Genomic DNA, 144,179 nt, shown 5'->3' on the forward strand with positions numbered 1-144,179 from the left:
GTCTCCAATTTCAACCCTCAGATGGGCGTCCCGATAATGACAGCACAATGGCTACAGAGGTGGTCCCTTTTCCTAGGGTCACACCAATATGACATTGAGTACAAAGGAACTAAACAGCATGGGAATGCTGATGGATTGTCGCGCCTACCGTTGCCGATGGTGGAAGAAGCACCTGCAGTGGATCCAGTGGAGATATTCCACTCGACCATAGTCGAATGTCTACCTGTGACGAATGCAAACATAGAAAAGGAAACACGAAATGACCCGACACTCTCCTGGGTCTATGATTTAATGGTGAAGGGATGGCCAGCACATGGTGACCCACTGTTGCCAGCATTCTCGCCGAGAAGAGAACAGCTGTCAGTGTGCAGAGGAACCTTGATGTGTGGATCCAGAGTAGTAATTCCACCCAAATTGAAGGATAGAGTGCTCAATGAGCTTCATGAGGGTCATCTGGGAGGGGTAAAAATGAAGAACTTAGCCAGAGCGTTTGTGTGGTGGCCGGGAATCGATAGAGAAATCGAAGAGATGACCAAGAGCTGTACAGGATGCCAGAAGGTCCAAAACGCCCCACCACAAGCCCCTCTACATCCATGGGAGTGGCCCTCATCTCCATGGCAAAGGGTGCACATTGATTTTGCTGGTCCATTTATGGACTCGATGTTTTTAATTGCGGTGGATGCACATTCAAAGTGGCCAGAGGTAATAAAAATGTCCTCAACCACCACAGAACAAACTATCACAGTCTTACGAACCATATTCGCCAGAAATGGGCTGCCTGAACAGATTTGCTCCGACAATGGACCACAGTTTGTGTCTGAAGAGTTCCGGAGGTTCTTAAAGAACAATGGTGTTAAGCATTACACATCCGCCCCATATCATCCAGCCACCAATGGATTGGCTGAGAGGTTCGTTCAAACATTCAAGAAGGCTATCAAGGCAATGTGTAATGAAGACATACCCCTATAACACATGCGGTTACCAACCAAACTCCAGCCATGATGTTCTTCAATCGAAGACTACGATGCCGCTTGGATTTGGTTAAGCCAAACATCAGAAGAGATGTGGAGAACAGGCAGTTTCAGAATATGAATGAAAGGCCGACCAGGAGTTTTAAGATAGGTCAACCAGTTTTGGCCCGGGACTACCGCACAGAGAAATGGCAGCCAGGAACAATCTGTACACGGCAAGGACCTCTAATGTATACCGTGGACGTTGGAGAGAGCATTGTAAGATGCCATGCTGACCAGATTCTAGAGTCACTGGAAAACGTCAATTCCACACCACGATCCGATACACCTGGTGATGAAACCGAAGTACCAATTGCATCTACCTCAGAATCGGAAATATTGGAAGCAGACGAACCCAACAACGACGTTGATTCCGAATCAACTCTGCCAGAAGAACCTGATACCCCAAAGAGGCATTATCCAGACAGAATCAGGAAGCCTCCTCAAAGACTGAACTTATAATTGCTTAACTTCAGCTAATGTATATGACAACTGTAATTGTAAATATGTTATTTAATTATTAATCGAATGTTATGTACTGTTTAGCTAAAAGGGGAGGAATTGTAGTGTATGTACTTTGCAGAAGGAAGTATATTCTGCAGCCCCTGTATACTGCAGTACCAGTAGTGACCACCCCTGTATATAAGCCTGTGTAGTAACTTTGCATAGTTAGTTCCAGTTTGTCTCCACTCAGTAAAGACCTGTTATAACCCACTCCTGCAGTCCGTGTCTCAATTACACACGGACATAATAATGCTGTGACAAATCGGAATGTGTTCCCCAGCCTAACTTGAATCTGCTTCCCTCACAGTCTATTTGAAAGCAGTGTGGGGGTGGGGGCGGGTGAGCGACAGGAGATGTTCCTGGATTCTGACATATGTTGATGCTGACTGTTTGGATATTACATTTTAAATTTGAGTAGATTAGAACATCAGAACAAAGGGAAATTCACGGCCATAATTGAAGTAGGGATCAAATCACACTGAAGGTGTTCCTTTCTTTGGAGGGGGTACGAGGAACGAGCTATTATACCGGTGCTGTCCAGCCGTTCTTATTTTTGGGCTGACCTCACTTTGCGTATATTGGTGAGGCTCCCCTTGGGAACAGGCGGGGCTCTAATGAATATATGCAAATCAGGGTGAAAGATCAAAATCCCCAACACCATTTTCCTCTCTGCACGTGTTGCTACCGCCAGTTCCTCATTCCGCCTACAATCCACGGGTATTACAAGGTAGGAGGCCATTGTTAGTGGGATTTAAAAGGATCCTCAGTTGCTTTCAGGTAAAGTGCTGGAATGTTTTAGAAGGCATCTTGCTTGTGGGTTTTGGCCGTTTCAAAGTGCTTATAGCGGCTGTAGAACATTTGGAACTCTTAAGGGGCTTCTGGCAATACATTTTTTTTCACATATCCACAACATAACTAAGATGGCCTGTTTCCACCTCTGTAACATCGCCTGTCTCTGCCCTTGACTCAGCTCATCTGTTGTTGAAACTCTCACCCATGCCGTTGTTTGCTCTGGACTTGACTATTCCAACGCACTCCGGGCCAGCCTCCCACATTCCACCCTACGTAAACTTGAGGTGATCCAAAACTCGGCTGCCTGTGTCCTAACTCGCACCAAGTCCCTTTCACCCATCTCCCCTGTGCTCGCTCACCCACATTGACTCCCGGTTAAGCAGCGCCTCGATTTCAAAATTCTCATCCTTGTTTTCAAATCCCTCCATGGCCTCGCCCCTCCCTATCTCTGTAATCTCCTCCAGCCCCACAACCCCCCCGAAATATCTGCGCTCCTCCAATTCTGCCCTCTTGAGCATCCTCCACCATTGGTGGCCGTGCCTTCTGTTGCCTGGGCCCTAAGCTCTGGAATTCCCTGCCTAAACCTCTCCACCTCGCTACCTCCCTTTCCTCCTTTAAGATGCTCCTTAAAACCTGCCTCTTCGACCAAGTTTTTGGTCACCTGCCCTAATTTCTCCTTATGGCTTGGTGTCAAATTTTTTGTCTTAAAATACTCCTGTGAAGCGCCTTGGGGTGTTTTACTACATTAAAGGTGCTATATAAATACAAGCTGTTGTTGTTGTTATATTGTGGCCGTCCTCCATTCCCCCACTCTTGGCCGTTGCACAGCAAGTGAGAGGCTGGCTGCTTGGAGACAAGGGCACACTTGACTCATGATTCCTCTCAGGAACCTCCTCATGGTGGCTGAACTGCTCCACAATCAGATCCATGGATCAAATAGCGCCCTTATCAAGCAGACCATTGGAAACGTCAAGCATTATCCAGTGGCATCCTGCAATACAGCTCAGAAAGAGTGCCCCCTACAATAGTTGTTTGCTGTATGCTGCATAACTGTGCTCAGCAATGGGGAGAACATTGGATGAAGACCTTCAGCATGATGAGGGAGTAGGGTTACCAAATCTTCTGAAGTGCCAGGAGATTTATTAAGTGCCATTAAATTTACCACCGCGGCAGCACCAGACCCGACCCCACCGCCCCCCCCCCCCCCACCGTCCGGCCTTCGATGACATCAACCACCCACCCTCAGTGACGTCACCCCCCTCAGTGGCATTACCGCCCCCACCCCCCGCGCCGCTGCAGACAACCGGCTCCGCTTAGGGATCAATGCAAATAAGACCAGCTGGTGGAGAAACAGCCGGGAGTTTCGGGGAGAAGGAGAGATGGAGCGGAGAGGGAGGCTGTGGTGGGATTTGAACTCGCAACTCTGGATCATTAGTTCAGGCTTCTGGATTAATAGTCCAGTAAAATAACCAATATGCTACCACACCCATTCTTCCTGAACGAAGCAAGAGAGAAGGATGGTTGTTGAACAACAACAACAACTTGTATTTATATAGCACCTTTAACGTAGTAAAACGTCCCAAGGTGCTTCACAGGAGTATTTTAAGAAAATAAATTCGACACCGAGCCACACAAGGAGAAATTAGGGCAGGTGACCAAAAGTTTGATCAAAGAGGTAGGTTTTAAGGAACGTCTTAAAGGAGGAGAGAGAGGTAGAGAGGTGGAGAGGTTTAGGGAGGGAATTCCAGAGCTTAGGGCCCAGGCAACAGAAGGCACGGCCACCAATGGTTGAGCGATTATAATCAGGGATCCTCAAGAGGGCAGAATTAGAGGAGCGCAGATATTTCGGGGGGATTGTGGGGCCGGAGGGGATTACAGAGATAGGGAGGGGTGAGGTCATGGAGGGATTTGAAAACAAGGATAAGAATTTTGAAATCGAGGCGTTGCTGAACCTGGAGCCAATGTAGGTCAGCGAGCACAGGAGTGGTGGGCGAACGGGACTTGGTTCGAGTTAGGACACGGGCAGCCGAGTTTTGGATGAGCTCAAATTTAGGTAGGGTAGAATGTGGGAGGCCAGCCAGGAGTGCGTTGGAATAGTCAAGTCTAGAGGTAACAAAGGCATGGATGAGGGTTTCAGCAGCGGATGAGCTGAGGCAAGGGCGGAGACGGCCGATGTTACAGAGGTGGAAGTAGGCAGTCTTTGTTATGCTGCGGGATATGTGGTCGGAAGCTCATTTCAGGATCAAATATGACACCAAGGTTGTGAACAGTGTGGTTCAGCCTCAGACAGATGTTAGGGAGAGGGATGGAGTCAGTGACTGGGGAACGGAGTTTGTGGCGGGGACCGAAAACAGTGGCTTCGGTCTTCCCAATATTTAATTGGAGAAAATTTTTGCTCATCCAGAACTGGATGTCGGACAAGCAGTCTGACAATTTAGAGACCGTGGAGGGGTCGAGAGACGAGGTGGTGAGGTAGAGCTGGGTGTCGTCAGCGTACATGTGGAAACTGACACTGTGTTTTCGGATGATGTCAACAAGGGGCAACATGTAGATGAGAAATAGGAGGGGCCAAGGATAGATCCTTGGGGGACACCAGAGGTAACGATGCGGAAGCGGGAAGAGAAGCCATTGCAGGTGATTCTCTGGCTACGATTAGATAGATAAGAATGGAACCAGGTGAGTGCAGTCCCACCCAGCTGTTGGAGAAGGATGCTGTGGTCACCGTGTCAAAGGCGGCAGACAAGTCACGAAGGACGAGGAGGGATAGTTTACCTTTGTCACAGTCACAAAGGATGTCATTTGTGACTTTGATGAGAGCCGTTTCGGTACTGTGACAAGGGCAGAAACCTGAAGACTATTAGATCATGGGAGGCTTCACCACAAGTGGCTACTGAGACAGGGAATGGTGGGTTACAGGAGAGAGCGCCAGCAATGACACAGGCTAAATGGCTTCCTCCTGTGCTCTACTTTCTATCATTCTATGAAAACTCTCCTTTATTGAGTCTCAGCCCAGGGAGAGGTTTAGAAATGTTGGCGCTGAGTGAGTTTAGTGTCCCAAACACTGAACCCTTTGTGCGGTCTCTCGGCTTGGCTTAGGTTGATTTGTTTCGCCTGGTTTTGACGTGTCACGTCCAAGTACAGATCAGCTCTGAGTGAGCCTCCCAACCAGATCTCTTCAGCAGCAGCTCATTGAAGAGGGCTTCAGCTGAACAAGCCCTGTTCCCCTACTTTAACAGTCATGTCCAACATCTGTCCTAATCCTTCCAACTTCAAATAAACTGGATTCGCCCAAAGACCAGCATTGATATTCAGATCAGCTGCATTGCTGGTTCACCAGCTACTGCAGGAACAATCTGCACACAAATATTTCAAAAAGGACTACAATTTGCATGCCTTATACAAACGCCAATTAGCACCCTGCTGTGAGCTCGTAGAGCCTGTTTTAAATGTTCTCTTCCCTACCGAAGTGCTCCAATGAGGTGCTTCCCCCCAGTGGCAGCTTTGTGGGAGATGGAAGGCTGTTGCAGCTCGTCAAGGACTCTCAAGATGTTTGCGATTTCCAACCTCTAGGAATTCAGGCCTAAGAAGGTGCGGCTGCAGACTGCAGCCACTTGGCAGCTGCCAGGGGAGTCTGGCACCAGGAGGTTTACCAAGGTCCAGGCAGGCTAACGTCCCGAGAGAGGGCAACACATTCCCTTTCCATTGCATCGCTGCCCCTGCCCTGAGGCTGTGTCTCAGCTCAGCTACTGATCCTCAGGCAAGTGTGTTGATTAATAAGATTAATTAAGCTTCTGCTTGCAATTTGGGGGGGGGGGTGGTGGGGGAAAAGAGCAGGGCAACCCTGTCCAGTCAGTTCCCCAGCTCATCCAAGATGAGAGAGATAGTTCAGTCCAGTATGAGTAGCCCTGAGAGATGTTATTACTGGTGTGATGGACTCCTACAGGGAGGGCCCAGCCACAGCATCCACTGAGGTGACCATATGCTTCATGGTTGATTGCAGAGTGCCAAGTGCAAGAATCCAACACAAGTTGGTAGTAGACTAGAATAGATATTAGAATAGATAGGGCTTGATGGCCGGCGCGGACACGATGGGCTGAAGGGCCTCTTTCTGTGCTGTATAACTCTATGACTCTATGACTAGACTCCTCCGCACTCTCGAACTTATATTGGAAGCTCCACGGCAGGCAGTACAAAGCATTGATCAACTGCTGGTGCAAAAAAAGCATCTTTCTTTTAGCGGCTGGTCCTCTGAAGTCTGCATCTCTGTCCCTTCAGCAGAGTCAGGATGTGAGCTCACCCTCCAGTGAACTACTTCCTGGGCCATCCTTACCACCGGCACTTGCTCCTGGTCATGTGTACCTGGTGATTCAGGCAGTGCCGACCCCGCTAACTCACTACCTACACCACGCAGGGTGGTGGTCGCTGTGTTGGCTCTTAGAAGTGATGGTGCATCGTTAAGAGGCTCTCCCCCCTCAGTCTGTGTTCCAACAATGCCTGAGATACCTGATCGACACAGAAAAAGGGGAGAGTGACAAGGGTTAGCAGTAGCAGATGAGTGGCAGCGCAATGCACCATCAGGTTGTTAGGCTGAGTGTGTGAGTGAAAGAATTAATTAGGAAGAGAAAAGGAAGGGGAGATGCCTAGACTCCCTGCTGTGTGTGGGCTGGAGCCTGGCCATCGCCAACGCTGCAGGCCCTCTCTATGCCAAAAAGAAAAAAAGAAAGACTTGCATTTATGATCTCAGGACGTCTCAAAGCACTTTACAGCCAATGAAGTGCTTCTTAAAGTGTAGTCACTGTTGTAATGTAGGAAACATGGCAGCCAGTTTGCGCACAGCAAGCTCCCACAAACAGCAATGTGATAATGACCAGATCATCTGGGGGGTTAAATTGGATAAGCCCTGTAAACGGGTGCAGGGATCGCGGTGCGCCATTAACCTGTGCCCATTCATTGTTGTTGTGTATGTACCTTTAAGAGAGAACTGCTTTTATACTGTAGTACCGGCAGTGACCACACCTGTATATAAAGCTGTAGCAGGCTTCTGTACTTTCAGTTCCAGCATACCCTCTGTTCAGTAAACACCTGTTATTACCGTTCTCCTGCAGTCCGTGTGTTATTGATACGCGGGCACTACAGTGGCGACGAGCAGGTTCAAACTCACCTGCAGTACTGCATCACCTCACGGGGATCCATCCCTGAAAAGAAGCTTCTTGGAGGTCGAAGCCAGAGCAACGGGCGTCGACCGTGGGCAACCGCCCAGTGATCCATCGGAGTTCAGAGAATCGCAGGGGAAGCTGTGGGGAGCTGGGCTTGGTTCTCCAGTCAAGGTGTCCCAGCAAATCGGGCTGGTAGCAGGTAGTGCGCTGACCCTTCCCGGACTGCGGCGGGCTAGAGCTCGATCGAGCGGCTCTGCAAGGGGGCCGAGCAGCGTTGTCGGGAAGAAAAAGAGAGAGAGAGGGTGGAGCGCACAGGGCGCGGCCGGTGCTCAAGAGTCGGGCAGCGTTAAAGAAAATAAAAAAGGGGAAGGTAAAGAGACACGCAGTGGACAGCGTCGAAGAAGAATAAAATTAAGAAAATTAATTAACAAAACAGAGACGCGCAGAAAGCCGCGGGGCGCCGCCATTACTAGTTAGAACGCTAGAAGCAGCATTGGCAGCAGGGGGAAGAAGGAAAAGCGCGGGAGGCGCCATTTTAATCCATTGGGGAAGAAGGAAAAGCGCGGGAGGCGCCATTTTAAACCACCCAAGATGCCGAAGAGTGGCAGCATCACTGCTTTCGACAACGAAATAGAAGACTGGACCACGTATGTGGAAAGAATTGAAGTGTACTGCAAGGCAAATGAGGTGGCCAATGAAAAGAAGGCGTCGGTATCATTGAATTTGATGGGCGCGAGAACGTACGGCCTATTGTGGAATTTAATTACCCCAGCTAAGCCAATGGAGAAAAGCTTTGAAGAGATTGTCACTTTCTTGCAGTAACATCTAAACCCTACACCGCTACTGATAGCAGAAAGATTCAAGTTCCATAAAAGAAACCAGCAAAAAGACGAGAGTAATGCTGACTATCTTACGGAACTACGCAAGTTATCGAAACACTGCCAGTTCAGAGCAGGACTGGCAGATACCTTAAGGGATAAGTTTGTCTGCGGGCTCCAGAGTGAAGGAACCCAGAAACGACTACTTTCGGAAAAGGACCTTACGCTAGAAAAGGCTTTCAGCGTCGCAGTATCCTACAAAGCAGCAGCACGGGGAGCTGCGGAAATACAACAGAAACCGCAAGAATATAGCACCAATGAAATGGCATATGGAGCAGAAAAGTGCTATCGCTGCGGCAGAACAACCCATGACCAGAAGGATTGCTGGGTTAAGGACAAAGTATGCAGGCAATGTGGAGAAGTGGGACACATAGCACGAGTCTGCAGGTCAGGAAAGAAAACCAACACTAAAAGAACTACTAAGGAAAATTACAAGAAAGTAAAAAAAATGACAGACAGTAATTCAGAAGATCAGGAGAGTGATAATGACTCCGGGAGCAGGAGACTAAGTTGTCTAAAGTTACACAACGTGTTCGCAAAGGAGGATCACCGAACCATTTGGGTCACCCTCATGATAGCAGGGTCCCAAGTAAAGATGGAATTGGACACAGGATCAGCCCTAACAGTCATGAATCGACAAGACCACGAGCGGCTATTCTCACACATACCCTTGAAGGACACGTCCATTGTCTTGAAGACATATACGGGGCAAAAAATCTACCCCAGAGGAAAAATAAGGGTGCCCGTTAAATACAACGGCAAGGAAACACAGAAACTGTATCTATATATACTACAAGATGGAGGACCACCATTATTGGGACGTGAATGGATCCGAAAAATACAATTGGATTGGCATTCCATTCAGGCGCTAACTGTGGCTGACAAAAAGGATGACGACGTCACACCTGGACAACGGTCAAAAATTCTAACTGACGCGAAAGAGGTGTTCCAGCAAGGACTTGGGACTCTAAAAGGCGTAACGGCAACAATAAAAATTGAAGATAATGCAAACCCAAAATTTTTTAAGGCCAGACCGGTACCGTATGCGATCCGCCCAGCCGTCGAAGCAGAGCTGGAGAGTCTGGAGTGTTCGGGTGTGCTGTCCAAGGTGGACTGGAGTGAGTGGGCCACACCCATCGTTCCTGTAATGAAGAAATCATTGAGCAGCACGCCTGGGGAACCGAAGAAGGTTTGCATCTGTGGGGGCTTTAAGGTAACTGTGAACCCAGTCCTTCACACAGTACAATATCCACTTCCGCGGATAGAAGATATTTTCGCCTCACTATCTGGAGGGAAACGCTTTATGAAGATTGATCTGGCCCAAGCGTATCTACAAATGGAGGTAGAAGAAGCATCTAGAAAATACCTCACGATAAACACTCACAAAGGTCTTTACCAGTACAACCGACTGGTATTCGGGGTAGCATCAGCTCCGGCTATTTGGCAGAGGGCGATGGAACAAGTCCTGCAAGGGATCCCGGGGACCCTGCGTTATTTGGACGACATCCTGGTTACGGGCGAAAATGACAGTGAACACCTTGCCAACCTGGAGCAGGTGCTCACTAGATTACAAGAATATGGGCTACGAGCCAACCGCCCCAAATGCGAGTTTTTCAGGAAACAAATCTCGTATTGTGGCCACGTGATTGATGAAGAGGGGTTACATAAGTCCCCAGACAAGATTGAGGCAGTAGTCAAGGCTCCAGCACCGGAAAATGTGTCACAACTGAGGTCGTTCCTCGGGTTGGTGAACTACTACCATAAGTTTTTGCCAAATTTGTCTACAATTCTGCACCCACTGAACGCCCTGCTGCAAACTGGAGTAGCATGGAAATGGAGTGATGAGTGTAAGCGTGCCTTTCAGAAATGTAAATGCCTAATCACTTCAAAAGAAGTATTGGCCCACTACAATCCAACACTACCGATTCGGTTGGCATGTGATGCGTCTCCCTACGGCATTGGAGCGGTGCTGTCGCACAAATTCCTTGACGGTTCAGAGAGGCCAATAGCCTTTGCGTCATGCTCGTTAACCTCAGCCGAGCGTAACTACGCCCAGATTGACAGGGAGGCCCTCAGCCTGGTGTGGGAGCTGAAGAAGTTCAATCACTATCTGCACGGGCAGAAATTCACCTTACTGACTGATCACCAGCCTCTTGTCTCCATTTTTAACCCAAAGAAGGGCGTTCCGGTGATGACGGCACAACGGCTGCAAAGATGATCCCTTTTTCTAGGGGCACATCAATACGACATAGAGTATAAGGGTACGAAACAGCATGGAAACGCTGATGGGCTGTCGCGCCTGCTGCTGCCTACGGTGGAGGAAGCACCTGCAGTGGACCCTGTGGAGATATTCCATGCGACCATAGTCGAATGTTTGCCTGTTACAAACTCAAGTATAGAGAAGGAAACCCGAAATGACCCGACCCTCTCTCGGGTCTATGATTTGACGGTGAAGGGATGGCCAGCACATGGCGACTCACTGTTGCCAGCATTCTTGCCAAGGAGAGAACAGCTGTCAGTGTGCCGGGGGACCTTGATGTGTGGATCCCGAGTGGTAATTCCACCCAAGTTGAGAGATAGAGTGCTCAATGAGCTTCATGAGTTCATCTGGGAGGGGTAAAAATGAAGAGCCTAGCCAGGGCGTTTGTGTGGTGGCCGGGAATCGATAAAGAAATCGAGGAAATGACCAAGAGATGCACAGGATGCCAGAAAGTCCAAAACGCTCCACCACAGGCCCCGCTACGCCCATGGGAGTGGCCCTCATCTCCATGGCAATGGGTACACATTGATTTTGCAGGTCCATTTATGGACTCAATGTTTTTAATCGCCGTGGATGCACATTCGAAATGGCCAGAGGTCATCAAAATGTCCTCCACCACCACGGAGAAAACTATTGCAGTCCTACGGACCATCTTCGCCAGGAATGGCTTGCCAGAACAGATTTGCTCCAACAATGGACAACAGTTTGTGTCCGAGGATTTCCAGAGGTTTTTGAGGAATAATGGGGTAAAGCATTACACATCCGCCCCATATCATCCAGCCACAAATGGATTGGCTGAGAGGTTTGTTCAAACCTTTAAAAAAGCAATAAATGCGATGTATAACGACAACATACCACTGCAACACAAGGTGGATAATTTCTTGTTTGCTTACCGGAATGCGACACATGCAGTCACCAACCAAGCTCCAGCCATGATGTTCTTTAACCGAAGGTTAAGATGTCGCCTGGATTTGCTCAAACCAAACATAAGACGAGATGTTGAGAATAAGCAATTCCAGCACATCAATGAGAAGCCAACCAGGAGCTTCAAGATAGGGCAACCAGTCTTGGCCCGCGACTACCGAACAGAAAAATGGCAGCCAGGAACGATATGCACACGGCAGGGACCACTAATGTACACAGTGGACGTTGGAGAGAGCATCGTGAGACGCCATGCTGACCAGATTCTAGAGTCACAGGAACAAGTCAAACCCATACCACGAGCATGCGCACCTGGTGATGAACCCGAAGTACAGGTTGCGTCTACCTCAGAATCAGTGGTATTGGAAGCTGACGAACCAACCAATGACAATGAGCCAGAATCGACTCCGCCGCAAGAACAGGATACTCGAGAAAGGCGCTATCCAGACAGGATCAGGAAGCCTCCTCAAAGACTGAATTTATAAATGATTACTTTCAGCTGATGTATATAGTACAAAGAAAATTGTAATTGTAATTAGTTATTATTTAATTGCTAAATGAATGTTATGTACTGTTTATCTAAAAGGGGAGGAATTGTTGTGTATGTACCTTTAAGAGAGAACTGCTTTTATACTGTAGTACCGGCAGTGACCACACCTGTATATAAAGCCGTAGCAGGCTTCTGTACTTTCAGTTCCAGCATACCCTCTGTTCAGTAAACACCTGTTATTACCATTCTCCTGCAGTCCGTGTGTTATTGATATGCGGACACTACAATTGTGTTACAAGCAGCACGGTAAATTCAACTACCGGCTGCTTTATGTGATCGCTGCGTGCAGCCAGCGCTACCCACACTGTTCATCGGCTGCATGCAGCGACAAGGGGCCGAGTGCTACTTAAAGCCAGCCTTCACCTTTTAAAGGGGAGGTGCACTGTGGCTGCTGGAGGTGGTGAGAGTATTTGCAAAAGTGTACTGCGGAAAATTCAACATTGGCTGGTCAGGGTAGAGAGCGAGCACCAAGGTTTTCAAACACTGCACTGGAGGTCTTGGTGGAAGAGATGGAAAGGAGGAGAGTTGTCCTGTATCCGCAGTGGGGGGGGGGTGATAGGAGGCCCTCCAGACAAGTGCTCAGGAGGCAGTGGGAACAGGTAGTGACGAAGGTCAATGCCAGGAGTGTTGCTCCAAGAACACAGATGCAGTGCAGGAAGAAGTTTAACGATCTCACACGAGTTGTCCAGGTGAGTGAGTTCATCTTCAAATGGCATATCCTACTAACTAACCAGCCTCATCCACTGCTCAACCTTTGTCCCTTTTTCATTTCAGAACTAGAGCCTCCCAGTCAGTGGAGGAAGAGGAAGAAGACAGTGAAGATGAAGAGACACCATCACTCGACCTTATACTCGCAGCCACCAGCTCAGATACTGACACTGATACTGGCACATGTGTATTTTAGAGCCTAGGATAGAGGAGGGGCCTGCATGTGGTGAGACACCGGGCACAAGTGCACAAATGTCAGGGAGGGGAAAGGAAAGTGTAGGTGGCAGCTCACTGGAGGGCGAGGTCGCACACTAGTTCTGCCGCAGAGGACTCAGGCGAGGATTTCAATGGGCCAGGCTACAGAAGAAGAATGATGGATGTACATAACCAAATGCCTGGAGCACTGGAAATCCTGCCAGAAAGCCTGCGCTCAATGTCAAGGGGCATGGAGGAGTCCAGTAACAAATTGGCAGAGGGCTTTGTGCAGAGCTTGGAGCCCGTCCTTTCCAACATGGAATGTGTGGTCACCTCCCTTAGTACACCTGTGGAACACACCATGATGCAGCATCTGATAGCGGATGTCACAGCTTCCATTGCAGCACAGTTTCTATCAAAGGTCTGGGTACTGCTGTGGAAGCTCAGACTGCTGCCATCATGACTCTGGATACCACTGTTCAAAGGGGTTTCCAGGGCATCACAGCAGTCCATCAATCTGTTCTCCAACAGATCAGTAAAATTGCTGAGGGCCGCCCTGGGAGAGTGGCAGCGGCTCCATGGAGCACGAACCTGCTGTCCTCTCTCAGAACGACAGCATTCCTGCTCCCACCAGTGCCCTTGCTGTTGCCTGTCAGCCAGCCAGCCCAGACTGCTGCAGCCCAGGCCGAGATGGTGCAGTCTGAAGCCGGGCCCTCTAGGCCCAGAGCTGCTTGAGGTCGCCCTCCAAGGCCATCTACAGTCTCCTCAATTGAAGGCCAGCAGCCTTCCATCACTAAGGGAATGCACCGGAGTGATTAGTTTATTTCTGTATGCAGTATATCATGTTTGAATTCATGAATTTGGATTGGAATGAGCATTTTCTGGTGGTTTTTACTTTTGTGTTGTTGGAAAGAGGATGATGTGATGGCCAGTGATAGAGGCAAGGTAAGTAGTGTGGGACTGTTGGGGAATGGGGAGGTGTGGTTGGGGAATGGGGAGGTGTGGTTGGGGAATGGGGAGGTGTGGTTGGGGTTGCTGGAATCGCTCATTAATTATTTTATCATGTAGAACCCGGTCAGAAAGGGGTTGTCTACGTTGTAGCCTCTCTTCCTCTTTCTGTTCCTCCACTTCCTGTTGCACTTCCTCCTCCTGCTCCTCAGCTTCTTGCCTGATAGGTGGTGGCAAGGGCTGTTCCCTCATAACGGCCAGGTTGTGCAGCACAAATCTTGATACTGCTCAGCTGAGCACTGCAGGGCTTCTTCAGAGCAGTCCAGGCAGCGGAAGCGTTGCTTGAGGACGTCGATGGTGTGCTCCATAACATTCCTTGTGGCAGCATGGCTCTCATTGTAGGCCTGCTGTACACACGTGAGTTCCAGACTGGAGTCACGAACCATGTAATGAGTGGATAACCTTTCTTGCCCAGTGGCCAGCCTGAGACTTGCTGTGGTGGTTCAAAAACAGGTGGCACAACGGACTGCCACAGAATGATGGAATCGTGACTACTGCCAGGATAACGGGCATTGACCTGCATGATGCGCTGCCTGTGGTCACACATCAGCTGCACATTGAAGGAGTGGAATCCCTTCCAGTTCATGAAAATGGCCGAGTTCAGATGAGGCGCATGCAAGGCAATGTGCATGCAGTCAATGGCACCCTGCACCATGGGAAAACCTACAATCCATGCAATCCCGTGTGCTCGCTCCGCTTGCTTGTCTCTGGCAAGTGAGAATGAGATGAAGCTGTCTCTGTGTATAGAGAGCCTCAGTGACCTCCCTTATGCAGCAGTGTACTACAAACAGTGAGAAGTTGCTTATACCTCCAACAGCAGCCTGGAAGGAGCCAGACGCATTAAAGTTCATAGCCAGGGTCACCTTGATAGCCACAGGCAATGCTGTCCTTGCCCTGCTTTGTCTTTGCCGTTGTGGCTGCAGCAGTTGGCAGATTTCAGTCACGATCTCTACTGAAGTGAAGATGTCTCGAGCATTGGTCCTCACTGAAGTTGAGCTAAGAGAATTGCTCCCTAAAGACCCTCGGTGGGTATGGTCTCCTCCTGAAAGCTCTTTCTCCCCCCCACCCCTTCCTTTTCTAGCAGCTTGTCCTGCTCTGCGTGGCCCTCTCTTCATTCTCCCAGTCATGCTCAATCTTGTACGAGGCCCCTTGGGTCAGAGCGATCATAATATGATCGAGCTCTCAGTCGAGATGGAGAGTGAGGAAATTGAATCAGAGACTAAGGTCCAGAACTTAAATAAAGGGAATTACGAGGGTATGAGACGGGAATTGGGTAAGATTGATTGGGTGGTGTTTCTGGGGGGATTGACAGTGGATAGACAATGGCAAGCATTCAAAGATAGAATGGAAGAATTCCAGAACATGTTTATACCAGTTTGGCACAAAAATAAACCTAAAAAGGTGACTCAACCGTGGATAACGAGGGAAATTAGGGACAGCATAAAATCAAAAAAAAGGGCATATCAACTGGCAAAAAAAAGCACCAGACCGGAAGATTGGGGGCAGTACAAGATACAGCAAAAGAGGACAAAGGGATTAATCAGGAAGGGGAAAATAGAATACGAAAGTAAACTTGCAGCAAACATAAAGACAGACTGCAAAAGCTTTTATCGGTATATCAGGAGGAAAAGACTGGTAAAATCCCAAGTCGGTCCCTTGCAGTCCGATTCGGGAGAATATATAATGGAGAATAAGGAAATGGCAGACCAATTAAACTCATACTTTGGTTCTGTATTCACAAAGGAGGACACAAATAACCTCCCAGGAATATCGGCAAACATAGGGACTAATGAGAGGGAGGAGCTGACAGAAATTAGTATCTCTAGGGATATGGTGCTGGGTAAGTTGAGGGGACTGAAGGCCGACAAATCCCCGGGGCCTGATAAACTACATCCTAGGGTACTTAAGGAGGTGGCCCTGGAGATAGCAGATGCTCTAAGGATCATCTTCCGGAACTCCATTGACTCGGGAACAGTACCCGTGGATTGGAGGGTAGCTAATGTTACCCCAATATTTAAAAAGGGGGGTAGAGAGAAAGCAGGGAATTATAGACCAGTAAGCCTTACATCGGTTGTGGGCAGAATGCTAGAGTCCATTATTAAGGATAAAATAGCGGAGCACTTGACAAATGGGGAAAGGATCGGACAGAGTCAACATGGATTTACAAAGGGTAAATCGTGTTTGACTAATCTGCTGGAATTTTTTGAGGAAGTAACTGGTAAAATAGATGGGGGAGAGCCAGTGGATGTGGTGTACCTTGACTTCCAGAAAGCCTTCGATAAGGTTCCACACAAAAGATTATCATGCAAAATTAAGGCTCATGGGATTGGGGGCAAAGTATTAACGTGGATAGAGAACTGGCTGGCGGATAGAAAACAGAGAGTTGGAATAAACGGCTCGTTTTCGGAGTGGCAGGCAGTGACCAGCGGGGTGCCGCAAGGATCTGTCCTGGGACCCCAGCTGTTCACAATATATATAAATGATCTGGATCAGGGAATTGGATGCAATATTTCCAAATTCGCTGATGACACTAAACTAGGAGGAGGGGTGGGCTCTGATGAGGATGTCAGGAGGCTACAGTGCGATTTGGACAGGTTGGGGGAATGGGCGGATACGTGGCAGATGCACTATAATGTGGATAAATGCGAGGTTATCCACTTTGGGGGTAAAAACAGGAGGGTAGATTATTATCTAAACGGCAATAGATTGGGAGATGGGGAAGTGCAGAGGGACCTGGGTGTTCTTGTGCACCAGTCACTGAAGGAGAGCATGCAGGTGCAACAGGCGATTAAGAAGGCAAATGGTATGTTGGCCTTCATATCAAGGGGGTTCGAGTATAGGAATAGGGATACCTTACTACAGCTGTACAAGGTGCTGGTGAGACCGCATCTGGAGTATTGTGTACAGTTTTGGTCGCCCCATCTGCGGAAGGATGTTCTTGCCATGGAAAGAGTGCAACGGCGATTCACCAGGCTGATACCTGGAATGGCGGGAATGACCTACGAAGAGAGATTAAATAGTTTGGGCTTGTACTCACTGGAGTTTAGAAGATTGAGAGGTGATCTCATCGAAACATATAAAATTATGGCAGGCCTGGACAGGCTGAATTCAGAGAGAATGTTTCCAATGGCCGGGGAGCACAGAACCAGGGGCCACAGTCTAAAAATAGCGGGCAAATCATTTAAAACAGAGATGAGGAAGAATTTCTTCACTCAAAGAGTGGTGAGCCTGTGGAATTCCCTGCCACAGAGGGCTGCGAAGGCTAATTCAATAAATATTTTCAAGAGAGAATTGGATATATTTCTGAAGGCTAAGGGGATTAAGGGTTACGGAGAAAAGGCGGGGACGGGGTACTGAACTGGTAAGATCAGCTATGATCTCAGACGAAGATCAGCCATGATCTCATTGAATGGCGGAGCAGGCTCGAAGGGCCGAATGGCCTACTCCTGTTCCTATCTCTATGTTTCTATGTTTCTATGTTTCTAAGAGGAAGGCCTAACAGGCCACCCTTGTCTGAAAGCAACTTGTTTCAGCACAAGCTTTTAAATGAACAACAACATACTTCAGCTTCAGCCAGACCACTCCCTGTAGACTATTGAAACTTTAGCCAAGTATAGGAAACCTCCAAAAACACGTACAATTGCTCCAGCAGCCAGAAGAAATAATCCAGCAACTAACTTGCAAGTAGTTCATGATCGCTTTAAGTAGCACTGGTGGGGGGTCCTTCACACTGTTTAACATCGTGCTCAGATTTGTGAGGTTAAGACAGGATGTAGGCTGGAGCGTGGCGTTCAAAAGTGGCAGCGCTGGTATCAAATCAGCGTTGCACACTGATTGACATCACAACCTGGCTGCTCCAAATGCTGCTGGCGGTCACTTGGTGCAAACCCCTTTATTAAGATGGCATCCAGCGCACTTGCAGCGGGAAGTATACGCGTGCATATCGGAGGCCATTTTCGAGCGTTAAGAGGTCATGGAGAGGCTAAAAATCGGGTGCTACAGAGCTCAATTCCTCCCCCGTAGGTTTTAAGGAGGGACATAAAGGTGGAGAGAGAGATGGAGAGGCGATGAGGTTTAGGGAGCGGAGTCCAGAGCATAGGGCCTAGGCAGCTATAAGCATGGCCTCTAATGCTGCGGAAGTTTCACGGCGGGTTGTAGGGCTGGAGGGGGTCACAGTGATAGGAAAGGGTGAGACCATGGAGCGATTTGAACATGAGGATGTGAATTTTAAAATTGAGGTGCTGGTAGACTGGGAGCCAATGTAGGTCAGCGATCACCGGGGTGAGTGGGACACAGTGCGAGTTAGAAAAGAAGCAGCAGAGTTTTAAATGAGCTCAAGTTTATGGAGAGCAGAACGTGGGAGGCCGGCCAGGAGAGCATTGGAATAGTTGACTCTGGACAGTCTGAAACAATCTTTAAAACTCAGTGAAATGATTTTACTTTTTAGCCCATTCAACCCGTTAACACTCATAATGATTCTCAGTAAAAGGCATCCTGCTTGGGATAAACCTCCACTGGATCGATGCTGAGTTCACCATCTTTCAGCCGCGACTGTGCTCTCAGTTCAATCTCAGTGCACTCTCAGTGTGAAAGGATAATTGCAAGTTCTAGCCCTTTTCGGGCTACCCCAGATCAGGCGTATTCCCCAGACGTTCACCTTCAACTTAAGTTAGAGATAGCCGAATTCTACAAGAGGCTTAAATGGGTATAAAGGTTCAGGCTATCTCTCCCTAAAGGAAAGGAACGACTGAAGATGTTACCGTCCTCCAGATAGCACTTTTAATAAGTTTAACTAGACTGTAACCTTCTGGATATTATGAGGGTCCGGAATACCCCCCAGAATTCTGCAACTCCTTGCAAAAGAGTGTACAGAAACTGGGTTCGCGAGGTTATACAGAAATACTCTGACAATTCTAAAAATATATAGTTTTATTTAAGAGCCGACATTCATTTAACAGCTGTTGAGTCAATCGCAACATTAACAATTCAAAATACAAATAGCTTACATTTCATATTTCTCAGAGATCCTTATTCTCAAATCTTTACTTTGTTACATTTCTAAATCCAGAACATCCACCAAAATCAAATATCTTGATTACCCGAGACTCAAAGTTAAAAACTTACAGAGCGTGCCTGTGAAGTTGAGAAATGCTTGGCCCTTTCAGCGAGTTCTGACTTTCTGTTTGAAAAGCTCTTATTTTTATACCCTTTTTGCAGTGGTTTATTCTTTGAAGTTCTCTGCTGATGTAAGCTAATTGTCTTTATTGATACCTCTTTTGAATGCTTTCTATCTTACTGTCAATTCAACTATTGCATGCATAATTATGTCTCTACCTTTAGGTGTTCCAAAAACTATCATAAAAACAATATGACAGCAATGGTTTCTGTTTGATGCCATTCTTATCGAAGATTTTCCATTCAATTCTTAATATTGGCTTTACTGGTTTTAGCAGACGTTGAGTCTCCTTACTGCTCCAAGTTCAAAACAAACACAATGTAATTGCTTGGTGTATCTATTGAAGTCATATCTTCAAAGTGTTCTTGTTGGTATCATATTTACTATGTATAAATTAAAGACATTTTGAGTGTTTACTTGTTTTTTAGCTATCTCAATTGGTTGCATATTTAATCTTATGTTTCCTGTCTTCCAAGTTTAACATAAAAACTATTTGACCAGCATGTGTTTCTTTTACTTGATGTCATCTTTTCAAAGGCACATGCCTCTTTAAATGTTTGTGTTTCTGTTCAACGTGTTGGTTTCCAACACTTCACCTGGGTTTTTTCATTGTGTTTTTCCCAAACTCCAGACCCTCTGGAATCGCCAAACTGCCCTTTCAATAGGGTCATTGTTTTAGTATATTTAACTAATTCCCATTTCAAAGCTTGTATGTTTACAACTTTGTTAAACAACTGATCTTTATCTCAGAAGCCTATATTTCTGTTTGCAGTCTGTGTCTCCGAGGCTTTAGATTTTTAAACCCAGTATATCATGTATTAATAATATCAGAATTCTGTTCATATTATGGTGTAACTCTTTGAAATATGGCTTATTCCCTCACAAGTGCTCTCTGGTTCACTAATGTCCTTTAGGGAAGGAAATCTGCCGCCCTTACCTGGTCTGGCCGATATGTGACTCCAGACTTCAGACCCACAGCAATGTGGTTGACTCCTAACTGCCCAACTGTAAATGGCCGACTCATTTGTATGAAACCACTAGTAAAAACAATAGTAATAAAACCGGATGGACCACCCAGCATCAACCTCGGCACCGGACTCGGACACAGCAAAGTCGACCCTGCAAAGTCCTCCTCACCAACATCTGGGGACTTGTGCCAAAATTGGGAGAGCTGTCCCACAGACTAGTCAAGCAACAGCCTGACATAGTCATACTCACAGAATCATACATTTCAGTCAATGTCCCAGACTCCTCCAACACCATCCCTGGTTATATCCTGTCCCACCAGCAGGACAGACCCACCAGGGGTGGTGGCGCAGTGGTATACAGTCGGGAAGGAGTGGCCCTGGGAGTCCTCAATGCTGACCCCGGACCCCATGAAGTCTCATGGCTTCAGATCAAGCATGGGCAAGGAAACTGGGTGCTGATTACCACCTACTGCCCTCCCTCAGCTGATGAATCAGTACCATTTGGAAGAAGCATTGAGGACAGCAAGAGCACAGAATGTACTCTGGATGGGGAAGCTCAATGTCCATCACCAAGAGAGGCTCGGTAGCGCTACTACTGACCGAGCTGGCTAAGTCCTGAAGGACATAGCTGCCAGTGCAGTCCTTGTGGAGACGAAGTCCCGTCTTCACACTGACGACACCCTGCGTCATGTTGTGTAGCACTACCACCGTGCTAAATGGGAAAGATTCAGAACAGATCTAGCAGCTCAAAACTGGGCATCCATGAGGCGCTGTGGGCCATCAGCAACAGCAGAATTGTATTCCACCACAATCTGTAACCTCATGGCCCGGCATATCCCTCACTCTGCCATTACCAACCCTGGTTCAATAAGGAGTGTAGAAGAGCATGCCAGGAGCAGCACTAGGCGTACTTAGAATGAGGTGCCAACCTGGTGAAGCTGCTACATGCATGCTAAACAGTGGAAGAGCATGCTATAGACAGGGCTAAGTGATCCCACAACCAACGGATCAGATCAAAACTCTGCAGACCTTGCACATCCAGTCATGAATGGTGGTGGACAATTAAACAACTAACGGGAGGAGGAGGCTCCATGAACATCCCCATCCTCAATGATGGCGGAGCCCAGCACGTGAGTGCAAAAGACAAGGCTGAAGCGTTTGCAACCATCTTCAGCCAGAAGTACTGAGTGGATGAACCATCTTGGTCTCCTCCTGTGGTCTTCACAATCACAGAAGCCAGTCTTCAGCCAATTTGATTCACTCCACGTGATATCAAGAAACGGCTGAGCGCACTGGATACAGCAAAGGCTATGGGCCCCGACAACATCCCGGCTATCGTGCTGAAGACTTGTGCTCCAGAAGTAGCCGCGACTCTAGCCAAGCTGTTCCAGTACAGCTACAACACTGGCATCTACCCGACAACGTGGAAAATTGCCCTGCCCACAAAAAGCATAACACATCCAATCCGGCCAATTACCGTCCCATCAGTCCACTCTCAATCATCAGCAAAGTGATGGAAGGTGTCGTCGACAGTGCTATCAAGCGGCACTTGCTCAACAATAACCTGCTCACTGAGGCCCAGTTTGGGTTCCGCCAGGACAACTCAGCTCCAGACCTCATTACAGCCTTGGTCCAAACATGGACAAAAGAGCTGAATTCCAGAGGTGAGGTGAGAGTGACTGCCCTTGACATCAAGGCAGTATTTGACCGAGTGTGGCATCAAGGAGCCCTAGTAAAATTGAAGTCAATGGGAATCAGGGGGAAACTCGCCACTGGCTGGAGTCATACATAGCACAAATGAGGAATGTTGTGGTGGTTGGAGGCCAATCATCTCAGCCCCCAGACATCGCTGCAGGAGTTCCTCAGGGCAGTGTCCTAGGCCAAACCATCTTCAGCTGCTTCATCGATGACCATCCCTCCATCATAAGGTCAGAAGTGGGGATGTTCGCTGATGACTGCACAGTGCTCAGCGCCATTCACAACTCCTCAGATAATGAAGCAGTCCATGCCCGAATGCAGCAAGACCTGGACAACATTCAGGCTTGGGCAAGTAACATTTGAACTATACATGTGCCAGGCAATGACTATCTCCATCAAGAGAGTGTCTAACCACCTCCCTTTGACATGAAACGGGATTACCATCACCAAATCCCCCACTATCAACATCCTGGGGGTTACCATTGACCAGAAAACTTAACTGGACCAGCCACATAAATACTGTGGTTACAAGAGCAGGTCAGAGGCTAGGTATTCTGCGGCAAGTGACTCACCTCTTGACTCCAAAAGTCTTTCACAAGTCAGGAGTGTGATGGAATACTCTCCACTTGCCTGGATGAGTGCAGCTCTAACAACACTCAAGAAGCTCGACACCATCCAGGACAAAGCAGCCTGCTTGATTGGCACCCCATCCACCACCTTAAACATTCGTTCCCTCCACCACCGGCGCACTGTGGCTGCAGTGTGTACCATCTACAAGATGCACTGCAGCAACTCGCCAAGGCTTCTTCGGCAGCACCTCCCAAATCCACGACCTCTTCCACCTAGAAGGACAAGGGCAGCAGGAGCATGGGAACACCACCACCTCCAAGTTCCCCTCCAAGTCACACACCATCCTGACTTAGAAATGTACTGCTGTTCCTTTATCGTCGTTGGGTCAAAATTGTAGAACTCCCTCCAAACAGCACTGTGGAAGTACCTTCACCACACGGACTGCAGCGGTTCAAGAAGGTGGCTCGGCACCACCTTCTCAAGGGCAATTAGGGATGGGCAATAATCGCCCAGATTTCATGAATGAATAAAAACAAGTAGCTCCTTTACTGCATAATTACAGATTTTAAAGGCTCCCTCAGTAACAAAACACATATCGATCGATTATATCCTCGGACTACTAATTTGCATTTATCTTCAAAACAAATTGTACTCCCTCACAATTAGTCCCCAAACTAACAGGTTATTTAATGATTCTATTTTAGCAGATTCAATTTTGTGCCTGAGGTATGTGTAAAATAAACATACATTGAGAGTGAAAACTGCTTTAAAACCTGTCTCAGTCTTGGTAACTTAGACCTGAGCAGACAATGATGTTGGATGATTTTAACCAGGTAAATTAGGGTAAATAATTCAAATCAACATGAAATGATAAGCAGCTGGTAGCAGGTTAGTTTTATCTGTGAGTGATGTTGAAGAACGCGAAGGGGTCGATGAGTAATGAACACTGTCTTGTTCAGGTCTCACCTCTGTCCCCAGCTTTAATAATCATGAAAGACTAAATTTTTCCAGTGATTTTTTGTATAGAAATAAATGTTTTGTTAAGTGCTAAAAGCAGCAGCTTTATCAAATTAATAACTATCTGTTTTGGTTGCGAGCTCTAGATGGGATCAACTGTGCTGACTCATCGTAATTACTTTTTCAAGACATAATTGCCTGCTTGATTACAATCTGTTTTCAATTAATTCATCCCAAAGCAGGACTTATTAGCCACCCACTTCCTTGAACCGTTATTGTCCTGTCATCTCTGAATTCTAATCGAGCAGCAGGGACATATCCATTAAGCATTATACTGCACGTGTGGACTGAATATTGATGGTTTTTTTGTGGTGGGTTATTTCTATCAATAGTGCCATTTCCCTAGGTTCATTTGGCACTAAATTCGTGCCAGGCTCTGATCTAACTGTTGCCGCATTCCCACTGGTGGAAGATGGCAGCTGGACAGTGGACTCTGCACAATGGAACCACCCTTCCATGGAGCTGGGGCTGTAATGGAGTCGGATCTGGGTGGGCAGGGGTTGAATTTTGGTGCAGAACCGAGTTATTCCAGGTTTCCATCCGTCAAAGTTCCTGGATGATTTGGGGCAGATGCACAGACGTATTACAATGCTGGGCAGAAGCAGGAATTCCATCATTCGACACCCTAACAACACTGGCCACAAGGGATGAATCCCTGACATCCAATGCCTGCTAAGGGCAGTGGTGGAGACTTAAAATTTAAATGGCTGAGTTTTCCTACTGCAATAGAACAAAGATCGATTGAAGGCAAAACCGACCTACTTAGAAATAGGCCAATTTTACGACAGGTTTAAAAGCCTCTGTTTGGCAGAGCTGGCGCTCTAACCCTGTGGTAAGGTACCACACGTGTTTCTCCCCTCCTCATCTGTGCCGAAATGGCCAGGTTCCCACCAGATATACACACACCCCTCGCCCTAGGGGCGCTACTGATGGGCAGACAGGAGTCTCACCCCGCAGAGGAAGTAAAAGGACAACAGTACAGTTGCACCCCAATCCCAACCCCATTAGAAATAAATACCTCCTTAAGGTATGCTCTTTAATTTTCATCCATTTCCATTTTTGTTCCTAGGACTCCCCTGCCAATACTGTGGGAGCATGGGATACTCAACTTCAGGAATTCTGACAGATCATAGGTCCCTTCACAGCGCAACTCAATCCTGGGACTTCAATCCAGTACTGCCAGACCTCTGCTATTCAACCACTATCCAGGGCCCACCCCAATGCTTCCTGCCAAAGCCCACAAGTATCTCCCTACGCTATTGAACACCATCAACCCCCTTAGTACGTCAGGACCCCCACCAAACCAAGTTAGGACCATCTCCTTCACTCTTGGTGCTGCTAACCTCCAGGACTATCCTCAGCACCTCTACCGCAGTCCTACCTAAAGCCAGAATCATCAACCCTGTTTCAACTAATCTTCAGTGTCACAACCCCTCTCTCCCAATATGTTCCCAATGCCCAATGCCCCACCCACTGCTGCCACACTTGATTAATATTCCCTCCACCATGTCCGAAAAAGCAGCTACCTACCTGAAAGGTGTATCTTTCCTATCATCTCCTGCACACCTTGCACTTTTAAAAAGTTAAGATTCAAAAATTAAGCAAGCACGAAGATATAATGCTCATTGAGGCGATTTGATTCATGATTTTCACAGAAAAATGGACACTCAAGTTTGCAGACAACACAAAGCTGGGTGGGCGTGTGTGCTGTGAGGAGGATGCCGAGAAACTCCAGTTTGATTTGGACAGGTTGGGTGATTGGGCAGAAGCACGGCAGATGCAGTATAACGTGGATAAATGCGAGGTTATCCACTTTGGTGGCAAAAACAGGAAGGCAGATTATTATCTGAACGGCAATAGATTGGGAGAAGGGGAAATGCAACGAGACCTGGGTGTCCTTGTACACCAGTCGCTGAAAGTAAGCATGCAGGTGCAGCAGGTGGTTAAGAAGGCAAATGGTATGTTGGCCTTCGTAGCGAGAGGGTTTGAGTACAGGAACAAGGATGTCTTGCTGCAGTTGTACAGGGCCTTGGTGAGACCGCACCTTGAGTATTGTGTGCAGTTTTGGTCACCTTATCTGAGGAAGGACGTTCTTGCCATGGAAGGAGTTCAGCGAAGATTCACCAGGCTGATACCTGGGATGGCAGGAATGACGTATGAGGAGAGATTGGGTCGATTGGGCTTGTACTCGCTGGAGTTTAGAAGAATGAGAGGGGATCTCATTGAAACTTATAAAATTCTGACAGGACTGGACAGACTAGATGCAGGAAGGATGTTCCCGATGGTCGGGGAGTCCAGAACCAGGGGTCACAGTCTAAGGATAAGGGGTAAGCCATTTAGGACAGAGATGAGGAGGAATTTCTTCACCCAGAGAGTGGTGAACCTGTGGAATTCTCTACCACAGAAGGCGGTTGAGGCCAATTCATTAAATATATTCAAGAAGGAGTTAAATATATTTCTTAAGGCTAAAGGGATCAAGGGATATGGGGAGAAAGCAGGGACCGGGTACTGAATTTGGATGATCAGCCATGATCGCATTGAATGGCGGAGCAGGCTCGAGGGGCCGAATGGCCGACTCCTGCTCCTATCTTCTCTGTTTCTATGTTTCATGGAATTTGATCCCAAAACACCAGTAAAAGCCTCAGAATATTGATATGAAACAGTCAATCTCTGACCCTCCCTGAGCAAAACCAAATAATATATTAAGCCTAGAAATTTGAGTCGGCCGGAACCCTGCTGGAAACAGCGCGGGCCAAGGCTAGCGGCTGCCCACATGAAGAGAGCTGGCAGCACTGCCTGCTAATCTACATCAGCGGAGTGGAGAATCTGTCTTACAACGCACTCTTTCCGGTGCTAACCCCAACAGGAGGCCAAAGGTCGTGTCTGAAGGATCGGTGCGGCGTTCTTGGGCAATGTGCTGTCATAGAATCATAGAAAGTTACAGCAAGGAAGGAGGCCATTCAGCCCATTGTTTCCACACCAGCCAACAAAGAGCTACCCAGCCTAATCCTACTTCCCAGCTCTTGGTCCGTAGCCCTGCAGGTTAGAGCATCCCAAGTGCACATCCAAGTACGTTTTAAATGTGGTTAGGGTTCCTGCCTCTACCACCCTTTCAGGCAGTGAGTTCCAGACCCCCACAACCCACTGGGTGAAGAAATTTCCCCTCAAATCCCCTCTAAACCTTCCAACAAGGGCAGCACGGTGGCATAGTGGTTAGCACTGTTGCCTCACAGCACCAGGGACCCAGGTTCGAATCCAGCCTCGGGTGACTGTCTGTGTGGAGTTTGCACATTCTCCCCGTGTTTGCGTGGGTTTCCTCCGGGTGCTCCGGTTTCCTCCCACAGTCCAAAGATGTGCGGGTTAGGTTGATTGGCTATGATAAATTGACACTTAATGTTAGGGGGATTAAATACGTGGGGTTACGGGGATAGGGTGGGATATGTGTTGGTGTAGGGGTTACGGGGATCGGATGGGATATGTGTCGGTGCAGGCTCGATGGGCCGAAATGGCCTCTATCTGCATTGTGGGGTTTCTGTGATTCTGTGAATTACTTTAAATCTATACCCCCTGGTTGTTGACCTCTCTGTTAAGGGAAATAGGCCCTTTCTATCCACTTTATCTAGGCCCCTCATAGTTTTATACACATCAATAAGGTCTCCCCTCAACCTCCTCTGTTCCAAAGAAAACAACCCCAACCTATCAAATCTTTCCTCATAGCTAAAATTCCCCAGCTCAGGCAACATCCTCGTAAATCTCCTCTGTACCCTCTCTAGTGCAATCACATCTTTCCTGTAATGTGGTGACCAGAACTGCACGCAGTATTCTAGCTGTGGCCTAACTAGTGTTTTATACAGTTCAAGCATAACCCCCCTGCTCTTGTATTCTATGCCATGGATAATAAAGGCAAGCATTCCGTATGCCTCCTTAACCACCTTATCTACCTGGCCTGCTACCTTCAGGGATCTGTGAACCTGCACTCCAAGGTCCCTCTGTTCCTCTACACTTCTCAGTGTCCTACCATTTAATGTGTATTCCCTTGCTTTGTTAGCCCTCCCCAGATGCATTACCTCACACTTCTCCGGATTGAATTCCATTTGCCACTTTTCTGCCCACCTGACCAGTTCATTGATATCTTCCTGCAGTCTACAGCTTTCTTCTTCAGTATCAACCACACAGGTGATTTTAGTATCATCGGCAAACTTCTTTATCATACCCCCTACGTTCAAGTCTAAATCATTGATATATACCACAAAAAGCAAGGGACCCAGTACTGAGCCCTGCGGAACCCCACTGGAAACAGCCTTCCAGTCACAAAAACACCCGTCGACCATAACCCTTTGTTTCCTGCCTCTGAGCCAGTTTTGAATCCAACTTGACACTTTGCCCCGGATTCCATGGGCTTTTACTTTCGTGACCAGTCTGCCATGTGGGACCTTATCAAAAGCCTTGCTAAAATCCATATACACTACATCAAATGCACTACCCTCATCGACCCTCCTTGTTACCTCCTCAAAAAATTCAATCAAGTTAGTCAGACACGACCTTCCCTTAACAAATCCATGCTGACTGTCCTTGATTAATCCGTGACTTTCTAAATGAAGGTTTATTCTGTCCCTCAGAATTTTTTCCAATAATTTTCCCACCACCGAGGTTAGGCTGACTGGCCTGTAATTACTCGGTCTATCCCTTTCTCCCTTTTTAAACAAAGGTACAACGTTAGCAGTCCTCCAGTCCTCCGGCACTACACCTGTAGCCAGAGAGGATTGAAAAATGATGGTCAGAGCCTCTGTTATTTCCTTTTTTGCTTCTCTTAACGGATCATTTGGTGACGGTTCCTGGGTTTTGCTGGATCAGGAGGTATCGAGTCCGTTGATGTCCTTTGTAGGGTTGAAGCATTGTGCATTGTGGCACATTAGGAGGCATTTGTTTGTCCACAGCTCCCCTCTTACTTTTGCAGACATTTGTCCGAGTCTTGTGTGGGGTCCACGAATGGGTGCCAGACTGCCTGGCACTCCCACCTTCGCTGGCTGTCACAGCTCCACAGATGTCTCACCCAGGTGGTTGTTGTGTGGAGGTTTGTGCTCCAGCATGGTGCTGGAGGGGGAGTGGGAGGGGATGCACCGCCTTGCTGAGAGCAGTGACAGTGCACTAGCCTGCAGATCGCAGAGGGCATTCACTCCCTGGTGAGTGGCTCTTAAAGCACAGGCTCAGATCTGGAGGGGTTGTGACGGGAAACACCGCATAAAGACTGGCAGAGATGTCCTTAAACGGTTGCATGAGACATCAATGGAAATACATTTTTTTTAAATAGGAACATGGAGCTCTTGGTCAGGTGTTTACTCATGTAAATTAGTGAGTTGCAGTGAATGGTCGTCGTCGTACGTGTCTTCATACTGTTCCCTTTGGGGAACTGCATGAAGTGGTGGAAGGATTTCTGGCCGCGATTAACGCTCCTTCCGTGACCGTAACCATCTTTGTACCAGCCATTAGGGTGGTTAGTCCTATGGCAGGAGGGTTTTATGGGCTCCCACAACCCATACGAGGGGGGGGGCACCCACACCCACGGACGCAAGTATCCCGCTGGATGTCAACCCAGAATTTAGAGCCGGAGCTCCGACTCCACTTGCCGGGACTGTCTGGAGCGGGGCTCGAAACCCTACGCCTTCTGGCCCAGTGGCGCGGATGCTACCGCTACGCCAAAGGCCCACTCTGATGCAGTGAATGGTGAGACATAACGGTATCCCCTGCATTGGTGATGAGTGTGAAAGGAATGGCTTGGGCATTGTAGGGATGCTTTATGGTGTTTGTGTGGGGTGCTGGCACATCATGTGGCAGCCAAGGTGTAAATGAAGTAAATGTGGCCATGGTGAGGGCATTGCTGGCGTCCCGGGCAGCAATGTGCTCGGGTGCCGATGCCCTCTGTCCTGTGCAGCATCAGTTGATTGCGGAGAAGGTTGGTGTTGTTGTTGGTGTTGCTGGTGTGCCCGGTGCTTCTGGTGTTGGGGCTGATTGTAGTGGGATTCTGAGGAACAAGGTGAGATCGTTTCAAGGGCACTGATGCTAATGTAATAGATGGCAGGTGAAATTGAGATGACAGAAGCGATCTGTCAATGGTGAGAGAGGTTGTTCCAATGAGATGACACTGGATAGAGAGTTTGCTCCAAACACTTGCAACCTGCATAAAGCTCAAACTGTCTTCCAAATGCAGTAAGCAACAGCTTCTGAGTTTGGAAAGTGAACAGCTGTGAGATGGGGGCTTTTATAGCACATTTGCAGCTGTCAAGTAATAAGATGATTCCATGGTCATACAACTCCCGACCTCCTTACCTAACATGATCCCCGAGCAGTATGGACCCCATGGGCGACCTCCTAAAATGTAAAGGTGAGCTCAAAATACTTTTTAATGAGCTGTTAACAAGGTCATAATGACCTGACTTGCCTCCCCTGCCGCTGTGTGTCGGATCTGTTCAGCACTGACAGACTCGACATCTGGGAAAGGTGCATGGTGGTGGGTTGACAGCGGGGTCCTGACCCACCACCAAACACGCCCGCTGACCCCCCGAAAAATTCCCCCCAAGGAATCCTAAAATGATACAGCACAGAAGGAGGTGATTCGACCCATTGGGCTGGATTTTGCCAATGGGGAGCTTTTGGAGGCGGGACTCCCACCTCCATCGACTTGTGGCCAACCCACGCTACTTTCCCTTGATTGACCTGGTTAAACCCGCCCAGCGGGCTTAGCAGGCCAATTAAGGGGAAGCCGGTTACAGGTGACGTCAGCGAGTGCCGTTTCATCTGTCAAGGGCTTTTGACAGATGAAATGAAGCTGTCAAACACTGACAATCTGTCTTCTAAGTTGTGTCTTTACTCAAGACTCAATTAGAGAGCTCTCCTGACCAGAAAGCAGAATGCTGCAGCTTTTGACAGTTCAGCGGCCATTCTGCTTTCTGTGCCGGTGAGCTCAGGGACTCCCGAGACCTGAAGGGAGGAAGCCTGCAGGAAGAAGAAAAGGTAAGTAAAACTTATTAAAACACTTTACACACACCTCACACACTTACCTCCACACACATGCACCCATTATTCACCTGCACACCGGACATCTCGGCCCCTCCGGCCCCCGCAGACCGACGGCCCACCTCGTTGACCCTGGCGAGGTTCGGAGACGTCGGGAAGCCCACACTTCAGGGCTCAAAATAGGGATTAGCCAAAAAACTGCCTGTTAACTACCTGTTAACAGGCAGTTAATTGGCATTAATCCCCTTCCCGCCTCGAGGAGACGGGACCCGGCATGGGTTGGCTACCTGCCTCCTGGCAAGATGGCATGGAGGCGGGTTGGGCACCTGCCCCCAAATTCTGCCATTTTCCCGGCAGCCCCGCCTCCAATCCCGCCTCCCCAGGGCTGGCAAAATCCAGCCCATTGTGTCTGTGAATTCGCTCTCCAATTCGTCCCACTCCCCTGCCCTTCCCCATAGCCCTGCAAATGTTTCCCCTTCAATTATTTATTCCTTTTGAAAGTTACTATGATATCTGCTTCCATCACCCTTTTAGACCGTGTATTCCAGATCATAACAACTCACTGAGTAAAAAGAATTCTCCTAATCGCGCCTCTGGTTCTTTGGCCAATTACCTTAAATCTGTGTCCTCTGGGTAACGATTGTTCTGCCACTGGAACGAGTTTCGCCTGATTTACTCTGTCAAAACCCTTCCTGATTTTGAACTCCTCTGTTAAATCTCCCCTTAACCTTCTCTGTTCTAAGGAGGACAATCCCAGCATCTCCAGTCTCTCCACATAACTGAAGTCCCGCACCCCTGGTACCATGCTAGTAAATCTCCTCTGCACCCTCTCCAAGGCCTTGACATCCTTCCTAAAGTGTGGTGCCCAGAACTGGACACAATACTCCAGCTGGGGCCTAACCAGTGATTTAGAAAGGTTTAGCATAACTTCCTTGCTTTTGTACTCGATGCTTCTGTTTGTAAAACCAAGGATCCCATCTGCTTTTTTAACAGCTTTATCAACTTGCCCTGCCAACTATTTGTGTATGTGACCCCCAGGTCTCTCTGTTCCTGCAACCCCTTTAAAATTGTACCCTTTAGTTGGTATTGCCTCTCCTCATTCTTCCTTCCAAAATGTATCACTTCACACTTCTCTGCATTAAATTTAATCTACCATTTGTCTGCCCATTTCACCAGTCTGTCTATGTCCTTCTGAAGTCTGTTATTTCCTTCCTCACTCATTTCTGAGTTTTATATCATCTGCAAACTTTGAATTTATGTCCTGTATACCCAAACCCAGGTCATTAATATATATCAGAAAGAACAATGGTCCTACTACCAACCCCTGGGGGCACACTATATACTTCCCTCCTGTCTGAAAAATAACCGTTCACTGCTACTCTCTGCTTTCAGTCTCTTAGCCAATTTTGTATCCACTCTGTCACTGTCCCTTTAATCCCATGGGCTTCAATTTTGCTAGCAAGTTTATTGTGCGGTACTTTATCGAACGCGTTTTGAAAGTTCATATACAGGAAACTCTCGATTTACCGGCACCTAAATAACCGTAAATCTCTGTTAATCGTCAAAATTCAGGAGTAGGTTCAGGTAAGTTTTACTTCATATTAGTGGCCGTTCCTGGATCTGTGGCTGTGTAATGGGGTTCCTGCACTTGTTGCTAAGCAACAGGTACGCTTGGTCTGTGGCTGGGGTTCCTGCACCTGTTGCTAAGCAACAGGGAAGCCTGGATTTGTTGCTGTGTACAGGGCTCTCGTACCTTTTAACTATAACTCTCTGTAATCCGGTCTTTTTGATAAACCGGCACCGCGCTGGTCCCGTCGGTGCCGGATAAAAAAGAGTTTCCTGTACACAACATCAACTGTACTATCTTCATCAACCCTCCCTGTTACTTCATCAAAGAACTCAATCAATTTAGTCAAACATGATTTGCCTTTAACAAATCAATGTTGGCTGTCATTTATTAACCCATATTTTTCCAAGTGACAATTCATTTTGTCCTGGATTATTGGGCTCGATTTTCCAAGCCCCGAGGAGGTGGGTTTGGAGGCGGGAGTGGTGGGAAAATTGCAGAATCGGGGGGCAGGAACCCATCCCGCCCCCAACCCGGCCAATGTCCCAGGAGGCGGGTACCCGACCTGTGCTGGGAGTCGCCTCCCCGAGGCGGGAAGGGGATTAGTGCCAATTAACTGCCTGTTAACAGGTAGTTAACAGGCAGTTTTTTGCCTAATCCCTATTTTTAGCCCTGAAGTGCGGGCTGTCCGACGGCTCCGAACCACGTCAAGTTAGCAAGGCGGACCGTCGGTCTGCAGGGGTTGGAGGGGTCGAGATGTCTGTTGTGCAGGTGAGTGATGGGTGCATGTGTGCAGAGGTAAGTGTGTGAGGTAAGTGTAAAGTGTTTTAATAAGTTTTACTTACCTTTACTTTCTCCTGCAGGCTTCCTTCCTTCAGTTCTCAGGAGTCCCTGAGCTCACCGGCACAGAAAGCAGAATGGCTGCTGAACTGTCAAAAGCTGCAGCCTCTGCTTTCTGGTCTGGAAAGATCTCTAACTGAGTCTGAGTAGAAGGACTCAAGTTAGAGGACAGATTGTCAGTGTTTGACAGCTTCACAGAGCTCTCAAACGCTGATTTTTCATCTGTCAAAATGTCTTGACAGATGAAATGTCAATCGCTGACGTCACCTGTAACCAGGTGTCCCTTAATTGGCCTGCTGAGCCCGCTGGGCAGGCTTAACAAGGTCAATCAAGGGAAAATAGCATGGGTTGGCCACAACTTGATGGAGGCAGGATTAAAACCCAGAAAGTGGGAGTCCCGCCTCCAAAAGCTCCCCATTGACAAAATCAAGCCCTTTGTCTCTAAAAGTTTCCCCACCACCGACGTTAGGCTGACTGGTCTGTAGTTGCCGGGTTTATCCCACTCCCCTTTTTCAAACATTGATGTAACATTTTTATCCTATCCACTTTCTCTACTACCTCCTTCTTTACTGTGAGATTGGCAGCATCCTCTCCTTTAGCAAAGACAGATTCAAAGTATTCATTTACTACCTCAGCCACGCCCTCTGCCTCTGCAAGATGATCTCCTTTTTGGTCCCTAATCGTACCATCCTTCCTTTGACTACTCTTTTACTATTTATCTGTTTATAAAAGACTTTCGGGTTCCCTTTTATGTTGCCCACTAATCTATTCTCATACATTCTTTTTGCCCCTCTTAGTTCCTTTTTCAGTTCTCCTCTGTACTTTCTGTATTCAGCTTAATTCTCTTCTGTATTATGAGCCTGACATTTATCAAAAGCCTCCTTTTTCTGTTTCATTTTAATCTCTATAGATTTAGTCATCCAGGGAGCTCTAGCTCCGAAAGTCCTGCCTTTCCCCCTTGTGGGAATGTGTCTAATCTGTACCCGAACAATCTCCACTTTGATGGCCTCCCATTGCGCATTTACTGTTTTGCCTACCAGTCTTTAATTTCGATCCCGACCCCTTTCAACTCACTGAAATTAGCCTTCCTCTAGTTGAGTTTTTTTTCATGTTTGATTGTTCCTAGTCCTTTCCCATAACTGCTCTAAACCTTTATGTTGGGGAATTTGTTTATGGTGCAGTGTGACTACGGAGAATTATATTCCAATCTGACTGGGAGAAATGTTTGAGGGATGATGTTTGCACAATATATACAAAATAGAAAATAACCAGTTAGAATGAAGAAAAAAAGAGACTTCACACACTTTTCCAATAAGGAAGAAGAAATTTGACAATCATTCACAGCCCACACTTTGCAACAGATATTGATAGATTAATGTTTCTTTCTGTCATGTCTCTCCTCTCACTGATTTACTTGACAACTTTTTATCTGTTCCCGGGACGTGGAGAACACTGGCAAGGCCACATTTATTTAGTGCTCCACAATGGTGTTAGGTAGGGAATTCCAGGATACTGACCCAGTGAATATGAAGAAATGTCGATATATGTCCAAGTTAGGATGGTGTGTGACTTAGAAGGGAAATTAGAGCTGCTGTTGTCCTTCTCGGTAGTGAGGGTAGCAGGGGAGGAGGTGTTGTACAAGTAACCTTGGTAAGTTGCTGCAGTGCATCCTATAGAACAGTTCCAGTCTACAGGCTAGTTGACCAGAAGAGGCATCACAGCCAAACCTGATCCAATCCTCACCACATGTTGACACATGCTTACTTCCACCAGGGGTCATTGGATAGTGGATTGGATTTTGCCTTTCCTAAACCGGGGGTGCTGAAGTTAATTGACTAATTGTAGTATCTTCATTGTCATCAACTAACTCAGTACAAGTAGGGATCGAAGCTGGGACCTTCCTGGTCTGTATGACTTTGCTACTCACTCCATTCACCAGCTGAATAATCTGGACAGCATGGGGTAAATTTTATGAATACGTGCTCTAGACATGCGGGGGGAGAATTTCTGGCCGCACAGAAGTGGAAACAGAGCGGAGAATTGGTGAGCAAAAGCTTACGCCCTGTTCCCACCTACAGTGAGGCCGCCACTATCTTCTGAAGGGCCTACTGCCGGGCAGCTGGAGCGCCCACCTGAGTCAGGCGGTATTGTCGCCCGATATTGCAGCAGGCAGGCTGCCCCGAGGGTCCTGCTTTCCACTCATAATTCAGCCTCAAAATGGCCCCGTCCCCTGGCCGGTGCTATCGGGCAGTCGGCCTCTGCACACCTGCCAGTCAGTCCCCCGTGGTCTCACCCATTGGGTGAACATATTGGTATTCAAGGGTGTGCTGAGTTGTGGACAGTGGGGAGTGTACCTGTGATATGGACTCTCAGCTGTTGAGGCTGAGGACCAAAAACCTGTAATGCAGAATTTACCCTCATCAGTATTCTTCCAATACTTTGGATTGTGAATTCAATTTGAGTTTTGACGGCCCAGTTTGTATCTCCTATTACCGCTACCAGTTTTGACCAATTTCACTTGCTGCCTTCTTGCTTACATTACCAATTTTTCTCATTCCAGTTCAACCCAATGAACTTGTTGTACAGATATCCATTATTTATAAATCTCTCTCACTATGGTTACTAAACTTCAAAGTGCGCTGAAATGTGTGCCTCAGTCGCACGACAGGAAGGGAGAATTTTATTAAAATATTGCATGCTGTTTAACCCAGTTTCACTGTTCTATGAATTTTCTAAAACTTTCACTAACTCCTCCCAGGCAATTTAGGGAGAACTGCACAATTAAGCTGTTCCCTGGTTTGTACGGACGGGCCATACGTACGTCATCTGACCTTAAATGTGTTTTTGTAAGAAAGTCACTTTTCAATTTTGCTGTGAGTTCATGCAGGTAATAATTAATAAAAGCACAGCGCCAATAACTTTAATCTCATTGAGCTCCTTCAACGTGGCTTGAGTGCCTCAGGGGGGAGATTACAGAGGCTGCTCCTGTGCTTAGATATTCGGAGAAATCTTTAAGCAGATTGCCAGTCCCTCATTGTCAGCCCCTGTGCTGACTGCACTGGACTTGTCTGCGGTCACCCTGCATCTCAGAGCATTTGACGCACGGCCATTTGGGGGTTTACAGCTCAGACTTTATTCCACCACCCTGGAATAATCAGTTACAGCAGTACTCCCCCCCTGGCTTGGTGCAGAGAGCCCGTTGAGAAGTTTACAGGAACCAGTACATAGGTGAAGGACTTTGCGTGGGTTTCCTCCGGGTGCTCCGGTTTCCTCCCACCGTCCAAAGATGTGCAGGTTAGGTTGATTGGCTATGATAAATTGACCCTTAGTGTTAGGGGGATTAAATACGTGGGGTTACGGGGATAGGGTGGGATATGTGTTGGTGTAGGGGTTATGGGGATCGGGTGGGATATGTGTCGGTGCAGGCTCTATGGGCCGAAATGGCCGCTATCTGCACTGTGGGGTTTCTGTGATTTCTGTGATTTCTGTGTGACAGCATTGAGATCTAACGACGACACCACGAAATGGGAAGCAATTCCTCATCACTCCTCATTATTACTTTAAACCTTTCGGAATAAAGGGTCGCCCTTTTAGAACTGAGATGAGGAGGAATTTCTTCTCTCAGAGGGTCGTAAATCTGTGGCATTCTCTGCCCCAGAGAGCCGTGGAGGCTGGGTCATTAAATACATTTAAAGTGGAGATAGACAGGTTTTTGCAAGATAAGGGAGTGAAGGGTTATGGGGAGCGGGCGGGGAAGTGGCTTTGAGCCCAGGATCAGCCATGATCTTGTTGAATGCGGAGCAGGCTCGAGGGGCGAGTGGCCTATTCCTGCTCCTATTTCTTATGTTCTGATGTTATCGTCTGGAAGGCATTTGTACTTGGAGACGTCCGTGTTCTCTGATTTAAGTTTATTGGACTCAAAGCCAAAACCTAATATAGTCTCCCTCACTTATGTTGGTTTCTATCATTAACATTTCAGCATAATTCTATTAAGTCAAACACTGAATGAGAATGTTGTTATCTACAGTGGATGTACACAGAAAAGGAAAAGTTGGGTTTGTCATGGAGGATTCTTAGAGGGTTATAGCAGCATCTCCAATGGAGACATCGCCCTCAGTAATTGCATCTCTGACGGACAGCTGGCCTGCAGTCACACTCTGACGGACAGCTGGCCTGCAGTCACACTCTGACGGACAGCTGGCCTGCAGTCACACTCTGACGGACAGCTGGCCTGCAGTCACACTCTGACAGACAGCTGGCCTGCAGTCACACTCTGACGGTCAGCTGCCACAGTCTGTTGTGGTTCCTCTAGGCAGACTTCTATTCATAAGGCATTCCCATTCGTAAACTTACCTGTCTGGTCCTCAAGTGAGACACAATCACGAAATCCCAGTGTTGTCTGTCACAGCTTGCATATTGTCACCTGTCATATTTATCACCTTACTTTATATGGGCACGGGGAAACACGTTGGCCCGGTCAGGATGACAGCATTCGCCTTTATTCCGCCTTTGAAGCTGACCGCAACTTCGGGATTTGGAAATGCTGAAGATGTGATCTGTCAATGACAGCTCTGAAACAGGCTGCGCTGTACACCCCCACTCCGCCCCCCCCACCCCGCCCCCCCCACTCCGCCCCCCCCACTCCGCCCCCCTCCCCACTCCGCCCCCTGCCCCCCTCCCCACCCTGCCCCCCTCACCACCCCGCACCCCCACCCCACCCCCACACCCTGCCCCAACCACCCCACCCCACCCCCACCCACCACCCCGCCCCCACACCCTGCCCCAACCACCCCACCCCACCCCCACCCACCACCCCGCCCCAACCACCCCACCCCCCACCCCCTGTATTTGGTTTCAAATGCCGTTAAGTTGCACCATGGTGCTTCCCAATCCTCCAGCGGTGAATTTATGACAAACTTTGCTGGAGAACTCATTAGAATACGTCGCAGTGAGGACAGTGGCGATTTGGAAGTGGCGCAGCCAATGGCTATTGACAAATATTTGCTATCAACAATATCACGGTATTCAGCCACTTCTTTATTCCGGTTTCTGAAAGTGTGTTTTTGACTGCGAGTCCCCTTTCACAAAGTTATCACAAACCTGTTGGTCAAGTTATTAACTTTGTTTCATAAAGCTGCACGTCCCCAATTTTAATCACTTCACCAAGGTCTCACAAGACAGATCGTAAGAGCTACAAAGAGAGAGAGAGAGTATGAGAAGAATATCGAGGGATATCAAAATCAATACGAAGAACTTTCACAGATATTTTAGGAAAAAGAGGGTAGTCAGGAGCAATGTTGGCCCCTTAAAAACTGAAAATGCTGATGTTGTCAATGATAATAAGGAAATGGCGGACATGTAGAAGAAATCCCAAGGAAACTAATATTGAATCAGGGACAGGGACTCAATAAAATTAACATGAGTAAAATAACAGTAATAAAGAAAGTAATGGCACTAAAGACTGACAAATCCCCAGGACCAGATGGTTTCCATCCCAGGGTGTTAAAGGAAGTAGGTGAACACATTGCAGATGCCCTAACTATAATCTTCCAAAGTTCTCTCGATTCAGAAACCGTCCCTTTAGATTGAAAATTACACATGTCACTCCGCTATTTAAGAATAGCGAGAGAGGGAAACCAGGGAATTATAGACCTGTGAGCCTAACATCTGTTGTCGGGAAATTACTAGAGTCTATAATTAAGGATAGGGTGACTGAACACCTTGAAAATTCTCAGTTGATCAGAGAGAGCCTGACAAACCTGATTGAATTTTTTGAAGTGGTGACTAAAGTAGTGGACAGGGGAATGTCTATGGATGTTATTTATATGGGCTTCCAGGAGGCAATTGATAAAGTCCCACATAAGAGACTGTTATCTAAGGTAGAATCCCATGGAATTGAGGGCAAATTATTGACCTGGTTAGGAAATTGGCTGAGCGGCAGGAGACAGAGAGTAGGGATAATGGGCAGGTATCTAATGGCAGGATGTAACTAGTGGTGTCCCGCAGGGATCTGTGTTGGGGCCTCAACTATTCACAATATTTATTAACGCCTTAGATGATGAGATAGAAAGTCACATATCCATGACACAAAGATAGGCGGCATTGTAGGCAGTGTGGATGAATGCATAAAATTACAAAGCGATGTCAATAGATTAAGTGAATGGGCAAAACTGTGGCAAATGGATTTCAATGTAAGCAAATGTGAGGTCACCACTTTGGACCTAAAAAGGATAGAACAGGATACTTTCTAAATGGTGAAAAGCTAAAAACAGTGGAGGTCCAAAGAGACTCGGGGGGGTCCAGGTACATCGATCATTAAAATATCATGAACAGGTACAGAAAATAATCAAAAAGGCTAATGGGATGCTGGCCTTTATATCTAGAGGACTAGAATACAAGGGGGTAGAAGTTATGCTGCAGCTGTACAAAACCCTGGTTAGACCACACCTGGAGCACTGTGAGCAGTTCTGGGCACCACACCGTAGGAAGGATATATTGGCCTTGGAGGGAGTGCAGCGTAGGTTTACCAGAATGATACCCGGACTCCAAGGGTTAAGTTACGAGGAGAGATTACACAAACTAGGGTTGTATTCCCTGGAATTTAGAAGGTTAAGGGGTGATCTGATCGAAGTTTTTAAGATATTAAGGGGAACAGATAGGATAGAGAGAAACTATTTCCGCTGGTTGGGGAGTCTCGGACTAGGGGGCACAGTCTAAAAATTAGAGCCAGATCTTTCAGGAGTGAAATTAGGAAACACTTCTACACACAAAGGGTGGCAGAAGTTTGGAACTCTCTTCCGCAAATGACAATTGATGCTAGATCAATTTTATTTTTAAATAGCTTTTTGTTAACCAAATGAATTAAGAGATATGGGCCAAAGGTGGATGGATATATGGAGTTAGGTCGCAGATGAGCCATGATCTCATTGAATGGCGGAATAGGCTCGAGGGGCTGAATTGCCGACTCCTGCTCCTCTGTTCCAATGTTTCACCCGCGCCTTCTGATGCCTGGGCCCCGAGCTCTGGAATTCCCTGTCTAAACCTATCCGCCTCTCTACCTCTCTTTCCTCCTTTAAGACACTCCTTAAAACCTATCTCTCTGCCCTAATATCCCCTTATGTAGCACAGTGTCAAATTCTGTTTGATAATACTCGTGTGAAGCGCCTTGGGACGTTTTACTATGTTAAAGGCGCTATATAAATACAAGTTGTTATTGTTGCTGAAATACAATTCCTGGGTGTAATGTGGGCAGCACAAGTGGCTGCAGGCACCTGAGCTAAATGAAGGCTTCTAAATTGTAATCATATTAAGAAGTTGGTGGGCAAATTAATTTCAAAGCACGCGTCCTGTGTTTTGCAGTTGAAATATATTAAAAACTCAATGCAAGATCTGTAGGGAGTCACTTTTTAATAATCCATGTCTCAGATATATCCGCCTTTAAACAGCTGTAGCTACGCGATCATTAATAGTTGCCTTAACTCTTTAAATACACCAATTTCGCAATTCTTCCCTCGACAAAATATTTACTGAAGCACTCTCCCATTGATGTGAAATTAAATATATTTATCAGCATGAATTCACAAAGAAGCACGGATTTGGATCAATATTCTATGTTAAAATTAGCGATCGGCGCTGTTAAGGGAGATCAGTGAATGGATACAAACATTAATCGGCTTTCAAAAAATCTATTCCATTTGAAGGAAACATTCCAGCCAGCCAGTACGTACAAAAGATAATTATTTTTGCATTAGCTAAATAAATCGGCAAAGCTCATTAAAAATGGCATCTAATGTCCAAGGGAAAGCGACCTCGGAGCAATAGATCAGGCCGCTGCTGGCTGACCAGTGCTGCACTGGTTCAGTCGAAATGGCAGCTGTGATCAAAGCAGTGATAATCCAGTGAAATGGACGTTGTTATTGATTTTAGAGGGGGGGTGCGGAGCTAAGATAATGGTCCAGATATTGCAGGCGTGGTGCATCTCATGGCGAGCGCCGTGAGTTCATTATTTACTTCACCATTCAGATCATATAATTTTTACACCACAAATTGCTGGAAGTACAAATTGTTAATGAGGTCAATGGGGCATCTGGGACCTTGAGAACGATGGGACCAATGGTCTATCAAACATGGCAGCATAAGCAGCTGAAAACAACTCAGTTCAGGTGTGGCACTGCAAGATGAATGACCTGTAACTTTTGAAATGGCCTAAAACTAACCTTAAGAAGCTTTAATGTTGCTAGCCTTGTACAAACTTGGGCCCCGTGCTGAGGTGTGCAGCCACTCAACAGTGCACACTGCCATCATTTAAATTAACAGGCAGCACCAAGTTTACGAGCTGCCTGCATTGGACTCAACAGGTGCGGGCTAATTGTGCATCGCGATTCCTGCGCCCAATTTTGGGGGCCATCGAATTTAGCCTGCCGTGAGTTCAGAACTCCTCATGGGATCTCTGGCCCTGAAAGGGGGCTCTCAACCTTTTCCTCAATGTTCCACTGCAGTGATCTTCCTCAGGCTCCGACTGCAAGTGGTTTCAATATGTGGCATGAGAAGGGGCAGCTCAAAATCTTCCATCACATGTACCTCACCTCCTACAGGTCCCGAGAGTTTCACCTGACCTCGGCCAACGAATACTGATGGACCGGAAGCTAAACGAGGCACTTTTCTGTTCATATTTTGTCTTTTGTCTTGACCCGGCTCCAGTCCTTCACATTGAAGGACCTAGAGACCACTGAAAGTATGACTGTCTGTACCCACCACACCCGCCCCCTTCCAGTTCCCTCCCCACTAATGTTTCCACTAAGTTGTGCGGCTGTGCGGCCAGGCAGCGGTCTGGAGGTCCCGCGCGAGTCGCTCACCGGCTTTTACAAGAAAGAAACCATGCGTGAGCGAAAATTTTAACGGGCCACGAAGCCAGTTAAAGGGGCCGCGCACAAAAAAAAATGAAAAGGGACATTGCTCCCCACCTCACCGCAGACATGCCTGCAGCTAGCAGGAGAGTGAATTCATGCTGTTTACAGGCTCACACAGCTTTCATTCCCAAAGGAAAGAAGGTGCATTCTCTGGGTGCAATCCCCCTCTTCCTCGACAGCACACTTGTGGAGCAAGCACTGTGGGACATTTGACACTCAGAGCAGGTGGTGCACTCGCTGGTTGGGCCCTTTCTTGTTCACGATGGTCAATGCCTGGGACATTTGTGGCATGAATGTCTGTGACGAGGTGAGGAGGAGCCGAATGGTTCTGGAGGAGCCCAAACTGAGTAGGTGAGTAGATTATTGGGGAGTATGTATTGCTTGATGGCACCATTGGTAACTCTTGCCATCGCTTTGCTGATGGTTGCGAGGAGGCTGATAGGACAATAATTGGTTGGGTTTTAATTATCTTAACTGGCCTCAGATCAGGCATGGAGGTCACCGTTCAACCCAGGACACCGTGACCTACTTGATGTCATCGGCAGCACAAAGCCGTTTTTATTCACTGATTCGAGAGGCCCGATGGGCCCTGACATCTTTCCCGCTGCTTTCAGGCAAGAGACTGCTACTTTCGATAAATGAGGCCAGGGAGTTAAAATGCCCGGACCTCACACTGAACTCTCAGTGGTGGCCTTGCTCCCATCCCACCCTGCCCCGCGCCTTGCTCCCGTCCCACCCTGCCCCGTGCCTTGCTCCCTCTCCCACCCTGCCCCGCGCCTTGCTCCCGTCCCACCATGCCCCGCGCCTTGCTCCCTCTCCCACCCTGCCCCGCGCCTTGCTCCCTCTCCCACCCTGCCCCGTGCCTTGCTCCCTCTCCCACCCTGCCCCGCGCCTTGCTCCCTCTCCCACCCTGCCCCGTGCCTTGCTCCCGTCCCACCCTGCCCCGCGCCTTGCTCCCGTCCCACCCTGCCCCGCGCCTTGCTCCCTCTCCCACCCTGCCCCGCGCCTTGTTCCCGTCCCACCCTGCCCCGCGCCTTGCTCCCGTCCCACCCTGCCCCGCGCCTTGCTCCCTCTCCCACCCTGCCCCGCGCCTTGTTCCCGTCCCACCCTGCCCCGCGCCTTGCTCCCGTCCCACCCTGCCCCGCGCCTTGCTCCCTCTCCCACCCTGCCCCGTGCCTTGCTCCCGTCCCACCCTGCCCCGCGACATGCTCCCTCTCCCACCCTGCCCCGCGACTTGCTCCTGTCCCACCCTGCCCCGCGCCTTGTTCCCGTCCCACCCTGCCCCGCGCCTTGTTCCCGTCCCACCCTGCCCCGCGCCTTGCTCCCTCTCCCACCCTGCCCCGCGACTTGCTCCCTCTCCCACCCTGCCCCGCGCCTTGCTCCCATCCCACCCTGCCCCGCGCCTTGCTCCCATCCCACCCTGCCCCGCGCCTTGCTCCCGTCCCACCCTGCCCCGCGCCTTGTTCCCGTCCCACCCTGCCCCGCGCCTTGTTCCCTCTCCCACCCTGCCCCGCGCCTTGCTCCCGTCCCACCCTGCCCCGCGACTTGCTCCCTCTCTCACCCTGCCCCGCGACTTGCTCCCTCTCCCACCCTGCCCCGCGCCTTGCTCCCGTCCCACCCTGCCCCGTGCCTTGCTCCCGTCCCACCCTGCCCCGTGCCTTGCTCCCTCTCTCACCCTGCCCCGTGCCTTGCTCCCTCTCCCACCCTGCCCCGCGACTTGCTCCCTCTCCCACCCTGCCCCGCGACTTGCTCCCTCTCCCACCCTGCCCCGCGCCTTGCTCCCTCTCCCACCCTGCCCCGCGCCTTGCTCCCGTCCCACCCTGCCCCGCGCCTTGCTCCCTCTCCCACCCTGCCCCGCGCCTTGCTCCCGTCCCACCCTGCCCCGCGACTTGCTCCCTCTCCCACCCTGCCCCGCGACTTGCTCCCGTCCCACCCTGCCCCGCGCCTTGTTCCCGTCCCACCCTGCCCCGCGCCTTGTTCCCGTCCCACCCTGCCCCGCGCCTTGCTCCCTCTCCCACCCTGCCCCGCGCCTTGCTCCCGTCCCACCCTGCCCCGCGACTTGCTCCCTCTCCCACCCTGCCCCGCGACTTGCTCCCGTCCCACCCTGCCCCGCGCCTTGTTCCCGTCCCACCCTGCCCCGCGCCTTGTTCCCGTCCCACCCTGCCCCGCGCCTTGTTCCCTCTCCCACCCTGCCCCGCGCCTTGCTCCCGTCCCACCCTGCCCCGCGACTTGCTCCCTCTCTCACCCTGCCCCGCGACTTGCTCCCTCTCCCACCCTGCCCCGCGCCTTGCTCCCGTCCCACCCTGCCCCGTGCCTTGCTCCCGTCCCACCCTGCCCCGTGCCTTGCTCCCTCTCTCACCCTGCCCCGTGACTTGCTCCCTCTCCCACCCTGCCCCGCGCCTTGCTCCCATCCCACCCTGCCCCGTGCCTTGCTCCCTCTCTCACTCTGCCCCGTGACTTGCTCCCTCTCCCACCCTGCCCCGTGCCTTGCTCCCTCTCTCACCCTGCCCCGTGACTTGCTCCCTCTCCCACCCTCCCCCGCGCCTTGCTCCCGTCCCACCCTGCCCCGCGCCTTGCTCCCGTCCCACCCTGCCCCGCGCCTTGCTCCCGTCCCACCCTGCCCCGCGCCTTGCTCCCGTCCCACCCTGCCCCACGCCTTGCTCCCGTCCCACCCTGCCCCGCGCCTTGCTCCCTCTCCCACCCTGCCCCGCGCCTTGCTCCCGTCCCACCCTGCCCCGCGCCTTGTTCCCGTCCCACCCTGCCCTGCGCCTTGCTCCCTCTCCCACTCTGCCCCGCGCCTTGGTCCCATCCCACCCTGCCCGCGCCTTGCTCCCTCTCCCACCCTGCCCCGCGCCTTGGTCCCATCCCACCCTGCCCCGCGCCTTGCTCCCTCTCCCACCCTGCCCCGCGCCTTGGTCCCGCCCCACCCTGCCCCGTGCCTTGCTCCCTCTCCCACCCTGCCCCGCGACTTGCTCCCTCTCCCACCCTGCCCCGCGCCTTGCTCCCATCCCACCCTGCCCCGCGCCTTGCTCCCATCCCACCCTGCCCCGTGCCTTGCTCCCTCTCTCACCCTGCCCCGTGCCTTGCTCCCTCTCTCACCCTGCCCCGTGACTTGCTCCCTCTCCCACTCTGCCCCGTGCCTTGCTCCCGTCCCACCCTCCCCCGTGCCTTGCTCCCGTCCCACCCTCCCCCGCACCTTGCTCCCTCTCCCACCCTGCCCCGCGCCTTGCTCCCTCTCCCACCCTGCCCCGCACCTTGCTCCCTCTCCCACCCTGCCCCGCGCCTTGCTCCCTCTCCCACCCTGCCCCACGCCTTGCTCCCGTCCCACCCTGCCCCGCGCCTTGCTCCCTCTCCCACCCTGCCCCGCGCCTTGCTCCCGTCCCACCCTGCCCTGTGCCTTGCTCCCGTCCCACCCTGCCCCGCGCCTTGCTCCCTCTCCCACGCTGCCCCGCGCCTTGCTCCCATCCCACCCTGCCCTGCGCCTTGCTCCCTCTCCCACGCTGCCCCGCGCCTTGCTCCCGTCCCACCATGCCCCGCGCCTTGCTCCCTCTCCCACCCTGCCCCGCGCCTTGCTCCCGTCCCACCCTGCCCTGTGCCTTGCTCCCGTCCCACCCTGCCCCGCGCCTTGCTCCCTCTCCCACGCTGCCCCGCGCCTTGCTCCCATCCCACCCTGCCCTGCACCTTGCTCCCGTCCCACCCTGCCCCGCGCCTTGCTCCCTCTCCCACCCTGCCCCGCGCCTTGCTCCCTCTCCCACCCTGCCCCGTGACTTGCTCCCTCTCCCACCCTGCCCCGTGACTTGCTCCCTCTCCCACCCTGCCCCGCGACTTGCTCCCTCTCCCACCCTGCCCCGCGACTTGCTCCCGTCCCACCCTGCCCCGCGCCTTGTTCCCGTCCCACCCTGCCCCGCGCCTTGTTCCCGTCCCACCCTGCCCCGCGCCTTGCTCCCTCTCCCACGCTGCCCCGCGCCTTGCTCCCATCCCACCCTGCCCTGCGCCTTGCTCCCTCTCCCACGCTGCCCCGCGCCTTGCTCCCGTCCCACCATGCCCCGCGCCTTGCTCCCTCTCCCACCCTGCCCCGCGCCTTGCTCCCGTCCCACCCTGCCCTGTGCCTTGCTCCCGTCCCACCCTGCCCCGCGCCTTGCTCCCTCTCCCACGCTGCCCCGCGCCTTGCTCCCATCCCACCCTGCCCTGCGCCTTGCTCCCGTCCCACCCTGCCCCGCGCCTTGCTCCCTCTCCCACCCTGCCCCGCGCCTTGCTCCCTCTCCCACCCTGCCCCGTGACTTGCTCCCTCTCCCACCCTGCCCCGTGACTTGCTCCCTCTCCCACCCTGCCCCGTGACTTGCTCCCTCTCCCACCCTGCCCCGTGACTTGCTCCCTCTCCCACCCTGCCCCGTGACTTGCTCCCTCTCCCACCCTGCCCCGTGACTTGCTCCCTCTCCCACCCTGCCCCGTGACTTGCTCCCTCTCCCACCCTGCCCCGCGCCTTGCTCCCGTCCCACCCTGCCCCGCGACTTGCTCCCGTCCCACCCTGCCCCGCGCCTTGTTCCCGTCCCACCCTGCCCCGCGCCTTGTTCCCGTCCCACCCTGCCCCGCGCCTTGCTCCCTCTCCCACCCTGCCCCGCGCCTTGCTCCCGTCCCACCCTGCCCCGCGACTTGCTCCCTCTCTCACCCTGCCCCGCGACTTGCTCCCTCTCCCACTCTGCCCCGCGCCTTGCTCCCTCTCCCACCCTGCCCCGCGCCTTGTTCCCGTCCCACCCTGCCCCGCGCCTTGCTCCCGTCCCACCCTGCCCCGTGCCTTGCTCCCTCTCCCACCCTGCCCCGCGCCTTGTTCCCGTCCCACCCTGCCCCGCGCCTTGCTCCCTCTCCCACCCTGCCCCGCGCCTTGTTCCCGTCCCACCCTGCCCCGCGCCTTGCTCCCTCTCCCACCCGGCCCCGTGCCTTGCTCCCTCTCCCACCCTGCCCCGCGCCTTGCTCCCTCTCCCACCCTGCCCCGTGACTTGCTCCCTCTCCCACCCTGCCCCGCGCCTTGCTCCCTCTCCCACCCTGCCCCGCGACTTGCTCCCTCTCCCACCCTGCCCCGCGACTTGCTCCCTCTCCCACCCTGCCCCGTGCCTTGCTCCCTCTCTCACCCTGCCCCGTCACTTGCTCCCTCTCTCACCCTGCCCCGTGACTTGCTCCCTCTCCCACCCTGCCCCGCGACTTGCTCCCTCTCCCACCCTGCCCCGTCACTTGCTCCCTCTCTCACCCTGCCCCGTCACTTGCTCCCTCTCCCACCCTGCCCCGTGACTTGCTCCCTCTCCCACTCTGCCCCGTGCCTTGCTCCCGTCCCACCCTGCCCCGCGCCTTGCTCCCGTCCCACCCTGCCCCGCGCCTTGCTCCCTCTCCCACCCTGCCCCGCGCCTTGCTCCCGTCCCACCCTGCCCCGCGCCTTGTTCCCGTCCCACCCTGCCCCGCGCCTTGCTCCCGTCCCACCCTGCCCCGCGCCTTGTTCCCGTCCCACCCTGCCCTGCGCCTTGCTCCCTCTCCCACTCTGCCCCGTGCCTTGCTCCCTCTCCCACCCTGCCCCGTGACTTGCTCCCTCTCCCACCCTGCCCCGCGACTTGCTCCCTCTCCCACCCTGCCCCGTGACTTGCTCCCTCTCCCACCCTGCCCCGCGACTTGCTCCCTCTCCCACCCTGCCCCGTGCCTTGCTCCCTCTCTCACCCTGCCCCGTGACTTGCTCCCTCTCCCACCCTGCCCCGCGCCTTGCTCCCGTCCCACCCTCCCCCGTGCCTTGCTCCTGTCCCACCCTCCCCCGTGCCTTGCTCCCTCTCCCACCCTGCCCCGCGCCTTACTCCCTCTCCCACCCTGACCCGCGCCTTACTCCCTCTCCCACCCTGACCCGCGCCTTGCTCCCTCTCCCACCCTGCCCCGCGCCTTGGTCCCGCCCCACCCTGCCCCGTGCCTTGCTCCCTCTCCCACCCTGCCCCGCGCCTTGCTCCCATCCCACCCTGCCCCGCGCCTTGCTCCCATCCCACCCTGCCCCGTGCCTTGCTCCCTCTCTCACCCTGCCCCGTGCCTTGCTCCCTCTCTCACCCTGCCCCGTGACTTGCTCCCTCTCCCACTCTGCCCCGTGCCTTGCTCCCGTCCCACCCTGCCCCGCACCTTGCTCCCTCTCCCACCCTGCCCCGCGCCTTGCTCCCTCTCCCACCCTGCCCCGCGACTTGCTCCCTCTCCCACCCTGCCCCGCGCCTTGCTCCCGTCCCACCCTGCCCTGCGCCTTGCTCCCGTCCCGCCATGCCCCGCGCCTTGCTCCCTCTCCCACCCTGCCCCGCGCCTTGCTCCCATCCCACCCTGCCCCACGACTTGCTCCCTCTCCCACCCTGCCCCGCGACTTGCTCCCTCTCCCACCCTGCCCCGCGCCTTGCTCCCGTCCCACCCTGCCCCGCGCCTTGCTCCCGTCCCACCATGCCCCGCGCCTTGCTCACTCTCCCACCCTGCCCCGCGCCTTGCTCCCTCTCCCACCCTGCCCCGCGCCTTGCTCCCGTCCCACCCTGCCCTGCGCCTTGCTCCCTCTCCCACTCTGCCCCGCGCCTTGCTCCCTCTCCCACCCTGCCCCGCGCCTTGCTCCCGTCCCACCCTGCCCCGCGACTTGCTCCCTCTCCCACTCTGCCCCGCGCCTTGCTCCCTCTCCCACCCTGCCCCGCGCCTTGTTCCCGTCCCACCCTGCCCCGCGCCTTGTTCCCGTCCCACCCTGCCCCGCGCCTTGTTCCCATCCCACCCTCCCCCGCGCCTTGCTCCCTCTCCCACTCTGCCCCGCGCCTTGCTCCCTCTCCCACCCTGCCCCGCGACTTGCTCCCTCTCTCACCCTGCCCCGCGCCTTGCTCCCTCTCCCACTCTGCCCCGCGCCTTGCTCCCTCTCCCACCCTGCCCCGCGACTTGCTCCCTCTCCCACCCTGCCCCGCGACTTGCTCCCTCTCCCACCCTGCCCCGCGCCTTGCTCCCATCCCACCCTGCCCCGTGCCTTGCTCCCGTCCCACCCTGCCCCGCGCCTTGCTCCCGTCCCACCCTGCCCCGCGCCTTGCTCCCGTCCCACCCTGCCCCGCGCCTTGCTCCCGTCCCACCCTGCCCCGCGCCTTGCTCCCGTCCCACCCTGCCCCGCGCCTTGTTCCCGTCCCACCCTGCCCTGCGCCTTGCTCCCTCTCCCACCCTGCCCCGCGCCTTGCTCCCGTCCCACCCTGCCCCGCGCCTTGCTCCCGTCCCACCCTGCCCCGCGCCTTGCTCCCGTCCCACCCTGCCCCGCGCCTTGCTCCCGTCCCACCCTGCCCCGCGCCTTGCTCCCGTCCCACCCTGCCCCGCGCCTTGTTCCCGTCCCACCCTGCCCTGCGCCTTGCTCCCTCTCCCACCCTGCCCCGCGCCTTGCTCCCGTCCCACCCTCCCCCGTGCCTTGCTCCCGTCCCACCATGCCCCGCGCCTTGTTCCCGTCCCACCCTGCCCCGCGCCTTGCTCCCTCTCCCACCCTGCCCCGCGCCTTGCTCCCTCTCTCACCCTGCCCCGTGACTTGCTCCCTCTCCCACCCTGCCCCGCGCCTTGCTCCCTCTCCCACCCTGCCCCGCGCCTTGCTCCCTCTCTCACCCTGCCCCGTGACTTGCTCCCTCTCCCACCCTGCCCCGCGACTTGCTCCCGTCCCACCCTGCCCCGCGCCTTGTTCCCGTCCCACCCTGCCCCGCACCTTGTTCCCGTTCCACCCTGCCCTGCGCCTTGCTCCCTCTCCCACCCTGCCCCGCGCCTTGCTCCCGTCCCACCCTGCCCCGCGACTTGCTCCCTCTCTCACCCTGCCCCGCGCCTTGCTCCCTCTCCCACCCTGCCCCGCGCCTTGTTCCCGTCCCACCCTGCCCCGCACCTTGCTCCCTCTCCCACCCTGCCCCGCGCCTTGCTCCCTCTCCCACCCTGCCCCGTGCCTTGCTCCCTCTCCCACCCTGCCCCGTGCCTTGCTCCCTCTCCCACCCTGCCCCGCGCCTTGCTCCCTCTCCCACCCTGCCCCGCGACTTGCTCCCTCTCCCACCCTGCCCCGCGCCTTGCTCCCATCCCACCCTGCCCCGCGCCTTGCTCCCTCTCCCACCCTGCCCCGCGCCTTGCTCCCTCTCCCACCCTGCCCCGCGCCTTGTTCCCGTCCCACCCTGCCCTGCGCCTTGCTCCCTCTCCCACTCTGCCCCGCGCCTTGCTCCCGTCCCACCCTGCCCCGCGCCTTGTTCCCGTCGCACCCTGACCCGCGCCTTACTCCCTCTCCCACCCTGCCCTGCACCTTGCTCCCGTCCCATGGGCACAGGTACTCAACCCAGTGCCAAACAGGACAATGCACAGCTTCCTCCCCTATCAGGAACCAAAGACTGACAGGGAATCGTCCTTCACAGAGAGAATGACCCACACATGGAATAGACTTCTGGATTGGATAGTGGATGTAAAAACAGTTGGATGCCACAATAGGGGAACTGTAAGATCTTTCTGGAAGAATTAGCTGAGATGGTTCAAAATGGCCATCCTCATCGATTTCTATTTTGTGATCTTATAATTGACCTTAGTCCTTTCAGCCGCGACCCCAACCAAAGTTAGGTAGAGCTCTCACGTATCACTGAATCTGAAACGCAGCATACATACCATAACAAGAGGAAGTGCCTAAACCTTTGTAAAAATTGAAAACTAACAATAAAAAAGGCATTAAAAAATAGTTTGTACAGAAATTACAAAGATTAATGAATTACATGTTCCTTTTGACCCCACTTGGCCCCAGGATGGCACAAATACTAGAGTTTCCCGGGACTACACCGAGTGCCTGTGCCCATTAAGTACATTGTAAATATTTTACTGAAGCTCATTAGGTTCATTTGTCTAGATATTGTTGCCAATGTGACTTTGTTAATAGAGAACAGTGCCACTGGGAGAGGGACTGTCAGTGGGAAACAACTCTGCAGCCAACAACTGCTGTATTTATTGGATTCCTGCCATTGCTGAATAAATGTTGGTTTAACGCCTCCTCCATAGATCCAGGAGATCAAGTTTTTATCTGTCAGGATAGGATGTTAGGCAGGGGACTCCTCACAGGTCATACGCAGATAATCTTCATTTGCAGACCAATTGGGAACTGGAGTCTCTTTCAATCACACTGTTTAAATGAACGTTAGCATCTCAAAGTCTATCAATGTGTTTATGGTGGTCCTTAATGCTTCTGAACTGCAGGCGCCTGGGAATTTTGCCCCATATCTTCTCCAAATTCCAGCTGTAATAAGCTGGTACAAAAAGTGTTACCATCAATTGCTGCAACAGACCCATAAAGGATTTAACTGTCTTTATGTTTTTTCTCAATGGGCTTGTGCTGACAAAGTATCTGCAGTGAAAAATATCAATGGTAACGGCCATGCAATCAGGCACACATAGTTCCAGCCTGATTGCTATTAATTAATATTTATTTGTTCATGGGATGTGGGCGTCGCTGGCAAGGTCAGCATTTACTGCCCATCCCTAATTGCCCTCGAGAAGGTGGTGGTGAGCCGCCTTCTTGAAACGCTGCAGTCCGTGTGGTGAAGGTGCTCCCACGGTGCTGTTAGGGAGGGAGTTCCAGGATTTTGACCCAGCGACGGTGAATGAGACAACAGCTAGTAAATAATTTGGTAAATAAGTTGAAATTCTGTGGCTCTCTTCATTTACATTCAAAGGTGTCAGCTTGAGTGAGGTGGCTGTCTATACCAAGGGCAGCTTGTACCGTTATATCTAAAGGACATCTCTTAATTGAAATATTTGTTCTTCCATCAAAAGGAAATAAAGCATAACTGCTCCAGTTGTGAGGGCTCTTTCATTTTCTAATTGTGGTGGTTAAGATTGGAGCATTAATAGCATTGACAAACAGAATGGTGGGAATAGTTTGAAAAGCAGCACACCAGCTTGAAGTCGGCAATTAATAATATTAGGAATTAGCAATACAGAATATGGCACACCCAACAATGATGCTTCTTTCTGCCTTGCAGTAGTGCAAATAATGGACTGATGCCCACATTGTCTTCCCGGACGTAGCATTCGAAAGCTCTCAGTGGGGGAGCAGGAGGAGATGACAGTCAATCTGAGACAAGGACAGCATCCTGCATCTCCACACTCAAATTTCCCTCTTTGTTGTCAATAACACAAATGGTGGAGACAAGACCCGAGCGAGACTGGACATACCTCCGCCTTAGTCATTATATAAGAGGAAAATCCGGATCTTGGCAGAAGAGGTTAGAACAAGTTGTAATAACAACAGAAAATGCTGGAAAAACTCAGCAGGCCAGGCAACATCCGTGGAGAGAAAATAGAGTCAACGTTTCGGGTAAACCCAATGGCCCAGAAATTCGGGTCGGGGGCTTCCCGCAGGTGCAAGCCCCCGACCTGCACTTATCTTGCGCGCCGGCAGTTGAGCTGTAGGGCCCCGTGGAATTCCGCTCCGGGGCCTGGTCCAGCTGCCGGCGCGCTGTGCTTGCGTGTCCCAGGGGCGTAGTTAGTGCGATGCGTCCCCTGGGATCACGTGAGCCATGGGCAGCCAATCGGAGGAGGGAAAAGCCCATTCATAAGATTGACAGGAAGACCTGTCAAAACTTATAAATACTACGGGCCCCAAAGTAGCAGTAAACCTTCAAATAATTTTTTTTTTTAAATCACACTTTTTAAATAAACTATAAATTACATTAAATAACTATTTTAAACAATAATTTAAATTTATGAAAAAATAATTTTATATTGTAACGGGGCTAAAAATAAACTTACCTTGCTTTAAATTATTTAAAAATAATAAACCTGTGGAAAAAATGTTTTAATTTTAATTAATTGACCACTTACCTTGCAAAAAGCAGGCCTTACGCCTGCTTTTTAAATGTGTAAATCCTGCAGGCTTACCCTCCCGGGAAAACCTGTAAAAAAAACCTAAGTTCAAAGCGCACGCGCAGCCTCCCCTGCGCGCGCGTTCGACCTCTGAACCCCTTCGTTCAGAGGATCGGAAGTGCTGGTTTCCCGCGCATGCGCAGTGCATGCAGGAAACCGGCACTTCCATTGGGCCTACGGGTGAGTACCCAGTGCGTACTCACCCGTGGAGACCCGAATTTCTGGGCCTTTGTCAAGATTGAAGAAGCACAGAAAATGAAACAGATTAAGAGGCCAGGCTGGTATTCAAATCGAGACGTCTAGAGCCTTCTTTTGTCTCCACTAGTCCTATCACCATCTCGTCTGGTTTTGAATACCTCTTAATGTGTTTTCTCTCCCTGCCCCCAAACTGGCCTTTTAATTTGTTTCATTTCCTGTGCTTTTTCAGTCTTGACAAAGGGTTTACCTGAAACGTTGACTCTATTTTCTCTCCACGGATGTTGCCTGGCCTGCTGAGTTTTTCCAGCATTTTCTGTTGTTATTTCGGATTTCCAGCATCTGCAGTATTTTGCTATAGAACAAGTTGTATTCTGATTGTACTTTTTGGTATAAGACCCACACTGAGGATGATAAAGGAACGAACCATTGAAAACACAGCATCACAGGAATCTTTCTCAACTGGAATTAAAAATGTTAAATTACTCTTCATGCCACTGGAGTTAACACAGCTTGTCACCACACTATAGGACTGAGGGGGAAATGCATTTCAAAATCCAATTTTCTTTAGCACTGGTCCAAACCTCTTAGTGGCAGTAAAGGAAAAAAAAAGAAAGAAGGAAAGAAAGGAAGAAAGGAAAGAAAGAATGAGCTTGCATTTATTTAGCCCCCTTCATATCCATAGGGCATTCCAAAGTGTTGTAATCGCTGTAGTTTTGTAGGCAAATACGGCAGCCAATTTGCACACAGCAAGATCCCCCAAACAGCAATGAAATGAATGACCAGTTAATTTGTTTTGGTGGTATTAGTTGAAGGAGGAGTGTTGGCCAGGACACTGGGAGAACTCCTGACCTTTCTTTAACACCCACTTGAACAGACAGACAGAACCTCAGTTTAGGAGCATAGGAACTGGAGGAGGCCATTCAGCCCCTCGGGCCTGTTCCGCCATTCAATTAGATCATAGCTGATCTATATCTTAACTCCATCTACCCGCCTTGGTTCCATATCCCTTAATACCCTCGCCTAACAAAAATCTACCAATCTCAGTTTTGAAATTTTCAGTTGACCCCCCGCCTCAACAGCTTTTGGGGGGAGAGAATTCCAGATTTGTCAATTTGCAGTCTCATTATTTTCTCCATTACCAATTTTTTCCTTATACTAAATTTATTAAGTACCTCCATTGATTTAGTTTTAGTTTTCCTCATCTCTCTGGTACTTTATCCTCTTCCTCTACTGAGAAGACTGAAACAAAGTAATAATTTAGCAAATCTGCAATTACAATATTGCCTGCATCCGTCCTTAAGGGGCCCATTTTACCCTTAACCACCCTTCTTCTCTTAGTATTATCCTTGATATCCCTGGCAAGTTTTTTCCAGCATTCCCTTTTTGCAATTCTTGCGACTTTCTTTGTCTCATCCAAATATCTCACCGAAAGCATGACACCTCTGCCAGAGCAGAACTCTCTCCGTCCAGGGCTGAAGTGTCAGGCGAGATTAGATCCTCAAGTCCTGGAGTGGAAATGGAACCCACAGCCTTCTGACTCAAAGACAAGAATCCTAGCACTGAGCCAGGCTGACATTGAGGCAGCAGCTTACACCAGCATTGAAAATATAAAATTGGGCCCGTCAGACGTTCCAATCTCATCCATTTTTCCAAGCAAAGGCTGGGCCAGTTCATCAGTTTAGAGGAACAGCAACTCATCTTCTGATTAGGCACTTTACAGCCTTCCGGACTCAATATCGAGTTCAACAATTTCAGATCATAACCTATTCCCCATATTACAATTTTATATATATTTTGTATCCACACCTTTGTTTTGGCCCTTTCCCCCTTTTTTTTCTCTCCCACACGGCAGCTGTCTCTCATTCTGCCAGCGCATGTCACACCTAATCTAGAGCCGTCTTTTGTCTCCACTAGTCCTATCACCATCTCGTCTGGTTTTGAATACCTCTTAATGTCTCTTCACTTCTCTTTTGTTCTCTCATCCCCATTTCTCAGCCCCCAAACTGGCCTTTTAATCTGTTTCATTTCCTGTGTTTCTTCAGTCCTGACGAAGGGTTTCGACCTGAAACATTGACTCTGTTTCTCTCTCCGCGGATGTTGCCTGGCCTGCTGAGTTTTTCCAGCATTTTCTGTTGTTATTTCATCAGTTTAGATGTCTACCTCAGGAATCCTGCCACCCACCCTTCAGTTTATTGCTGAGATTTGCATTTACTTCAGGTTATTTTCACCTTATGTTGTCAAACTGTGAAAACATATGGAACTTTCTGAAGGATCTGCGTCAGTGATCACACGAATCTGACGTGAACGCTGACAAAGACAAGAAAAGCTGAAAATAGCAATGCACAGAATGAGGGCGGGAAATAGCAATGCACAGAATGAGGGTGTCTGCTGAAATTAATGATTCAATCTGTAATCCGTGCTGATAATCAACTGAATACAGGTTTAATGTTCTGCTGAGATATCACCTTGAACTTTATTTCAAAGGGGCACAAGAGCAGCTCAGACAATATGGCAGGGATTCTGAGCCAGCACAGGTAACATTCAAGATCATTTCTGAAACAGAAAAGGTAGAAGAGAATGGCTCGTAGGTTGCAAAATAAAAGTAGAAAGTATTAATAAAGACTAGAGAGAGATGTGCTTGGAATTGTTGTCTCTGTGCCAGGGAATGAGAATTCTAGATGCAGATTCTGTCGCATAAAGATTTATTAGAGGAAATGATACTCACAGGCAACACACACGATGATGCGAAGGCTGTGGGAGACCCCCAGGTCTTCCTAACGTTCATTACACTGGGCTCGCTTTCATCCCTCAGCTGCAAGGCCAGGACGCCATGTCCTGCATTCCATGACCATTACCCTTGGTTTATAGAAACTCCCATTACCTCATCATCCCACAGGTTAGGTATCAATGGGGAAAATTCCATAATAACATAAACTGTCTTGACTCCTTACCTGTACAGGAAAGGTAAACATACAGGCCAAGTAATTGGATAAGGTCCAAAAATGGGCGCGGGGATCATGATCAGTGAACAACCTGCACTCGTTCAGAGGACTGCAGCCAGCATGCAAACCTTGTGTTGCCTGCTGATTGTAGCGTTCAGCCCAGAGCTGAACGTGCCGCTGAGTGTCTGAACGCTCAGCAGGGGCCCAAGTCTGTGTGAGGCTCGCTCCAATTAAAGGTAGCCTGCACCTCTTAAAGGGGAGGTGCCTTCTGCCTGCAACAGGTGATTGAAGTGGCTGGGCAGACAGTGGACAACAAAGTTATAATGAAGGCACAACAGGAGAGCGAGTGTGCATTTAGGTTCTCCGACGCAGCACCGGTCTTGGTCCAGGAGGTCAACACCAGGAGAGAGGATCTCCTTCCACAGGGGGCTAGGAGGCCCTCCAGGCAATGGACCAGGGTGCAGTGGAGCAGATAGACACTGTGGTCAATGCCAGCAGTGTAGCCCCGAGGACATGGCCACAGTGCAGGAAGAAGTTTAATGGCCTCACATGAGTGGTCAAGGTCAGTTAATTTTGTAGTGTATGTAACCGTTCCACCTTTAAGAGAACTATTTTAAGGGTTGCACTACTTTATCTTGGCTGCTGTATACTGTAATACCGGTGGTGACCACACCAGTATATAAGTGCTGTGTAATGATTTATTGGGCAGTTCCGCCCTGACCTTCGACTAGTAAAGACCTGTTAAATTTTACTCTTGTGGTCTGTGTAGTAATTCTCAATATAACACACAGACTTAACAGTGGCGACGAGGATGGGATCTTACCCTGCGGCAGAGATACATCCAAGGCAGCTTAACGGGCGTCGAGAGGAGGCATCCGCCCTCATCATTCTGCTGAGAGAAGACTCGGGTCTGCAGAGCAAAGGAAGAATTCTGACACGAAGCCTTCCATCAGCAACAGGCAGTGATCATCCCTTCTATCACGGTGGTGGGTAAGCCGATCAGCGACGAGCAGCAAGTCGGCCACGTTGGCTGTGAAATAGGGGAGGGAAGATCGGAGGATATAAGGGCGGAGAACTCGACCACGGCCGGGGAAAAGAGCCGGACAGAAGTCGGGGCCAGAGGCGCTGAGACTGGGGCAGCGTAAGGCACGGAAGCCGCGGTGAATGCAAACGCAGCCGGTGTGAGAGACCGGGCTGCAAGCGGGCTGGGAGACGCAACAGCGTCGAGAGCAAGCTCGACCGCGGCCGGGGAAAAAGGCCGGGCAGCTACCGAGGCCGTGAGGCGCAGCGACCGGGGCAGCGAAAGGCGCGGGAGAAAATTTTTAAAAAGCGCGGAGAACTCAGCCGCAGCCGGGGGGGAAAGGACCGGACTGCAAGAGGGGCTGGGAGGCACGATTCGAGAACCGCTGGGGAGGGCGAACGCAGCAATACGGCAATCGCCATTACAGCCAGCGGGGGAGAAAGGCAAATGCGGGAAGCCGCCATTTTCGTGGGCGGGGAAGAAGACAAGCGCGGGAAACCGCCATTTTGAAAAAAAAAAGTTAAAGAAAAATTTCCTTTTGTGTCTCAAGAAGATTGCGAGGATGCCTAAGCGTGGTAACATCAACGATTTCGATCCCGATGTTGAAGATTGGACCACGTATGTAGAACGCATAGAGATATATTGTAAGGCAAATAAAATATCAAATGAAGATAAAGCACTAACCTTACTAAACTCAATGGGTGCAAAGACATACGGGCTATTGAAGCATCTTCTATCACCAGCTAAACCGACGGATCAGACTTTCGCTAATATTGTTGCTGTCCTGAAGGATCATTTGAACCCCACACCGCTGATGTTAGCGGAATGATTTAAATTTTATGCGAGAACGCAACTGAAAGAGGAAAGCAACGCGGAGTACTTAATTGAACTGCGTAAGCTAGCGAAATACTGTCAGTTTGGGGAAAGTCTGACAGAGGCACTGAGAGACAAATTCGTGTGCGGATTGTCGAAAGAAGGAACACAAAAGCGGCTGCTTGAAGAGAATGATCTTACACTTGATAAGGCTGTCTCTATTGCAGCATCGCATGAAGCCGCAGCGAGAGGCACTGCGGAAATGCAGCTGAAGGCAGCGGTACTCAGCGTAGATCAAATGGCTTTGGGTACAACGAAATGTTATCGTTGTGGGAAGACAAAACACGATCAGAACCAATGCTGGTTTAAAAACCAGGAATGTAGAAAATGTGGCAAGCTTGGTCACATAGCTAAAGTATGCCGGTCAGGAAAGAAGACCAGCAACAAAAAGTCACTGCAGGAAAAGTGCAGAAAGGTACATAAGGTGGCTGAGAAGAGTTCGGATGAACAGAATTCAGATTCAGACTCCAACAGCAAGGAACTGGGTAGTCTGAGAATTCACAATGTGAGTAAGGAAGCTGACCGACAAACTATCTGGGTCACACTGCAGATAGCAGGAGTCCATGTGAAGATGGAATTGGACACCGGATTGGCGTTGACGGTCATGAATAAGCAAGATTACAAAAGGTTATTCACACATATTCCCCTACGGGATACGGAGATAGTATTGCAGACATACACGGGGCAAAAAGTATACCCCATCGGAAAGATAAAAGTCAAGGTGATACACAAGGGCAAAGAACACTAAGGAATGGACATATATGTACTACCTGAGGGAGGTCCACCACTTCTGGGACGGGAGTGGATCAGGAAAATAAATATGGACTGGCACTCCCTAAAAGCAATAACGGTAGATTCCGGAAAGAAAGATGTCAAACCTGAACGATTGTCCAGAATATTGGATGAGGCTAAAGAGGTGTTCCAACAGGGACTGGGAACACTGAGAGGAATTAAGGCAAAAATCAAGATTGCAGAACATGCAAACCCAAAATTTTTCAAAGCCAGACCGGTACCTTATGCGATACGACCTGCTGTGGAAGCTGAACTGGAAGGGCTTGAACGTTCAGGAGTACTGTCTAAGGTGGACTGGAGTGAGTGGGCCACGCCCATTGTTCCCGTCATGAAGCGTTCATCGAGTAACAAGCCAGGGGAACCGGGGAAGGTCCGCATCTGTGGAGACTTCAAGATCACAGTTAATCCGGTGCTTCACACGGTGCAATATCCGCTTCCGCGGATTGAGGATATCTTTGCTTCATTGTCTGGCGGGAAACACTTCACCAAGATAGACCTGGCGCAAGCGTACTTACAGATGGAAGTTGAGGAAGAGTCGCGCCAGTATCTCACAATCAACACGCACAGAGGCTTGTATCGATATAATAGACTGGTTTTTGGAGTGGCTTCGGCTCCAGCAATTTGGCAGAGGGCCATGGAGCAGGTATTACAGGGAATTCCAAGCACTCAATGTTACTTGGACGATATCCTGATTACAGGAGAGGACGATGAGGAACACCTCGCAAATTTGAAACTGGTGCTCACCAGGTTGAAGGAATATGGCCTTCGAGTTAATCGCCAGAAATGTGAGTTCTTTCAGAAACGGATCTCGTACTGTGGTCATGTCATTGACCAGGAGGGGCTGCACAAGTCACCTGACAAGATCGAAGCTGTTGTGAAGGCTCCCGCTCCGGAAAATGTATCCCAGTTGAGGTCGTTCCTAGGGTTGATTAACTATTACCATAAGTTTCTGCCAAATTTATCCACGGTGCTGCACCCGCTGAATGCTCTGTTGCAGAAAGAAATACCATGGAAGTGGAGCGAGGACTGTAAGAAGGCCTTTCGCAAAAGCAAGGCATTGATCACCTCAGAGGAAGTGTTGGCTCACTTCAACCCAACGCTACCTATTCGTCTAGCTTGTGATGCTTCCCCTTATGGTATTGGAGCAGTACTCTCACACAAGTTGCCAAATGGCTTGGAAAGGCCAGTCGCATTTGCATCCAGATCATTGACCTCCGCTGAGCGCAACTATGCTCAGATAGATAGGGAGGCTCTCAGCCTCGTGTGGGGAGTAAAGAAGTTCAATCATTACCTGCAGGGCAAGAAGTTTACGCTGCTGACAGACCACCAGCCGTTGGTATCCATATTCAACCCTAAAAAGGGTGTTTCCATTATGACAGCGCAAAGGCTACAGAGGTGGTCCCTTTTCCTAGGGGCACACCAATATGACATAGAATACAAAGGATCAAAACAGCATGGGAATGCTGACGGTTTATCGCGCCTACCGTTGCCAACGGTAGAAGAGGCGCCTACAGTGGACCCAGTGGAGATGTTCCACTCAACCATAGTGGAATGTCTACCAGTGACCAATTCTACCATTGAAAAGGAAACGAGAAATGACCCGACTCTCTCACGAGTCTACGATTTAACGGTGAAGGGATGGCCAGCACATGGCGAGCCACTGTTGCCAGCATTCTCGCAAAGAAGAGAACAGCTGTCAGTGTGCCGAGGAACCTTGATGTGTGGATCCAGAGTGGTGATTCCACCCAAACTTCAACATAAAGTGCTAAAGGAGCTTCACGAGGGGCATCTGGGTGGAGTGAAAATGAAGAACTTAGCCAGAGCGTTTGTGTGGTGGCCAGGTATCAATGGAGACATCGAAGAAATGACCAAGAGCTGTCTGGGATGCCAGAAGGTCCAAAACGCCCCACCACAAGCCCCTCTACATCCATGGGAGTGGCCCTCATCTCCATGGCAAAGGGTACATATCGACTTTGCTGGTCCATTTATGGACTCAATGTTCTTAATCGCGGTGGATGCACACTCCAAGTGGCCGGAGGTAATAAAGATGTCCTCCACCACCACGGAAAAAACCATCACAGTATTAAGGACCATATTTGCCAGGAATGGGCTGCCGGAACAGATCTGTTCTGATAATGGACCGCAATTTGTGTCCGAAGAATTCAGGAAGTTCTTAAAAAACAATGGGGTTAAACACTACACGTCCGCCCCATACCATCCCGCCACCAATGGATTAGCTGAAAGGTTTGTCCAGACCTTCAAGAAGGCCATAAAGGCCATGGGTAATGAAGACATAAATCTACAACATAAGGTAGATAACTTCTTGTTGGCGTACAGGAATGCAACACATGCGGTCACAAACCAAACTCCCGCCATGATGTTTTTCAATAGAAGACTAAGATGCCGGCTGGATTTGATCAAGCCAAACATCAGAAGGGACGTAGAGAACCGGTAATTTCAAGGCATGAATGAAAGGCCAACTAGAACCTTCCAGATAGGTCAACAAGTTTTGGCCCGGGACTACCGTACCGAGAAATGGCAGCCTGGAACTATTTGCACACGACTAGGACCGCTGATGTATACCGTGGACATTGGTGAAAGCATAATAAGGCGTCATGTTGACCAGATCATAGAGTCACCCGAAAAGGGCCAACCTACTCCACAACTCTATACGCCTAATGATGAAGCAGAGATACCCATAGTATCTACCTCCGATCCGGTAATACTGGAATCAGATGAACCCGACACTGGCATTCAAGCCGAATCGACCTTGCCAAAAGAACCTACTACACCACCGAAAACTACTACACCACCGAGGCGTTATCCGGACCGAGTCAGGAAGCCTCCAGAGAGACTGAATCTGTGAACTGTGTTTGCATGAAGTTGTGTATATATGTTATGATGTTATGTTTAATGAGGAATATATACTGTTAAGCTAAAAAGGGAGGATTGTAGTGTATGTAACCGTTCCACCTTTAAGAGAACTATTTTAAGGGTTGCACTACTTTATCTTGGCTGCTGTATACTGTAATACCGGTGGTGACCACACCAGTATATAAGTGCTGTGTAATGATTTATTGGGCAGTTCTGCCCTGACCTTCGACTAGTAAAGACCTGTTAAATTTTACTCTTGTGGTCTGTGTAGTAATTCTCAATATAACACACAGACTTAACAAATTTATCTTCAACTGTCATATCCCACCATCTGCACCACTAGCCTCAGACACTGCTCAATGCACCAACACCCCTACCACTCACCTACCAACAATCTCTACCAACCATGACTCACACCTCACATTCATAGCTTCATCTCACCAGCACACACTTACCACTGCTGCGAGCCTCACACCCACATCTCACAGCTTGAACACACTGTCAGCTATTCAACCATGACAGCCACATCAACCAAACACATTGCACCACACTCACTGACACACTTTGCTTTCTCTCGCAGGAAAAGGTGGTGCATAACCAGCGCCAGCAGAACTTAACCAGCGGGGGACAGGCTTGCCTGCATTACCTCAGCCCCTTGGAGGAGACGGTGCTGGCCATTCTTGGCAGGGGCATGGCTGAGCCCTTGGCCAGCAGTGGGGCTGAAAGGATACAAGATGCTGATATCCTCGTACATTATCCTCCTTCTCACATCCCACTTCCCCCTCATCCCACAATATCTTCTGATTTACTATCTGCACATGGTGTAAGCACGCAGCTCTTGTTTACCCCCCTCCCCTCACCACAACCCGACCCTCGTGCCTTTCTAATTTCAGACACCCAAGAAATCCAGCCTGCCCAGCCAGTGCTTCAAGAAGAAGAGGGAGAGGAGAGTGAAGAAGAAGAAGAAGAAGAAACACTGTCACTCGATTTCACACTCCCAGCCACCAGCTCAGATACTGACACTCCGTGTACTTTAGAGGATAGGTTAGATGAGGGTCTGCACATGGTGAGACACCGGGCACAAGTGGACTGCTGCCAGGGCAGGGGGAAAGGGTAACTCAGGTACCTGCTCCCCGGAAGGTGAGGTAGCACACAAGTCCTGCTGCACGGGACTCAGATGAAGGCTTTGATGGGGCGGCCTACAGAAGAACGCTGCTGAGTACGCACAATGAAGTGCTTGGTGCATTGGCAGGCCTGCCAGAAAGCCTGAATGCAATGTGAAGGAGTCCAGCTCCAGCCTTGCATAGGGCTTTGGGGGAGAGCTTGGAGACCATCCTTTCCAGCGTGGAAGGAGTGAAGAGATCCATTAGCACAATTGTGGACCCAATCATCATGCCACGTCTGATGGCCGATGTCTCAGCTTCCATTGCAGCATAAGCAGAAGCCATCCAACGTCTGAGTGCTGCAGTGGAAGCTCAGACTGAAGTCATGCAAGCTCAGGTTACTGCCACGCAAGCACAGTCAACTGCAATCATGGCTGGGTTTACCAGTGTGGAAAGGGGCTTGCAAGGTGTCACAGCAGTCCAGCAGTCTGTACTCCAACAGATTACTAGGAGTGCTGAGGCGCTGCCCCAGGGGAGTGGCAACGGATCAGTGCAGGCCAAACTTACTGTCCTCGCTCAGGAGGACTGCATTCATACTCCCATCACTGCCATCTTGCTGTTGCCTGTCAGCCAGCTGCCCAGACTGCTGCTGCCCATGCCGAGGTGGTGCAGTCCGAAGCCAGGCCTACTAGTCCCAGAGCTCCTTGGGGTCGTCCTGCAAGGGCATCTGCCGACTCCCCCACAGAAAGTCATCAGCTTTCCACCAGTCATGCTGCAGCCACTGGGGTAGCACTGCGTAGGAGCACTAGGGTAGGCAAAGGCACACGGAAGACAGTCACTAAGGGAATGCACAAGGGTGATTAGTTGATTTTTTTGATGTAATATTGGATGGATAGATGAATAAAGTTGGATTGGAAAGTTTGCTTTGTGGTGGCTTTTATTTCAACGTTGTGGCCAAGAGGACACTGGGGCGGTCAGTAACAGAGGGAAGGTAAGGTGTGGGACTAATGTTGAAAGGTGAATTGGGGTTGCATTCACTCTGGTCAGAGAGAAGACAATGAAGTCCCCTCTCCTGGTATAAAGAGTGTCTGTCACCTCTCTTACGCAGCAGTGGACGGGGAACTGGGAGATGTTACAGATGTCGCCTGCTCCAGCCTGGAAGGATCCCGATGCAAAGAAATTCAGAAAATTATCGGGTACAGTAGCATAGTGGTTATGTCACTGGACTAGTAATCCAGAGGCCTGGACTAATGACCTGGAGACGTGAATTCAAATCCCAATATATAAATCTGGAATAAAAAGCTAGTATCAGTAACGGTGACCATGAAACTACCGGATTATCGTAAAAACCCATCTGGTTCACTAATGTCCTTTAGGGAAGGAAATCTGCCGTCCTTACCTGGTCTGACCTATATGTGACTCCAGACCCAGAGCAATGTGGTTAAATCTTAACTGCCCTCTGAAATGGCCCAGTAAGACACTCAGTTGTATAAGGCAGCTCAGCACCACCTTCTCGAGGGCAATTAGGAATGGTCAATAAATGCCGGCCTTGCCAGGGACGCCCACATCCCCGTGAACTAATACATTTTTTAAAAGGTCCATGGTTACCTTGACAGCCACTGGCAGCGCTGTCCTTGCCCTGGTGTGAGGCTGCAGGTCTGGTTGCAAGAGGTGGCAGAGTTCTGTGAGCACCTCCTTTGTAAAGTGCAGACGCCTCAAACACTGCTCCTGGCTCAGGCTGAGGTAAGAGAATTGCTCTCGGAAGATCCTAGATGGGCAAGGCCTCCTGCTGAGAGCCCTTCTCCCCCTCCTCCTCCCTCTGCAAGCAGCTTGTCCTCTTCTTCACTGCCTCTGCTCCATCTCCCTGTCGTGCTGCAGGCCAAGGGGTGAGACAACTAGAGCACCCAACGACTGGGAGCAAGTGGTCTGACCAGAACCCTTGAAGTCAGAGCCAAGGCCTTCTCCACTCGCAGCACCACCCCCTGTCACCTCACCAACTTTAAACAACTCTAGAAAGCTCCAAACACTTCCACAAATTTACACGGAGCCAGTATAAATCAAAAAGCAAGTTACCTGAAAGTTGATGATGATCCATTAAATAGAGTTGGCGGGGGGCGGAGTCAGGAATACACAAAGAACAAAAACAACAATCCTTATGATGAGAATGGCACCAATCTTGGAGATTTTGGCTGTTTTGGTGACAGCTATTGCCTATTTCAAAAGATTCTACAAATACTTGGGGGAGTTATTGGGCTCAGTAGCACCTGTTTTTTAGGCGCTACGAGGCCCCTTAAGGTTCCAAAATGGCGGCGGTGGCACACGCGCACACTTGTGGGCCATGTGCCATATTGGTAAAGGGGTTAGCGTGCGCGCACATAACGTCCACTGGATGTATACAGAGCAGGCAAATCATGACATCAATCAGCTCCAGCCTACACCATCTCATAACCTCCCACAGCTGAACACCACATTAAACAGCATGAAGGACCCCCACCAGCACTATTTAAAACTACTTACAGGTTAGTTGCTGGATTATTTCTTCTGGCTGTTGCTGTGTTTTGGGTGTTTTCCCATAGTTGTTAAAAGTTTCAGTAATCGACAGGGAGTGGTCCGGTTGATGCTGAACTACTTTTTTGGTGACTTAAAGGCTTGTGCCCAGACATGGGTGGTTTCCTCTTGGCATTGAGCATTACTGGGAGAATGAGCAGAAGCCACGGAGAGCAGGACAAGCTGCTAGAAGAGGGAGAAGGAGGGGGAGAAGGGCTTTCAGCAGGGGTCCATCCGCAGTCTTTAGGGAGCAGATCCGTTGGAGAACAGATTGCAGGAATGCTGTGATGCCCTGGAAGAACCTTTGTACACTGGTATCCACAGCCATGATGGCAACAGTCTGAACTTCCATGGCAACTAGCTGAGCTTGTTGACAGGACTCTGAGCTTTCACTGCAGCACTCAGACGTTGGGTAGATGCTGCTTGTGCTGCACTGGAAGCTGAGTCACCGGCCATCAGACGCTGCATCGTGGTGGGTTCCACAGGTGGGCTGATGGAAGCGGCCACCTGTTCCATTTTGGAAGGAATGGGCTCCAAGCTCTGCGCAAAGCCCTGTGCCAAGTTGGTGCCGGACTCCTCCATGCTCCTTGACATTGGGCGCAGGGTTTCCAGTGCACCAAGCATTTGGGTGTGTACACCCATCAGCCTTCGTCTGTAGCTTGGCCCATCAATTCCATCATCTGAGTCCTCTGCAGCAGAACTAATGTGTGACCTCACCCTCCGGCGAGCTGGTACCTGCATTCTCCTCTCCCCCCGCCCTGGCTGCAGCCCACTTGTGCTCAGTGTCTCACCACGTACAGATCCCGCCCCTATGCTATCCTTTAAATTACGCGCAGTATCAATATCTGAGCTGGTGGCTGTGACTGTGAAATCGAGTTATGGTGTGTCTTCATCTTCACTGTCTTCTTGCTCTTCCTCCACTGCCTGGGCAGGTTGCAGTTCCTGGGTATCTGAAAGGAAAAAGGGACAAGGGTTGGGTTGTGGTGAGGGGAGAGGAGAAAGTCAGCAGTGCCTGCTTACACCATCTGCAGCTTCTCAGTCAGACGAGACTGTGGGATGAAGGGGAAGTGGGATGAGAGAAGGAAGATTCGGTTTGCAGATACCCTCTTCAATGGTTTCAGCCCCGCTGCTGGCCACAGCCTCAGCAATGGCCCTTCCCATAATGGCCAGCACCGTCTCCTCCATGGGGATTAGAACATGCAGGCACCACCTCTCCTCCTCCGGTTAGTTCCTGCTGCCTAGTGGTGTAGTTGGTGGGATATGGCATTTGAAGATGAACTCACTCACCTTGATCACTCATGTGAGGTCATTAAACTTCTTGTGGCACCGCATCCAGGTCCTTGGGACTATAATCCTGGCATTGACCTCCGTGGCTATATGTTCCTACTGCCTTCTCATCATGTGTCTGGAGGGCCTCCTGCCTCCCTGATGATACAGGATATCTTTCCTCCTTTCCACCTCCTCCGCCAAGACCTCCAGTGCAGCGTCCAAAAACCTGGGGGCCCATTTTCTCCCACAGCCAGCCATTGATCTCTCTTTCCCAGGTCAGATTCAGTTGCAGAACGACTCCCAGCATCTGCTGCAGCCAGCCACAATGAACACCCACCACCAACCCCCCCGCCCCCACCTTTAAGAAGTGCAGGCTAGCTTTAAGTAGTGCAGGCTAGCTTTAAGTAATGCAGGCTAGCTTTAAGAAGTGCAGGCTAGCTTTAAGTAGTGCAGGCTAGCTTTAAGAAGTGCAGGCTAGCTTTAAGAAGTGCAGGCTAGCTTTAAGTAGTGCAAGTTACAAACAATATTGGGCCGCCTGCTGATGTGTGCAGCCAATGAACAGAGCAGGAAACGCTGGTTTCATGCAGAAATTATTATAATTAACAGGCAACATGAAGTTACCATGCTGCCTGTATTCCACTCAATGGGCATGAGGAGAAGCATCCGGGAAGGCGCCGAACACCTCGAGTCTCTTTGCCTGGAGCAAGCGGAAGCCAAGCGCAAACAGCGGAAGGAGCGCACTTCAACCCAAGCACCCCACCCACCCGCCCCTTCAACCACCGTCTGCCCCACCTGTGACAGAGACTGTAGGCCCCGCACTGGACTCATCAGTCACCTGAGAACTCATTATTAGTGTGGAAGCAAGTCATCCTCGGTTCCCAGGGACTGCCTAAAAAGAGAAGAAGATGGGTTAATTGTGTTCGGGACCCCCGCGCCCGTTTTCGGGGGCTAATCAATTTATAGCCTGACATGAATCAACTGAACGGCCTGCGGGTTGCGCTGTCCAGGGAGAGTATAAATACTCGGGCACGGGCCCAGCTTGCGCAGGACATTCTTAACAGGAACTAGTGAAGGACACAACTAGACCTCCATGTTGTAAAACAGTTGATTAAAGCTTTGTTTAACGCTTCGACCAAGTGCCTAGTAGTTTTCTTATGTCATAGCCCACTGTCTTTTAACCACAAAATGAAGTCCTGGGCATAAAATGGATTTTTTAATACAACCATTCCTGTTAGTGTTCTTAACAGTTACTGTTGTTTGAGACAGTAATAATGTGATGTAGACCTGAGCAGAATATTTGGCTTTAAATTTATGACAGAGCAGGAATGAAGTATGTTGAAAATGGGGATAGATTTTGGCACAGACAAATGAGCTGACAAATCAATAAACAGGGTATTGGAAACTGGGTCTCAACTGTTGTCAATTAGTTGGAAAATATTTAAACAAAAGTATTAAAAGACAATGAAGTATTTACGATGGATAAATCAATTAACACTTGCATTTATATGGCCCTCTTATTACGTCAAATTGTCTAAAAAGTGCTTCACAAAATGAATTATTTTTGAAGAGTGTGATATCCGAGTGGTAAGGTCAGAAACTGAGAGAAGCGAGATATTAGGAACAAAACCCAACTGTTTATTTACACGGTGTAGCAGAGAGACATAGCTCTTACAAGCTGGAGGCAAGCACACAATTCTTACTGTACGAGCCAAGATGGAGGATGAACCTCTGAGTCATACCCATAATGCAATGCCACATTACCGTATAAACTGGTGTACCAGAACATTGAATACATGACCCATTACCTTAAATACTGGTGAATGTGAACCCTTAATATTTGGCTCCATCTGGTGGATAACTTAAACATTACATCCCAGATTACTATAAAGAGCAATGACAGTTGTGTAAGCAAATGAGTGGGCATTCTGTGCCGGCGACATCCCATAAGCAACAGGAGCTGAGGTATTAAGAGCAAAAGAGTAAAACTCAACAACAAAATCATTGCTAAGGACCATGATGAAATTCTAAATTCAAATGTTTTCACTTTAATAAACAGTGTCAGGTACAAGGCACTGAAATCTGAGGATTATCTGTGGATTGAGAGAGAAAGAGTAGGTTCAGAAAGAACTTGCATTTATATAGCACAGTTCAAGCGATTCACAACCTATGACTTGCTTCTGAAGTTTGGTGACTGTTGTTCATAGAAAGTTCCCACAAACAGCCATGAAATGAATGCCCACTTAATTTGTTTTGGAGGTGTTGGTTCAGGGATGAATTCTGGCCAGGACACCATGAGCACTCCACTGCCCTTCTTTAAATCAGTGCTGTGAGAACTTTTACAACCATCTGAACAGGCAGCAGGGTCTCGGTTTGATTCAGTACTGCATTAAAGTGTTAGCCAAGGTTATGTGCTCAGTACTTGTACTCGGGCTTGACACCAACAACCTTCTGATTCAGAAGCCAGAGTGTTATTGCTGTGTCAACCGAACACACCATGACAGTGTGAAAATTGAACATGGGCATGTGTAAACTAACTGGAAGGGTTAGAAGTAAATGGAGCGTAAATGGGGTTGCTGGTTAACAAACGAGATTTGACTTTGGATGATGGGAGAGCAGAGCTGATATGGGTCAAAATCTGTAGCTTCAAGGAGTTTTTCATAAGCATCTTTGGACAGTTTATGTTAGGCTGTGGGGATTATGAGCACAGAGGTGAATATAATCATTGTGTCAAAGATCGACACAATGTGAGTAGGTCAATATTCACGCTCTATGTTTTTCAGTCTTTAAAGCTGGTTTAAAGGCGACTTCTTAAAATGTTGGTGCAAACTCCAAAAATGGACAGTGGGAGCAAGAAGGCAAAAGAAGAAAGGTAAGAAAACACTAAACTTAAATAACAAAAGGGTTTACAGCAAGCAAAAACAAATATTAAAGTAAAAAATAGGAAAGAGAAATTAGGTCAAAAGAATGAACAGGACAATAAAAATGCAGAGCAGGTACAGAGAAAGTGGTTACTTTTAATATAAAATTATACATAATTAAGTAGGTTGGGAGTTAATATTACAGTAATAAAGCTGTTTCTGACGTTCAAGTGGTTTTATCACTGTTAATATTAATACTTCTGTCAGAATCAAAATGCAAGAGCTGAAAACTGAAATGAACCGGTTGGTCCAGGGAGGCTGGGAATACCCGGAATCTGCAGCCAACAGCTTAACGCACGAAAGGACGGGGACAGCGGGGGAGGTTTATATAGATTTATTTGAAAAGAATAAAATCTTTATGAGGGAAAAGGTTATTAACATGTATGAGTTAAATGATCCTAACTGGAATATTTAATGCGATCTTTTAGAAAGGGGGGAAGTTGATTTCATGGGGGTAATGCAAGGCTGCAACTTGTTCAAACAGGAACCCAGGGGGAGATTATAATTGATTTACTCAATTTTCCTGAGTTTGAGATGATGGGAGAATTAGAAGTTGGGCATTACTTGCGATCCAATGACGTTAGATTGTATTATAGCCAGGGGTAACAAATAACAAATAAGACAGAAAGAAAGAACAAACTTGGGGGAGAAATTGAGTCGCGCCCCCTTTGGGGCGCTAACTTCGCCGGGACGTTACTTTTAGCGCCCCGGAAAAATTATCGCCCCCGCGGCCGAAATTCAGTGGTAGCACCCCAAGAGGGAAGCGGGATGCTACTGGAAGCACCCCACCTCCCTCTTGGGGCGCTGCGAGGGAATATCCCGCCGCTATGTGCCACAGCACCACGCTCTGCTGCACGTCGCGCAGGTCTGCACGTTCTGCAGGCCTTCCTCCTCTTCTTAAAGGTGAGGGGCCTTGCGCAGTGTGACCCGGGGGCCCAGCTGGGGACTGAGTGTAACATATCAAAGTTTGCAGATGATACTAAGATAGGAGGGAAAGTAGTGAGTGAGGAGGACATAAAAAACCTGCAAGGGGACATAGACAGGCTAAGTAGGTGGGCAGAGATTTGGCAGATGGAATACAATACTGGAAAGTGTGAGGTTATGCACTTTGGCAGGAAAAATCGTAGAGCAAGTTATTATCTTAATGGCAAGAAACTGGAAAGTACTGAAGTACAAAGGGATCTGGGGGTCCTGGTGCACGAAACTCAAAAGGTTAGTATGCAGGTGCAGCAAGTGATTAAGAAGGCCAATGGAATGTTGGCTTTCATTGCTAGGGGGATAGAATGTAAAAATAGGGAGGTATTGCTTCAGTTGTACAAGGTATTGGTGAGACCGCACCCGGAATACTGCGTACAGTTTTGGTGTCCATACTTAAGAAAGGACATACTTGCTCTCGAGTCAGTACAAAGAAGGTTCACTCGGTTAATCCCGGGGATGAGGGGATGGACATATGAGGAGAGGTTGAGTAGATTGGGACGCTACTCATTGGAGTTCAGAAGAATGAGAGGCGATCTTATTGAAACATATAAGATTGTGAAGGGGGTTGGATCGGGTGGATGCGGGGAGGATGTTCCCGATGATGGGTGAAACTAGAACTAGGGGGCATAGTCTTAGAATAAGGGGCTGCTCTTTCAAAACTGAGATGAGGAGGAACTACTTCACTCAGAGGGTGGTAGGCCCATGGGATATGCTGCCCCAAAAAGCTGTAGAAGCTACATCATTACATAAATTTATAACAGAAATAGACAGTTTCCTAGAAGTAAAGGGAATTAAGGGTTACGGGGAGCGGGCAGGAATTTGGACATGAGTCTAGGTTCGGATCGGTCATGGCCCTGTGGGTAGCGGAGCGGGCCCAGGGGCCGTGTAGCCTGATCCTGCTCCTATTTCGTGTGTCTAATTCTGTTAGATTCGGGAGATGGTTCTGGATAGTGGATTGGCGGTTAGGATCAGATCAGCCATGATCTTATTGAATGGCGGAGCAGGCTCGAGGGGCCGATTGGCCTACTCCTGCTCCTATTTCTTATGTTCTTATGTTCTTATGACAGCTCATTGGTGGGGCTGGGGCCATTCTAAATGTTCCTGTCCTCCATTTGCTAATAACCACTTTCCCTTAATTTGGGACAGCGTCTGGGCCTGTTGATTGTGATTGACAGGGTCCTTCTCGTCATTCTCCGCAGTGGATGAGGACCCCACCAGAATTTCAGTACTTGGAGAGGATAAATTGGAAGAATATAATGGAAGTAGAAAAGGAAAATAACATTGTTACTGGGGATGTTGTGATAAGGTTGTAGATTATCTAGAAGTAGACGGATAATAGTAAACCTGAGGTCTGGATGTTTAAACTGAAAACAGAAATAAACAGAAATGACATATTATTTAAGAAACATGGAGGAGAGGAAAACTGTTCAACAGATAATCTGGGATAAAAAAGAGAAACTGGAGGAGCCAACTGAAGAGTGGGTGAGAGGATTAAAGATATTTTTTGTTTATAAAACAAAGTGTTAAAGAACAAGTGGGGCTCCTTAAAGATTAAGTGGGAGATAATCTGCCACTAAAGCACTTCAGAGAGTTTTGCAATATTAAACTGAGCTACAAGTGCTGCATAGGCCATTACACTGAGTCCTAATTTATTGGGGTTGGTAAGTAATTGAAATTGCTCAAATGTACAACCCTAACAAGTGAAAATGAGCCACTTGACCTCTGCAAATGAGCACGACTTGTGATGTTTAAATGGTAAAGACTGGAAAATGGTGATTAAAGCGATGGCACATAAGAGACCAAGGGCTATATTTGCACTGTTGGCGTTCAGTCACTTTTGGCAATTCTCTCGCAATATATGCATCACTTACCATCCTGCTGGAGATGCTGGATATCCTGATAAGCAGTATTTTAACTTAGTGCTAGTCCTTGTGTAGTCTCGGAAATTACCGATAAATTTAGTGACTGACTGGATCGGCCTCCCGCGGTTTCACTACACACAGAAGGGCGGAAATTCCGATTGGCATAGTTCAAACATGAGCATTTAGTGGCTCATGTTACATTGCTGTGTGCTGTTTCCACACAGGCGTCAGCCGGTTTAAAATGAAGTGTGTTATCGCCCGTGTAAAAATGGCACACAAGGGGATGCAGTAAAAGTGGAATTATTGCAATTACTGTACATGGACTTTGAGGATTGTGATTTACACCCAATGATTTTCAATCATCTCAATGGGGCTTTATTTAACTTATAGTTTCAGATAATTCTTTGATTATCATGAGGTGTTGAGGTATATAATATTACAACAACACCAAAAGGAGACTTTGGGCTGCATCTTAACTCCCAAAAAACGGTGGATTGGGTTCGGGTCAGAGGTTAAAATTCAAATAATCTGAAACAGAAACCCAACGAGTCTTGAATTCGCCCAGTTCCGGTTTGAACGGAGGCGGGACAAGAGACGGGCGACCAATCCACTCGCAGGAAGCAGGTTGGTCAGTTAAATATTTTAATGAGGCTGCGTGCCTTTATTTCAACTGTGATTCTATTTTTAACCACAGTCGGCCGGGTTCCCAGGCCTCGGGAAACCCGGCAGGTGAACGGAGGTGAGAAGGGCTGAATTCATGGGGTAAGAGATTGTGGGCCCGGAGGAGAAGGAGTGCTTCCTCCCGACCCAACAAGCAACCCAGTAAACCTCCCTGCCAGGGGGGCGGGGCAGTCTCTCTGCTCCTCACCCCGCTCATCGGACCCCCCGACCACCATCAGACCCCCCGACCACCATCCCCCGGACCACCATCCCCCCCGACCACCATCCCCCCCGACCACCATACCCCGGACCACCATCCACCCTGACCACCAACCCCCCCCGACCACCATCAGACCCCCTGACCACCATCCCCCCCCGACCACCAACTCCCCCCGACCACCATCCCCCCCGACCACCATCTCCCCCCGACCACCATCCCCCCGACCACCATCCCCCCGACCACCATCCCCCTGACCACCATCCCCCCCGACCACCATCTCCCCCCGACCACCATCCCCCCGACCACCATCCCCCCGACCACCATCTCCCCCCGACCACCATCCCCCCGACCACCATCCCCCGGACCACCATCCACCCCGACCACCATCTCCCCCCAACCACCATCCCCCCGACCACCAACTCCCCCTGACCACCATCCCCCCCGACCACCATCCCCCCCGACCACCATCTCCCCCCGACCACCATCCCCCCCGACGACCAACTCCCCCCGACCACCATCTCCCCCCGATCACCATCTCCCCCCGACCACCATCTCCCCCCGACCACCATCCCCCCCGACCACCATCCCCCCGACCACCAACTCCCCCCGACCACCATCTCCCCCCGATCACCAACTCCCCCCGACCACCATCTCCCCCCGACCACCATCCCCCCGACCACCATCCCCCCCGACCACCATCTCCCCCCGACCACCATCTCCCCCCGATCACCATCTCCCCCCGACCACCATCTCCCCCCGACCACCATCCCCCCGACGACCAACTCCCCCCGACCACCATCTCCCCCCGATCACCATCTCCCCCCGACCACCATCTCCCCCCGATCACCATCCCCCCGACCACCATCTCCCCCCGACCACCATCCCCCCCGACCACCATCCCCCCGACCACCATCTCCCCCCGACCACCATCCCCCCCGACCACCATCTCCCCCCGACCACCATCCCCCCGACCACCATCTCCCCCCGACCACCATCCCCCCCGACCACCATCTCCCCCCGACCACCATCCCCCCGACCACCATCTCCCCCCGACCACCATCCCCCCCGACCACCATCTCCCCCCGACCACCATCCCCCCGACCACCATCTCACCCCGACCACCATCCACCCGACCACCATCCCCCCCCGACCACCATCCCCCCCGACCACCAACTCCCCCCGACCACCATCTCCCCCCGACCACCATCCCCCCCGACCACCATCTCCCCCCGACCACCATCCCCCCGACCACCATCTCCCCCCGACCACCATCCCCCCCGACCACCATCTCCCCCCGACCACCATCCCCCCGACCACCATCTCCCCCCGACCACCATCTCCCCCCGACCACCATCTCACCCCGACCACCATCCACCCGACCACCATCTCCCCCCGACCACCAACTCCCCCCGACCACCATCCCCCCCGACCACCATCCCCCCGACCACCATCCCCCCGACCACCATCTCCCCCCGACCACCATCTCCCCCCGACCACCATCCCCCCCGACCACCATCTCCCCCCGACCACCATCCCCCCGACCACCATCTCCCCCCGACCACCATCCCCCCCGACCACCATCTCCCCCCGACCACCATCTCCCCCTGACCACCATCTCCCCCCGACCACCATCTCACCCCGACCACCATCCACCCGACCACCATCTCCCCCCGACCACCAACTCCCCCCGACCACCATCCCCTCCGACCACCATCTCCCCCCGACCACCATCTCCCCCCGACCACCATCCCCCCCGACCACCATCTCCCCCCGACCACCATCCCCCCGACCACCATCCCCCCCGACCACCATCCCCCCCGACCACCATCCACCCCGACCACCATCTCCCCCGACCACCATCCCCCCGACCACCATCTCCCCCCGACCACCATCCCCCCCGACCACCATCTCCCCCGACCACCATCCCCCCGACCACCATCTCCCCCCAATCACCATCCCCCCCGACCACCATCTCCCCCGACCACCATCCCCCCCCCGACCACCATCCCCCCCGACCACCATCCCCCCCCGACCACCATCTCCCCCCGACCACCATCCCCCCGACCACCATCTCCCCCCGACCACCATCCCCCCGACCACCATCTCCCCCCGACCACCATCCCCCCGACCAACATCTCCCCCCGACCACCATCCCCCCCGACCACCATCTCCCCCGACCACCATCCCCCCCGACCACCATCCCCCCGACCACCATCTCCCCCCGACCACCATCCCCCGACCACCATCTCCCCCCGACCACCATCCCCCCCGACCACCATCTCCCCCCGACCACCATCCCCCCCGACCACCATCTCCCCCCGACCACCATCTCCCCCCGACCACCATCTCCCCCCGACCACCAACTCCCCCCGACCACCATCCCCCCGACCACCATCTCCCCCCGACCACCATCCCCCCGACCACCATCCCCCCGACCACCATCTCCCCCCGACCACCATCTCCCCCCGACCACCATCCACCCGACCACCATCTCCCCCCGACCACCATCCCCCCGAGCACCATCTCCCCCCGACCACCATCTCCCCCCGACCACCATCTCCCCCGACCACCATCCCCCCGACGACCAACTCCCCCCGACCACCATCTCCCCCCGACCACCATCTCCCCCCGACCACCATCCCCCCGACGACCAACTCCCCCCGACGACCAACTCCCCGACCATCCCGACCACCATCTCCCCCCGACCACCATCCCCCCGACCACCATCCCCCCGACCACCATCTCCCCCCGACCACCATCTCCCCCCGACCACCATCTCCCCCCGACCACCAACTCCCCCCGACCACCATCTCCCCCCGACCACCATCTCCCCCCGACCACCATCCCCCCCGACCACCATCTCCCCCCGACCACCATCCCCCCGACCACCATCCCCCCCGACCACCATCTCCCCCCGACCACCATCCCCCCGACCACCATCCCCCCCGACCACCAACTCCCCCTGACCACCATCTCCCCCCGACCACCATCCCCCCCGACCACCATCTCCCCCCGACCACCATCCCCCCGACCACCATCCCCCCCGACCACCAACTCCCCCCGACCATCATCCCCCCCGACCACCATCCCCCCGACCACCATCTCCCCCCGACCACCAACTCCCCCCGACCACCAACTCCCCCCGACCACCAACTCCCCCCGACCACCAGCTCCCCCCGACCACCAACTCCCCCCGACCACCATCCCCCCCGACCACCATCCCCCCGACCACCATCTCCCCCCGACCACCAACTCCCCCCGACCACCAACTCCCCCCGACCACCAACTCCCCCCGACCACCAACTCCCCCCGACCACCAACTCCCCCCGACCACCATCTCCCCCCGACCACCATCCCCCCGACGACCATCCCCCCGACCACCATCCCCCCCCGACCACCAACTCCCCCCGACCACCATCCCCCCCGATGACCATCCCCCCCGACCACCATCTCCCCCCGACCACCATCTCCCCCCGACCACCATCTCCCCCGACCACCATCCCCCCGACCACCATCCCCCCCGATGACCATCCCCCCCGACCACCATCTCCCCCCGACCACCATCCCCCCGACCACCATCCCCCCGACCACCATCCCCCCCGATGACCATCCCCCCCGACCACCATCTCCCCCCGACCACCATCTCCCCCCGACCACCATCTCCCCCCGACCACCATCTCCCCCGACCACCATCTCCCCCCGACCACCATCTCCCCCGACCACCATCTCCCCCCGACCACCATCTCCCCCGACCACCATCACCCCCCGACCACCATCCCCCGGACCACCATCCCCCCAACCACCATCCCCCCCGACGACCATCCCCCCCGACCACCATCCCCCCGACCACCATCTCCCCCCGACCACCATCTCCCCCGACCACCATCCCCCCCCGACCACCAACTCCCCCCGACCACCATCCCCCCCGACCACCATCACCCCCCGACCACCATCTCCCCCCGACCACCAACTCCCCCCGACCACCATCCCCCCGACCACCATCCCCCCCGACCACCATCCCCCCCGACCACCATCTCCCCCCGACCACCATCCCCCCGACCACCATCTCCCCCCGACCACCATCTCCCCCCGACCACCATCTCCCCCCGACCACCATCCCCCCCGACCACCATCCCCCCGACCACCAACTCCCCCCGACCACCAACTCCCCCCGACCACCATCCCCCCCGACCACCATCTCCCCCCGACCACCAACTCCCCCCGACCACCATCCCCCCCGACGACCATCCCCCCCGACCATCTCCCCCCGACCACCATCTCCCCCCGACCACCATCTCCCCCCGACCACCAACTCCCCCCGACCACCAACTACCCCCGACCACCATCCCCCCGACCACCATCCCCCCCGACCACCATCTCCCCCCGACCACCAACTCCCCCCGACCACCATCCCCCCCGACCACCATCCCCCCCGACCACCATCACCCCCCGACCACCATCTCCCCCCGACCACCATCCCCCCCGACCACCATCCCCCCGACCACCAACTCCCCCCGACCACCAACTCCCCCCGACCACCATCCCCCCCGACCACCATCTCCCCCCGACCACCAACTCCCCCCGACCACCATCTCCCCCGACGACCATCTCCCCCCGACCACCATCTCCCCCCGACCACCATCTCCCCCCGACCACCATCCCCCCGACCACCATCTCCCCCCGACCACCATCCCCCCCGACCACCATCCCCCCGACCACCATCTCCCCCCGACCACCATCCCCCCCGACGACCAACTCCCCCCGACCACCATCCCCCCCGACCACCATCTCCCCCCCGACCACCATCCCCCTGACCACCATCCCCCCCGACCACCATCTCCCCCCGACCACCATCTCCCCCCGACCACCATCTCCCCCCGACCACCATCCCCCTGACCACCATCCCCCCCCGACCACCATCCACCCCGACCACCATCCCCCCCGACCACCATCTCCCCCCGACCACCATCTCCCCCCGACCACCATCTCCCCCCGACCACCATCCCCCCGACCACCATCTCCCCCCCGACCACCATCCCCCTGACCACCATCCCCCCCGACCACCATCTCCCCCCGACCACCATCTCCCCCCGACCACCATCTCCCCCCGACCACCATCTCCCCCCGACCACCAACTCCCCCCGACCACCAACTCCCCCCGACCACCATCTCCCCCCGACCACCATCTCCCCCCGACCACCAACTCCCCCCGACCACCATCCCACCCGACCACCATCCCCCCGACCACCATCTCCCCCCGACCACCAACTCCCCCCGACCACCAACTCCCCCCGACCACCAACTCCCCCCGACCACCATCCCCCCCGACGACCATCCCCCCCGACGACCATCCCCCCGACCACCAACTCCCCCCGACCACCAACTACCCCCGACCACCAACTCCCCCCGACCACCAACTCCCCCCGACCACCATCCCCCCCGATGACCATCCCCCCCGACCACCATCCCCCCCGACGACCATCCCCCCGACCACCAACTCCCCCGACCACCAACTCCCCCCGACCAACAACTCCCCCCGACCACCAACTCCCCCCGACCACCAACTCCCCCCGACCACCATCTCCCCCCGACCACCATCTCCCCCGACCGCCATCACCCCCCGACCACCATCACCCCCCGACCACCATCCCCCGGACCACCATCCCCCCGACCACCATCCCCCCGACCACCATCCCCCCCGACGACCATCCCCCCCGACCACCATCCCCCCGACCACCATCTCCCCCGACCACCATCTCCCCCGACCACCATCCCCCCCCGACCACCAACTCCCCCCGACCACCATCCCCCCCGACCACCATCCCCCCCGACCACCATCACCCCCCGACCACCATCTCCCCCCGACCACCAACTCCCCCCGACCACCATCCCCCCGACCACCATCCCCCCCGACCACCATCCCCCCGGACCATCATCTCCCCGACCACCATCCCCCCCGACCACCATCCCCCCGACCACCATCCCCCCCGACCACCATCCCCCCCGACCACCATCTCCCCCCGACAACCATCCCCCCGACCACCATCCCCCCCGACCACCATCCCCCCGACCACCAACTCCCCCCGACCACCAACTCCCCCCGACCACCATCCCCCCCGACCACCATCTCCCCCCGACCACCAACTCCCCCCGACCACCATCCCCCCCAACGACCATCCCCCCCGACCATCTCCCCCCGACCACCATCTCCCCCCGACCACCAACTCCCCCCGACCACCATCCCCCCCGATGACCATCCCCCCCGACCACCATCTCCCCCCGACCACCAACTCCCCCCGACCACAAACTCCCCCCGACCACCATCCCCCCCGACCACCATCATCCCCCGACCACCATCTCCCCCCGACCACCAACTCCCCCCGACCACCATCCCCCCCGACCACCATCTCCCCCCGACCACCATCCCCCCCGACCACCATCCCCCCGACCACCATCCCCCCCGACCACCATCCCCCCCGACCACCATCCCCCCGACCACCATCCCCCCCGACCACCATCACCCCCCGACCACCATCTCCCCCCGACCACCATCCCCCCCGACCACCATCCCCCCGACCACCATCTCCCCCCGACCACCATCCCCCCCCGACCACCAACTCCCCCCGACCACCAACTCCCCCCGACCACCAACTCCCCCCGACCACCAACTCCCCCCGACCACCAACTCCCCCCGACCACCATCCCCCCGATGACCATCCCCCCCGACCACCATCCCCCCCGACGACCATCCCCCCGACCACCAACTCCCCCCGACCACCAACTCCCCCCGACCAACAACTCCCCCCGACCACCAACTCCCCCCGACCACCAACTCCCCCCGACCACCATCTCCCCCAGACCACCATCTCCCCCGACCACCATCTCCCCCCGACCACCATCTCCCCCGACCGCCATCACCCCCCGACCACCATCACCCCCCGACCACCATCCCCCGGACCACCATCCCCCCGACCACCATCCCCCCGACCACCATCCCCCCCGATGACCATCCCCCCCGACCACCATCCCCCCCGACGACCATCCCCCCGACCACCAACTCCCCCCGACCACCAACTCCCCCCGACCAACAACTCCCCCCGACCACCAACTCCCCCCGACCACCAACTCCCCCCGACCACCATCTCCCCCCGACCACCATCTCCCCCGACCACCATCTCCCCCCGACCACCATCTCCCCCGACCGCCATCACCCCCCGACCACCATCACCCCCCGACCACCATCCCCCGGACCACCATCCCCCCGACCACCATCCCCCCGACCACCATCCCCCCCGACGACCATCCCCCCCGACCACCATCCCCCCGACCACCATCTCCCCCGACCACCATCTCCCCCGACCACCATCCCCCCCCGACCACCAACTCCCCCCGACCACCATCCCCCCCGACCACCATCCCCCCCGACCACCATCACCCCCCGACCACCATCTCCCCCCGACCACCAACTCCCCCCGACCACCATCCCCCCGACCACCATCCCCCCCGACCACCATCCCCCCCGACCACCATCTCCCCGACCACCATCCCCCCCGACCACCATCCCCCCGACCACCATCCCCCCCGACCACCATCCCCCCCGACCACCATCTCCCCCCGACAACCATACCCCCGACCACCATCCCCCCCGACCACCATCCCCCCGACCACCAACTCCCCCCGACCACCAACTCCCCCCGACCACCATCCCCCCCGACCACCATCTCCCCCCGACCACCAACTCCCCCCGACCACCATCCCCCCCAACGACCATCCCCCCCGACCATCTCCCCCCGACCACCATCTCCCCCCGACCACCAACTCCCCCCGACCACCATCCCCCCCGACGACCATCCCCCCCGACCACCATCTCCCCCCGACCACCAACTCCCCCCGACCACCAACTCCCCCCCGACCACCATCCCCCCCGACCACCATCATCCCCCGACCACCATCTCCCCCCGACCACCAACTCCCCCCGACCACCATCCCCCCCGACCACCATCTCCCCCCGACCACCATCCCCCCCGACCACCAACTCCCGCCGACCACCATCCCCCCCGACCACCATCTCCCCCCGACCACCATCCCCCCCGACCACCATCCCCCCGACCACCATCCCCCCCGACCACCATCCCCCCCGACCACCATCCCCCCGACCACCAACTCCCCCCGACCACCAACCCCCCGACCACCATCCCCCCCGACCACCATCACCCCCCGACCACCATCCCCCCCGACCACCATCTCCCCCCGACCACCATCCCCCCCGACCACCATCCCCCCGACCACCATCCCCCCCGACCACCATCCCCCCCGACCACCATCCCCCCCGACCACCATCCCCCCCGACCACCATCCCCCCGACCACCATCCCCCCCGACCACCATCACCCCCCGACCACCATCACCCCCCGACCACCATCTCCCCCCGACCACCATCTCCCCCCGACCACCATCCCCCCCCGACCACCAACTCCCCCCGACCACCAACTCCCCCCGACCACCAACTCCCCCCGACCACCATCCCCCCGACCACCATCCCCCCCGACCACCATCACCCCCCGACCACCATCTCCCCCCGACCACCAACTCCCCCCGACCACCATCCCCCCCGACCACCATCTCCCCCCGACCACCATCCCCCCGACCAGCATCCCCCCGACCACCATCCCCCCCGACCACCATCCCCCCCGACCACCATCCCCCCGACCACCATCCCCCCCGACCACCATCACCCCCCGACCACCATCTCCCCCCGACCACCATCCCCCCCGACCACCATCCCCCCGACCACCATCTCCCCCCGACCACCATCCCCCCCCGACCACCATCACCCCCGACCACCATCTCCCCCCGACCACCAACTCCCCCCGACCACCATCCCCCCCGACCACCATCTCCCCCCGACCACCAACTCCCCCCGACCACCATCCCCCCCGACGACCATCTCCCCCCGACCACCATCTCCCCCCGACCACCAACTCCCCCCGACCACCATCCCCCCCGACGACCATCCCCCCCGACCACCATCCCCCCCGACCACCATCCCCCCAACCACCAACTCCCCCCGACCACCAACTCCCCCCGACCACCATCCCCCCCGACCACCATCCCCCCGACCACCAACTCCCCCCGACCACCAACTCCCCCCGACCACCATTCCCCCCGACCACCATCTCCCCCGACCACCATCTCCCCCCGACCATCCCCCCGACCATCCCCCCGACCACCATCCCCCCCGACCACCATCCCCCCGACCACCATCAGACCCACCGACCATCATCCCCCCCGACCACCATCCCCCCCGACCACCATCCCCCCGACCACCATCCCCCCCGTCCACCATCCCCCCGACCACCAACTCCCCCCGACCACCATCAGACCCACCGACCATCATCCCCCCCGACCACCATCCCCCCCGTCCACCATCCCCCCGACCACCATCTCCCCCGACCACCATCCCCCCGACCACCATCTCCCCCCGACCACCATCCCCCCGACCACCATCTCCCCCCGACCACCAACTCCCCCCCGACCACCATCTCCCCCGACCACCATCCCCCCGACCACCATCTCCCCCCGACCATCATCCCCCCCGACCACCATCCCCCCGACCACCATCAGACCCACCGACCATCATCCCCCCCGACCACCATCCCCCCCGTCCACCATCCCCCCGACCACCATCTCCCCCCGACCACCATCCCCCCGACCACCATCTCCCCCCGACCACCATCCCCCCCGACCACCATCACCCCCCGACCACCATCTCCCCCCGACCACCAACTCCCCCCCGACCACCATCTCCCCCGACCACCATCCCCCCGACCACCATCTCCCCCCGACCACCAACTCCCCCCGACCACCATCCCCCCCGACCACCATCCCCCCGACCACCAACTCCCCCCGACCACCATCCCCCCCCGACCACCATCTCCCCCCGACCACCATCTCCCCCCGACCACCAACTCCCCCCGACCACCATCCCCCCCGACCACCATCCCCCCGACCACCATCCCCCCCCGACCACCATCTCCCCCCGACCACCATCTCCCCCCGACCACCATCCCCCCCGACCACCATCCCCCCCGTCCACCATCCCCCCGACCACCATCCCCCCGACCACCATCCCCACCAACCACCATCCCCCCGACCACCATCTCCCCCCGACCACCATCCCCCCGACCACCATCTCCCCCCGACCACCATCCCCCCGACCACCATCTCCCCCCGACCACCATCCCCCCGACCACCATCTCCCCCCGACCACCAACTCCCCCCGACCACCATCTCCCCCGACCACCATCCCCCCGACCACCATCTCCCCCCGACCACCATCTCCCCCCGACCACCAACTCCCCCCGACCACCATCCCCCCCCGACCACCATCTCCCCCCGACCACCATCTCCCCCTGACCACCATCCCCCCCGACCACCAACTCCCCCCGACCACCATCCCCCCGACCACCATCCCCCCGACCACCATCCCCCCCCGACCACCATCTCCCCCCGACCACCATCTCCCCCCGACCACCATCTCCCCCCGACCACCATCTCCCCCCGACCACCATCTCCCCCCGACCACCATCCCCCCGACCACTATCTCCCCCCGGCCACCATCCCCCCGACCACCATCTCCCCCCGACCACCATCCCCCCGACCACTATCTCCCCCCGGCCACCATCCCCCCGACCACCATCCCCCCGACCACCATCCCCCCGACCACCATCTCCCCCCGACCACCATCCCCCCGACCACTATCTCCCCCCGACCACCATCCCCCCGACCACCATCCCCCCGACCACCATCCCCCCGACCACTATCTCCCCCCGACCACCATCCCCCCGACCACCATCCCCCCGACCACCATCTCCCCCCGACCACCATCTCCCCCCGACCACCAACTCCCCCCGACCACCATCCCCCCCGACCACCATCCCCCCGACCACCATCCCCCCCGACCACCATCTCCCCCCGATCACCATCTCCCCCGACCACCATCCCCCCGACCACCATCCCCCCCGACCACCATCCCCCCCGACCACCATCTCCCCCGACCACCATCCCCCCGACCACCATCTCCCCCCGACCACCATCCCCCCCGACCACCATCCCCCCCGACCACCATCCCCCCGACCACCATCCCCCCGACCACCATCTCCCCCCGACCACCATCCCCCCGACCACCATCCCCCCGACCACCATCCCCACCGACCACCATCTCCCCCCGACCACCAACTCCCCCCCGACCACCATCTCCCCCCGGCCACCATCCCCCCGACCACCATCTCCCCCCGACCACCATCTCCCCCCGGCCACCATCCCCCCGACCACCATCTCCCCCCGGCCACCATCCCCCCCCGACCACCATCTCCCCCCGACCACCATCTCCCCCCGACCACCATCCCCCCTGACCACCATCTCCCCCCGGCCCCCATCCCCCCGACCACCATCTCCCCCCGACCACCATCTCCCCCCGACCACCATCCCCCCGACCACCATCCCCCCGACCACCATCTCCCCCCGACCACCATCCCCCCGACCACCATCCCCCCGACCACCATCCCCACCGACCACCATCCCCCCCGACCACCATCCCCCCGACCACCATCCCCCCGACCACCATCTCCCCCCGGCCACCATCCCCCCGACCACCATCTCCCCCCCGACCACCATCTCCCCCCCGACCACCATCTCCCCCCGACCACCATCCCCCCCGACCACCATCTCCCCCCGACCACCATCTCCCCCCGATCACCAACTCCCCCCGTCCACCATCCCCCCCGACCACCATCCCCCCCGACCACCATCTCCCCCCGACCACCATCTCCCCCCGACCACTATCTCCCCCCCGACCACCATCTCCCCCGACCACCATTCCCCCTGACCCCCGACCACCATCTCCCCCCGACCACCATCCCCCCGACCACCATCTCCCCCCGACCATCTCCCCCCGACCACCATCTCCCCCGACCACCATCTCCCCCCGACCACCATCCCCCCCGACCACCATCTCCCCCGCAGTGAGTGCGTGAGTGAGTGTGTGAGTGAGTGTGTGATTGAGTGAGTGTGTGAGTGTGTGAGTGAGTGTGTGAGTGTGTGAATGAGTGTGTGAGTGAGTGAGTGAGTGAGTAAGTGAGTGTGTGAGTGAGTGAGTGTGTGAGTGAGTGTGTGAGTGAGTGTGTGATTGAGTGAGTGTGTGAGTGTGTGAGTGAGTGTGTGAGTGTGTGAATGAGTGTGTGAGTGAGTGAGTGAGTGAGTAAGTGAGTGTGTGAGTGAGTGAGTGTGTGAGTGAGTGTGTGAGTGAGTGAGTGTGTGAGTGATTGTGTGATTGAGTGAGTGTTGTAAGATTTGCAAAATTTCTACATTTCCCCGAAGGTTTTTATTAATAAACGGGACCCTGCGTGGACATTTTAAATCAGAAAGGGTACCCAAGATGGTGTCTGTGCCTCATGGCAGAAAGCCTGTGAGATTTTTAAATGGACTCTGCAACGCAGACAGCTTGTGGATCGAAACCAAAGCTGCAGTGTCTGTGAAGAGAGACTTAAACCAGACAGGACTTTGAATTATGTATTAGACCGAATTGGAGACAAATCTAAATTCAGTTAGGCCTATAGTTAAGGCCATCAAGCAGTTTACATATATAATCAGAAGCAGATTAAGAAAGCCATCGAGGCTGGACTGGCCCATCAAGGAACATTCATGACAAAACAAGTCAATTATCGGGCCGGTAGATGCGATTACCAGCCATCTAAAAACAGTTAGTATGGATTACTACCATTATTTTAAAAAACCCGCCAAGATTAAGACAAAGAACTAACCTGATTTGGCGTGCAGATAAGGGTTTTTGAAAAGAGTATAATTGAAGGCCCCAGGTAGCAACCACTCTCTTCTCTCTCTGCTCTGCTCGGCTCTTCGGCCCCTTGCCCTCGTGGCTGTCGCTCTTTCCCCATCCCGCGCTTACCCCCTGGCCTTTGCCCGTGCCTTTTGCCACTCCATCTGGAAATCACCCCGGCACTGCATCGGGCAGACACGGACAATTCAGGCCAGGCGAGGCGGGACGTGACGAGGGGAGGAGGGAAGACCAACTGAGGAAGACCAGCTGAGGAGACGAACTGAGGGTAGGCTTCGAATCATCGGGCCTTCAGCCTCAGCCAACCTGCAACTATCTTCATGCAAACTCAAGCTGTCGGCTGAAGAAGAAGAATCATCCCTGCAAGGTAAAGTACCCAAACAGAGACTTTAACTTTGGGGTACTCGAACCTGGACAACGCCCTTGCAGCGCCCAGAGACCACGTGATGATGGCAGGCTCCAGAGAACACCAAGAGCGAACCCCGAACCCCACCGCTGTTTTGAGTCCAGCAGACCCTTTTGATTGGTGAGTATAAATTCTGGCTCCTCATAGCTTAATCTAGTTAGGTATAGGGGTTGGGATAAGGATAAGGGGATTGTTAAGATAGTTGGTTTCCCTCGATGTGCTGTGTGTTCCCCATTCCCTGTATAAGTATAGTTATTTGTATTTGCCTGTAATTTTATATACTGGTAACTTCTTATAAGACTGTATTAATATTTCCTGTTTAATTAAATCCTGAGTTTTGCTTACATCCAAACCACCTGTCTACTCGAGTCTTTTTTGTATCGCCGCCTGTACCTAAGTCCGGTGTTGAGAATCTCAGGGGCGTGGGAGCGATTCGAACCGCTCACGGGCAGTCAGAGGCATAACTGACTGGGCTCACGTGCCACCCCCTACAGTGTGTGAGTGAGTGAGTGTGTGAGTGAGTGTGTATTTGAGTGAGTGTGTGTGAGTGAGTGAGAGCGTGTGTGTGTGAGTGAGTGAGTGTGTGAGTGAGTGAGTGAGTGTGTGAGTGAGTGTGTGATTGGGTGAGTGAGTGTGTGAGTGAGTGAGTGTGAGTGAGTGAGTGAGTGTGTGTGTGAGTAAGTGAGTGTGTGAGTGAGTGAGTGTGTGAGTGAGTGAGTGAGTGTGAGTGAGTGAGTGAGTGTGTGTGTGAGTAAGTGAGTGTGTGAGTGAGTGAGTGTGTGAGTGAGTGTGTGAGTGAGTGTGAGTGAGTGAGTGTGTGATTGAGTGAGTGAGTGTGTGAGTGTGTGTGTTAGTGAGTGAGTGTGTGAGTGTGTGTGTTAGTAAGTGTGTGAATGAGTGAGTGTGAGTGTGTGAGTAAGTATGTGAGTGAGTGTTTTTTTCCCACCTTTGCCCAGGATATTTGCTGTCCTAACGAGATGTAGATCTGTGTAGGAATCCCAACAACATTTTCCTGTCATTTATTAATGAAGAAAGCACGAAATGGGAAAAGGCAATTCAATTCATCAAAGTCCCTCCCTCTACTGACCACGTCCACTGACTGGAGTAAGTTTGGCCCCACCCCCACATCAGATTCGCTGGAGAGGCTCACACGGTTTATGAAAATGATTATTCTCATTTACTATTCAATGGCTGGAGCTATCTCCAGAAGCAAATTAGAAAGAAAGAATTTGCATTTATATAGCGCCTTTCACAACCTCAGGAAGCCCCAAAGTGCTCCATAGCCAATGAAGTACTTTTGAGATGAAGTCACTGTTGTTATGTAAGCAGATGCAGCCACCAGTTTGTGTATTGCAATGTCTCCCAAACAGTTATGAAATAAATGAGCAGATAATCTGTACTTTGGTGCAGTTGATTGAGGGATAAATATTGGTCAGGACATTCTCCCTGCAGTTTTCAACAGTGTCCTGGGATCCTTTACATCCACCTGGAGGGCAAACATGGCCTTAGTTTAACATCTCATTTAAAAGACAGTGGGAGGGTGGGGGGATTTTAATCCCCAAGTACGGGTGGGTTGGGGGCTGGTGGGTAGTTAAAATAATTGTATTTGTGATCGCAATTGGAACCAGGCTCCAACTCCAGGTTTAATGGAGGTGCGTTTGGATGTCTGCGAGTAACCTAGTCAGGGCTTTAATTAGTGCAGGCGAGCGGATACTTATTACTGCAATTAGCCTTCTTAAGAGACGTTAACGAGGTCTTTATCAATTGAATTTTACTTCGGTTTAAATTTAACATCTCCAGCACGGATTTCCCGGGGCTCAGGAAAGTGACCAGTGAAATGGAGGCGAGATTGAGCTGCAGTTCAGGTTGGTTTTTAAACTTGTCATTGCCCCAGCTGAATAAAAGCTCACTTATTGCAGCTGGTGTCTCAGTTCCCTCTGGCAAACGTTTGGCAGAGAATTCTTGTGTGAATACAGCTTTTTCTAAACTTTGGAGTCTTTCAAACTGACAAGATCAGGATGAGAGGTGCGTTGGATGTGTTGACAGCACTTCAGAAGAGGAAGGCCATCACCATCCACAGCAGTGACAACGTGCTGCGGTGAGATCAGCAGGTGCACTGGATGGAGGTGCACAGGAGAGAGGTTTTTTTTATTCATTCACGGGATGTGGGCGTCGCTGGCAAGGCCAGCATTTATTGCTCATCCCTAATTGCCCTTGAGAAGGTGGTGGTGAGTCACCTTCTTGAACCGTTGCAGTCCGTGTGGTGAAGGTACTCCCACAGTGCTGTTTGGAGGCAGTTCCAGGGTTTTGACCCAGCGACGATGAAGGAACGGTAAAGTCAGGATGGTGTGTGACTTGGAGGGGAACTTGGAGGTGGTGGTGTTCCCATGCGTCTGCTGCCCTTGTCCTTCTAGGTGGAAGAGGTCGCGGGTTTGGGAGGTGCTGTCGAAGAAGCCGTGGCGAGTTGCTGCAGTGCATCTTGTAGATGGTACACACTGCAGCCACAGTGCGCCGGTGGTGGAGGGAGTGGATGTTGAAGGTGGTGGATGGGGTGCCAATCAAGTGGGCTGCTTTGTCCTGGATGGTGTCGAGCTTCTTGAGTGTTGTTGGAGCTGCACTCATCCAGGCAAGTGGAGAGTATTCCATCACACTCCTGACTCTTGCCTTGTAGATAGTGGAAAGACTTTGGGGAGTCAGGAGGTGAGACACTTGCTGCAAAATACCCAGCCTCTGACCTGCTCTTGTTGCCATAGTATTTATGTGGACAGGAGGACGGTGCACAAGAGTGGGGCCAAGGTCACAGGAGGCACTACCCACGTAATAGGGTTTACAGACAGAGGTTTAGCTTCCTTGACTTCTCATAAGAGCAGAGCTGCCGCAGGCTGAGATTGTCACGTCAGGTGTTGACAGACATTTTCACCCTTCTAGAAGAAGAGCTGTTATCTGCTGGACCTGCTGGACCTGCTGGAGCTGCTGGAGCTGCTGGATCTGCTGGACCTGCTGGAGCTGCTGGACCTGCTGGAGCTGCTGGATCTGCTGGAGCTGCTGGACCTGCTGGGCCTGCTGGACCTGCTGGACCTGCTGGACCTGCTGGAGCTGCTGGGCCTGCTGGAGCTGCTGGACCTGCTGGAGCTGCTGGACCTGCTGGACCTGCTGGAGCTGCTGGACCTGCTGGACCTGCTGGAGCTGCTGGACCTGCTGGACCTGCTAGACCTGCTGGAGCTGCTGGACCTGCTGGACCTGCTGGACCTGTTAGACCTGCTGGAGCTGCTGGACCTGCTGGAGCTGCTGGACCTGCTGGAGCTGCTGGCCATGCAATGCCAGTGGCTGTAAAAGTCTCCAGGGCCCTCAATGTTTTTGCATCTGGTTCCTTCCAGGGCCCAACCAGAGACATCTCGAGGGTCACACAGTCTGCTGCATGTAAATGCATAAGGCAGGTGACAGATGGGTTGCTGTAAAACTCCCCTGTGGTGGCAATAGCCAGAATGAGCAAGCACCCGGATTTGCCTCACAGGCTCAATTTACACAGGTAAAGGGTGCCATCGATTGCACACACATAGCAATCCAAACACCACCACAACAACCAAGGGTATTGATCCAGCAATGTACAGCTGGTGTGCAACACAAGAGGTTCATGCAGCTCTGAATGGCAATAGATTGGGAGAAGGGGAAGTGCAACGAGACCTGGGTGTTCTTGTGCACCAGTCGCTGAAGGTAAGCATGCAGGTGCAGCAGGCGGTTAAGAAGGCAAATAGTATGTTGGCCTTCGTAGCGAGAGGGTTCGAGTACAAGAACAAGGATGTCTTGCTGCAGTTGTACAGGGCCTTGGTGAGACCACACCTTGAGTATTGTGTGCAGTTTTGGTCGCCTTATCTGAGGAAGGATGTTCTTGCCGTGGAAGGAGTTCAGCGAAGATTCACCAGTCTGATACCTGGGATGGCAGGAATGACGTATAAGGAGAGATTGGGTCAATTGGGCTTGTACTCGCTGGAGTTTAGAAGAATGAGAGGGGATCTCATCGAAACTTATAAAATTCTAACAGGACTAGATAGACTAGATGCTGGAAGGATGTTCCCGATGGTCGGGGAGTCCAGAACCAGGGGTCACAGTCTAAGGATAAGTGGTAAGCCATTTAGGACAGAGATGAGGAGGAATTTCTTCACCCAGAGAGTGGTGAACCTGTGGAATTCTCTACCAAAGAAGACAGTAGAGGCCAATTCATTAAATATATTCAAGAAGGAGTTGGATATATTTCTTAAGGCTAAAGGGATCAAGGGATATGGGGAGAAAGCAGGCACGGAGTACTGAATTTGGATGATCAGCCATGATCACATTGAATGGCGGAGCAGGCTCGAGGGGCCGAATGGCCTACTCCTGCTCCTATCTGTCTGTCTGTCTAGTCCTGTTAGAATTTTATAAGTTTCAATGAGATCCCCTCTCATTCTTCAAAACGCCAGCGAGTATAAGCCCAATCGACCCAATCTCTCCTCATACGTCATTCCTGCCATCCCAGGTATCAGTCTGGTGAATCTTCACTGCACTCCCTCCATGGCAAGAACATCCTTCCTCAGATAAGGCAACCAAAACTGCACACAATACTTAGAGCATTACTTGAAGCTCTATGGTGGCAGACTCTCTCTCTATGGCAGATATTCTCGCAATTCCCTTCACCACCAATCCACTAGTGACCGGGTTGGACTCCTAGATCCTCTCCACTATTGTGGAGGGTCTGCGTGGCACGTCTGTCAGTACATGGCTAAATTGCTGATACACTTCTAGCATTCTCTTCTTCAACGATAGCTCTTTGGGTTCATTATCTGTGTCCAGCTCAGCAGAGCTTGGAGAGGATTCCGCGCCCCGACGTGGACTCCCCACAGCTATCCCTGCCACCAGTGTCTGTCCGTGCTCACTTGTGAGGTGTGAATCAGCAGGTGAAAATGTGGTGTATGTAACCTGTTCCACCTTAAGAGAACTTAAGCCTGTTCCACCTTAAGAGATGTACTACTTTCTCTGGCTGCTGTATACGTAATACCGGTGGTGACCACACCGGTATATAAGCACTGTGTAGTAATATTGTATTCAGTATAGTCCCTACCTCCAACCAGTAAAGACCTGTTGAATTTACTCTTGTAGTCTGTGTAGTAATTATCACTATAACACACAGACTTAACAGTGGCGACGAGTCCGATTCTTACCCTGTGGCAGTTATTTCCACGGCGGCTTCGTCCACAGACAGGACGTCAAAGAGAGGTTTCCACCCTCATCACCCTACTGGAAGACACGTCGAGCGGCAGGCATCGAGAAACCGGAGTGCAGAAGACATCCTGACCTCGAAGCCTCCATCAGCGACTGTCAGCTTCTTCTTTCTACCTCGGTGGTGGGTAAGCCGGGCAGCGACGCGACAGAAAGTCAACCGCGTTGGCTGTACAGACGGCGCTGGGAAGACGGAGGAATAAGGGCGGTGAGATCGATCGCGACCGGAGATAAGGGCCGGGCCGCTTTCGAGCGAGAGGCGCAGCGCGGGGACATCGATCGCGACCGGAGATAAGGGCCGCATTCGGGCTAAAAGGCGCAGTGTCTGGGGAAACTGAAGGCGCGAGAGCCGCGGTGAAGCGGAGACAGCGTCGGGGGACGGTTGAAGACCGCCAAGCGCGGGAAAACCGCCATTTTGTGGGCGGAGGACGACGACAAGAGCGGGAAGCCGCCATCTTGGATAACATAAAAATACAATAAATTGCAACGATGCCTAAACATGGGAACATTAATACCTTTGATAGTGACATCGAAGATTGGGCCATGTATGTAGAACGCATACAAAATTATTGTAAGGCAAATAAAATTCCTGATGCAGATAAAGCACTAACATTATTAAATTTAATGGGTCCGAAGACATACGGGCAATTGAAACACCTTGTATCACCAGATGAACCGGCGGATAAGACGTTCGAGGAGATTGTTACTGTCCTGAAAAATCATCTAAACCCCACACCGCTGATGCTAGTGGAACGATTTAAATTTTACGACAGAAGGCAGCTGCAGAATGAAAGCAATGCTGAATATTTGATGGAATTACGTAAGCTAGCAAAATATTGTCAGTTTGGAACGGGACTGACAGAGGCACTACGAGATAAATTTTTGTGTGGTTTATTTAAACAGGATACACAAAAGCGACTGCTCGAGGAGAATGAGCTGACGCTTGAGAAGGCGGTCACTATGGCAGCAGCACACGAAGCCGCAGCGAGAGGCACGGCAGTAATGCAGCTACGGTCACCGGAACTCGGTACAAACAAATTGGGTTTGAGTTCTGTCAAATGTTATCGTTGTGGAAAGACAACGCATGATCAGAACCAGTGTTGGTTTAAAAACCAAGAATGCAGAACGTGTGGCAGGCTTGGCCACATAGCTAAAGTATGCCGGTCAGGAAAGAAGACCAGCAACAAAAAGTCACCGCAAGGAAAATACGCAAAGGTACACAAGGTGACAAAGAATAGTTTGACTGAACAGAAGTCAGATTCAGACGCTAGCAGTAATGAACTGGATAGCTTAAGAGTACACAACGTTGGTAAGGATGCAGATCTCCAGACAATTTGGGTCACTCTTCAGATAGCAGGAGTCCAATTAAAAATGGAATTGGACACTGGATCGGCATTGACGGTCATGAATAAGAAAGATTACAGAAGGTTATTCCAACATATTCCCCTACAGGATACGGAGATTATATTGAAAACATACACGGGGCAAAGAGTGTACCCCATCGGAAAAATAGAGATAGAAGTGGTCCACAAGGGCGAAGAAAGCCAAGTAATGGACTTATATGTGCTACCTGAAGGAGGTCCACCACTACTAGGACGGGAGTGGATTAGGAAAATGAATATGGACTGGCACTCCTTGAAGGCACTAACGGTAGATTCCGGGGAAACAGATGTCAAACCTAAACGATTGTCCAGAATATTGGATGATGCTAAAGAGGTGTTCCAGCAGGGACTGGGAACACTGAGAGGAATTACGGCAAACATCAAGATTGATGAACATGCACAACCAAAATTTTTTAAAGCCAGACCGGTACCCTATGCAATACGACCTACTGTTGAAGCGGAACTGGAAGCACTAGAACGTTCAGGTGTACTGTCTAAGGTAGATTGGAGTGAGTGGGCTACGCCCATTGTTCCCGTTATGAAACGTCCTGCGAGCAACAAGCCAGGAGATCCAGGGAAGGTTCGCATCTGTGGAGATTTCAAAATCACCGTTAATCCGGTGCTTCACACGGTGCAGTATCCGCTTCCACGGATTGAGGATATTTTCGCTTCATTGTCTGGCGGGAAACACTTCACCAAGATAGATCTGGCGCAGGCGTACTTGCAGATGGAGGTTGAGGAAGAGTCACGCCAATACCTCACGATCAACACGCATTGAGGGTTGTACCGGTACAATAGGCTGGTTTTTGGAGTGGCATCGGCTCCAGCAATTTGGCAGAGGGCCATGGAGCAGGTATTACAGGGAATTCCAGGCACACAATGTTACATAGATACATAGATACATAGAAGATAGGAGCAGGAGTAGGCCATTCGGCCCTTCGTGCCTGCTCCGCCATTTAATGAGATCATGGCTGATCCTTTAATTCAGTATCCCGTCCCCGCCTTCTCTCCGTAACCCTTAACCCCTTTTGCCCGTAGAAATATATCTAATTCCCTCTTAAATATATTTAATGAGCTGGCGTACACTGCCCTCTGTGGCAATGAGTTCCACAGGTTCACCACTCTCTGAGTGAAGAAATTCCCCCTCATCTCTGTCCTAAATGGTTTAGCCCTTATCCTTAAATTATGTCCTCTAGTTCTGTTCTCACCCGCCAAGGGAAACATTCCTTCTGCATCCAGTCTGTCTAGACCTGTCAGAATTTTATACACTTCTATGAGGTCCCCTCTCAATCTTCTAAACTCCAGTGTGTACATCCCTAAACTACATAGTCTCTCCTCATAGGTCATTCCCGCCATTCCTGGTATCAGCCTGGTGAATCGCCGCTGCACCCCCTCCATGGCAAGAACATCCTTCCTCAGATGAGGCGACCAAAACTGTACACAGTACTCGAGGTGTGGTCTCACCAGTGCCCTGTACAGCTGCAGCAAGGTATCCCTGTTCCTGTATTCTAACCCTTTTGCTATGAAGGCCAGCATACCGTTTGCCTTCTTGACCGCCTGTTGCACCTGCATGCTCGCCTTCAGTGACTGGTGTACAAGAACACCCAGGTCTCTCTGTACTTCCCCCTCTCCCAATCTATTGCCATTTAAATAATAATTTGCCCTCCCGTTCCTGCACCCAAGGTGGATAACTTCGCACTTGTCCACATTATAGTGCATCTGCCATTTATCCGCCCAATCGCCCAGTCTGTCCAAATCGCTCTGGAGCTTCCTGGTCTCTTCCTCTGAGCCCACCCCACCTCCTAGTTTAGTGTCGTCTGCAAATTTGGAAATGCTGCATCCGACTCCCTGATCCAGGTCATTAATGTAAATTGTGAACAGCTGGGGGCCCAGGACAGATCCCTGTGGTACCCCACTTGTTACTGCCTGCCATTCAGAAAATGAGCCGTTTATTCCAACTCTCTGTTTTCTATCTGACAGCCAGTTCCCTATCCACGCCAAAACTTTCCCCTTTATCCCATGAGCCTCAATTTTCCATGCTAATCTTTTATGTGGGACCTTATCGAAGGCCTTTTGGACGATATTCTGATCACAGGTGATGGTGATGAACAACATCTCGCAAACTTGGAACTGGTGCTCAACAGACTGAAAGAGTATGGACTTAGAGTAAATCGGCAGAAATGTGAGTTCTTCCAGAAGCGGATCTCGTACTGTGGCCATGTCATTGACCGGGAGGGGCTTCATAAGTCTCCTGACAAGATTGAGGCAGTTGTAAAGGCTCCCGCTCCGGAGAATGTCTCTCAGTTGAGGTCGTTTCTAGGATTAATTAACTATTACCATAAATTTCTGCCAAATCTATCCACGGTACTGCACCCGTTAAACGCTCTTTTACAGAAAGGGGTACCATGGGAATGGGGCGAAAACTGTAAGAAGGCATTTCGCAAAAGCAAAGAATTGATCACCTCAGAGGAAGTGTTGGCTCACTTCAACCCGACACTGCCTATTCGGTTGGCTTGTGATGCTTCTCCATATGGTATTGGGGCAGTACTCTCACACAAGTTGCCAAATGGCATGGAAAGGCCAGTCGCGTTTGCATCCAGATCATTGACCTCCACTGAGCGCAACTATGCGCAGATCGATAGGGAGGCTCTTAGCCTTGTATGGGGAGTGAAGAAGTTTAATCATTACCTGCAGGGCCAAAAATTCACACTTCTGACAGACCATCAACCGTTGGTATCCATTTTTAACCCTAAGAAGGGTGTTTCGGTGATGACAGCGCAGCGTCTCCAGAGGTGGTCTCTTTTCCTAGGGGCACATCAATATCAAATAGAATTCAAAGGTACGAAACAGCATGGCAATGCTGATGGGCTGTCGCGCCTGCCACTACCTGAAGAAGAAGACACGACGAAAGTTGACCCTGTTGAGTTATTTCATTCGACCATCATCGAGTGTTTACCAGTCACCAATGCAAGTATTGAAAGAGAAACCAGGAACGACCCGACACTGTCCAGAGTCTACGAGGTGACAGTGAAAGGATGGCCAACACGGGGTGATCCTCTGTTACCGGCATTTTCGGCAAGGCGAGACCAGCTGTCCGTCTGCCATGGTACCTTGATGTACGGGACAAGAGTGATTATTCCTCCCAAGTTAAGGGAAAGAGTTTTAAACGAACTGCATGAAGGTCATCTGGGGGGAGTTAAAATGAAAAGTCTTGCTAGGGCTTATGTATGGTGGCCGGGTATTGACCAACAGATTGAGGAGTTAACGAAAAGCTGCGCTGGGTGCCAAAAAGTGCAAAATGCACCTCCGATAGCACCGCTACACCCATGGGAATGGCCTTCAGCCCCATGGCAACGCGTACACATTGACTTTGCTGGTCCATTCATGGACTCCATGTTCCTAATCACGGTGGACGCACATTCCAAATGGCCAGAAGTCATCAAGATGCATACCACTACTTCAGAAAAGACAATTGCGGTGTTAAGAACAATATTCGCAAGGAATGGATTGCCAGAACAGATCTGTTCGGACAACGGACCACAGTTTGTATCGGAAGAATTCCGACAATTCTTAAAGAAGAATGGAGTAAAACATTATGGCCTAGAAATTCAGTTGCGTTCGCCAGCCGTTAACGCCATAAGAGGGGTAGATTTCCAGCGCTAGGTACTTAGCGCCCGGGCGCAGGCCGATCTGCGCCTACGCCCAACTTCAGTTGACATTTAGCGCCGGCGCAAAGTGTTTGCGCCCGCTCAGCTGCGCGCGCAGCTTATGACGTCATTTCGTCGTGCAACGCTGTTTGTGCGCCCCAAACCAGAAATTCAGTGGCGCCCGCCCAATGTGGGCGTGGCGCTGTTAAGAACTGTGAAGTGGAACGCAGCAGAGGCCCTGCGGGCCTCGGGGAGCGCTAATTAAAGGGCACTTACACTGAACTATAAAGGCCAGCCATTTTGCTGCAATGACTTTAGTGCTTTGGATTTCTGGACAGAGACCAAGGAACAGACCTTACTGATTTGGGACAACATAGGAGAGGTATTTTTGGCTTCTGGCCAGAGCTTTGAAATTTGACTCATTGTGATTTCACTGTTTGCAAGTTTATTATGGGGGCTGCATGGGGTTCCAACCCTCAGTTCCAGCATTATGTGCGAAGGGCTCGCAGACGCTGTGTGAGAGGGCCAGCCATGCCTAGACGCAGAGGGGCCATCAGGCGTCGGCAACGTAGGCCTTACCCACTCAGGGAATACCGGCAGCAGGTGTCCTATCTCACCATGACTGCCGCGCATTGTGTTAAGAGGCTGCGCTTCAGAAGGGAGGTGGTTGCAGAGATCTGCCAGCTGCTTCACAGAGATCTGCGTCCACAGCTGATGTGCAGGACGTCTCTGTCGGTGGAAGTGAAGGTCACGGTGGCTCTGAACTTTTATGCAAGCGGCTCCTTCCAAGCCGCTGCTGGGGACATAGCGAACATCTCCCAGTTCGCCGTGCATCGCTGCATCCGGCAGGTCACCGATGCCCTTTTCGCAAGGAGACACCAATTCATCTCCTTCCCCATGACCCTAGAGAGGCAGGAGCAGCGTGCAGTCGGATTTGCCAGGATCGCCGACTTCCCCATGGTGCAGGGCGCCATTGACTGCACGCATGTGGCTATGCGGGCACCTATCGACAATGCCGAGGATTACCGCAACCGGAAGGGCTACCATTCCCTCAATGTACAGCTGGTGTGTGACCACAGGCAGCGCATCCTAGCTGTCAATGCCCGCTTTCCAGGAAGCAGCCACGATGCATTTATCCTGCGCCAGACTACTGTGGCTGACATGTTCAAGGCACAGCCTCCACCAAGGGGATGGCTTATTGGGGACAAGGGCTACCCTTTGTGCACATGGCTCATGACCCCGCTCCGCGCGCCCAGGACCCCTGCGGAGGAGGCATACAACGAAAGCCATCAAGCCACAAGGAACATCATAGAGCAAACGATTGGCGTCCTGAAGCAACGGTTCCGCTGCCTGGATCGATCCGGCGGATCTCTACAGTATTCGCCGGATAGAGTCTCCCAGTTCGTCGTTGTTTGCTGCATGCTGCACAACCTGGCTATCCGCAGGACTCAGGCACTGCCACCTCGCGTTGGACCACCACCTCAGGAGGACGAGCAGGAGGACCATGAGGAGGAGGAGGAGGAGGAGGAGTACCAGCCCAGGAGGGAGCCACAAGGTCCAAGGGCTGTCCGCCGGCGGCTTATTGAACGACACTTCTAGGCCCCCTGTCAGGGAATGGCTTGTGGCAATGAACGCACCTGAATGCAGCCGCTCCGCAAGCCCTCAGCCGGTTAACGCAACAACCACTTGAAACATGACACCTGGACAAGCTGAATAAATAAAAAGCTTTATTTAACAAACTCAGGGCCCTTCCCACATGAAACAGAAAAACAGACAAGACCCCCAAAAGACAGTCAAAAACATATCTCACTCCCACAACCTGGGGAGGAATAACAAAAATCGTCCATCCAATTGGCCTTCATCCTCGGCCTTACCAAAATAAGCCCCCCCCCTCCAGAACACAAACACCCCCATATAAAAAAACATTTGCCTTCATCTTCGGCCTTACCAAAATAAGCCCCCCCCCTCCAGAACACAAACACCCCCATATAAAAAAAACAGTTGGCAACACACTCTACTTGGTGTGCCGAGAGGGCGAGACCTTGTGCAGGCTTCTCCGGCCCCTGCCCGACCTGTTGCTCCGCCTCAACCTGGGCCCTGTGGGTGTTGCAAGGCTGGGGGAAGGCTCCTGAGGGGCACAATGCATGACAGCAGATGCCCTTGGGGGTCGGCCTAGACGAGGTCCGGCCCTGGAGGGGCCGGCTGCTGACTGCTGCAGCTGTGGCTGGCCAGCATCAGTCTCTCCAGCAGCTCGTCGCACCTTGGCTGGGGGAGTGGCAGTGGCGGCTGCAGCAATGGGGGCAAGCTGGCTGATGCCAGGCGCTCGCTGGTCGCCAGAGACACTGGCACTCGGCCGGGCTGGCACTGCAGCAAGCGCAGCAATCTGGTGAAGGCCAGACCACTGTGCTGCAGCAGGGCGGCGGGTGCCCTGGCGATGCTTCCGTGACACAGCGAGTGTGGCAGAAGTGAGTGCGCGAACTGCCCTGGTCTGTGCCCGCATCAGATCAGCCAGTGTCTGGACGGCACCACTCATGAACTCGCGACTCGCGTCCTGTGCTGCCGCGAGTTGGTCGACACCCCTGGCCTGTGCTGCCGCGAGTTGCTCGACACCCCTGGCCTGTGAGTCCCCGAAATTGGCCACACTATGAGCCAGGGACTCAATGGCCTGAGGCAACTGTCCCACAACCGCCATGAACTCGTTGTGGCGCCGCTCCGAGGCCGCGGACATTTCATCAAGGAGGCGCACCTCCTGGGCGAGGACCGTCTCCGGACTGGAGGCCGGACTCTCCCTCTGGGGAGAAGGCCGCCGAGCTGCCCGACCCTTCCCGCGTGCCTGGACGCCACTGGGCCCAGCAACCGCCCTCCCCTGCAACACTTCCCCCCTCTGGGGAGAAGGCAGCCGTGCTGCCCGACCCTTCACGCGTGCCTGGACGCCACTGGGCCCAGGAACTGCCCTCCCCTGCAACACTTCCGCCCTCTGGGGAGAAGGCAGCCGTGCTGCCCGACCCTTCCCACGTGCCTGGACGCCACTGGGCCCAGGAGCTACACCCCCCTGCAACACTTCCCCCTGGCTCTCCTCCAGGCAAGACGTGTCCCCTCCATTGCCATCCCCTGGCGCGGATGAGGGTTCCCCCGATGTGCCGCCTTCCTCTTGGTCCTCGTCGTCCTCCTCTTCCGAGGGACTAGCACTCTCAGCTTCAGGGACCTCCTCCTCACCAGCTGAAAGCAGGAAGGCACAAGAGTAGCTTTAGAGTGAGGACAGGGCATCAGCGAGGGAGGCATGAGTGGTGCCATTATGCGCATTGGTGGGACAGTGGCAAAGGATGTAGATCTGAAGCGCAAGGGGAACCAGAGAGGTCCAAACGGTCATGTCCTTACCATTGGGTCCCAGCACAGGGTCGGCATCTCCAATAGCAACGGGGCCAGTCACCCGGCCACGCATGAGTCGAGCCACGCTCTCCTCCAGCTGACTGAGCTCCTGGAACTGGGCACGGCCTCCCCCGGTGACAGTCTGGCTCTTCAAATTCCGCGCCAGCTTGGCCTGCAAGAGAAAGGATGGCCTCTAAGTACAGTGTGGTGCCCTGTTGTTGTGTGCACTGCCTCCCATGGTCGAATAGCTTGGCCAGTGTGTTAAATGCAGAGAGTGCTATTGATGATCATGCCAGTGCCATAGCTGCGGGAGGAGGGCTGGCCATTAGGCCTTTGAGGTCCCTTTGCCCATAATGTGAGGTGCACATGCAAGGATGAGGAGGACACTGGAAAGGGTACTCACCCTGACCAACCGACTGAGGTCGTTGTACTTCTTGCGGCATTGGTCAGCAGTCCTGGGGACATCGCTGTTGGCTGACACCCTCTGGGCGATTTCCCTCCAGGCTCTCCTGTACTGCCTCCTGGGAGCCTTCTTGCCACTGTCCGGGCACAAGATCTCTCTGTTCTTTTCCAACCCCCTAAGCAGCACCCTCAAAGCATGCTCTGAGAAGCGCTGCGCTCGTTCACGGGCCTTCTGCATGGCTTCAGGCGCTATTTGGGTCCACCAGCAGTGTTCAGGCCTAGCTGCAGGGCTCCACTATCCAGGGCGTGGCTGCAGACAAAGTCGACCCTTCCCCCTTTAAGAGCTGGCCGGCGTCAGGGTGTCTGCTGTCAATCAAAACATGACCGCACCTGCGCTGCGCCCGGCCTCGGCGTTATCAGTCCGCACCGCCGGCTTAGCGCCTAAAGATAGGAGTGCAACGCCAGTTTCAGCGCTCGCCCAAACTCCTTGGCCAAAGCTACTGAATTTCGGCGAAGTGGCCTCCACTTTCCGGCGGGCGCTAACTTTAGCGCCCGCCCGACTTTACCGCCCCAAAAGTGGCTATACTGAATTTCTAGGCCTATACCTCTGCCCCATATCATCCGGCGACAAACGGGTTGGCTGAAAGATTTGTCCAGACATTCAAAAAGGCAATTAAGGCCATGAACAATGATCAGATTCCGCTGCAACACAAGGTCGACAAGTTCCTGATGTCATATCGAAATGCCGATCATGCAGTGACTAACCAAAGTCCTGCCATGATGTTTTATAACAGGAGGTTGCGGTCCAAGTTGGACTTGTTAAAACCAAATGTGCGGAGGGAAGTGGAAAACAAACAGTTTCGGCATATTAACAACAAGACCACTCGAACTTTCGACGTAGGACAACCAGTGTTGGCAAGGGGCTATGGAAACGAAAAATGGCAGTCCGGATCAATTCGGGCCAGACAAGGACCTCTGATGTACACAGTAGATATTGGTCATAATGTGATAAGGCGTCATGCGGGTCAACTGGTAGAGTCGAGAGCAAGGGTCGAACCCATGGTTGTGACAGAGACAACTGTGGAAGACGTTAATGAACCTGAAGCATCTACCTCGGCAGGGAATGTACTTGATGATGATGACACCCAATACATTGGAAACCAAATAGAGGAGGCACCTCAACAACAAGAATCAGAGACTACTGAGAGGCGTTATCCAAGCCGCATCAGAAAGCCTCCTGAGAGACTGAACCTTTGAACTGTTATACCTGAAGTTATATATGTATATATATGTTATTATGTTATGTTAAATGGGGATATGACTGTTAAGCTAAAAAGGGAGGATTGTGGTGTATGTAACTTGTTCCACCTTAAGAGAACTTAAGCCTGTTCCACCTTAAGAGATGTAGGCCTAGAAATTGAGTTGCATTAGCGCCGCTTTTGCGGCGCTAGAGGGCCTAGCGCTGCAATTGGCGCCGGCGCCGAAATTGCCTGGGGCCCTTCCGCCGCGCTAGACCGGTAGCGCTGCGCCGGCACCGATGACGTCATCGGTGTGCGCAGCGTCCCGGTTGCCATGGCGACGGGCCCCAGCGCCGAAATTCAGTTGCGGCCGCCTCGCCCGTGGCAGCCGCAACTAAGACTCTGGCAACAGAGTCTTACCTGACTTTGCGCCGGCGCATTAAAGGCCCCGCGGCGGCCGGCCGCTTTCCCGCCGGCCGCCTGGCCGCAGCTCCCTCCCCGGACTTCCCCCCCACCTCCCCCGGAACAGAAGCAAGCCCGGCACTTGTCCGAGGTGCCGGGCTCATTTTTAGAACGATTTTCGCGGGCCGCGGCCGGGTGCAGGCAGCTCCTCCTTAAGGGAAGGAGGAGGCCTGCACTTCCCGAACCTGCCGTACCGCAGCGGGCGCCGCAGCGCCGGAATAGCGCCGATATTCAGCACGTAGCGCCAGTTTTCAGGCGCAAACACCTCTCAGCAGCGCCGGCAGCCGTTTGGGCGCAGAACTATTGAATTTTGGGCCCGACCAGCGCAACTTAGCTCCGGCACTAACTTCCGGCGCTAAAGCCCTGGCTGCGCCAAAACTCAATTTCTAGGCCGTACTACTTTCTCTAGCTGCTGTATACGTAATACCGGTGGTGACCACACCGGTATATAAGCACTGTGTAGTAATATTGTATTCAGTATAGTCCCTACCTCCAACCAGTAAAGACCTGTTGAATTTACTCTTGTAGTCTGTGTAGTAATTATCACTATAACACACAGACTTAACAGAAAACCCAACTAACTGTCTAAGTGGACCCAGTAAAGTGCGAGTATTTGCACAGGTACACGACTGTATGTCCTGTGATGGTCCATCCTCAGAATGAATGAACTCCTCTGAGGAATCGTCCTCATGGATGTACTGCGACACTTGCTGTACATGTGAAGGCCCTGGGAAACCAAAGAAAGGGATATGACATGACTCGTGGCAAAGTCACAATCTTGGCAATCGCCATACTCAGTCTTCTCATAGTTCAATTATTGATGAAATAAAGTCAGCATGTGTGTAACAGAGATAATTGTAATACGGTCACCAGCTATCTGCAAGCTCCCTGTCTCTCCATCTCTGACTGAGAGAGTCACAGATACATAAGAACATAAGAACATAAGAAATAGGAGCAGGAGTCGGCCATTTGGCCCCTCGAGCCTGCTCTGCCATTTAATAAGATCATGGCTGATCTGATCTTGGGCTCAACTCCATTTCCCTGCCCGCTCCCCATAACCCATCACTCCCTTATTGTTCAAAAATCTGTCTATCTCCACCTTAAATATATTCAATGACCCAGCCTCCACAGCTCTCTTACCTCCATGGCATCCTCCTCTGCATCTGTGAGCTGTACTATTTGTGGCGGGCCACCTCCAGTCCTCTCCCTCTCCCTCTCCCTCTCCCTCTCCCTCTACCTCTCCCTCTACCTCTCCCTCTACCTCTACCTCTCCCTCTCTCCCTCTCTCCCTCTCCCTCTCCCTCTCCCTCTACCTCTACCTCTCCCTCTCTCCCTCTCTCCCTCTCCCTCTCCCTCTCTCCCTCTCTCCCTCTCTCCCTCTCCCTCTCCCTTTCATTTTGTTTCTCCTACAAGGGCTGAAAAAAAAGAGCTGTGAGTGAGTGAAGGTGAGGTATTCACCCGATGGATGCAGTGTATTCAGTGAGGGTGACTATGAGACACATGCATCACATTGCATAAGGTTCGAGGTGAGTGTCAACGGTGGATGGATAAATGGGGAGGTGATGAAGTGCATAGAAAGGAAAGGCTGGGTACTGCTGAAAGTTGAGTGGGTGTGAGGAGCGATGTGATGGAGAATGCTTGGCAAGGCAGAGTGAAAGGGAGGCTTAAACTACAAGATGTAGGTGAATAAGCAAATGGAGTTACTTTTTCTCACCTGGTTAGGTCATTAAACTGTTTCCTACATTGCATCCAAGACCGGGACACAATGCTCCTGCAGCTCACCTCTTCAGCTACTTCCAACCATGCCTTCTTGGTGAGAGCTGCAGGCTTCTTCCTCCTATTGCTGAAGAAAAGTATGTCCTTCCTGCCCCTGACTGCACCCAGCACTACTTCCAGTGATGCCCCATTGAATCTAGGTGCTGCCCTTGCTCTATGTGCAGCATCCACCCTGAACATCTCCTCCAACTTCCATCTGTACATTGCCCCTTTAAATAGAGCTGAGATTGTGTCAAGCGGATACACATCACGCCTGCTGCACAGCTTGGAGATGCAAGATCTGGAAGTCAAAATTTATTGCTTCAATTCAGTTGTGATCACAGCTTCCACTATCCTTTCAGGCAGTGCATTCTAGATCATAACAACACGCTGTATAAATAATTTCTCCTCATCTTCCTTCTAGTTCTTCTGCCAATTATCTTATATCTGTGTCCTCTGGTTACCAACCCTCCTACCAATAGAAACAGTTTCTCCCTGGCTACTCTATTACTATCCCTCAAACTTTTGAAAACCTCTATCACACCTCCACTTAACCTTCTTTGCTATAAGGAGGACAATCCCAGCTTCTGAAGTCTCTTCGCATAACGGAGGTCCCTAATTTCTGGTACCATTCTGGTAAATCTCTTCACCACCCTCTCCCAGGCCTTGACATCCTTTCAAAAGCGTGGTGCCCAGAATTGGTCACAATGCTCTAGCTGAGGTCTCAGCAGTGATATATAAAGGTTTGCCATAACTTCCTTGCTTTTATACTCTATTATGCTTCTCTTTATAAAGCTAAGGACCCAGTAGTTTGTTTAAGCAGCTTTATCAACCTGTCCTGCCACCTTCAAAGATTTGTGTATGTGAACCCCCAGGTCTCTCCGATCTTGCACCCACATTTAAAATGAGTTTATACGGCCTCGCCTCGTTTTTCCTTCCAGAATGCATCACTTCACACATCTCTGCATTAAATTCCATTTACCATGTGTCTTCTTATTTCACCAGTCTGTCTCTGTCCTCCTGAAGCCTACTACTATTCTCCTCATTGTTTACTACATTTCCAAAATTTGTGTTATCCGCAAACTTTGAAATTATGCCCCCTATACATCCTGTATCAGAAAAAACAGGAACAATAGGAACTAAAGTAGATTAACAAGTAGAGAAAGCAGAGAGACGATGAAAGTGCAGGATCCATAAATTACATTGATTCTCTCTTAGATGCTGCCACTCTTTCACATTTATTCACTTTCAAATTTTGTTTCACATACAAGTAGCAGTTCATTTCAGTTGGTTGAAATCTGAGTCGGCAGGTTGGAGTTTTAAGGCCTATTCCAGGTCTTAAGTACATAGCCAGACTGAGATTACAATACAGTACTGCGGGAGTGCTGCACTGTCAGAGGTGCCATCATTTGGATGAGGTGTTAAACCGAGGTGCTATCCTTCAGAACATATTAAAGTGAGGCCCTGTCTGTTCAGATGGATTTAAAAGATTGCCTGGCACTATTTGAGAATCAGCAGGGAGCCTTATCTAAACTAATACGATTAAAACACAGCTCACCTGGTCGTGCATCTAACTTGCTGTTTACGAGAGCCTGCTATTTGCATATGTAACAACAATGGTTGCTTTTCGTGAGAACATCAGAAATAGGAGCAGGAGTCGGCCACAGGGCCCCTTGAGCCTGCTCTGCCATTCAATAAGATCATGGCCCATCTTCTACCTTATCTCCATTTTCCCGCCCAATCCCCATATCCCTTGATTCCCTTAGTATCCAAAAGTCTATCGATCTCAGCCTTGATTATACTCAACGACTGAGCCTCCACAGCCCCCTGGGGCAGAGAATTCCAAAGATTTGCCACCCTCTGAGTGAAGAAATTTCTCCTCATCTCAGTCCTAAATGGCTGACCCCTTATCCTGAGACTAGGGCCCAGAAATTCCCTACCTTATCGTCATGAGTTAGCGTCACAATCCTGGCAGCCGCCACTCTAACGCCCTTCCCTGGTGCGGAACTCGGTGGCCGCCATTTTGGCGAGGGCCTTCGAGCTGCCGATAGCAGCGCTGGCCCTGGAGATGCAAATATCGAGAGCGTGACGTTAGTCAGCATCCAACGCCAACTTAACTTCATGCTCTGCGAACTTCAACTTTAGCGCTGAGTTTCGTGCTGGGTCCTGAGGCTCACACTGCAGCAGACTCACAGAGACACTATCAGAACTTCTTAAAGGGACACACACATCTTTCAGGTAAGTTTGCATTTAAGCATTGGGACTGGATTTTGTTTATGTTATTGATGTAGTGGCTTTAAAGTGTGCAGGGAGTGCAGGGAGTTCAGCTGGATGCTTGCAAGGCCTCAGATGGTAAAGGAAGGCCTCTGCGAAGACAGAAAATGCTGGAAATACTCAGCAGGTAAGGCAGCATCCGTGCAGAGAGAAACAGATTTCACATCTCAGGTTGAGATGCTGCCTGACCTGCTGAGTATTTCCAGCATTTTATGCTTTTATTTCAGATTTACAGCATCCGCTCGCAGAGGGAAGAGGAAGACGCAGAAGAGGAGAAGCTGTAGAGGAGAAAGCAGAACAGAAGGAAGCAGAAGGAAGGATGCAACCCAGACAGCCCCTTTCTGGCCAGTATATCTGGGATGGAATCATCCAATGGCCTCAACCCCAATTCCCCTTTCAACATTAGTCCCACACCTTACCTTCCCTCTGTTACTGACCATCACAGCGTCCTCTTGGCCACAATGCTGAAATAAAAGACACCACAAAGCAAACTTTCCAATCCAACTTTATACATCTATCCATCCAAAATAACAGCAAGAAATCAACTCATCACCCTTAGTGACTGTTTTGCTTGTGCCTTTATTTATCCTAGTGATGTCATGCAGTGTTACCTCAGTGGTTGCAGCATGGCTGGTGGAAGGCTGCTGACTTTCATAGAAACATAGAAGATAGGAGCAGGAGTAGGCCATTCGGCCCCTCGAGCCTGCTCCGCCATTCAATGCGATCATGGCTGATCATCCAAATTCAGTACCCTGTCCCTGCTTTCTCCCCATATCCCTTGATCCCTTTAGCCTTAAGAAATATACCCAACTCCTTCTTGAATTTAGTTAATGAATTGGCCTCAACTGCCTTCTGTGGTAGAGAATTCCACAGGTTCACCACTCTCTGGGTGAAGAAATTCCTCCTCATCTCTGTCCTAAATGGCTTACCCCTTATCCTTAGACTGTGACCACTGGTTCTGAACTCCCCGACCATCGGGAACATCCTTCCTGCATCTAGTCTGTCTAGTCCGATTAGAATTTTATAAGTTTCAATGAGATCCCCTCTCATTCTTCTAAACTCTAGCGAATATAAGCCCAATCAACCCAATCTCTCCTCATACGTCATTCCTGCCATCCCAGATATCAGCCTGGTGAATCTTCGCTGCACTCCTTCCATGTCAAGCTCATCCTTCCTCAGATAAGGCAACCAAAACTGCACACAATACTCAAGGTGTGGTCTCACCAAGGCCCTGTACAACTGCAGCAAGACATCCTTGTTCCTGTACTCAAACCCTCTCGTTACGAAGGCCAACATACCATTTGCCTCCTTAACCGCCTGCTGCACCTGCATGCTTACCTTCAGCGACTGGTGCACAAGGACACCCAGGTCTCGTTGCACTTCCCCTTCTCCCAATCTATTGCCATTCAGATAATAATCTGCCATCTTGTTTTTGACACCAAAGTGGATAACCTCGCATTTATCCACGTTATATTGCATCTGCCATGCTTCTGCCCAATCACCCAACCTGTCCAAATCATACTGGAGTTTCTCAGCATCCTCCTCACAGCACACACGCCCACCCAGCTTTCAGTGGGGGGCACTGCAGATGGCCTTGCTGGTCGACCTTGAGGAGCTGATGACTGGGAGTGTCAAATTGAGTGACGGTTCTTCTTCTTCTTCTTTTCTTCTTCTCCTCTTCCTCTTCCTCTTCCTCTCCTTCTTCTTGGTCAACCACTGGCTGCATTTCTTGGGTGTGTGAAATGAGGAAGGCACAAGGGTGGTGTTGTGTTGAGGGGAGGAGTGTGGGAAAGCAAGAGGTGTGAGAAGGAGGAGAATGTATGAGGATACCATTATCTTGTATCCTTTCAGCCACACCACTGGCCAAGGGCTCAGCCATGCCCCTGCCAAGAATGGCCAGCACCTTCTCCTCCAAGGGGCTGAGGCAAGGCTAGGAATGGGAGGTGTGTCTCGTGCTTGTTACTGATGGTTGGTAGGTGAGTGATTGGGGGTGGGCGGGGTGGGGGGGGGAGTTGTGCATTGAGCAGTGTGTGAGGCTAGTGGTGCAGTTGGTAGGAGACGGCTTTTGAAGATGCATTCACTGACCTTGACCACTGATCTGAGGTCATGAAGCTTCTTTGGGCACTGGAGCCAGGTGGTGGGGACAACACTGCTGGCAGTGACAGCCTCGGAGATCTAGTCCCACATCATTCTTTCTGGAGGGCCTCCTGGCCTCTGTGGGTAGAGGGCCTCTCTTGCAGTGCTCACCCCCCTGCACAAAGCTGGAGTGCTGCGTGCGAGACCCTGTGTGCTGCTTCCCTGGCTTGCTGAGCAATTTGTGTTCGTGCTGAAGCACTTTCCCCATTCTGTTAGATGTGGAAGAGAATTCAGTGTTAAGAGCTGAAGACTCCCATTTGGGAATTCCTTTTAATGTTATTTTTTTTTCAAAGGCAGCTGAGCAGTAAGGGCTAAAAACTGCCTATTTTTACATGATTTTAATTTTTTTCATTTCAGAAGGCAGTTCCCCTTTAAGGGGCCGCACTGCTTTCTGATGAGACAATGACCCCACGGCCACGCTGCTTGGGGCCTCCTGCCGGGACTAACGCCACCAAAACGGCCTTGCACAGTAAGTTCAGCGCTGGGCTATGTTAATTAGCCACCAGCGCTAATTTACCGGTTTTGCCAGCGCCATCATTTTCGGCGGCCGGTTAACATCGGTGGCACCGGCAGATTTTTTAGCGATGTCGAATTTCTAAGCCTCTGACCCCGAGTTCTAGAGGTTTTTGGCATCATTTTCAAAAATGATTAATGATGGTGAAGTAATTTGGGAGGCTATGTGATAAGGGACTCTATAAATCACAGCTCTTTCCGCTCTAGACTCACTCACTCATCATAGAGGTAAGTTTTTTTCCCCAGTTGTTTCCTTTCTCCCAATCTCTCAGACACTGCGCCGCACAAACTCACAAATCATATACAAGGAGGATTGCTGCATATTATATATATAAATAAACAGTAATATATGTATAACACATCTAAGCAGTAATATATATATATCAAACATTATTATCTATCAGACTGCAGTGAAAGGTTACCTTACATATTCTATGCGACCTCAAATTATACACTAATTGCTATTCACTGAATTCTGCTGATTTTACCATAGCAACAGGGACACTTTTCTTATATTTTATTATATCCAATTGAAATGCCACATTGAGAGGCACAGCAGTTCAATCTGCTTAATGTTCTTGAAGCAGAACATAAGACTTCTGCATACTTAATGCGAAGTACAATGTTCCGACATTTCATTTTGAAAATCTTAAAAGCCCAATACTTCTTCATCTTTTTATGTTTACAAAGCATAAAGAAATAAATATTCATAATTTGTAGAATAAACGCTGGTCAGATACTTCAATTCTCTGAATAATAATAAACCCTTCTGAATCTATTTGTGTTTGTAATAACGGCTCTGTTGATAATGTGTTTGCAGATCTACATAATCAGAGCTCTTGTAAATGAATGTTTTCTGCTCAATTTTAGAAATGAGCATGTGCAGCAAATTGTGGTTCAGCAAATAAGGACTTGTGAATGAGGGTGTTAGTTTGGATCATGAGAAGGAGTGCATCCCCTCCTAGAACCACTTCCCACTTCTGATGAAGGGGACTCATCAAGATTTTTTTAATTTTTATTTGTTCATGGGATCTGGGTGTCGCTGGCCAGGCCAGCATTTATTGCCCATCCCTAATTGCCCTTGAGAAGGTGGTGGTGAGCCGCCTTCTTGAACCGCTGCAGTCCGTGTGGTGAAGGTGCTCCCACTGTTAGGGAGGGAGTTCCAGGATTTTGACCCAGTGACGATGAAGGAACGGCGATATACTTCCAAGTCAGGATGGTGAACTTGGAGGTGGTGGTGTTCCCATGCGCCTGCTGCCCTTGTCCTTCTAGGTGGAAGAGGTCGCGGGTTTGGGAGGTGCTGCCGAAGAAGCCTCGGCGAGTTGCTGCAGGTGTCAAAACCTGTCCCTTGCTCTTTATAGGTGCTGACTGACCTGCTGGTTATTTGCAGCATTTGCTGTTTTTTTTGTTTCAGATTTCCAGCATTGCTGTTTTTCCTTTATAGTTTACCTTCCAGCTGTTCTTTTAACGTTCTGTTTAACTATTGCAGCACAATAAATATCTGAAAAAGATTTTGAAGTCAGCCTGGTGGAGGCACGTGATGGGTTAAACAGATTGAAGAGTGGCAAAACCCCTGAGCCAGACGGCATAAATCCTCGGGTGCTGAAGGGGGCGAGGGAGGAAAATTGTGAGCTATTGGCTGCAGCCATGAAAGATTCATCGGGTACCAGAGAATAATTGCAAGAATGGAAACAAGTATAGCATCGATATTTTAAAAAAACGGATAAATATAAAGTAGAAAGCAGAAAGCCCATTAGCCTAACATTAATAATGGAAAAAATAATCGGAACCACATCAAGGAGTAGGACGGAGAAGCACGTAAATAACAACAGCATAATAAGAAACAAGCAGCATGTGTCCAGAAGGGAAGGTTCTGCTTGACAAACCTCCTCAACTTCTTCCATTGATAGAAAACCTGATGATATAATTAGAACTTTCAGAAAGCCTTTGACAAGGTTCCATGTGACTAAAAATACTCCATGAGAATCCAGGGTAGAATATGGGATCTGGATAAGAATTTTACTAGAAGTAGGAAGCAGTGTGTCCCTGTTCAAGGTGCAGTGTCAGGCTGGAGTGAGGTGCTGAGTGAGCACCGCGTGGGCCGCTGCTTCGACCTGTTGTTGTTTCTCAACTGCATAATTGACTAGATGCAGAAATCACTCGTAGGTTGTTAGATTTGCAATCAGACTGAAATAGTGAGTGGATTAGAGATTGAGGATACTGTGAATCTTTTTCAGGGGATTTAGATCACCACTGGCATCTGGGCTTTAGTGTGACCTCCGCCTTCACTGGTGTTCGACTGAGACTGTATTCTTTGCTGGTTTGTGTCTATTCCAGTACCTGGTCTGCTTCTACAGGCTCAGTTTTTGGCTCCTCCAATGGGAATTTTTCACTCTACTTTTGATCTTTTCTTGCTGATTCCCATCCTGCTCTGGGTGCTGCCCCAGTGTCTTAGCTGTAGCTCAGTCGCCTCTGAATCAGAAGGTTGTGGGTTCAAGTCCCACTCCAGGGACTTGAGCACATAAAGCTAGGCTGACACTCCAGTGCAGTGCTGAGGTGGTGCTGCACTGTCAGAGGTGCCGTCTTTTGGATGAGACATTAAACCGAGGCCCCGTCTACTCTCTCAGGTGGACGTAAAAGATCCCATGGCACTATTTTGAAGAAGAGCAGGGGAGTTATCCCTGGTGTCCTGGCCAATATTTATCCCTTAACCAACATAAAAAACAACAGATTATCTGATCATTATCACATTGCTGTTTGTGGGAGCTTGCTGTGCGCAAATTGGCTGCCGCGTTTCCCATATTACAACAGTGACTACACTCCAAAAGTATTTCATTGGCTGTAAAGCGCTTTGGGACGTCCGGTGGTCGTGAAAGGCGCTATATAAGTGCAAGTCTCTCTTTCTTTCATTCATTGCTGACAAGGTGTCGCTGCTTTCCGTTTGCTTCATGTGGCTTCTAACTCCAGTCATCCTTCAGAACTCCTCCGTCACCCTTCACTGGACTAGATTGGACCGGCTCTTCAAGCTCCGACTGCTGCTCCCGATCTTTTCACAGAAATCACAGAAACCCCACAGTGCAGATAGAGGCCATTTCGGCCCATCGAGCCTGCATCGACACATATCCCACCCGATCCCCGTAACCCCTACACCAACACATATCCCACCCTATCCCTGTAACCCCATGTATTTAATCCCCCTAACACTAAGGGTCAATTTATCATAGCCAATCAACCTAACCCGCACATCTTTGGACTGTGGGAGGAAACCGGAGCACCCGGAGAAAACCCACGCAAACACGGGGAGAATGTGCAAACTCCACACAGACAGTCGCCCAAGGCCGGATTCGAACCCGGGTCTCTGGCGCTGTGAGACAACAGTGCTAACCACTATGCCACCGTGCTGCCTTTTGTCTCCTCACCTCCCTACAACCGCTCCTCAGACCAGCTCCCTGTTCTGTACTAATCCCATAGATTTAGTTTCACCTTTCCTGGCTCCCTGGACTTAATGACTCTTGGGCCTAGAAATTGAGCTGCTGACCAGCACCCGTTTACGTCGCTGTCCTGGCGAAAAATGGCGGCCGCCGCTCTAGCGTCCTTCTCTGGTGCGGGACTCAGCAGCCACCATGTTGGTGAGGGCCTGAGCGCTGCCGATAGCAGCACTAGCCCTGGAGATGTAAATGAAGATAGGGTGATGTGACGTTGCACAATGACTGACCTCAGTGAACTTCGACCTTAGTGCTGAGTTCAGCGCTGAATCCTAAGCTCACCCTGAAAAGCAAGCGTGCAGCAGACTGACAGAGGTGCTGTCAGCACCTCTTAAAGGGACACATACATCTTTCAGGTAAGTTTGGATTTATGCTTTTGGCCTGGATTTTTTTATTTTATTGAAGTAGTGGCTTGGTGCAATACATGTTAAAAAGTTTTTTAATTGTGCAGGGAGTGCTGCTGGGTGCTTGCAAGGCCTCAGATGGTAAAGGAAGGTCTCTGAAAAGACAGAAAATGCTGGAAATACTCAGCAGGGCTGGCAGCATCCGTGGAGAGAGAAACAGAGTTAACGTCTCAGGTTGAGATGCTGCCTGACCTGCTGAGTATTTCCAGCATTCTATGCTTTTATGTCAGATTTACAGAATCCGCTCGCAGAGGGAAGAGGAAGATACAGAAGAGGAAGATGCAGAAGAGGAAGACACAGAAGTGGAGGAAGCAGAAGTGGAGGAAGCAGAAGGCAGGATGCAACCCAGACAGCCCCTTTATGGCTGGGATATCCAGGGTGGGATCATCCAGTGACCACAACCCCAATTCCCCTTTCCACATTTGCCCCACACCTTATCTTCCCTCTGTTACTGACCATCACACCATCCTCTTGGCCACAATGCTGAAATAAAATCCACCACAAAGCAAACTTTCCAATCCAACTATATCCAACTAGCCCTGGATCCAATATGACATCAAGAAATCAACTCATCACACGTATGCATTCCCTTAGTGACTGTCTTGTGTGTGCCTTTGCCTATCCTACTGATGTCACGCAGTGTTACCCCAGTGGCTGCAGCATGGCTGGTGGAAGGCTGCTGACCTTCAGTGGGGGACACTGCAAATAGCCTTGCTGGTTGACCTTGAGGAGCTGGTGGCTGGGAGTGTCAAATCGAGTGACAGGGTTCCTTCTTCTTCTTCTTCACTCTCCTCTCCCTTTTCTTGGTCAACCATTGGCTGGGCAGGCTGCATTTCTCTGGTGTGTGAAATGAGGAAGGCACAAGGGTGGAGTTGTGGTGAGGGGAGGGCGGGAAAGCAAGAGGTGCATGCGAGAAGGAGGATAACGTATGGGGATACCAGCATCTTGTATCCATTCAGTCCCGCCGCTGGCCAAGGACTCAGCCATGCCCCGCCAAGAATGGCCAGCACCGTCTCCTCCAAGGGGGTGAGGTGAAGCTAGGAATGGGAGATGTGTCTTGTGATTGGTAGACATTGTTGGTAGGTGAGTGTTTGGGGGTGGGGGGGTGCAGAGTCGTGCACTGAGCAGTGTGTGAGGCTAGTGATTCGGTTGGTAGGAGACGGCTTTTGAAGATACATTCACTGACCTTGACCACTGGTCTGAGTTTATGAAGCTTCTTTGGGCACTGGAGCCAGGACATGGGGTGACACTGCTGGCAGTGATGGCCTCGGTGATCTGATCCCACACCCTTCTTGCTGGAGGGCCTCCTGGCCCCTGTGGGTAGAGGACCTCGCTTGCAGTGTTGACCCCCTGCACAAAGCTGGAGTGCTGCGTACCAGACCCTGGGTGCCCCTTCCCTGGCGATAAGCCATTTGTATCAGTGCTGAAGCACTTATATCATTTTTTTAGGTGCGGAAGGGAATTCAGCTTTAAGACCTGAAGACTCCCATTTGGGAATTCTTTTTAATGTTAATTTTTTTCAGAAGGCAGTTGAGCTGTAAGGGCTAAAAACTGCCTATTGTTACATGATTTTTATTTTTTTCATTTCAGGAGGCAGTTCCCCTCTAAGAGTCCGACACTGCTTTCTGAAATGACAGCTTTGCTTTCAGAGAACAACATAAGAACATAAGAAATAGGAGCAGGAGTTGGCCATTTGGCCCCTCGAGCCTGCTCCACCATTCAATAAGATCATGGCTGATCTTCTACCTCAACTCCACTTTCCTGCACTATCCCCATATCCCTTGATTCCCTTAATATCCAAAAATCTATCGATCTCTGTCTTGAATATACTCAACGACTGAGCCTCCACAGCCCTCTGGGGTAGAGAATTCCAAAGATTCACCACAGTCTGAGTGAAGAAATTTCTCCTCATCTCAGTCCTAAATGGCCGACCCCTTATTCTGAGTCTGTGACCCCTGGTTCTAGACTCCCCAGCCAGGGGAAACACCCTCCCTGCATTTACCCTGTCAAGCCCTGTAAGAATTTTGTATGTTTCAATGACATCACCTCTCATTCTTCTAAACTCTGGAGAATATAGGCCTAGTCTACTCAATCTGTCCTCATAGGACAATCCCCCCATCCCAGGAACCAGTCTGGTGAACCTTCGTTGCACTCCCTCTATGGCAAGTATATCCTTCCTTAGGTAAGGAGACCAAAACTGTACACAATACTCTAGGTGTGGTCTCACCAGGGGCCTATATAATTGCAGTAAGACGTCTTTACTCTTATACTCAAATCCTCTTGTAATAAAGGCCAACATACCATTTGCTTTCTTAATTGTTTGCTGTACCTGCATGTTAACTTTCAGTGATTTGTGTACAAGGACACCCAGGTCCCTCTGAACACCAACATTTCCCAATCTCTCACCATTTAAAAAATACTCTGCTTTTCTATTTTTCCTACGAAAGTGGATAACTTACTTTGCTTGTTTATATCCCCTTGAAGCCTCTTTGCATCCTCTTCACAACTTATATTCCCACCCAGCTTTGTATCAGCAACAAACTTGGATATATTACATTTGATCTCGTCATCCAAATCATTGATATAAATTGTGAATAGCTGAGGCCCAAGCACTGATCCTTGCGGTACCCCACTAGTTACAGCCTGCCAACCCGAAAATGACCTGTTTATTCCTACTCTCTGTTTTCTGTCCGTTAATCAATCCTCAATCCATGCTAGTATATTACCCACAATCCAATAAGCCCTAATTTTGTTTAATAACCTCTTGTGTGGCACCTTATCGAATGCCTTCTGAAAATCCAAATACACCACATCCACTGGTTCCCCATTATCTATTCTGCGAGTTACAACCTCAAAAAACTCCAACAGCTTGGTCAAACACAATTTCCCTTTCATAAATCCGTGTTGACTCTGCCCAATCCTATTATTATTTTTTAAGTGCCCTGTTACCACGTCCTTAATAATAGATTCTAGCATTTTCCCTACTACTAATGTCAGGCTAACTGGTCTGTAGTTCCCCATTTTCTCTCTCCCTCCTTTCTTAAATAGTGGGGTTACATTTGCTACCTTCCAATCCGCAGGAACTGTTCTAGAATCAATGTAATTTTGGAAGATGACAACCAATGCATCCGCTATCTCTATATCCACCTCTTTAAACGCCCTAGGATGTAGGCCATCAGGTCCCGGGGATTTATCAGCTTTCAGTCCCATTATTTTCTCCAGTACTATTTTTTTACTAATACTAATTTCTTTCGGTTCCTCATTCTCACTAGAGACTTGGTTCTCCACTATTTCCGGGAGTTTTTTTGCATCTTCTTCCGTGAAGACAGACACAAAGTATTTGTTTAATTTCTCTGCCATTTCCTTATTCCCCATTATAATTTCTCCTGTCTCAGCCTGTAAGGGACCCACATTTACTTTTGCTAATCTTTTCCTTTTTACATACCAATAGAAGCTTTTACAGTCTGTTTTTATGTCTCTCGCTAGTTTACTCTCATATTCTATTCTCCCTTTCTTTATCAATTTCTTGTTCTAGCTGCAATGACGCTACGGCCACGTTACGTTGGGGCCTGTTGCCAGGACGAATGCCACCAGGACAGCGTATGGAACTGTCAAAAGTATGAAGGGGGGTTCCCTTCTTTCATTGGTTCGCCTGGCCCACGTGATGCCAGGGGCGCTTGCGAACCGCCTGTGCCCCTGGGATACGCGGGGCCTCTGCGCATTTCCAAGAGGAGCGGCCCAGGATCGGAAGCCTCCGTATCGCCGGAATCAGCAGGTAGGTTCGTAGATTTTATGCTGATCGGAGGCATTCGCCCGCAGGAAGCCTCCGATCGGAAATTCAGGACCAATATGCTCATCACTTTGATCCAGGCTGCTACAAGAGAAGATAGACAGATACCACTCACAATTGATCAAAAGCTGACAATCAAAGTGGTTATTAAAGCTTCAAACCATACAGGCATAGGCCATTAATATCCGGAGCCCAGAATTTCCTCGGACCTGCTCTTGGCCATCACTGTATCTTCACCGGAAATGCCCTGGTGATAAAGCTTTTAAGCAATAGCATCATCCACGACAGCAGAAGTTTGAATGGCCAGTTGCTTGTTCTGTATATCTTATCTGATTAATATCTAGATCAGATGACCTAGCCTGGTTGATGCAAACTACTGTCTCCATCATCACCGTGTAAATAGCATGAGAACATTTCCGTCTGCATTTTGATGAAGAGAACCCAACCATTCTATCCTCTTTCTAGGCGCTGACTTATTTCCAGCATTTTCTGTTTTATTCTAGCTCACACTGCTAGTTCGCAGCCAGCCCTACATGCTAAAATGTATTTCGGGACTTCAGAGAAGAAAAGAAATCTAAAGTTACTGTATTTGAATATTTTTGAATCAGTGTGTTGTAGCCATGACCTAGAAAATTGGATGTGTACTTCATACTTTCTTCCACACAGAGAAACACAGGCAGCTCTCCCAACAGCAGCCACAAAAGACAATTTTAAAGTTATTAAGGTAATGTAAGCTGTAATTTCTCATAAAGTTGAATAATATTGTGATTGTTATGATCTGGAATAGGATGGAACTCTGGTCTGATGTAGCAGTGTCCAGCTCCAGTGAGCACTGTTATGTTCATTTATAACTAGTCGTTTTCATTATGAACAGCTAGCTTCCAGCGAGTCACTTTATTCATGCCATGTGGACTTGTACAGCATCCATCTTTGTTAGATCCGTGTGTTAATGGAGACACGGAATGCAGGAGTTGATTTAACAAGTGTTTACTGAACAAAGTCTGGAGGTGAACTGACTACACAAGACGCTATACAGGCTTATATACCCGAGTGGTCACTACTGGTACTACAGTATACAGGGGCTTCAAAAACATAGTTCCTCTTAAAGGTACATACACTACAATTCCTCCCCTTTTAGATAAATAGTACATAACATTTTAAGTAATCATTAAATAACATTTTTACAAGAACAATAATCTACACATTTGCTTAAGTTAATCAATTACAAATTCAGTCTCTCTGGAGGCTTCCTGACTCGGTCCGGATAACGCCTCGGTGGTGTAGTAGGTTTCAGTGGTGTAGTAGGGTCTTTTGGCAAGGTCGATTCGGCTTCAATGCCAGTGTCGGGTTCATCTGGTTCCAGTATCACCGGATCGGAGGTAGATACTATGGGTATCTCTGCTTCATCACTAGGCATATAGAGTTGTGGTGTAGGTTGTCCTTTTTCGGATGACTCTATGATCTGGTCAGCATGGCGCCTTATTATGCTTTCTCCAATGTCCACGGCATACATCAGCGGTCCTAGTCGTGTGCAAATAGTTCCAGGCTGCCATTTCTCGGTACGGTAGTCCCGGGCCAAAACTGGTTGACCTATCTGGAAGGTTCTAGTTGGCCTTTCATTCATGCTTTGAAATTGCTGGTTCTCTACGTCCCTTCTGACGTTTGGCTTGACCAAATCCAGCTGGCATCTTAGTCTTCTATTGAAAAACATCATGGCGGGGGTTTGGTTTGTAACCACATGTGTTGCATTCCTGTATGCAAACAAGAAGTTATCTACCTTATGTTGTAGATTTATGTCTTCATTACCCATGGCCTTTATGGCCTTCTTGAAGGTCTGGACAAACCTTTCAGCTAATCCATTGGTGGCGGGATGGTATGGGGCGGACGGGTAGTGCTTAACCCCATTGTTTTTTAAGAACTTCCTGAATTCTTCGGATGCAAATTGCGGTCCATTATCAGAACAGATCTGTTCAGGCAGCCCATTCCTGGCGAATATGGTCCTTAATACTGTGATGGTTTTTTCCATGGTGGTGGAGGACATCTTTATTACCTCCGGCCACTTGGAGTGTGCATCCACCGCGATTAAGAACATTGAGTCCATAAATGGACCAGCAAAGTCGATATGTACCCTTTGCCATGGAGATGAGGGCCACTCCCATGGATGTAGAGGGGCTTGTGGTGGGGCGTTTTGGACCTTCTGGCATCCTAGACAGCTCTTGGTCATTTCTTCGATGTCTCCATCGATACCTGGCCACCACACAAATGCTCTGGCTAAGTTCTTCATTTTCACTCCACCCAGATGCCCCTCGTGAAGCTCCTTTAGCACTTTATCCTGGAGTTTGGGTGGAATCACCACTCTGGATCCACACATCAAGGTTCCTCGGCACACTGACAGCTGTTCTCTTCTTTGCGAGAATGCTGGCAACAGTGGTTTGCCATGTGCTGGCCATCCCTTCACCATTAAATCGTAGACTCGTGAGAGAGTCGGGTCATTTCTCGTTTCCTTTTCAATGGTAGAATCTGTCACCGGTAGACATTCCACTATGGTCGAGTGGAACATCTCCACTGGGTCCACTGTAGGCACCTCTTCTACCGTTGGCAACGGTAGGCGCGATAACCCGTCAGCATTCCCATGCTGTTTTGTTCCTTTGTATTCTATGTCATATTGGTGTGCCCCGAGGAAAAGGGACCACCTCTGTAGCCTTTGCGCTGTCACAATGGGAATGCCCTTTTTAGGGTTGAATATGGAGACGAAGGGTTGATGGTCAGTCAACAAGGTAAATTTTTGTCCGTGTAGGTAATGGTTGAATTTCTTCACCCCCCACACCAGGCTGAGTGCCTCCCTGTCGATCTGGGCATAGTTACGCTCAGTTGAGTTCAATGAGCGTGACGCAAAAGCTATCGGCCGCTCCGAGCCATCAGGGAATCTATGCGATAATACCGCTCCCACGCCGTAAGGGGATGCATCGCACGCCAGTCTGATTGGCAGTGATGGGTTGTAATGAGCCAACACGTCCCTGGACGTGATCAAGCCTTTGCATTTATGGAAGGCACGTTTACAGTCTTCGCTCCATTTCCAAACTACTCCCGTTTGTACCAGTGCGTTAAGAGGGTGCAGAACCGTCGACAAGTTTGGTAAAAATTTACGATAGTAATTTATTAATCCCAGGAACGATCTTAATTGTGAGACATTTTCAGGCGCTGGGGCCTTTACGACCGCTTCAATTTTTTCAGGTGACTTATGCAACCCTTCTTCGTTAATGACATGGCCACAATATGATATTTGTTTCTGGAAAAATTCGCACTTAGGGCGATTTGCTCGTAGGCCCCGTTCTCTCAGTCTCGTGAGCACCTGCTCCAAGTTGGCAAGGTGCTCGTTGTCGTTTTCTCCTGTTACAAGGATGTCATCTAGGTAGCATTGAGTCCCCGGAATCCCTTGCAGGACTTGCTCCATAGCTCTTTGCCAGATAGCCGGAACTGATGCCACTCCGAAAACCAGTCGATTGTACTGGTACAGTCCTTTGTGTGTGTTTATCGTGAGATACTTTTTAGAGGCCTCCTCAACCTCCATCTGTAGATATGCCTGTGCTAAGTCAATTTTGGTGAAACGTTTCCCTCTGGATAGTGAGGCGAAAATATCTTCTATCCTCGGAAGAGGATACTGTACCATGTGAAGAACCGGGTTTACAGTCACCTTGAAGTCCCCACAGATGCGAACTTTTCTCTGTTCTTCAGAGTTATCATTATTCAACATTTTCTTCATGACTGGGACGATGGGTGTTGCCCACTCGCTCCAATCTACCTTGGATAACACGCCTGCTTTTTCCAAATTCTCCAGCTCTGCCTCGACGGCTGGACGAATTGCGTATGGCACTGGCCTTGCCTTAAAAAACTTGGGAATTGCCGCATCTTCCACTTTTATTGAGGCGGTGGCGCCTTTCAGGGTTCCTAGTTCCTGTTGAAACACTTCTTTGGTGTTAGCCAAGATTTCTTTTAATCGTCCAGGTATGACGTCATCATCATTTTTTTTCTTACTGGTCACCGTCAGTGCCTGAATGGAGTGCCAGTCTAAACGTATCTTTCTGATCCATTCACGTCCCAACAACGGTGGACCACCATCTTGCAGAACGTATAAATACAACTTCTGTATTTCCTTGCCGTTGTATACAACAGGCACCCTTATTTTCCCTCTGGGGTATACTTTCTGCCCCGTATATGTCTTCAAGATAATGGATGTGTCTTTCAAAGGTATATGTGGAAATAGCCGCTCGTAATCCCGTCGACTCATGACGGTCAGAGCTGATCCTGTATCTAGCTCCATTTTGACTGGGGACCCCACTATCGTGAGGGTAACCCAAATGGTCTGGTAATCTTCTTTGGCAATTACATTATGTAATTTGAGACAGCTTAGTCTCTTGTTTCCGGAGTCGCTATCGCTCTTCTGGTCTTCGGAGCTACTGTCCGTCATCATTTGTACCTTTCTGTACTTTTCCTTATGGACCTTTTTACTGTCAGCGGATTTTTTTCCAGATCTGCATACACGTGCAATGTGTCCCATCTTTCTGCATTGCCTGCATGCTTTGTCCTTGAACCAGCAGTCCTTCTGGTCATGGGTGGATCTGCCACAGCGATAACATCTCTCGAAACCCCGTGTCATTTCATGGGTGCCGAAGTCTTGTGGCTTTTGCTGTATCTCTGCAGCTCCTCTTGCTGCTGCTTCGTATGATACAGCCACACTGAAAGCCTTGTCCAGTGTCAAATCTTTCTCAGAAAGTAGTCTTTCCTGTGTTCCTTCGCTTAGGAGACCGCAGACGAATTTGTCTTGTAGAGAATCTGCCAGTCCTGCCCCAAATTGGCAGTGCTTTGACAGCTTTCGTAATTCGGTGAGGTAATCAGCGTTACTTTCATTCTTGTGCTGATTCCTCCTGAAGAATTTGAATCGTTCCGCTATCAGCAGCAGTGTTGGGTTTAAGTGCTCCTGTAAGGTATCAACAATCTCCTTAAAATTCTCGTCCATCGGTTTGGCTGGAGTGATCAAGTTTCGTAACAGTCCGTATGTCCTTGCGCCCATCAGATTTAGAAGTACCGATGCCTTTTTATCACCCGTTACTTCATTCGCCTTGCAATATACCTCCACTCTTTCCACATATGTGGTCCAATCTTCTATATCACTATCGAAAGCAATAATATTGCCAGTCTTCGGCATCTTGAAAATCTAAAATGGTGCTTCCCGCGCTTTTCCTCCGTCCCCGATGGATCAAAATGGCGCCTCCCGTGCTTTTCTTTCTTCCCCGCCGAGTTAAGATGGCGCCTCCCGCGCTTTCCCGCCGCTGCCACTGCTGCCAACGCTGTTCTCCGCGGTTCCCGTTGCGACCTGCAGCTTTTCGCGGTATTTCTATTTTTTTTTATATATATATCTCTTCAATAGTTTCTCTGTTACTTGGAGAACTGTTCCCGTCGTGGAGCGAACCCTCTGGGACTTTCCCCTCCCTCTGCTCGGTCCGAACGCCGACCTGCTTTGCAGCACCGGCCGCACCCTGAGTGCTCCACCCTCTCTCTCTCTTTGCTTCTGCTTCCCGACTCGCTGCCCGGCCCCATTGCAGAGCCACCCGATCGAGCTCTAGCCCGCCGCAGCCCAGGAAGGATCAGTGCACTACCTGCCACCAGCCCGTTTAGCTGGTGAAACCACAGGTTTTTTGGGTTTTTTTTTTTTCTTGCTTCTGGCTTCGACCTTCGTCTGAGGAATCGATCCCCTTGAGGTGCTGCCGAATTGCAGGTAAGTGCGTTTCTAATTCGTCGCCACTGTTAGATCCGTGTGTTAATGGAGACACGGAATGCAGGAGTTGATTTAACAAGTGTTTACTGAACAAAGTCTGGAGGTGAACTAACTACACAAGACGCTACACAGGCTTATATACCCGAGTGGTCACTACTGGTACTACAGTATACAGGGGCTTCAAAAACATAGTTCCTCTTAAAGGTACATACACTACAATCTTGACTACTGCCTTGTGGGTAGCCTAGTCTTATATACATACAGCTCTACAGCTCCACCTAGTGTACCATTCTAGAATGACAGGTTACTGATCATTACAAGCACTTTATTAAATCTATGTTTAAAGCTTTATGTTTTGCACAAGCTAATTGGAATCTGTGATGTTCGAAAGGCCATGTGAAATTCATTAGCTTTGAAATGATGGTCCAAGATATCAACATGAACCGGTTAAAATAAATGGGTTAACACTCAATTAAAATAGTGCAGGAAATGTGCTAAGTATTTGTGCACTAACATCCCAGAGCATCATTTCAAGGCCATTCTAATTAATGGAAATCACTCAAATGAATTTAAAATAAATGGAAATCATTATGATTTCATTAAAATTAATGTAAAATCATCTAAAATTCATCAGAACATAAATATAATGTTATGAAACTCAAGGCAAATTCATTTTTTATTTATACTGGCATAATTCGCGCAGCAACTGCAGACTGAACAATGTACTGTTATGAGGAGTAACACACATAACCAGTAGATAATCAAATATATCGCTACACATTGGCCACAATATTAATGCAGAGATGGGAACAGAGTGGGGCAATAGCAGGTGATGAACACTCAACATCGTGGGATTCATAGAATGTCCGATCTCAACAGGGATGCCTCATTATCATTCTGCTTCCTTGACAAGATCGTAGACGTAATAGATCCAAAGACGTCACTGATTTCCTCCACTCTGCTCTCCCACAGACAGATGGGACTGATGTTCCGCTGCCCCAGGGGGTGGGAGGAAGAGGCAAGTGCAGAACATCTGCATGTCTCATCCATTGCCACCCCCTCAACCAATACTCGACAAGATGTCCACAAAAGCAGGAAAAATTCAATCCAGCCAATTACTGCCCCATCAGTCTACTCTCAATCATCAGCAAAGTGATGGAAGGTGTCATCGACAGTGCTATCAAGCGGCACCTACTCACCAATAACCTGCTCACTGATGCCCAGTTTGGGTTCTCCTTGACTCTTCCTGAAATATTCTACTCTTTATGAAATCGTCTACTCTTGGGGGCTGTTAAGACCCCCTTCATATACCCTTACTCTCATTCAAAAACTATGGAGTTCTCCTGAACCAATCACTGGCTGACACCCAAACCCAAAGTCCAATCATAAAGATGCCACATTTGCAGCACCTTGGCTCATGCAGGATCAGGTCTAATAACACCCTGACATCATCTGTTTTTGACCATCAAGATTCATATCTGGGGTAGTTATGGCAAAACAAAAGGAATATTTCTCCATAGGTAGAGATACGGCCCTTGCTGTTGGCCTTTGGTTTTAATTCACTGCGGATGTTATAACATTCCAGCACCGTGGCAACCACACCTGACCTTGCTTCCCAGGCTAACTGCAGTCTATTCGACCATGGCCATCTCTTCCTCACCCCAGGTTGTCTGGTTACAGCTTACTCACAGACTTTTAAGCAATAAGGAAAAGGGTTACAAGTCATATATAATTCAGGTTATCATTGCATACAGCTGATGATTACATTTAATTCTTACACACGATTATAAATCTATTACTGATGATTATAAGATATTAATGGTTATAAGATATTAAAAGAAGTATTCCAAAAACCAACTAATATATAATTCATAACAATCTTACAGTCCCTTTGCGTCTTATCTCAGCCCCTGGAATTCCATTAATTCTTTCAGCTGTTCCCACAGACTGACTGTCTGCTTTGCTAACAAGGCTTGGCTGAGGTCTGTATTTTTAATTTGGTCAAACAAGGCCCCCGTGCCTTGCTTTCTTCCATTTTAAATCTAGTCGGGGCTACCCAAGGCATATTGCACTAGTTTAAAAACATGATTATTCAAGAATCACCGTACATTGCATAACAGTTACACAATACAAACTTAAACCTATAACTAATAATGCTTATTTCATTCAGTCTACGTTAGTTAGTAGGGAGAATCTGAAATGGAGATTCCTCAGGGTTCTTACACAACTCCAACAAGAGAGAGTCTAATCACCTCCCTTTGACATTTTATGAAATGACCATCGTTGAATCCCCCACCAGCAACACCCACATCCCAGGAACAAGTTTAAAAAACAAACCCCTCCCCCGACCCAAATCTCCATTCTTCAGAGTTTGGCCTCTTGTGCAGCCTCCCTCGTTTCCCCACCATTGGCAGCAAGGTCTTCAGCACTTAGGTCCCATGCTGTGGAATTCACTCTCTGAACCCCTTTGCCTCGCCACCTCCCTCTCCCACTTCACGATCCACCTTAAAACTCACCTCTGTGACCAAGCTGCTGATCACCCTCGAATACCCCTTCTTTAGCTCAGTGCCCTTTTTGCATTTTTTTTACACATCTGTAAAGCGCCTTGGATGTTTTCCTATGTTAAAGGTGCTTCAAACACTTGTATTGCTATCATCACACACATTTATAGGCCAATATCTGATTTAAAGGGAAGCCGGTTTTAAAGGGACACTCCACAGTCTATTTTCAGCAGGTCATTATGCTCAACACTGGAAACTTCCCCTTTCACTCAGTCATTCAGCACCTGTTGGTAACATAATTATCCAGCTGACAGTTCCCATCCTATTCTCCTGGTGCTGTATATACAATTCGAACCCCTGAACACTATCCTATCCTAGATCACATGTTTTCTCACGACAGTAATTGGCCTAGAAATTCAGTTGGTAGCGCCAGCCGCTAGCGCCTTAAGAGGGCGATAAGTGGGGCGCGAAGCGGCTAGCGCCTGGGCGCAGTGCGATCTGCGCCTCTCGCGAACTTGAGTGAACATTTAGCGGCGGCGCAAAACCGCAACGCCCGCTCAGCTGCGCGCGCAGATCCTGATGTCATTTCATGGTGCAACGCCCTTGGTGCGCCCCGAACCGGAACTTCAGTGGCGCCCCCCTTCTTTCTGCCTGGCGCTCCCAGCGACTGGTTGAGTAGAACGGTTCCCAGTCACTGTGGGGCTGGGGGGGCGCTATTTATAGGGGGCTCTTCCTGCATTCTTTGTGGTAGCCATTTTGGACCACTCCTTCTGTGAGAGAGACAGAGAGATTTGCAGAGAGACAAAGGGAGAGAGCTTTCTGCTTTGACTCAGCGCTCGCACAGGAACTTCTGGCTTCGGCCCAGAGCTTTACAGTTGGATTGATTTTTCAGTGCCATAGCCTTGAGTGGCCACATATAATGGGGGCTGCAATGGGTGGAAACGTTGGGTTTCTCCATTGCATTGAGAGGGCTCAGAGACGCAGAGAGAGAGTGCCAATCATGGCCAGACAGAGGAGGGCCAACAGGCGTCGGCACAGGAGGCCTTACCCTCCCAGGGTATACCGCCAGCACTTCTCCTACCTCAACATGTCTGAGGAGCAGTGCATTCGGAGGCTTCGATTCAGAAGGGAGGTGGTAACTGAGATCTGCCACCTGCTTCAGAGAGATCTGCAGCCTCAGCTGAGGAGCAGGAAGTCTCTGTCGGTGGCAGTGATGGTGACAGTGGCTCTGAACTTCTATGCCACCGGCTCCTTCCAATCCGCTACTGGGGACATTGCCAATGTCTCCCAGTTCGCCAGGTCACGAATGCCCTCTTCAAAAGGAGACGTCAGTACATATCCTACCCCATGACCCTGGACAAGCAGCAGCAACGCGCAATGGGATTTGCAAGAATAGCGGGCTTCCCCATGGTCCAGGGCACCATTGACTGCACGCATGTGGCTTTGCGGGCGCCTCTAGAGAATGCCAAGGATTACCGCAACCGGAAGGGGTTCCATTCGTTGAACGTGCAGTTGGTGTGTGAACACAGACAGCTGATGCTAGCTGTCAATGCCTGCTTTCCAGGCAGCAGCCACGACGCCTTCATCCTGCGCCAAACTTCTGTGGCAGACATTTTCAAAGCCCCGGCTCACCCAGGAGGCTGGCTTCTTGGGGACAAGGGCTATCCTTTGTGCACCCGGCTGATGACCCCGCTCCGTGCGACCAGCACCCCTGCTGAAGAGCGATACAATGACAGCCATCAAGCGACCAGGAACATCATTGAGCACACAATCGGCATGCTAAAGCAACGGTTCTGCTGTCTGGACCATTCCGGGGGAGCCCTTCAGTACTCGCCTGAGCGAGTCTCCCATTTCGTTGTAGTGTGCTGCATGCTGCACAACCTGGCTATCCTCAGGACTCAGCCACTGCCAGCAGGCATTGGAGGACCACCAGAGGAGGAGGAGGAGGAGGAGGAGGAGGAGGAGCACCAAGACGGGAGGGAGGCACAAAGTGCAAGGGCCGTCCGTCAGCGGCTTATTGCAGTCGATTCTAGGCCCCCTCTCAGGGAATGGCTTGTGCCATTGAAAGAACATGAATGGAGCCGCTCCGCAAACCCTGAGGCGGTCAACGCAACAAATAGTTCAAAGTGCAAACATGCACAATCTGAATAAAGACAATTATTTATTTAACAAACTCTGTGCCCTTCCCGCATGACAAACAAATACAGAGAAACCCCCCAAAAAAGTCAGACACATAACTGGCTCTCACAACCTGGAGACAATGAACAAAAGAGTTAAACAAAAATGACCATGATCCTCGGCCTTCGCAAAAAAAAACACAACATTTTGCCACACCTCCTACTTTTTGGCCTGCGAGGGTGATCTGCCTCGCTTCCGAGATTGGCCCCTTCCCAGCCTGCAGCTCCTCCGCAATGGGACCCCAGTGGCTGCAGCAAGGCTGGGGGAAGGCTGCTGAGGGTCAGATAGTGAGTCAGCAGATGCCCTTGGGGGACGGCCTGGACCAGCTCTGGGCCTGGAGGGCCCGGCTGCTGACTGCTCCAACTCAGCTTGGGTGGCAGCAGTCTGTCCTACGGGTGGTGGCAGCTGCAATGGAGGAGTGACAGTGTTGGCAGCGATGCTGCCAACCTGACAGAGCACAGGCACTCCCTGGTCGGCCGAGACACTGGCACTCGCACGGGGCAGCACTGAAGCATGCGCAGCAATCTGCTGAAGCACAGACTGCTGGCCTGCTGTGGTGCGGCGAGGGCCCCGGCAAATCCTGGCCGATCCAGCGAGGGTGGCAGCAGTTAGTGCTCGTGTGGCCCTGATCTGTGTCTGCATCAGACCAGACAGTGACTGCATGGCACGACTAAGCAGTTGGCTGGAAGCCGCCTGTGCTGCCCTGAATTCCTGTACACTCCTTGCCAGTGACTCCATGGAGTCAGGCATCCTTGCCACTGCAGCCATGAGCTCAGTGTGCCTGCGCTCAGCCTGGGCGCCCATTTCAGCAAGGAGCTGCACCTCCTCTGCGCTCACTGTAGCAGGACTGGAGGTCACACTTTCCCTCCGGGGAGAAGGCCACCGAGCTTCCCTACCACCACCCCCCCCCCCCGCGTTGCTGCAGCCCGCTGGGCCCCAGAGCTTCACCCTCCTCAGACCCTTCCCCCCTGCTCCCCTCCAGGGAAGACGTGTCCCCATCATGGCCATGGGCTGCCTCGGCTGAGGGTGGCACTGATGTTTCGGCTTCCTCTTCCTACTCCTCGCCTTCCGATTCATTCACAGTGGCAGCTTGAGGGCTCGCCTCCTCACCTGGCGAATCAGCATCTGAAAGCAGGGAGGTACAAGAGTTGCTTTAGCATGAGGACAGGGCGGCAGCGAGGGAGGCATGAGTGCTGCAATGCACTGCATTGGTTCAATAGTGGCAAAGGATGCTGGTGTGAGGCACAAGTGGAAAGAGAGAGGTCAAAAAGGTGATGACCTTACCATCGCTGTCCAGGACGGGGTCGGCATCTCCAGTGGCGACGGGGCCAATCAGCCGGCCTGCCATTATCTGTTCCACTCGCTGCTCCAGATCGCTGAGGTCTATAAGTTCAGGACGGCCTCCCCCGGTCCATTGCTGCTGCCTCCTGTTATGGGCCAGTTTACCCTGCAAGAGAAAGGATGGGCTCTGAGTACAGTGTGAAGCCCTGATCTTGGGTGCACTGCCTCCCATGGTGGAATAGCCCTGACAGTGTGAAGCCCTGATCTTGGGTGCACTGCCTCACATGGTGGAATAGCCCTGACAGTGTCAAGCCCTGCTCTTGGGTGCACTGCCTCCCATGGTGGAATAGCCCTGACAGTGTGTAAAGTGGTGAATGTGCATGTGAGTTTCATGAGAGGCCCATAGATGTTGGATGAGGGCTGGGCACTGGGGCTTTCAGGATCCTTTGGCCATAAAGTGAGGTGCACATGCAGGGATGAAGAGGATACTGGAAAGGGTACTCACCCTGACAACCCGAGTGAGGCCGTTGAACTTCTTCCTGCATTGCGTTGGGGTCCTAGGTACCATGCTGCTGGAGGTCACTCTGTGCGCCACCTCCCTCCAAGCTTTTCTATATTCGTTGGGCAGCGGCCTCCTGCCACTGTCAGGAAAGAGGATAGGTCGCCTGCGCTCCACTGCGCCAACCAGAACCTTCAGGGCCCCCTCACTGAAGTGCTGCGCTCGCTCCCTCACCCTCTCCATGGTCGTAGGCGTAGCGATGTCGCAGCAGGTCTGTCCAGGCCTAGAATCAGGGCTCTAATGTGCAGGGCATGGCTGCAAGCCAAATCGACCCTCCCCCTTTAAGAGGTGACCGGCGCCAGCGTGTCTGCCTGCAATCGCTAACTGGCCGCACCTGCGCTGCGCCCGCCCTCGGTGGTAGCGCCTCGGCTTGCCGGCTTAGCGCCTTAGGATAGTCGTGCACCGCCTGCTTTAGCGCAGCAACAACCTCTTGGGGCGAGGCAACTCAATTTTGCTGAGGGTGGCGCTAAGTTGCGCCGTGCGCTAAATTTAGCGCACGCTCAACTGTAGCACCCCAAACGTGGCGATACTGAATTTCTAGGCCAATTGACTTTAGAGTTGTCTAAATTTCAGCCCAGTTTCCCGTTGGTGTGTCAACCCTGCATTGTACAGTAGACGATTTGCTTTTCCCCCCACAATGGCCATGCTGAGTTCTGGGTGTGGTGTCCCATAAGCCACAGCCAGCCAGAGGATGGATTTTACGACCAACAAAATCAATCATGCCAGCACAATTTGAGCATGCGGCTGTCGGGGAATCAGGTGGAGATCCCCACTCAAACTATGCTGTGGGGATTTCCTGATCAGCGTTTCTGGCTGATCTAAAGTGCAATTTCCCAGTCTTCTTACTGTGAGCACACTGTGCACTAACTCTAAAATAGGTGCTAAAGGCCACTAACCTTTGTTGTTTTTCAGGACATAAGAACATAAGAATTAGGAGCAGGAGTTGGCCACACGGCCCCTCGCGCCTGCTCCGCCATTCAGTAAGATCACGGCTGATCATCGACCTCAACTCCACTTTCCTGCCTGCTCGCCATATCCCTCGATTCCCCTAGAGTCCAAAAATCTATGAATCACAGCCTTGAATATACTCCAAGACTCAGCATCCACAGCCCTCTGGGGTAGAGAATTCCAAAGATTCACAACCCTCTGAGTGAAGAAATTCCTCCTCATCTCAGTCTTAAATGGCCGACCCCTTATCCTGGGACTATGCCCCCTAGTTCTAGACTCTCCAGCCAGGGGGAAACAACCTCTCAGCATCTACCCTGTCAATCCCCCTCAGAATCTTGTATGTTTCAATGAGATCACCTCTCATTCTTCTAAACTCCAGAGAGTATCGGCCCAATCTACACAATCTCTCCTCATAGGACAGTCCTCTCGTCCCAGGAATCAATCTCGTGAACCTTCATTGCTCCGCCTCCCAGGCAAGTATATCCTTCCTTAGATAAGGAGACCAAATCTGTGCCCAGTACTCCAGGTGTGGTCTCACCAAGGCCCTGTACAATTGTAATAAGACTTCCTTACTCTTATACTCCAACCCCCTTGCAATAAAGGCCAACATGCCATTTGCCTCCCTTATTGCTTGCTGTACCTGCATGCTAGCTTTCTGTGTTTCTTGCACGAGGACACCCAAATCTCTCTGAACACCAATATTTGAAAGTTTCGCACCATTTAAAAAATATTTTGTTTTTCTATTCTTCCTACCAAAGTGAATAACCTCACATTTCCCTACATTATACTCCATCTGCCACCTTACTGCCCACTCACTCAGTCTATCTATATCCCTTTGCAGACTCTGTGTTCTCCTCACAGCTTACTGTCCCACCTAGCTTTGTATCATCAGCAAACTTGGATACATTACACTCAATCCCTTCATCTAGGTCATTAATATAGATTGTAAATAACTGAGGCCCCAACACTGATCCTTGCGGCACCCCACTAGTTACAGCCTGCCAACCTGAAAAAGATCCGTTTATCCCTACTCTCTGTTTTCTGTCCATTAACCAATCCTCTATCCATGCTACTGTATTACCCCCAATCCCGTTAGCCTTAATCTTGAATAATAACTTTTTATGTGGCACCTTATCGAATGCCTTTTGGAAATCCAAATATACTACATCCACTGGTTCCCCTTTATCTACCCTGCTAGTTACATCCTCAAAAAACTTTAATAAATTTGTCACACACGATTTCCCTTTCATAAAATCATGTTGACTCTGCCTAATCATGTTATGATTTTCTAAGTGACTTGAGACCACTTCCTTAACAATGGTTTCCAGCATTTTCCCAATGACTGATGTCAAGCTAACTGGCCTGTAGTTCCCTGTTTTCTCTCTCCCTCCTTTCTTGAATAGCGGGGTTACATTTGTGACCTTCCAATCTGCTGGGATCATTCCAGAATCTAGGGCATTTTGGAAGATCAAAACCAATGCATCCACTATCTCTTCAGCCACCTCTTTTAGAAAGCTAGGATGTAGGCCATCAGGTCCAGGACATGAGTTCTTAAAGCTGTATTTTTAATTGCTACATCTAAATTCCAATATAGAAATTTCTATGGATGTTCCTGGGGTTGAGTATTACAAGGCCATATTGAAAAGCCCAAAATTCTCCAACAGGATTCCTCAACTTCCAGGGCATTACTAATGGGAACCATGGCACCATTTGGGTCCCTACAAACAATACCATGGATTTCGTGAAACAAAGGCCTTCCAACTCCAGCAATGCATAAGTGGTCATTGACCTTCAATATGTGATAATGCAGGTCATTGACCTTCAATATGTGATAATGCAGGTCATTGACCTTCAATATGTGATAATGCAGGTTATTGACCTTCAATATGTGATAATGCAGGTCACTGACCTTCAATTTATGATAATGCAGGTCATTGACATTCAATATACGATAATGCAGGTCACTGACCTTCAATGTGTGATAATGCAGGTCACTGACCTTCAATATGTGATAATGCAGGTCATTGACCTTCAATATACGATAACGCAGGTCATTGACTTTCAATATACGATAATGCAGGTCATTGACCTTCAATATATTATAATGCAGGTCATTGACCTTCAATATACGATAATGCAGGTCATTGACCTTCAATATACGATAATGCAGGTCACTGACCTTCAATATGTGATAATGCAGGTCATTGACCTTCAATATGTGATAATGCAGGTCACTGACCTTCAATATCTGATAATGCAGGTCATTGACTTTCAATATACGATAATGCAGGTCATTGGCCTTCAATATATGATAATGCAGGTCACTGACCTTCAATATACGATAATGCAGGTCACTGACCTTCAATATGTGATAATGCAGGTCATTGACCTTCATTTTACGATAATGCAGGTCATTGACCTTCACTATACGATAATGCAGGTCATTGACCTTCAATATGGGATAATGCAGGTCATTGACCTTCAATATGGGGTAATGCAGGTCACTGACCTTCAATATGTGATAATGCAGGTCACTGACCTTCAATATACGATAATGCAGCTCATTGACCTTCAATATACGATAATGCAGGTCATTGACATTCAATATACGATAATGCACGTCATTGATCTTCAATATACGATAATGCAGGTCATTGACCTTCAATATACGATAATGCAGGTCATTGGCCTTCAATATATGATAATGCAGGTCACTGACCTTCAATATACGATAATGCAGGTCATTGACCTTCAATATATGATAATGCAGGTCATTGACCTTCAATATGTGATAATGCAGGTCACTGACCTTCAATATACGATAATGCAGGTCATTGACCTTCAATATGTGATAATGCAGGTCACTGACCTTCAATATACGATAATGCAGGTCATTGACCTTCAATATACGATAATGCAGGTCATTGACCTTCAATATACGATAATGCAGGTCACTGACCTTCAATATATGATAATGCAGGTCATTGACCTTCAATATGTGATAATGCAGGTCATTGACCTTCAATATACGATAGTGCAGGTCACTGACCTTCAATATGTGAAAATGCAGGTCACTGACCTTCAATATACGATAATGCAGGTCATTGACCTTCAATATGTGATAATGCAGGTCACTGACCTTCAATATACGATAATGCAGGTCATTGACCTTCAATATGTGATAATGCAGGTCACTGACCTTCAATATACGATAATGCAGGTCATTGACCTTCAATATGTGATAATGCAGGTCACTGACCTTCATATGTTATAATGCAGGTCATTGACCTTCAATATGTGATAATGCAGGTCATTGACCTTCAATATACGATAATGCAGGTCACTGACCTTCAATATATGATAATGCAGGTCATTGACCTTCAATATGTGATAATGCAGGTCATTGACCTTCAATATACGATAGTGCAGGTCACTGACCTTCAATATGTGAAAATGCAGGTCACTGACCTTCAATATACAATAATGCAGGTCATTGACCTTCAATATACGATAATGCAGGTCATTGACCTTCAATATACGATAATGCAGGTCACTGACCTTCAATATGGGATAATGCAGGTCATTGACCTTCAATATGGGGTAATGCAGGTCACTGACATTTAATATGTGATAATGCAGGTCACTGACATTCAATATGTGATAATGCAGGTCACTGACCTTCAATATGTGATAATGCAGGTCATTGACCTTCAATATACGATAATGCAGGTCACTGACCTTCAATATACGATAATGCAGGTCATTGACCTTCAATATGTGATAATGCAGGTCATTGACCTTCAATATACGATAATGCAGGTTATTGACCTTCAATATACGATAATGCAGGTCACTGACCTTCAATATGGGATAATGCAGGTCATTGACCTTCAATATGGGGTAATGCAGGTCACTGACATTTAATATGTGATAATGCAGGTCACTGACCTTCAATATGTGATAATGCAGGTCACTGACCTTCAATATACGATAATGCAGGTCATTGACCTTCAATATGTGACAATGCAGGTCATTGACCTTCAATATACGATAATGCAGGTCATTGACCTTCAATATACGATAATGCAGGTCACTGACCTTCGATATTTGATAATGCAGGTCATTGACCTTCAATATGTGATAATGCAGGTCATTGACCTTCAATATAAGATAATGCACGTCATTGACCTTCAATATGTGATAATGTAGGTCATTGACCTTCAATATGTGATAATGCAGGTCACTGACCTTCAATATACGATAATGCAGGTCATTGGCCTTCAATAAATGATAATTGTGTTGTATGTACCTTTAAGAGGAACTATGTTTTTGAAGCCCCTGTATACTGTAGTACCAGTAGTGACCACTCGGGTATAGAAGCCTGTGTAGCGTCTTGTGTAGTTCGTTCACCTCCAGACTTTGTTCTGTAAACACTTGTTAAATCAACTCCTGCATTCCGTGTCTCCATTAACACACGGATCTAACAGTGGAGACGAGTTAGAAACAAACTTACCTGCAATTCGGCAGCACCTCAAGGGGATCGATTCCTCAGACGAAGGTCGAAGCCAGAAGCAAGAAAAAAAAAACTCGAAGAAACTCGAAAACGAGGGCCAGGCTTGGTCTCCAGTCTGTTGTTTCCCCAGCTAAACGGGCTGGTGGCAGGTAGTGCACTGATCCTTCCTGGGCTGCGGCGGGCTAGAGCTCGATCGGGTGGCTCTGCAACGGGGCCGGGCAGCGAGTCGGGAAGCAGAAGCAAAGAGAGAGAGAGGGTGGAGCACTCAGGGCGCAGCCGGCGTTCGGACCGAGCAGAGGGAGGGTAAGTCCCAGGGGTCCGCTCCATGACGGGAACGGTTCTCCAAGTAACGGAGAAACTATTGAAGCGCTATAAAAAAAATAGAAATACCGCGAAAAGCTGCAGGTCGCAACGGGAACCGCGGAGAACAGCGTTGGCAGCAGCGGCAGCGGCGGGAAAGCACGGGAGGTGCCATCTTAACTCGACGGGGAAGAAAGAAAAGCGCGGGAAGCGCCATTTTAGATTTTCAAGATGCCGAAGACTGGCAATATTACTGCTTTCGATAGTGATAATCGAAGATTGGACCACATATGTGGAAAGAGTGAAGGTATATTGCAAGGCGAATGAGGTAACGGATGATAAAAAGGCATTGGTACTTCTAAATCTGATGGGCGCAAGGACATACGGGCTGTTACGAAACTTGATCACTCCAGCCAAACCGATGGACAAGAATTTTAAGGAGATTGTTGATATCTTACAGGAGCACTTAAACCCAACACCGCTGCTGATAGCGGAATGATTCAAATTCTTCAGGAGGAATCAGCACAAGAATGAAAGTAACGCTGATTGCCTCACCGAATTACGAAAGCTGTCAAAGCACTGCCAATTCGGGGCAGGACTGGCAGATTCTCGACAAGACAAATTCGTCTGCGGTCTCCTAAGCGAAGGAACACAGGAAAGACTACTTTCTGAGAAAGATTTGACACTGGACAAGGCTTTCAGTGTGGCTGTATCATACGAAGCAGCTGCAAGAGGAGCTGCAGAGATACAGCAAAAGCCACAGGACTTCGGCACCCATGAAATGACACGGGGTTTCAAGAGATGTTATCGCTGCGGCAGATCCACCCATGACCAGAAGGACTGCTGGTTCAAGGACAAAGCATGCAGGCAATGCGGAAAGATGGGACACATTGCACGTGTATGCAGATCTGGAAAGAAATCCGCTGACAGTAAAAAGGTCAATAAGGAAAAGTACAGAAAGGTACAAATGATGACGGACAGTAGCTCCGAAGACCAGAAGAGCAATAGCGACTCCGGAAACAAGAGACTAAGCTGTCTCAAATTACATAATGTAATTGCCAAAGAAGATTACCAGACCATTTGGGTTACCCTCACGATAGCGGGGTCCCCAATCAAAATGGAGCTAGATACAGGATCAGCTCTGACCGTCATGAGTCGACGGGATTACGAGCGGCTATTTCCGCATATACCTTTGAAAGACACATCCATTGTCTTGAAGACATAAATGGGGCAGAAAGTATACCCCAGAGGGAAAATAAGGGTGCCTGTTGCATACAACGGCAAGGAAATACAGAAGTTGTATTTATACGTTCTGCAAGATGGTGGTCCACCGTTGTTGGGACGTGAATGGATCAGAAAGATACGTTTAGACTGGCACTCCATTCAGGCACTGATGGTGACCAGTAAGAAAAAAACCGATGATGATGTCATACCTGGACGATTAAAAGAAATCTTGGCTAACGCCAAAGAAGTGTTTCAACAGGAACTAGGAACCCTGAAAGGCGCCACCGCCTCAATAAACGTGGAAGATGTGGCAATTCCCAAGTTTTTTAAGGCAAGGCCGGTGCCATACGCAATTTGTCCAGCCGTCGAGGCAGAGCTGGAGAATTTGGAAAAAGCAGGCGTGTTATCCAAGGTAGATTGGAGCGAGTGGGCAACACCCATCGTCCCGGCCATGAAGAAAATGTTGAATAATGATAAATATGAAGAACACAGAAAAGTTCGCATCTGTGGGGACTTCAAGGTGACTGTAAACCCGGTTCTTCACACGGTACAGTATCCTCTTCTGAGGATAGAAGATATTTTCGCCTCACTATCCGGAGGGAAACATTTCACCAAAATTGACTTAGCACAGGCATATCTACAGATGGAGGTTGAGGAGGCCTCTAAAAAGTATCTCACGATAAACACACACAAAGGCCTGCACCAGTACAATCGACTGGTTTTCGGAGTGGCACCAGCTCCGGCTATCTGGCAAAGAGCTATGGAGCAAGTCCTGCAAGGGATTCCGGGGACTCAATGCTACCTAGACGACATCCTTGTAAAAGAAGAAAACGACAACGAGCATCTTGCCAACTTGGAGCAGGTGCTCACGAGGCTGAGAGAACGGGGCCTACGAGCAAATCGCCCCAAGTGCGAATTTTTCCAGCAACAAATATCATATTGTGGCCATGTCATTAACGAAGAAGGGTTGCATAAGTCACCTGAAAAAATTGAAGCGGTCGTAAAGGCCCCAGCACCTGAAAATGTCTCACAATTAAGGTCGTTCCTGGGATTAGTAAATTACTATCATAAATTTTTACCAAACTTGTCGACGGTTCTGCACCCGCTTAACGCACTGCTACAAACGGGAGTAATTTGGAAATGGAGCGAAGACTGTAAACGTGCCTTCCATAAATGCAAAGGCTTGATCACGTCCAGGGAAGTGTTGGCTCATTACAACCCATCACTGCCAATCAGACTGGCGTGCGATGCATCCCCTTACGGCGTGGGAGCGGTATTATCGCATAGATTCCCTGATGGCTCGGAGCGGCCGATAGCTTTTGCGTCACGCTCATTGAACTCAGCTTAGCGTAACTATGCCCAGATCGACAGGGAGGCACTCAGCCTGGTGTGGGGGGTGAAGAAATTCACCCATTACCTACACGGAAATAAATTTACCTTGTTGACTGACCATCAACCCCTCGTCTCCATATTCAACCCTAAAAAGGGCGTTCCCATTATGACAGCGCAAAAGCTACAGAGGTGGTCCCTTTTCCTAGGGGCACACCAATATGACATAGAGTACAAAGGAACAAAACAGCATGGGAATGCTGACGGGTTATCGCGCCTACCGTTGCCAACGGTGGAAGAGGCGCCTACATTGGACCCAGTGGAGATATTCCACTCGACCATAGTGGAATGTCTACCGGTGACAGATTCTACCATTGAAAAGGAAACGCGAAATGACCCGACTCTCTCACGAGTCTACGATTTAACGGTGAAGGGATGGCCAGCACATGGTGAACCATTGTTACCAGCATTCTCGCAAAGAAGAGAACAGCTGTCAGTGTGCCGAGGAACCTTGATGTGTGGATCCAGAGTGGTGATTCCACCCAAACTCAAGGATAGAGTGCTAAAGGAGCTTCACGAGGGGCATCTGGGTGGAGTGAAAATGAAGAACTTAGCCAGAGCGTTTGTGTGGTGGCCAGGTATCGATGGAGACATCGAAGAAATGACCAAGAGCTTTCTAGGATGCCAGAAGATCCAAAACGCCCCACCACAAGCCCCTCTACATCCATGGGAGTGGCCCTCATCTCCATGGCAAAGGGTACACATCGACTTTGCTGGTCCATTTATGGACTCAATGTTCTTAATTGCGGTGGATGCACACTCCAAGTGGCCGGAGGTAATAAAGATGTCCTCCACCACCACGGAAAAAACCATCACAGTATTAAGGACCATATTCGCCAGGAATGGGCTGCCTGAACAGATCTGTTCTGATAATGGACGGCAATTTGTATCCGAAGAATTCAGGAAGTTCTTAAAAAACAATGGGGTTAAGCACTACACGTCTGCCCCATACCATCCTGCCACCAATGGATTGGCTGAAAGGTTTGTCCAGACCTTCAAGAAGGCCATAAAGGCCATGGGTAATGGAGACATAAATCTACAACATAAGGTCGATAACTTCTTGTTTGCGTACAGGAATGCAACACATGTGGTTACAAACCAAACCCCCGCCATGATGTTTTTCAATAGAAGACTAAGATGCCGGCTGGATTTGGTCAAGCCAAACGTCAGAAGGGACGTAGAGAACCGGCAATTTCAAAGCATGAATGAAAGGCCAACTAGAACCTTCCAGATAGGTCAAACAGTTTTGGCACGGGACTACCGTACCGAGAAATGGCAGCCTGGAACTATTTGCACATGACTAGGACTGCTGATGTATACCGTGGACATTGGAGAAAGCATAATAAGGCGCCATGCTGAACAGATGATAGATTCATCCGAAAAAGGACAACCTACACCACAACTCTATACGCCTAGTGATGAAGCAGAGATACCTATAGTATCTACCTCCGATCCGGTGATACTGGAACCAGATGAACCCGACACTGGCATTCAAGCTGAATCGACCTTGCCAAAAGAACCTACTACACCACCGAGGCGTTATCCGGACCGAGTCAGGAAGCCTCCAGAGAGACTGAATTTGTAATTGATTAACTTCAGCAAATGTGTATATTATTGTTCTTGTAAAAATGTTATTTAATGATTACTTAAAATGTTATGTACTATTTATCTAAAAGGGGAGGAATTGTAGTGTATGTACCTTTAAGAGGAACTATGTTTTTTGAAGCCCCTGTATACTGTAGTACCAGTAGTGACCACTCGGGTATATAAGCCTGTGTAGCATCTTGTGTTGTTAGTTCACCTCCAGACTTTGTTCAGTAAACACTTGTTAAATCAACTCCTGCATTCCGTGTTTCCATTAACACACGGATCTAACAATAATGCAGGTCATTGACCTTCAATATACAATACAGCAGGTCATTGACCTTCAATATGTGATAATGCAAGGCATTGAGTTTCAATATACGATAATGCAGGTCATTGACCTTCAATATACGATAATGCAGGTCACTGACCTTCAATATACGATAATGCAGGTCACTGACCTTCAATATATGATAATGCAGGTCATTGACCTTCAATATACAATAATGCAGGTCACTGACCTTCAATATACGATAATGCAGGTCACTGTCCTTCAATATACGATAATGCGGGTCATTGACCTTCAATATGTGATAATGCAGGTCACTGACCTTCAATATACGATAATGCAGGTCATTGACCTTCAATATACGATAATGCAGGTCATTGACCTTCAATATGTGATAATGCAGGTCATTGACCTTTAATATACGATAATGCGGGTCATTGACCTTCAATATGGGGTAATGCAGGTCATTGACCTTCAATATGTGATAATGCAGGTCACTGACCTTCAATATACGATAATGCAGGTCATTGACCTTCAATATACAATAATGCAGGTCATTGACCTTCAATATACGATAATGCAGGTCATTGACCTTCAATATATGATAATGCAGGTCACTGACCTTCAATATACGATAATGCAGGTCATTGACCTTCAATATACGATAATGCAGGTCACTGACCTTCAATATATGATAATGCAGGTCATTGACCTTCAATATACGATCATGCAGGTCATTGACCTTCAATATACGATAATGCAGGTGATTGACCTTCAATATTTGATAATGCAGGTCATTGACCTTCAATATGTGATAATGCAGGTCACTGACCTTCACTATGCGATAATGCAGGTCATTGACCTTCAATATGTGATAATGCAGGTCATTGACCTTCAATATGTGATAATGCAGGTTATTGACCTTCAATATTCGATGTTGCAGGTCATTGACCTTCAATATATGATAATGCAGGTCATTGACCTTCAATATTCGATAATGCAGGTCATTGACCTTCAATATGGGATAATGCAGGTCCTTGACCTTCAATATACGATAATGCAGGTCATTGTCCTTCAATATACAATAATGCAGGTCATTGACCTTCAATATGTGATAATGCAGGTCATTGACCTTCAATATACGATAATGCCGGTCTCTGACCCGTTAGGAGTTCCAGTTTTGGATCCCAAGTATGCAATGGAGTCCGAACACCTATTGGGGGAAAAATTCATATCCTTAGCTCCTCCCATTAATGCCAGTAGATGGCGCTGATGGGGCACTAGACCAGCATTGCCAGGGCAAGGCGAATCCAGTGCTGCACGCCAAATCCGGCCCCTCCATAGCGCCGCCAGTAAAAGGTATTGCCGGGAACATTAACGCCAGGTAGATTGTGACATCAGTGAATGTGGAATGCTCACTGACCATCCAATTTGCAAAATTGATTCTCGCCACTTACCTCACCGCCTAGAGTAAATACTGACAGGGAGAGCTGGCATGCAGCACCAGGAAGCCGGCTCCAGGGATGTTATTTAAAGGAATCACGAGCAATCACTCGCAGCTGTCAAGTTAGTGCAGTTTCAGTGTTTTTTTGTTAGTTTCACCCACTGCAAAAGTTTAATCAGTAATTTCAAGTTTTTTTTGTATCAGGAGTCTAAAAAGTAGCTACATAAATTCTTCAAAGATTCAAGGTGCTAAATTTGGTAACATTAATGGGGGCTGTACTGGCAGTTGACCTCGCCCTCCAGGATCTACGGTGGAGGGAGCGTAGGCAGCGAGAATTACGGGAACATGTGCCCAGAGGGATGAGGTGGACCATCAGGGCTATCACCAGGGCCTTACCCTCTGAGGGTATTCTGACAGCAATTCTCCTACCTTCAATTAAGCAAGGAGCAATGTCTTAGAAGGCTTCACTTCATCAAGGAGGTGGTCACAGAACTCTGCCACCTCCTGCAACCAGACCTGCAGCCTCAGAGCAGGGCGAACATTACTCTCCCAGTGGCAGTTAAGGTCACCGATTTCTTCACCAACGGATACTTCCAGTCTGCAACAGGAGACATAGCTAACATCTCCCAGTTCACCATCCATCACTGCATCCGGGAGGTCACTAAGGCTCTCTACAGCAGGAGAAGCGATTACATTGGCTTCCTGATCACCAGAGAGAAGCAGGACGAGTGTGCATATGGCTTTACCAGGATAGCGGACTTCCCCATGGTGCAGGGCGCCATCGACTGCACTCACATGGCTTTGCGGGCAATGCATAACAATCCTGAGATCTTCTGTAACTGCAAAGGTTACCACTCACTTAATGTGCAGTTAATGTGTGACCACAAACAGTGAATCCTCACCGTCAATGCCCGCTATCCTGGCAACAGCCACGATGCCTTCATCCTGCGCCAGACCGGTCTGCCAGCACTCTTCCAGCCACCACGCCAAGCTTGAGGGTGGCTGGTCGGAGACAAGGGCTATCTGCTCTCCACCTGGCTCATGACTCCCCTCTGCAACCCCAACACTCTGCTCAGCACTCATATAATGAGAGCCATGCCACCACCAGGAACATCATCGAGCAGGCCATCGGCTTATTGAAGCTATGGTTCCGCTGCCTTGACCGCTCGGGAGGTGCCCTCTAGTACTTGCTGGAGCAGGTGTCCCAATTCATGGTGGTCTGCTGCATGCTCTACAACTTGACCATCATGAGCGCACAGCCCTTGCCACCAGGGATTGTGGAACCACCTCAGGAGGAGGACGAGGCAGAGGAGGAGGAGGACGAGGAGGAGGAGGAACAGGAGGGACGGAGGAGACAGCAAGACAATCGGCCTTCTGGACAGGCTGTCCATGACCGGCTCATCAGATTCCGAATCACATGACTGAAACCCCAGATCCCCGTAGCTCTCCACATCCCCATCATACAATCCCTGTCGCAGGCCGTATCACAGCGTCCTCCTGGGTGCAAAGTTGGAATGAGAGAGACCACAAAATATTCCAAACGCCATTAATAAATTTATCGATAATCATATCACACATATCACTTGAATTCTAATAACTAATGACCCTTGTGCCTGTCATAGTTGAACAGCTGTCATTGTGTGCAAGGTGTGAGATGTGGGTGTGAGTGTTGGTAGGTAGAGATTGTTGGTGGGTGAGTGCTGGGGGTGTGGTGCTTTGGGCAGTGTGTGCAGACTGTGGTTCAGACGGTGGTATGCAGCATTTGTTGAAGCATTCACTCACCCTGACCACCCGAGTGAGGTCGTTAAATTTCTTCCTGCACTGTGGGGTCCTGGGGACCACAGTGCTGCCCGCGATGTGCTGGGCTACCTCCCTCCACATGGGGCGGAAGACTTGTGGCGAGGGCCTCCTGCCACTTGCCGTGTAGAGCACCGCCCTCCGTCTCTCCACAGCGAAAACCAATGCGTCCAATGCTCCATCGGAGAATCTGCTGGCTCTCTCCCCGGGGCGTGGATCTGCCATGAGTACACCTGGTCTCCTGCTCCTGCTCCTGCTCCTGCTCCTGCTCGCTGAGGCAGCTGCACAGCCATCAATGCTGAGAATGAGGTGCTGCAGCATCATGGAACCTCCCCTTTAAGTAGTGAAAAAAGCCTGTGACAATGATGAGTTATGATTAGACTGCACTCGTTATCGGTCCACCCTTTGAGTGTAACGCCAATGAGCTTGGGTTTTAAGACTTGATTTAGGACTCCAATCAGTTTGTTGAGCAGTGAGGACGAATTTTGCGTGCAGTCTAAAGCATTTGCACCTGGTGCTAATTCTCCAACTTTTCTACTGACACCGCCCATTCCTGGGCTATAACAAGTTTCTAGCCTATAGTGTTTACGTGTCACCTTTAGATTAAACACAGCCTAAGTGTCTCCTGCACTCAAGAGAGTTAATTGTTGGGGTGTGCAGTCAGAAAAATTCATGGTTCTATGTCTGCCCTCACTAAGTGCCAAGCTTAATTTTGTGTTCATAACTGAGCAACCATGGTCAGGAGTTGTGACTGGGTGTCCATTGTACAAGAAGCTGGAGAATGTTTCCCTGTGGAATGGAAGCTGTGGGTTGAGTATTTATAGCCAGGAGTTGTGGCTGCAGGTTTATGGTCAGAGTAAGCTGTGAGAGGGATCCCTAGTGTGAAGTTTGTGTGATTAAGAGAATCTATGATTATCAGGTAACCATCTGTGATGTGGTCAAATTTATAGTTCAATGTCCATCCATTGTTGAAGGTTAATATTAAGTAGAGAGTGCTGATTTTAGGATCTCGAGTTTCATTCAGATGTCATCAAGTGGGTCGGCTTTCCCTACAGAACCAGTTGGAGAATTCTATACTCATTGGAATTTAGAAGAATGAGAGGTGATCTTATTGAAACATATAAGATACTGAGGGGGCTCGACAAGGTAGATGCAGAGAAGATGTTTCCCCTCGTGGGGGAATCTAGAACTAGGGGCCATTGTTTCAGAATAAGGGGTCGCCCATTTAAAACTGAGATGAGGAAGAATTTCTTCTCTCAGAGGGTCGTAAATCTATGGAATTCTCTGCCCTAGAGAGCTGTGGAGGCTGGGTCATTGAAAATACTTAAGGTGGAGATAGACAGATTTTTGAACGATAAGGGAGTCAAGGGTTATGGGGAGCGGGCAGGGAAATGGAGTTGAGCCCAAGATCAGATCAGCCATGATCTCATTGAATGGTGGAGCAGGCTCGAGGGGCCGAATGGCCTACTCCTGCTCCTAATTCTTATGGTCTTATGTAAAATAGGGGCACTATTTCAAATCATTAGGTATAGAGGCATTTTAGCCCAATATGTCACAAAAACTGCACACAGCATCCTAAACCCATTGCACCTCGATATTCAGTTCAGGTGATTGATCTGTAATGCCATTTGCACTAGTACACATTCAATCTGTAGCAGTCACTGCATCCCTACTCTACACAGAGTTCACCTGATCTCCCGTTGTCTCCTTCACATGAAATAGGTACTTCTCTTTTGAACCACGATCAGCTGTGATAGCTGGCTGATATGCTGAGTTGTATTTGTTACCATGGCTACATTACCATGCGTGTAGGCTCTCTTATTCCTTATCATACTTTATGTTCCTGAGCAACAGCACTGTGGGAAATGGCTCATTTTCGCATCGAATTGGTGTGTATAGGACACACACCCTCACTGGACCTGCACCGAATAAGAATATTTCTCCTTGTTATATCAATATGGGTATAACTTTGGCCAGGAATGTCCTCGGAGCTGTACCCGCTCCACTGTCGTAACTTTGCCAGAAGTGAGGCGGAAATCCTGTTTATGCATCTAAACCCTGTTTATGCATGTAAACGGGGTTTCCATTGAATGTCTGTTGAAATGAGAACAGTTCCAAGGAAATCTCACCACCTTTGTATCCATTG

This window comes from Somniosus microcephalus, chromosome 7 (assembly GCF_052327205.1).
Source record: "Somniosus microcephalus isolate GS21.2 chromosome 7, FLI_Smic_1.0, whole genome shotgun sequence".
NCBI classification, from domain to species: Eukaryota; Metazoa; Chordata; class Chondrichthyes; order Squaliformes; family Somniosidae; genus Somniosus; species Somniosus microcephalus.